Source organism: Stenella coeruleoalba, assembly GCF_951394435.1.
Source record: "Stenella coeruleoalba genome assembly, chromosome: 16".
Classification (NCBI taxonomy): domain Eukaryota; kingdom Metazoa; phylum Chordata; class Mammalia; order Artiodactyla; family Delphinidae; genus Stenella; species Stenella coeruleoalba.
This window is the reverse complement of record NC_137162.1, coordinates 83,246,758-83,390,410: the sequence shown is the minus strand read 5'-3', so window position 1 is coordinate 83,390,410 and position 143,653 is coordinate 83,246,758. Positions and strand designations below refer to the sequence as shown.

Here is a 143,653-nt window from a genome sequence, read left to right as displayed (position 1 = left end):
GTTCCAAATCACTTGGCATTTCCTATGATGACAAGTGGCACTCAACAGTATGCCTGCCAGCAGATACTACAAAGATGTGTAAATAAAATTTTAAAATCCTCTTAATCCACAAGGTGAAGGTAATGCTATAACTAGGAGTGAGAAAAGTCTTTTAGAAAGGAAACTGTGTGCTGGAGAAGGCATTTTTAAAACTGATGTTTGGAACTGTTTCCCTCATTATATGACATCATTCCTGAAAACCATCTAAGTGTGATAACCACAGAAACCCTCGTATCTACATGCTTTAAAAATTCAAGAAACATCAAGAAAATGAAAAGACAACCCAAAGGATGGGGAAAAACATTTGCAAATCATATATCTGATATCATATGACATACTAAGAACACTTACAACTCAACAGTAAAAAGACAAACAGTCCAATTTTAAAATGGGCAAAGGACATGCAAGACATTTCTCTAAAGAATATATACAAATGCCCAATAAGCCCAGGAAAACATGTTCAACATCATTAGTCACTAGGGAATTGCAAATATGCATTATGGTGTCACACGATCCACAGTCGACTATATGCAGTGTTTCGACTGCACAGGGAGTCGGCATCCCCAGCTCCTGTGCTGTTCAAGGATCAACTGTATTTTGTTGAGGATTTTTTCATCTATGTTCATCAGTGATATTGGCCTGTAATTTTCTTTTCTTGTGGTACCTTAGTCTGGTGTTGGCCTCTGGGTGATGGTGGCTTCACAGAATGAGTTCGGGAGTGTTTCTTCCTCTGCAATTTTTTGGAATAGTTTCAGAAGGATAGGTATAAACTCTTCTCTAAATGTTTGGTAGAATTCGCCTGTGATGCCGTCTGGTCCTGGACTTTGTTGAGAGTTTTTTGTGTGTGTTTTTTTAATTACTGATTCAATTTCATTACTGGTAATTGGTCTGTTGATATTTTTTATTTTTCCTGATTCAGTCTTGGGAGATTGTACATTTCTAGGAATTTGTCCATTTCTTCTAGGTTGTCCTTTTTATTGACATACAATTGTTCATAATAATCTCTCATGATCTTTCATATTTCTGTGGTGTCAGTTGTAACTTATTTTTCATTTCTTAAAATGGACCCTCTCTCTTCTTTTCTTGACGAGTCTGGCTAAAGGTTTATCAATGTTCTTTATCTTTTCAAAGAACCAACTTTTAGTTTCATTGAAATTTTCTATTGTTTTCTTAGTCTCTATTTCATGTATTCGACTCTGACATTTATGATTTCTTTCCTTCTACAGACAGGCCACGTTTTGGCCACACTTCACTGCCTTAGCCGAAGACACAGCTGCAGTGCCAGCCCGGGATGGGCCTGACCGGCCCCATCCAGCTGCCCCCTCAGCCCAGCCTCACTGGGATCCCAAAGGCCTTAGGAGCCTCAGTGCCCCGTGCCTCTCAACAGCAGGGCATGTGCTTCCAGGGCATTCCTCACACCTGCTACCCTTCCAGGGGTGCCGCCTTCCACATGGGCGGAGGGGATGCAAGCCCAGGGATGGATTCAGCTCCTGAGACAGAGTGGAGGAGGTGACCCTGTACCTCCTCCTTGCTGTGGCCTTCCTGGTGCAGCGGACCGTGGGCAACAAGGGAGCTCAGCATCGCCATGGCTCACACCCCACCACACAAACTGCGAGGGAGCGTCTGTAAAGGGATTTGCTACAAATATTTCTTCAAGCAAATGCGCCACTGGCGAGGGCTTGAAAGTTCGTTGGGAATTTAAGAACTGACCTTACAATGCCAGAGTACAGACCTGCTCAGTCCTCTAGTCCAGGGGCCACAGACTATGTCTGTAAAGGGGCAGAGAGGCAACGGACGGCTTTGCAGGCCAGAGGCCCCACCACACCTCACCTCTGCCGTGAGACAGTGAATGGGAGGTAGGCTGTGCGCCCATGAAACCATAGCCACAGGCATGGCCAGGCCCCAGGAGACCCTCTGCCGCAGGAGTCCTGCCCCGTTCCAGTCCAGTCCCCTCTCATTATGGATCTGGGAACCGACACGCAGGAGGGAAGCATGGCCAGGTCTCCCAGGAAGCGACCTCCAGGTCCCTCAGGAAGCGACCTCCAGGTAAGGACAGCCTTCTGAAACAGATGGATGCTCGAAGCTGGACCGAGCATCACTCTGGGAGGCCCTGTCTCGCCCCTACCCCCACCCCAGGACAAGCCGTTTTACACTGGCCAGAGGCGTGGGGGTGGGTCTCAGGGGCCAGAAAACCAATGAGCCTTTGCCCCCATGATGTAATGCTTCCAATACGGAATCTGACTGGCTGCAGGACTTGTCACTGACTCACTAAGCTTTACAGGGATGAAATCTGTGGCATCCAGGCTTTTCTCCCGTAATGGGAGGCTGGGTTAAGCCCCGGTTGAACTCGATTGCTGTTCTCCTGTCCTTCAGTTCACTTCTGAAATTATACACAGTTTGTGGGGTTCTTGCACTTTCATGCATTTTACTTTCATTAGCATAAAAAGCCCTTCGATTGATAGATTTTCCAAAGCAGTAAATGTTTTCTGGACATTAATGCTCCGTACTTTTCAGAGTCCTGCTGTTATTTTTATTACTTCCATTTTATCCATGGAAACAGACAGCCCGGAGCAGAAAAACTTCCCAGTTGCACTGAGTCTAGGGGCGAGGACTCTTGGCTCCAGATTTTAAAAACAGAAAGAAAGGTAAGAAGCCATGAGTCTGAGAGTGGCTCTGGCAATACTTTCTGGGCTATCGGTTCCTCCACTCTGGCTCCACATGTCCCATGTCCTGTGTGTGCGTCCACTCTGCAACCGGCTGCCAGCCAGGGGCCTGTGTGCAGGGCAGTGCGCTGGGAGACTTGCCTCCGGGGCCAGCAGGGCCGGGCTCCACCCCAGCGGCCCCGTGGCCTTGAGCAAGGCCTATGCTTGGGTGAGTATCAGCTTCCACGTTGTAAAGTGAGCCTAACAGAGTCTCCCTGGCAGAGCAATTTTCAAGATTCAAGGAGGGCACGTGTGCGAGTCCCTGGCACAAAGCCGGTGCTTGAAAAACAGTAGGCTGGCTTCACATGGCATCCGCCCCAGGGAGTGGGCTTGGGGAGGGTTGGGGGTTTGGCCAGCATCCACAGGAGGCTGGGATGAGGTGACTTCCTGGGCTGGCGGGCCCAGGAGCCCGAGCAGCCTCACGCGGCGTGGAGAACCCCTTTCCAGGAACGTGGGCTCAACCTTGCCCTTGGGAACCTCTAGTGTCCGCAGGACAGAGCAGCCCCGCCTGCACAGCAGTCACACTTCCCACGAAGCTGTCACGGGTGGGGCGAGGGGACAATGCATTGTACACCCAGGAGGGTGCCCACGGGACTCCGCTGAGCCAGGTGCCGGGCCCCTGAGACATCTCCCTGGCACACGTGGGGGCTCCCTCTGCTTTGACCAAATACACTCCTGCAGTTTGGTATGACTTCAGATCTGGGATGTTCAAAAACACACAGGCAGATGTGGGTTGTATGTGTATCTTTCCTACAGTATGAGGACAAGACAGGCCACAGCTTTTTTAATTTAGGCCAGAGTTTAAACTTCCATTCGGCAATTTTGTATCACTTCAAATGTCAACATCTGTTAACGTTTGGATATCCTTTTGGTTACACCAAAGAAAAAGTTAATGCGATTTTTCCTTGAACTGCCTGCAGTATCATGTCCTCATTTAGAAAGATTTACCAAAATCTATTATATATTATCTTACTTTGAAGAAAACGCTGAAAAGCTCTTTTTGGTCAAGAAAACTGATAAAAATTGGCAGGGCTTGGCAGTGGGGCCAAAAAATTTTTGCATCAAAAAATAAAAGAACAAGGAGAAGCCGTGTTTGAGACAGAAGAGCCCCACTCAGAGCCTCCTGGGAGACGGAGGGGCACCGGCAGGAGGGCACACGTCGGGGCTGGGGTGGGGTCTGGGTTCAAAGCTGGGTTCTCAGCCCTCTGTCCACCCTCCCTCCACGCCCCCTACCCAGCCACCAAGACGACGGCTGTGCTCACCCTACACCAGCTCATGCAGCCCCAGGGGACAAAAGCGCTGCGATCACAGAATCATCTCAGCAACAGGAGCGCTGCCAGCTTTCACCCAGGCTGGAGGAGAAGCGAGGCAGAGAGGGCAGCCCAGCCCCCTCCCCGCACCATCCTCCACTCAGGGCCCGGGATGTGTGAACCCCTCGCCCCAGGAGCGCAGACCACAGGATGAAGCCGCAGCAGCGCGCACCACTCGGCGTCTGAAAAGTCTAAGATGCTCTCTTTAACACAGTCATCTGGATACGAGGAGCCTCCATAACTTCCCCGAGTGACACCATTAGTCGCGCTTCACTGTAAGGCTGTTTCCAATTTCCAGCGCGGCTCACAGCCCAGCCTCCCCACATTTGGACACGCACATCTGAGCGCCTTCTGCCTCTGACAGTGTGTCTCAGAGGCTTACGACTTGGGAGGCTTCATTTCTCACTCGGGGGAGACACAATGACAGGACCAGGATCTCTCCTGCATCCTAAAAGCCGCCCCGGTCACGCCCTGCCATTCTGAGCATGCGCGTTCATATGGGCCCCTGGCAGTTGGAGACTTTCCCCAGGCTGCCACATGGTAAGTGATGGAACCTAGATCTCAGCAGTCTCCCTCCAAAGCAGAGTCTTTTTCTCCTCTGTAGCCACGAATCCAGAGGTGGAGCCCGGTTCCACGCCGGGTCGGTCCCACGGATCCTGAGCCCCTCCGCCCTCGGCCGCTGCAGGGATGCTGGGCAAACCCGCCCCCTCCACACTTCAGCACTGTCAGTGGGTGGGTGGTGGCCGTGCACTAAAAGAGAGGTAGCTGGGTGTCAAGTGGCGGCTGGCGTGTCCCCTCCCCTCGGCATCAGCAGCAGGGGAGGGGCCCAGAAGCTGGTCTGAAACGACTGCCCACTTCCTGCCCCTTCCCCCACTTCACCTCCCCCATGTCGTCTGTTAGCTGAACCCCCCTGAGGTCCGCAGTTCATCCACCCTAAGCCTGAGCCCCCTCCCCTCCTGGCCGTCTGCCACAGAGTTCAACGTGCTCAGAGTCTTAAACCTACATCTGAAGTCCAGAACCCCAAACCTGGGAAGAGCCGTCCTCAGCTGCTGGCGGTAGAGGAGAGTGCCCACCATCTTCCCCTTCCCCTTGATAAGCTGAGGGGGAGCCAGGTCACCACACCCAGGGCCGGGGATGCAAGGGCTCCCACAGGTCAGGCCCCAGCAGCAGGGCGGATTTCTTCTGGGGGCCTTTGCCCCTACCCTCTCCAGGTCCTGAGCAGCTCTTCCCCTGGACCACGTCCTGAAACGTCCCTGTGCATTCCAGCCAGGGGTCTTAGACTCTCAAACAGCAAACCCTCACCCCTTTACAGAGCATCACTCCAATGCCCCACACTGCATAGAATGTGCATGGGGCCGGATGTCACACGTTGCAGCGGGAACATGCAGATCGCTAAGCACGCTGGGCTCCCCTCCACACCTGCAGGCCTGGAGAGCAGGGGGTCTCCTCTGACATTTGGCTGTGACCCTGCTGCTCTCCCCAGGCCAGGCAGAAGGTGCTCTTGAAATGGACATTAGTCTCTGCTGCAGAGAGAAGCCATCCACGGTATGAGGTCACCTCACGCTACAGCTTTCCCTGGGGTGAGGGCTACACCCAGCACAGAAAAGACCAGCCTCCCCTTCCCATCATCCCAGCATTAATATTGTCCTCTCTTCTGCCCGGTGAATTAAGTTCTGCTCTCAAAGCCTCAGGAAGCAGCTTTATTAAAGAAGGTCAGGTCCGGCCAGCAGGCACTCATGGTGACAAAGGATCTGGGGCAGGATTTTTTTCCAATGAAAAGGCTGCAGCAATTTATTCCTGGTCAGACTCCTACTAGACCACAGGAAATGCTGCTGCCTTCGGGGTATCAGATTGTCAACGGTACCCTGATGAAGACATTTTGCTGGGCCTTGCGCAGTTCTACAACAGGAATTCCAATTTACTCACCCTCTAAGCTTTCCAGCAACAGGGATGGCCTGTCCTGCCCCCTGTGCTGACTGCCCAGTGACTGCAAATTAAGGCTAGAGCCCAAAAAATGTCTAAAGATCGGTCAGTTCTTTCTAAAGACTTTTCCTTAAGTAAGTAGGACTTTTCAGTTACTTTCCAAATCTCTTGACTGTGGTCAGAAATGGACTCTGTCCCTTGCTATCAAGGGAAGAGAAGGGGTGGGGGGAGGAAGGAGGGCTGGTCGATACTCTCCCCCGCTCAGTAGCAGGAGGGTCAGCCACTCCTGGACACTGTCAGCTCCCCACTGTGGCTTAGGGACTTGGCGGCTTCTCAAACGCCCATTTTAGAGGCCAGTGAGGAAATCCCAGGGAGGCTGAAGGACTCCAAGATCAGGAAGTCACCGGGTGAATCCAGAAATAAGCCTAGGAGTCCGAGCTCAGGCCAAGGCACCTCTCTTTCCTCCCAGGATGGATTTGCTTAGAAGACCTGAGTTTGCTAAGCATTCCCACAAACAGGCGGAGACTGTGGGTGGCGCTCAGGGCTGAGGTTCTCGGCATGAGAGGTCCAGAGATGGCCTCTTTCCTCAGCCGGTTCAGGGACACACCGAGCTCCTGAGAGCTGAGCCCCACTGCCGACACCACTGCTGCCGGGAGGGGTCTGAGAACAGTCTGGGGGCCGCCCCTCTGAGGCTCAGCGCCCCTTCCTCCTCCTGGGGCCCCAGAGCTCCTGCTGGGCAGGACGTGGCCTTGGGCAGCTTCGGGGTTATCCTTCCCAAGGAAGGGGCGGGTCAAGGGTGCTTCAAGTTCACATCTTGAAGGTAACCACAATAAGCGAAGAAAGGGGCTGTGGCTTCCATCCTCAGCTGGAATTAAACTGGAAACAACGGAGAGTTTTTAATAATGAGCCCGTGTCACTTCTCGGCCTCGTGACGCAGATGTGGCAAGAAACCTGTTGATCAGGAAAAGCAGCTCTGGCGGTGATAGCTCACTGGATCTAACGTCCTTGACCCCAAGCCCCAGCTCTCTCACCTGACCTGAGCACCACTTAACCAGGCAGAGGGAGCTCTGAGGAATTTACGCTTCCGCAGTGCTTACTAAGTTCCACGTCTCATCTCAGCACTTTACAGGCACTGATTTCCAAAACGTTGAAAGAACTCTACTGGGCTGATCCCATTATTGTCTCCATTTAAAAAGTAATGGGGGACCACTCTGGCGGTTGAGTGGTTAGGACTCAGCGCTTCCACTGCAGGGGCACAGGTTCAACACCTGGTCGGGGAACTATGATCCTGCATGTCGCGCAGTGTGGCCAAAAAATAAATAAAATAAATTTTTAAAATTAAGTAATGGATCCCTTCTCACCATTTGTTTTCAGTGTCGTACTAGAAGTCCTAGCCAATGCAATAAGAAAAGGAAATAAATGATCTAAGTTTGAGAAGGAAGAAACAAAGCTGTCATTGTTCACAGAGGGCATGACTGTCTGTGTAGAAATTTAAAAGAATCAAAAACAAACAAACTCCTGGACCTAAGAAGCAATTATAGCAAGACTGCAAGATATAAGGTTAATATACAAAAGTCAAACACCTTTCTATGCACCAGTTATGAACAAGTGGAATTTGAAACTAAAAACCCAGTGCACCCCCAAAATGAAATACTTAGGTATAAGTCTAACAAAATATGTACAAGACCTCTAGAAGAAAGGCTATGAAAAACGATGGAAAATTGAGTCAGAGAGAGGTTGATTAACCTACCTAAGTTCACACAGCTTATACTGGGGAAGGAAGGATATGAAACTAGGGAGCCCGGCTCTGACATCCATGTTATAACCACCATGCTAGGCTGTCTTGCTGGTGAGGTTTGCTGGCATCTGGGTCCAAGGTACTGAAGATTTATACATATCCACTGCTCTCTACTGAATCTAAGATGCTAAGTGTGAGCGCTGGGAAGGACACCTGGGTTCACTGAGCCCTGCACTCCACTTAAGAGATGAGGGTGCAGAGGCCCCAGGAAGGTGCTTCCCAAGGTCACGAAGGAAGCCTCAGATCAATCTTAAACCTGGAAAGAGCACATATGCTTTTAGAGTGCCTGCAGCGCTAACTACACCCTCATATTGGTGAGAATGGGCTTGGCCATACCGTCCAAACCACAGACCCTGAAATCTCAGTGGCTCACCACGACAACCCACTTCTTGATCTAGTATGGTCTGACGTGGGCTGGACACAGGGTGAAGCTCCTCTGTGCAGGGAGGAGGCTGCTTTGGGGGTTCACATCCCCAGAACATCTCAATACATGACCCAACCTGAAGAAGGTCCAGCAGGTGATGCAAGGGTTGGCGCAACTTTGAATCAAGTTAGAAGCTCTCATTATTACGCAGGCCTGGACATTATAATCACCTCGTTGAGATGGAGTTTTGTGATCAGAAGTCACCAAAGGACCTTTGATTGTCTGAGAGAAACTAGAGAAGCTCAGGGCCTATGTAGGTGCAGAGGTGCTTTGCACGAGGCTTGGGAGGCCGGGCCTGCACCAACCTCCCGTGGCCCAGGAAGACCTTTAGCCTTCATGTGGTTGTATGCTGTTGAATATCGGCAGAGATGAGATATCGTTACTGCAATGAGTTAGGACGGCCGTCTCCGTCCACTCTGTCTTGGAGCAGGTGGCTGGAGAATGGGCTCCTATGTCCCTGAGTCAGCCATAGGACTGGCTGTAAGATATTCCTGGGAGCCGGTCATCACCAGACACCAGCAGGAACTGAGTACACACTGAAGTGACTGCAAACCACTAAACCCAAATTGGATGAGTCCCAGCTCTCAGCAGGGTCCCAAAACGCACTGTCTAAACCCTGCCACATGAGTGAGCAATGTGGTAAGGGGCCTACAATGTATTTTCAAACACAGGGAAGAGACACCAGAACACAAAAAATGCAAAATGTTTATTAAAAGCTTATTAAAACTTAAATTTGCCATTATAACTGCCACCGAAAGCTGTTTTGGAACATAATTACAGATTTCTGACGTGCATGTATACGAAAGAGATTTTCTTTTTTCATCTTTAAATTTATCTGCTCAAAAACTGAGGGAAAATCCAGATACAAATTAATGAAATATGAAATAAAAGTGACAAATAGAAGCAAAGAAATTGTACTGACATCAAGCAAATTATAGCCAAAAGGAATTTCAGAACATACCAAAAACAGTCATTAAATAAGAAGAAATCAATTTCTGGTAGAAGTAATGGATTTTAATGAATAGGCTCTTCTACTGTTTGATAAATCAACTAGTGAAGAGAAGTGAATCAGAGAATTCACTGGGACAATATTTAAATTTTTTGCTGAGTTGACAAAAATACTGGCATCAAAAATACTGGCATCAATGACATAAAACCCCTGATACACCAACATAATTGGAGCTGACAAATTAGCAGCATAACTGACAAATCAGTTCATGAGAAAAGCACTCAACATTAGTCACCAGCACGGGAAAACTTGAATTGACCAGTGATAGAGAAATAATTTATCCCATGAATAATGGGAAGAGGTAAAAAACTAGTTTCTAATGATTAGAACTCCGGCCCAATGTTTCTTATTCACTGGAAATAGGAAAATTCAGTAAGGAGACTGAATTTTAAATTAATATACAGAAATAATTAACTTGATATCCTTCAACATATACTAATCACAGTGAGTTACAAGACATATTAAAGAGTAATTTACAATAGAAAAAAGAAAAGTTACTTGGGAAAAAAACTCAAGAAATAAGTAAAAATCTCTATAAAAAATTAATATGTTACTGTAGGACACACACAAAAATAACCTGAGCAAATAGAAAAGCCTATCATATTCTTAGACTGGGAAACGTCATAAATGTCATTTCTCCCTAACCTACTATATAAATAAATAGCCCATAAGTTAACAATCCTAATAAAATACTAACAAGATTGTTTAGATAAACTGATCCTAAGGATCAAATGCAGAAATAAGCAAGCAAAGCCGTCTGGACCTTTTCTGGAAAAGAAGGGGGATAATGGGTGAGCCCAGGTAGATACTGACATGGTGTAATTAATCATTGGAATAGCGTGGTACCGATGAAAAGTAGGCAGATAAATGGGACAGAATTAAAAGTCCATAAGTAAACCCAAGCATAAATGAAAATGTAGTGTGAGAAAAGGACAGCACTTCCAACCAGTATAGTTAAGTATGACGTTGGGACAACCAGATAACCGTCTATGGAAAAATGAAGTGGAATTCACACTTCACGTCTTACACCAGGATAAATGTAGTATGGATTTAAATTTTTAACATAAAAATTAAATCATGAGGGCTTCCCTGGTGGCGCAGTGGTTGAGAGTCCGCCTGCCGATGCAGGGGACGCGAGTTCGTGCCCCGGTCCGGGAAGACCCCACGTGCTGCAGAGCGGCTAGGCCCGTGAGCCATGGCCGCTGAGCCTGCGCGTCCGGAGCCTGTGCTCCGCAACGGGAGAGGCCACAGCGGTGAGAGGCCCGCGTACCGCAAAAAAAAAAAAAAAAAAAAAAAAAAAAAGTGAATCATGAAAGCATGAGAAGACTCCATGGGATATATTTTTTTTAATAATTTTGGTATAAAGAATATCTTCCTAACCATGAAACAAAATACAGAAGCCATAAAAGAAAACAATTGATCAACCACATACATACAAATGTTTTAGAACCTGCATGGCAAAAACCAACATAAATACAGCTAAATGACAAACCGGAAAATACATTTTGCAGCTCACATGACTAATAAAGAGCTAACCTGGCCTGATACATTATAAAGAGCCCCTTTACAATAAAAAACATAAACTAATTGAAAAAACAATGGGCAAGGGGAAGTTCTTCTAAAAATAAAATGAAAATAAACATGAAAAGATGTTCAGATCTACTTATAGTAAGAGGAATGCAGTTTAAAATATCATTGGGGCTCCATTTTTTTCACCTACAAAATTGCAAGTGTCAAAAAATGATAACTATTATGGTGACAGGTGTGGGGTAAAAATAGGCACGCGTAAATGGTCGGTGGCCATGTCAATCAGGACTTCAGTGGAAGGACACCCGGCAGGATCCATCGATATCCTTTCACTCAGCACTTCTATTTTTAGGAATTTCACCTGCATTATATTCTTATGTGAATTATAACGGGAAGAGTTTGAAAACAACCTAAACAACTATTAATGGGGAATCAATTAACTAAAACACAGGGCATGTATATAATGGAATACAGTGCAGTCACAGAAAGAATGCAGGAGCTCCTCATGTAACGATGGGGCATTATCTCCAAGATATATTTTATTTTTCTATTGACGTGTAGTTGATTTATATGTGTGTTAGTTTCAGGTGTACAGCAAAGCGATTCAATTATAAATATATTTTTTTTCAGATTTTTTTCCCCATATTCCAAGATATATTTTAAATAGGTGAAAGATGCAAAGTACAAAACAGTATCTAAAAGGTACTAGAATTTGTTCTTAAAAATAAAGAAAAATCCATTCCTTAATATAGAGAGACTATCTCTGGAGATATACACAAGAAACATGTCCTCTGGGAAGAGCGGAAGGGCAGAGCCTTTATGTTCATGTACCCTTTACACCTTTTATCTTTCAACTCTGTGAGGGCATTACCTACTCAACAAATAAATGCTAAATAAAAGTAGGTAAATAAGAAGGAAACAAGTGCATTTCCTTCTGGAGAGGAGAGGGAGGGGGTTGAGACCTTCCCTACACGGGGCAGCCAGACGCAGCCCGGAGTCGTGAGGGCAAATGGGAGCCGGGGGGAGGATGGGCGCCACCCACCTAGTGGAAGAGAGGGACCCCTGGGGCCCAGAGCGGGGAAGGATTCACGGTTATGGATCCCCTGATGATTCCCAAAGCCACTGGTGAGAGCTGGAGATGCAAATCTTTGAGTTTTTAAATAGTTACTGTTATTGGGACACACAGTCTTTCAGGCTGATGGGACCTGCAGAAAAGTGGGTTTCCTGATATTCAGGAATTCCGTCCTCATCCCCCCTCCTCTGGCGCCAAACTTCCTGAACACTACTACAGCCGTTCCCTTCATGAGTCACCCTTCCCACTGTCCTAGTCCCCCGCGAGCGCCAGGAGAGAGCCGGCTGTATCTGTTACTACACTCTGCGCCCCACATAGTGCCTGGAACACACGTGGTATGCAGCCATAGCATATCTGGGGAACAAACACACTCGTAACCTCGAAGACGTTTTGCGCTTCCACCCTCCCGCCCTGCACCTGTCTGTCTTTCCCTTTATCTGGTGTCCTTTATACCCTCACTCCCTGCTGCTTCCCTGCCCGGGCTCATCATTTACTGATGGTTCCATCAGCTCCACATCAGCAGCAACACCTCCACCGCCTTTTAAAGAGCCCTCCCTGGTGTCCGTACTATCACCTCTGGGTTCTGGGAGGCCTGAAGGACTCTGAGACCGTCTCTAGGGACACCATGTCCACTGTGTCGGTGAAGAGACACAGGCAAGAACAGGGCGTCCAGTCAACGTGGGGCAGCCCTGGGTTTGGGTGGGCGACTTGGTCCTCATGCCTCAACAGGGTGAGCTCGGAACTGAGTCTGCACGTTGCAGACACAACTCAGAGGAGCCAGGGACATCAGCGGTGGGAGGAAGAGGCTCTGCAGGGCGCACTTGTCCTCTGCCCACCTGGATTGTAAGCACATCTTCCTGGAGAAGGAATGTTTCTTAAAGTGGCAGCTGCTGGCCTCAGGCTCACCCTGAACCTGCTGGAGCAGATTTCCAGGGGTGGAGCCCCTGCATCTGTACCTTAAACACCCAGGGATTCTAACACAGACAGAGGAGAAACACATCCCATGACGTGGTCCTGAAGAACTCCATACCTTCTGCTTTTTTATTTTGTAAGTTCTTATTTTGAAATAATTTCAAACTTTAGAGAAGTCATTCAGGAATAGTACAAAGGACCCTCCATACCCCTTATTCACCAGTTACTCAGATTTTGCTCCATCTCTCTCTCTCTCTCTCCTCTCTCTCTCTCTCTCTCTCTCTATATATATATACATATATATATACACACACACATATATGTATATATTTACATATTTAATAATTGTTATTTTCTGAACCATTTGAAAGTAAGTTGCAAAGACATCATTCCCTTTTATCCCTAAATATTTCAGCATTTTCCCCTAAGAACAAGGATAGTCTTTTACATAATAACACTATAAAAAATTCAGAAAATTGAAAACTGATACAACTATCTATTCTTCATCCAAATACCATCTTCTTCAAATCGTCAAATAACGTCCTTTACAGCCACTTTCCCTGCCCCAGGATTCCATCCCCGCGACTTGTGGATTCAGCTGCACGCCCCCATCTCTCTCCACTCTCCCGCATGGACCCCTGAGTACGGCCCTGTCTGCTGTCTCCCCTCTCCCTGGGCCCGGACCCTGCGCCCCTGTGGACAGATGGACACCCAGGCGGGGACGGGAGTGAGACAAGCCCGGGACCCTGAAGACGTGCCGCCGTCCGGTCCTGCCTGATCTCTGTGCCTGAGCGGGCAGTGTGTCTTCTGGAGGCCGGGGGCCTGGTTTCCAGGGCTCCAGGACGGACAGACGTGACTGTGCCCCGGAGAGCTGGGCTCCAAGCACCCGGCTGAGCTCACTTGAAACCACGCGCTCTCATGAGTGGGATCCCAGGAGTGAGCCGCCTATTTCCCCCTGCTCAGGGTCCCAGGGAGAGTCTGAAACCGCTGATTTCTCCGTTTCTTCCCACACCTGAAACAAAGGCAGATGCTGTGCTGCCCCCTTCCCACCCCACCAGCCACCGCTCCCAGCCCCGTAAGCCCTCTCCCTCTGTCTTTCTCTCCCCTCCCACTGCTGCCACTGTCGCTGGTTTTCTCATCTTTCTACTTCAAGACCAGAGTATTTGGGTTTGCGACGAAAATATGCTTTTCCTGGCGGTTGCTTAGACCGGTGAAGATGGGGAGGGGCCAGGACCTGGGGCGAGTATCCAGTTCTGGCTGCCGGTTACCATGACCAGTGCTTCGTCCCCATCAGGGAGCCTCTGATCAGGAGCCCTCACAGGGACCACACAGGCCTGGCCCGGGTTTCCAGGGAGAGAGACATCAGACCTCAGGCTTCGGGCCAGAAGCGGGGGGCATGGTGGGAGGGTTGAGAGATGTGCTAACACAGTCACGGTTCTGGAAAATTTTGCAATGTAAGATTCTTTATGTTTTTTCTTTTAAAAAAGCCACTCAGATTTTATAAGTTACCACCCTATGAAACTGGTATGCATTCCCGTATAGACAGATAATATGTGCGTGTGCCTGCAGTAGGAGGTGCAGATACATGATGCATAGGTACATAGACAGACGCAGTATATAATAACAGTGTCCTCCAATGAGTTCTTTTAGGGAGAATCCAAATTTAAATAAAAACCATTACTTCGGAAAAGACTATAAAAAATAATGTTTATATATATGCTTGTATATATATATAACTGAATAACTGCGTGTACAGCAGAAGATAACACATTGTAAATAAACTACACTTCAGCTTTTGCATTTTTTAAAAGTTAAAAAAAACATTACTTTGACATTTCTGTTTGTTTTCAAGTAGGTGGGTGAGGTTCTATCCAGCTGACCAAACCATGTCTACTAAAGACCTCTGCTGAATCTTTTAAGCAAAATTCCAGATTGAATGAAGTTTTTTATCCTTTCTCTCTCTCTCTCTCTCTCTCTCTCTCTCTCTCTCTCTCTCTCTCTCTCTCTTTAAGATTACTGGATCCTTTCTGGTTTTCTCATCCAAACATCACTTCTCTGGCTTTCTCTTTACCAGACACAGTCCATGCGGTACAGAAATCTGCAGCTAAAATGCATGGCCTTTGGCTGAAGGAGCAGAGGGCACAGTAGAACGACCCCAAGGACCCCGAGGTCCAGCACCCAGAGCACACTGTGGGTCCCCTCCTACCCCTCCTCCAGATGTTACAGTCGTGGAAGAAATACCCCTCAAGCCAACCATCTTCCCATCTAAGTTCATATTCATTCTGTCCTTTTCTTCAATATGCAGCCTCATTCAAGAATATAAAGACCATTTTTCATCTTACTAGTTATTCCATTTAAAATAAATTGACCAAGTGTTAAATACAGTCATTTTCCAACATTTCCATAATAAATCAAAGAAAAACCTTGTGCTTACTCACCATACCTCTTCTGAGAAGTTCATGGGACATAGCAGGATATTCTCATTGTTCCTCTGTTTACAGAAACAGCCTGTGTTTTCTAGGCCAGGTAATAAAACCGGCAAGGTGGTGGGAACCCAGGCAAGAAAAAGATTCTATGAAATGACACAGAGAGGATTCCCCATTCTGGGGTGCCCTAAAAGCCACACTGCTCCCCTCGAAAACCTCAAAGCTTAACATGACCCCGAGCCCCTCAGGGCCTTTCCAGAGCAGAGGTGAATCCACCATTCCTGCCCAAAGCACACCCTTGGAGTTGGGGCCAGTGATCTGTGAGGTGGCAACTAGGCATCTGGGGGGCTTCTGAGAAAGTGATCACTTACTCTGCTCCCACAGAATGAGAAGCAAAACGTGAGACACCAAAAGCAGCTCTGTTTTACTGAGCCAAGACTCCATATGTGCTTTTCATACATTCTCTCATTTAACCCTCAAAAAGAAAATTCTGGAGGGCTATTATCAAACGAAAAAGACACAGAAAATAAAAAGTGTTGTCAAGGATGTACAGAAACTGGCACCCTTGTGCATTGCTGGTTAGAATGTAAAATGGTGCAGCCACCATGGAAAACAACATGATGGTTTCTCAAATAATTCAAGACAGAATTACCATATGACCTAGGGAGTCCACTCCTGGGTATATACTCAAAAGAACTGGAAGACTTGAACAGATATTTGTACCCTTGTGTTCATAGTAGCATTATTCACAATAGTCAAAAGAGGGAAATAACCAGATTAATGGATAAACAAAATACGGTATATACACACAACGGACCATTATTCACCTTTATGATGGAGGGAGCTTCTGACACCTACTACAGCATGGATGAACCTTGAGGACATTAAAGCTAAAGGACCCAAGACAGTCACCAAAGGACAAATAATGGATGATTCCACTCATACAAGGTCCCCAGAGGAGTCAAATTCAGAGACAGACAGTAGAATGGTGGTTCCCGGATGCTGGGGGAGGAGAATGGGAGTTAGTGTTTAATGGGGACAGAGTTTCAGTTTTCCAAGATGAAAAGAGTTCTGGGGATGGAGAGTGGTGATGGCTACACAACATTAGGAATGCATTCAATCCTGTTGAGCAGTGTGCTTCAGATGGTTAAGACGGTACATTTTTTGTTGTGTATATTTTACAGCAATAAGAACAAAATCCTAAGAGTGAGGTGCGATTATTTTGCAGATGTAGCAACTGAAGCACAGAGGTGGTGCGGTAAGCAGGAGGTTCAGCCAGGATCCCCGCAGGCAGGTGGACTCCGGGGCCTGGGACCCAGCACTACCGGCAGCCATTGGCCACAGACACTGACCACTGATCATGTACTCGGTAAGAAAAGAAAAGAGAAAATAATAAATAAGAATATCCACCCTTGCTCTGGGCAATCGGGGGTCCCAGTGGCCTGAGGCTGTTGACGAGGTCTCCCCAGGTGGCTGGTTCCAATCAGAGACGAGCCCTCCACCCTATGAGTTATAATGTTGTCTTACGCTACACCATGGATGGCACTTGAACCCAGAACTTACAAAGCAGGAGTCAATTCAAGTAATTCTTCAGTCAGTTCCCTGATTTCCCAGACTTCAGTCAGGTCATTCCCAACATGGTCCCTCCTCACACACAGCTGTGCCAGCCCCTTGGGCAGTCACGGAAGGTGCCGTGTGGGTTGTCTGCCAGGGGCATCTCGAGCCTACTGAGACTTGATCATCTCCAGAAGGTCACCCAGCACTTGGTGGCTTGATCAGTTTCCCCGATTGAGGGACGAGTGTCTGGGACCCCACCTGGTCACACCTCACAGCCACGCACCTGTCTTTCCAGGTCTCAGTACTGGCTCTCCCCGCCTTCATTCCTGACGGAGGAAGGGGCCAGGGGCTGCATGTCTGCAAGCCAGCCCCTCACCCCCGCCCCAGGGCCACAGCACAGGCAGCTGATGTCAGCTCTGGAGCTTAAAACCCAATGAAAGGGGAAGGAGTCAAGCAGAGAACCTGAAAAGTAAACATTACAAAACCTCCAAAACCAGAAGGTCAGAGGCACACTATCTGTGGGGACAGGCCAGCTATTTGCTCTTCCTCTGGACAGTGTGATGTGTATTTAACTGGAGGAGACAGCATGACTGGATCATGTGTGTGAGCATGTGTATGCATGTGTGTGTGCGTGTGTATGAGAGTGTGTGCATGCGTGCACATGTGTGAGAGCGTGTGTGTGTGTGCACGCGCACACGCGCACAGGCACATGGAAGCCAGGAGGGCTGGGGGCCTCTGTAGCCACGCAGAACACCCACTCTTTGTGTCACAGGCGGGCCAGCGCTCTAAGGCCTGTGACTGAACACGGGTCCAGTCATGTTTCCAGAAAGAAAAGAAGGAGGGGTATAAATCACCCTGTTAAATGCCTGCTCTAACTGGGCAGATGGAGGCCATTGGCTTTAAACATTTTAAGCAACAACTCACGGTAAGAAACACGTTCTGCTGTAGCCCCACGTGCACACACACACACTTCATAAAAACAATGCTAGCCCTTACTACAAGTGAGGTACTCTGATATTCTCTATTCTTATTTTTATATTGAATTTTTAATTGAGGTGTAGCACACACCATAATAAAGTGCACAAATGGACAGCCTGAGGAGTTTGTAGGGCTGCCAATCTTTTTTATATACATAGCTTTATTGAGATACGGTTTACATATCACAAAATTCACCTGAAGTGTACAGCTCGATAGTATTTAGTATATTTTCAGAGTTGTGCAACAGTCACCATAATCTAACTTTAGAACTTTTAGAATTTCAGAACTTTCATCAGCTCAAAGAGAAAACTCACACTTAATATCTATTCTATTTTATTTATTTATTTTTGTAACGCTAGTCACAACTCACCAAATTTATTTCATTAGTGGGTCACAACTGCAGGTGATAAAACCAGTGTCAGACGTCTGAGGCATGGAGGGTGGGGAGCATGTATGTGTGAGTTTGCATGTGCCTGTGTGTGTGTTTGCATGTGCATGTTTGCATGTGTGTTTGCATGTGTGTGTTTGTGTGTGTGTTTGTGTGCGTGTGGGTTGCATGTGTGTGTTTTCATGTGTGTGGGTTGCATGTGTGTCTGCATGTGCATGTTTGCGTGTGTGCGTTTGCATGTGTATGTGTGTTTGCATGTGTGTTTGCATGTGTGCGTTTGCATGAGTGTGTGTTTGTGTGTGTGTGTTTGCGTGTGTGTTTGCGTGTGCGTGTATGTGTGTTTGCATGTGTGTGTGTTTGCATGTGCCTGTATGTGTGTTTGCATGAGTGTGTGTTTGCGTGTGTGTGTTTGCATGAGTGTGTGTTTGCATGAGTATGTGTGTTTGCGTGTGTTTTCATGTGTGTGTTTGCATGTGCGTGTGTGTTTGCGTGTGTGTTGTTTGCATGTGTGTTTGCATGCGTGCGTTTGCATGTGTATGTGTGTTTGCATGAGTGTGTTTGCATGTGTATGTGTGTTTGCATGTGTGTGTCTGTGTGTGTGCCTGTGTGTGTTTGCATGTGTGTGTGTTTGCATGTGTATGTGTGTGTGTTTGCATGTGTGCGTGTGTTGAAGAAAAAGGGAGAGTTCAATCCTCACCTCCACCCCAAATGATCCAGAAACTGGAGATGTGAAGCAACAGACAGAAACATTGCAGCCCAAGATGGTGCCACGAGTTATGTGGACACAGATGCCACATACTTGCCCACTGGCCTCAGGAGAGGCTCAGCCAAATACCACGGGAAAGGAAAACCCAGAGGGCCTGGGCTCTGGATCTCTGACAAACTGAGCCCACCTGAGGCAATCAAGGCAGAGGGCTGAGGGGCAGAAGACAGGCTGGGGGCAGGGGGGAAAAGGTGCCGGCCAGCCTTCCACTGTTCATGTCAGAGCATTAATGAGCATATCTTATCCTCTACCCTTTGGGCAGTAGAGGAGAGTGGAGGTCATTAGGGGAAGGAAGGTGTGTTAAAATGAGCTTTCCCGGGGCTTCCCTGGTGGCGCAGTAGTTAAGAATCCTCCTGCCGATGCAGGGGATGTGGGTTCTATCCCCGGTCCAGGAAGATCCCACATGCTGCAGAGCAGCTAAGCCCGTGAGCCACAGCTACTGAGCCTGCGCTCCAGAGCCCGCGAGCCACAACTGCTGAAGCCTGCGCGCCTACAGCCTGTGCTCTGCAACAAGAGAAGCCACAGAAATGAGAAGCCCACGCACCGCAACAAAGAGCAGCCCCTGCTCACCGCAACTAAAGAAAGCCCGCGCGCAGCAACGAAGACCCAACGCAGCCCAAAATTAATTAATTAGTTAATTTCTTTTAACTGTCAAGAAAGTACATAAGTGCCTGGAAGAAAGAGGGAACATAGTATTTAAAACCCACACTGTAGCCACTTCAGCCTTCCCGTGTGAGGAAAGTAAATTAAAAAAAAAAAGAGCTTTCCCCTTCCACGCTAGCCCTATCCTGCTTCTAGATTCCCATAAGTAACTAAACCGGGTTCCCTTTGGAGATCTCAGCTTCTTGTTCCATAAGTGGAGTTTATTCATCCATTCAACAAGCATTTCTTGAGCACTTTGTTCTGGGACAGAGGGCACGGAGCTGTTTCACTGTCCCCTAGAAACTCTCTACTGGTGTTTAGGGTAGCATTAAAGACGTTGGTGCACAAACAGCACGAGAGCCTGCAAGCCCTGCTCCCACCCAGCACACAGCTGTGCCTGGGACTCCCCAGCACACCCGGGGTCCGGGGTCCCACAGAAGAGCAGGAGTGAGGTGGGTGCGGGGCTGTGGAGGGAGCGTCTGGTCAGAGCGGGGCCCAACTGACTCACCGCGGCCCATGTGTTTGGCTCATCACACACCGATGGGATGTGATGCTTGACATCCCATTGCTCTGGGATGGGATTGACATCTGTTTCACGGCCCCCGTGGCCAGGAGGGTTCCTGCTGTAAGACGCAGTGCGGGGTCAAAGGGCACAGCCTGATTCCATAAAACAGGACAGAGCTGGTCTTGGCAGGTTTGGGCTCCCCTTCCCCCAGAACAGGGGACACTGACACTGATGGGCAGTACAGGCACAGGGGGGCACCCAGAGTCCTCAAGACCCTCAGATCCACCTGTCTCTATGGCCGGATATCCAAAGGATATCGGTTCTTTGAGCTTTTCAAGGGTCTGGAAGAAAGCCTGGCTTTTTTTTTTTTTTCCTGCGGTACGCGGGCCTCTCACTGCTGTGGCCTCTCCCGTTGCGGAGCACAGGCTCCGGACACGCAGGCTCAGCAGCCATGGCTCACAAGCCCAGCCGCTCCGCGGCATGTGGGATCCTCCCGGACCGGGGCACGAACCCATGTCCCCTGCATCGGCAGGCGGACTCTCAACCACTGCGCCACCAGGGAAGCCCAAAAGCCTGGCTTTTTACAAGCTCTGCTGCAGTCTGTGTGTGGAGGGGCAGCTGATTAGAGGCAGAGGTCAGCGAGCTGCCATTTGGCCGGCCCTGCTCCTGAGGCTGGGCCATTGGCAGAGCAGGGGCTCCCAGACAGAGGCAGGAAGCCATTGCCAGGTGCCCTCTTTGGGGACTCGTCCGTCTCTGACCCCCTCCCTGCCGTTCTCTGGTGGATGGAGGCCCAGCCCGGCTGCCCTTCACCGTGCGCTGTGAGATGCCCAGGCGAGGCAGCACCGGCTCGGGGGCTGGGGGCGAGGGGTGGCGTGGCCTTCCTTCCTGGTGCCCTGTCACCCAGTCACCCAAGAGCCACACAGCTCTCTTGCAGGGGCCTCACCTGAGATGGATGCCTTATGTGCTATGTTCCACGAGGTGGCCTGGGTGACCCCGGATGCAGGACTTTCAGGGCTACGACCAGCACAAGTTGGTCGCTGTACCCACAGGGACCTCATCCCTCCACAGAGAGATCCAGGGTTTCAAATGGAAACAAACTAAACCTACCCTTGGTCAGAAAGCATCAAGACCAGCCCCCCAGCTGCAGGGCAGGCCTGGCCTCACTTGGGTTTAGAGGACAGGACGCTTGGAGACTTCCAGACCTGTCCCAAAGCAAACCACCAGCGTCGACCCAGACCTGAACGGTCCCCCGAGCCACGCCGAGCCTGGACGCTATGCCTGACCCTCCTCTGACCCAACTGCCACCACCAGGCTCCTGGTGCCCTCCAGCAGCCCTGCTCCTAGCTGCCTGGCTGCCCAGGCCTGGGGAGGATGGACGCCACTCAGGGTGATGACCCCACTCACTGCCAGTTCTGTGCACCGGGCCGTACGGATCGCTCTCCTGGGGTCGGACTCTTGTGACATCCCCTATTCCTGGCAGGGTGGGGTGGGGATGGGAAGAAGCTTGTGGCTAATTTTGCCTTCCAAGTGACAAGAGCCCAGAAGAGGGCTGCAGAATGCCCCTGAGAGGTGAAGCGAGAGCTGGAAGGAGTTTCCTGGCCTTCCTTTCAGCCCTCTGGCGGCTCGCCCCCTCCTCTAGTCCATCTGGCCCTGTGGGATGGGCCGGGGGCTTCAGCATTACTGCAGGCGGCAGCCCTAAGCCCCACACACAGGCAGGGGGAGCAGAACCCTGGGAGAGGAAAAGGAGGTGAGGGTCCAGGAGAGAAAAGATCAGCGCCAACGGTCAAGCCCAGAAATCACCCTGGTGACTGAGATCTCTGCCAGCCACCCAGCGACTCCAACAGCTTGTCCCGCCACCCCCGGCCCCGCCCCTCCAGGGCAACCTCCCCAGTACCTAGGGGGCTGCAGCCCGAGGAAGCAGAGCCGAGAAGCCTCATCACGGGGCCGTCTGCCTGCAAAACTCTCAACAGCTACAACACACAGCCTTCCGCCTCCACAGCTCTACGTGCACAGGTGCGCAGCGGGGCCCCAAGCCAAGGGAGGGTCCAGTTCCCCCGCAGCAGGTCGGCTAGTGCCTCGGAACCCCGCCCCGGCCTGGAGCTGGGATCGGCCGCTCAGCGCCCCCTGCCGGCCTCGCCGAGCGCCGCGCACGCGGGCAGGAACCGGGACGCAGCGAGGATGCTCACACGGAAGCAAGGACAGCCCCGCTCCAGACTGTCCTGGGCTTGGAAAACATCATTCTGCAGACACAAGACGAAAGAAGGGAACAGTTCGAACGAGAGTTGATCCTAAGACGCGAATGACCTTTCAGAGTGAAAAGTCTCGAAGGCAGGTGTGTGTCCCCGCAGTCTGAATTCAGGACACAAAAGACCAGGAATGAGATCTAATCCTTGACTAAACATAAAACAACAGTAGAAACCATACATCGATGGACAGAAAATGTCAACAAAAAGAGAAGTTGGTCACTTTCTTGTGCCAGGCACTGTTCTAGGGCTTTGCCTTTGCTGTCCCAACCTTCACAGAGCTCTTGTGCAACGATGCTGCTCGTAATTAATTCAGCAGCTGCAGGAGGGGGGCACAAGGGTGGGAAGTAACCTGTGCGAGGCCAGAGTGGCAGGGCAGGGCAGACACAGCGGCAAGGGCCGTGTGGGCAGAGCGCGTGCTTAGGGAGCGTCGGCCCCTGGGAGTGCAGAGACCGCGACCCCACCCCAGCCGTGCGGGGACAATGGCCCCGCCCTGGATGCGACCCCAGAGCGGCAGGTCTTATCTGTCTACTGCTCCTTCCTGCTCTTAGTCCCCTGGTGACCAAAACCCAACCAGCCAACGAAGCACGTGTGAGTCCACAGTCAGGTGGCTGGAGTCCGCCACAGCAGACAGGAAGCCCCAGGTCCCCTCCCAGAAGGAGGCTTCCTGCTCCTGCACCCTGAAGCCCAGGGAGGGGGTGAGTGGAGGACCCCGGGGCAGGCAGGGCAACTTTACTGCCGTCAGTGCCTTTAGGGGTTCGGGATTCATCCTCGAGGTGCAGGGTCACCCAAATCTCCCTCTTCGGCTCCTAAAGAGTCGCTGCTGCCAGGTCTTCTTTCCCACTTGATTTTCTACTAAGAAATGAAGTTGTGCCTACCTGCCTAGCAGGAGAGGTCAATGAGTTCAGGGGGCAAAGTTCACCCCAGCTGCCCTGAGCCCAGCTCTCCGTGCTGCGAGGAGAGAGAACAGGTGACCTGGGTGGAGACTAGGACAGGGGACACGTTTAAACCTTCCAAGTGGCAGCACCCGGGGACCCTGGACGGGTTTCAGCCTGTCCTCTGCCCTCGGGGAAGGGAGAGGGCTGACCTTCAACGTGTCCCCATCTTACTCGAGGGCAGAGCGGAGCTTTGGCAGCTCGCTGGGGCACGGCCATGCCAGGCCGTGCCAGGGACATGCCGGGAACAAAGCACAAAGGAGAAGGAACAAACAGGGCTTGTCCCTGGTTCAGAGAGTGCCACTGTGTTTATCCAACAGGACAGAACTGTTGCATTAAAGTCACATCACCACGACCACCAAAGTCAAATCCTCCCCAACCAGACCCTGAGCGCCAGCCTGGGCCCAGGACTCTGGGCTGGTTCCTCTAGGGGCTGCAGGAGGGCAGGCAGCCTGGGCAGCGTCCACCGACCCGAGGACTCGCCTCCTGTCCCCTGTGAGAGCAGAGTGGGCAAGGGGCCTCCAGAGACCAGCTGGAAGGGAGTCTGCGGGGGTTGTACTGATTTATGGGGGCCTTTCAGGGCCAGAATGACACCATCCACCCCCAACCTACCTCCTACTAGTTCATATTCTCAGGGCTTTAAATCATGATAACAGCCCTGCAGGAGCTCTGAACGCTCAGGGCTTCCAGGACCAGCTGGGCTGCTCGCCACCTGGAGGGAGGAGCGCGACTGCACTGCACTCCTTTCCCCCACCTGCTCAAAACCACACCCAGCTCCTGCCTCTCGGGCCTCCACTCAGGAAAGTAATCAGCAGAGCAAGGACCTTCTTTTCACCGACTTAGAAGCTTCCTCAACAGAAAAAAAATACAGAAGCTAGAAAAAAATGATTGACATGACGACTCACACTTACCTCGTTTTACTAGTACGCTTCAAAGAAAACACCTGCTACTGTCAACAGAGCAAATGCTAAAGCACTAGGATGGCTGAGTTCTTTCTTTAAACAGATTCTACCAAACCACTTCAGTCTTGCTGGGCTGGAGAAATTTCTGACTGCCCAGGGAATCTGAGTGCCCACCCCAGCTTTCAATGCCAGACCAAACCTTTGAAGCCTACGGCCTCTTGAAAGGAAAAGAAAAAACCCACAACACACTAGAAAACCTGCTTGTTTTTGAGGACTCCATAATAGCTCACTCTCCATACGGTAGCTAGAGAGTCAAGAGCACGAAAAACAAAGCAGGTAGAAGCAGAAATCAGGCAGGAAGCGAAAACCAGGCTAGCTAGAAACTGGAGGGAAACTTTAGGAAGCAATGTGACAAGGAAAAGGGAAATGGGTGGGTGATTTCTTCTCTGAGATCAGAACTGCATCCCCCAGCTAACGTTTAAGGCGAGCCGTGCAATTCCCAGACAGCCAGCAGGCGTTAATTGTGCTCCCACTATGTGCTTGCCATTGTGTTTGGAATTAGAGGTTGTCTCTGAGACGATCTAGGCTCTTCTAGAGAAAGAAATCCAGTATTATAAATCTAAACCATCCAGAGATGCCCGTGGAGCCCTTCCTGTCCTGCTTCTTACAACAGAAGAGATTCTCTTTCTGACACAGGGAGGCCGGGAATGAGCTGTGATCCAGCAATTCAACTCAAGTGAGATGCTCAGGAACACGGGACTCACCCCGCTACCCACAGATGACTTTGTGTTCGATGGACTGTCACATCGCTGTTTTCTCCAAACCTCCAAACAGGAGGTGAGGGCTGTGATTTCCTTCAAAGGGTACAGTGGGCACCAACACCTCCCGTAAAACGCGCTACTTGAGGAAAGGTTCTAAGTGTGCAGCCCCTGATAGCCGCCTGGGGAGTTTGGTTTTTGAGTTTTATTCTCTTATGATCAAAGCGGTGATTGGAAAAGGGGGACATTGTAAAATGGGGCTCTGATTAGGACTCTCTGAATTTATATTCCAGCTGGCGAGAAACACATCTGAGTCATTGACAAACTCCAAAATTCTGTGATTCTACTAGCTATTGGGATGAATAAGAGACACATCATACCAAGAATAGTGAGATGAGCGACTACAGACAGCATGGGACCCAGAGGAAGCAGAGGTCAGAGTGGGCAGGGATGAGCTTGCTGAGGGGACTGGGCTGATATTAGACAAGAAAAGGCAAAGGCATCACTGTCATGGCACCATGGGCAAAGACTGGAAGTGAACATGAAACCAACAGGTTTCTGAGGATGTGGGATCCGCCCAGCAGGCGGGGAACGTTCACTGGAGGAGGAGACAGAGGATGAGGTCATCAGTCACACGGGGGTCTGATGAGGGAGAATCAAGATATTGAAATCCGTCTTTTACAAAGATTCAACCGGTAGCAAAGGGTAGAAAGGATAGGAGAAAAGACAGAAGAGAGACAGAGAAAGTCTCTAGGAAGCCCGTACAGTACGGTAAGAGCCCCTGGACAACAGAAAAGGCAAGACTTGGTGTCCAGGTGACCACGGAAGGCAGAGGGGTGGTGGAGACACGTGGAGATGGTGAGCTCTGTGTTTCCAGCTAACTCGGTAGCACTTCCATCGAAGCTCCTCTAGCTGCCACCATTGTCACATTCAACTTCTGCCTTCAAACCAGAGTCTGATCCTGCAAGTTGGGGCCTCTCCGGGGGCTGTTTTCATTAGGAAAAATTTCAAGTGTTCTCACAGAGACCCCAAGCAATCAGGATTCAAGATAGACGTGGATTTCTCTCTCCTGCTATCGTCCACATGTGATGGTCCCCATGTGATGGCCCATGGCTGGTACAGCAGCCGCCCACGTCTCAGACCAGGCCCCGCCTCCCCAGTCGCTCTGCCATCCCTGCGGTGTTCCCTTGTTGGCGTTCCCCAAACTCGCTTCTCCCCGCTCCATGGTCTGGGCGGCAGGATGGAAGAAGGGACAGGAGAGAGCACCCCTTCGTTTTAAGGAAATGACCTAGAAGTTGCACCTAATAATCTCACTCACAGCCCTTTGGCCACAGCCCAGTGTGTTGCCACACCCAGGGGCAGGGAACCTGGAAGGTGGAGTCAGGGTCCAGGGCAGCCCAGGTGAAAATCCCATCACTGTGAAGGAAGGAACGGATGGCTGTTGGGGGTTGCCTGCAGTGTCTGTTACAAAAGCACTTCACCTAAAGTAATAAACCAGAGCTTTTTGAGCAGTGTGGAAAGAATGGTTCCAAGAAAATGATGGAACCATTAACAGAAACAAGAAGAATGAGGAGGGGCCAGCCAGTCAAGTGAGATGATTAACTCATGTGGGGATGTTGTTTGTTTGTTTGTTTTATTGAAGTATAGTTGAGTTACAATGTTGTGTTAGTTTCTGGTGTGCAGCAAATTGATTCAGTTATACATATATTCTTTTTCATATTTTTTCCATTATAGTTTATTACAAGACATTGAGTAGAGTTCCCTGTGCTATACAGTAGGTCCTTGTTGTTTATCTATTTTATGTATAGTAGTGTATACATGTTAATCCCAAACTCCTAATTTATCCCTCCCCCCACTGCACCTTTGGTAACCATAAGTTTGTTTTCTATGTTTGTAAGTCTATGTTTTGTAAATAAGTTCATCTGTATCATATTTTAGATTCCATATATAAGTGTTATCATATGGTATTTGTCTTTCTCTGACTTACTTCACTTAGTATGATCATCTCTAGGTCCATCCATGTTGCTGCAAATGGCATTATTTCATTCTTTTTTATGGCTGAGTAATATTCCATTGCATATATGTACCACATCTTCTTTACCCATTCATCTGTCTGTGGACCTTTAGGTTGTTTCCACATCTTGGCTACTGTGAATAGTGCTGCTATGAACATTGGTGTGCACGTATCTTTTCTAATTAGTTTTCGTCTTTTCTGGATATATGCCCAGAAGTGGGATTGCTGCATCACATGGCAACTCTAATTTTAGTTTTCTAAGCAACCTCCATCCTGTTCTCCACAGTGGCTGCACCATTTACATTCCCACCACCAGTGTAGGAGGGTTCGCTTTTCTCCACGTCTCTCGTGGGGATGTTCTCGTGAGCCTCCCGAGGGACACGGTTCCTCCATTTAGAGAACAGGCCCTGGAGCTCAGGGGAGAGGATGGGTTTGAAGACCCAGGTGACAGTCATGATGGCAGAGACCAGGAATGCCCTCCCTGGGACTGAGACATGGGCCTGTCCAGCGGGCTCACAGTACTGTGGGCAAGTTCCTAGATTGTCTCCAAAATGACTCTGTAAATCCCACTCTCTGTTGGTGCTGCTTATTCCCAGTGGCACCGGGGATTAACCTTGGGGAAAAGAAGGTCTGTACTTGAACCCTTGAGTGACAATGACTTCTCGTCGCTAAGCAAGCTGGCACTTTCTTGACGCCAGTCCCTTGTCGCATGTGTGCACCCTGGTGGGGAGGAGAGGCAAAGGCAAGAAGGACAAAAGCACTGAGAATTTTCAGGCCGCCGACCGCAGCGCCTTTTCTTCGGCAGTTGCCGGCATTTTTAAGCATCTGGAGCGTTTCATCCCCCACTGCTCAGTCATCCATTTTTAAAGTGTTCGCGTCAATAAGTAGGATGGGTACCAGCGCCTTCACCTGTGGCAGAGATGGATCTCTGGCCGGTAGGAGTGAAGTTGGCTCCGGAATATAAATTGGTCCCCTGTTCCAGGCTGCTTGGTGAAGTTCTAGCTAAACTAGGGAGCCAGCAGCCCACCCCTCTGGAAGACAGATGTAAATGTCAAGTGCTGAAGAAATGTGGCCAAAGGGGGGACGGAGGCAGTGTTCCAACCCACGAATCTGCAGAAGGCTCTCAAAATCACAGCTGTAAGAGCACTATTTTGTCTGGTGACATCCACACATCAAAAGATGAAGTTTTATATTGAATAATTTCTGTCCTGGGGCAAGGTCAGGAACGTCACACAGGATGTCTGGATGCACGTGGGGTGCAGGGTAAACCAATAGCAAATGAAGTCCAGGCGATGCTTAACAGTTTGGGTTTCCTGCCAGCCAGCGAGGTTCGGTTAGCAGAGAAGTGAAGTCATGCCCACTTTTAATAATTTTGTGAACTAATGAGGCAAATGTAGCAAAGAGGCACCTGATGCCTTTGCTTCCAGCACAGAAGGAAACTAATATTTATAGAGTACGTAGTGCATTTAGGACACTTTATATATCATAAGGCTTGGATTTTGTTATTCCTACTCTACAGATGGGGAGCCTGAAGTTCTGAGAGGTTAAGTCACTCACCCAAGGTCACACAGCTAGTAAGCTGTGTGGCTAAGATACGAGCCCAAGTCAGTCTTCACACCGTAACTTACATCTGAAGAAAGGAGGTTTAAGAGCGATCCATGCTGAATTTATTTCAGCTTAATATTGCTGCCATGTCATTTTAATAGAGCAGAATAAGACAAAACTTAAGAGTGAGGTATTGGATACCATTTTGTAGGATGAATGAGAAGTGGTAAAAAAAAAAAAAACACTGTCAAAAAGAAATGTGCAGCATAGACACGAAGAAGAATTCTTTATAGGTAGTAGAAAAGGGTGAAAATCGTCATAAAGGAACTATACCCAGAATTTTTTATTAGAAAGTGTTGTATAAAATCTTGAACACACAGTGTTTCCATAAAATGTAGTAGCTATAGATTAAAAAGATTAAAATATCTATTTTAAAACTAAACTAGCTGGAGAGGGTTTGGAGAAAAGCGAACCCTCTTGCACTGTTGGTGGGAATGTAAATTGATACAGCCACTATGGAGAACAGTATGGAGATTCCTTAAAAAACTAAAAATAGAGCTATCATATGTCCCAGCAATCCCACGACTGGGCATATACCCAGAGAAAACCATAATTCAAAAAGATATATACACCCCAATGTTCATTGTAGCACTATTTACAATAGCCAGGACATGGAAGTAACCTAAATGCCCATCGATAGATGAATGGATCAAGACGATGTGGTACATATATACAATGGAATATTATTCAACCATAAAAAGGAACGAAATTGCGTCATTTGTAGAGATGTGGATGGACCTAGAGACTGTCATACAGAGTGAAGTAAGTCAGAAAGAGAAAAATAAATATTGTATATCAATGCATATATGTGGAATCTAGAAAAATGGTACAGATGAACTGGTTTGGAGGGCAGAAATAGAGACACGGATATAGAGAACAAACGTATGGACACCAAGGGGGGAAAGCGGGGGCGGTGGGGGGAATGAATTGGGAGATTGGGATTGACATGTATACACTAATATGTATAAAATAGATAACTAATAAGAACCTGCTGTATAAAAAAAAGAAAAAAGAAGAAAAGCAAAAGAAAAAAGAAAATATAGTAATAAAAATAAACTAAATGAGAACAGAAAAAGTAAAAATATTATATGTGGCATCAAATTAGCTTCTTAAAAGATATATGGAAACCTACCAGAATGCTTAAAATTCGAGGACTGAAAATACCAAAAGTCAGTAAAGGTCTAAAGCAGCTGAGCTCTCAGACACCGCTTGGCTGGAGGTTAAACTGGGCTTTTTTGAAAACTGTTTAACATTATCTACTAAAGCTAAACATACACCTACTCTCTGGCCCAACAATTCCACTCCCAGGTAAATACCCAACACAAAGCAAGTGCGTGTGTCTGCCAAACACCCGGGCACTCATGGCAACTCTGTTTACGATGGCCAATAACTGGATACAACACAAACGCTTCAGTAGGTGGATATATCCAATCTCTTGGCTTTAAGGTCGTCCATGATTTCCTACTGTTTTACTGAACCAACTTTATCCTCTGTTCCTTTTACTTGAAAGCTCACAGTTCCAAAAAGGCAAAGTACCTCAATATCAGACCCGCACTGGGTGCGGTAGGGAAATGGCATGAATATGTTGGGACTTGTGCAGTCAGGGCAGCCCGGGTCAGAGGATGAAGGATAGAGAACAAGACTTGCGAGTCACACTACTATATCCAAAATAGATAACTAATAAGAACCTACCCTGTAGCACAGGGAACTCCACTCAATACTCTGTAATGACCTACATGGGAAAAGAATCTAAAAAAGAGTGGAGAGATGTACATGTATAACTGAGTCACTTTGCTGTACAGCAGAAAGTAACACAACATTGTAAATCAACTATACTCCAATACAATTTTTTTAAAAGGCTTGGGAGTCAGAGACAGAAAATTCATTACCCTGGGAAGGTTTGCCTGTGCTTACATTTCAAAGGGTAATAAAACCTGGATACACTCACTTCCATTCCAAAGGGCTATAGCAATCCAGGGACACCAGTGTTTTGATTTAAAGAAGGAAGCAATTCACAAAAGGAAGCAATTCACAATTCTAGTAAACATATTCAAATGTCCAAGCTCATCAATACTCAAAAAAAAAATGCAACAAAACCTGGTACCATTTTTTGCTTATCAATTTAGCAAAGAGTTTTTAAAGGTTTTAATATCAAGTGTTGGTAAAGGTGGAGGTAAGCCTTCTCACACTGGGGGCGGCCAAAGATGTGTCAGACATAAGTCATTAAATACCTGAACTCACACACACGCCTTGTCCCCTTTTTGAATCATCCAGGAAATGAGAGTGGATTCATGCAAATCACAGGGTTATTTCTGATAGAAAAACCTAATAGTCCAACCATAGGAAGCTGGTTAAATAAATTATGGTAGATCTATCCATTTTGAAATATTTAATGACACCAAAATATTCACAATATATCATTTGCAAAGTTTATGAACCTATATGTAAATATATGCATAGACACATACATAGATGCACACTGGAAGTCTGTACACCAGATATGGGATATTTAATTGTCCTTCCTTCTGTTTATCTGTATTTTGTAAGTTTTCTAAAATGAACTCTCATGACAGCTGGATTAAGGAAAACAATAAACCAACGTTATTACGTTTAATAATATCAAGGACTCAACTGAGACCTGGATGCAGTCTGGTGGTTCCTGGGCAGGACCCTGTCCCGCACCAGCTCCCACCCACCCACTTCCTCCTGCCCCTGGGCTTCGGGGCCTTGAAAGCCACAGCCAGTCTCTATGGGGCATTGGCGGGGAAGGGAGGGAACTTCTGATGCTCCTGGGTGGGCAGTGGGGGGATGAACCCCCAGTGTCTCCTGAGCCCCCAGTGCTCACTACACACCCGTCAGTCTTTGCAGTATTAATAGATGAGTTTACTGTGGGTTGAATAGGTGTAAGTGAGCTGGCAACCACCTTATCACCATAACACAATAGTTTCTATGAAATACACTCCAGGTTCCAAAAGTACTGACTTATTGGCAACTTTTGGCAGCTAACGTACATGTAAATTGGGAACCGCCCATTGACGACTTTTGGCAATTTGGGATTCAGGATTCCTGGAGGAGAGCTGCCCTCAGAGGTTCCACCGCCCATGACCGCCTCTTGCTACTGGCCTCGTGGCTGTAAAGCAGATCCTTGCTGCGTTACGTGGGGGCCTGTTAACTCCTCTCTCATCTCCACCTCACGGAAACAACTTATTGCAACAATGATGACGTCACGTGACCCCTTCGGGGCTGCTGTCTCGGGAGGGCTTGTGCCCTGGCCAGCAAAGCCTGCCCTAAGGTCACCGCCTGTCAGGGAGCAGGGGAGCCCAGTCCCCGCCCGCCTCTGCCCACCTGCAGGGCTGTGACATTCACCTCCAACTGCAGCTCTCTGAGACACCCCCCCCACCTCCCCCGAGGGGCTCCTGCAGGACCACTCACCCACATGAAAACAATGAAATTTTTCTTTTTTCTCCAAAGAAGGCGAATGTGGAAAGGAAAGGTGGATAGCGGTGTGAAGTGAAAAGGGCCGGAGACCAGCGGTCTGTGACTGGGAGGCTCTGCTCACGGCCAGTGTCTGGCCTGGCCCTGTACCTTCACCACACAGGTCGTATTCTTCCCAGTTGACCGATAGTTAGCTGATCAAACCTCGGATCTTAATTTCTGTCATTGTTTGAGAATGAATAAACCTATGCCTACCCATCATTATCCTAAGAAAACCCCATTTTCTCCCAAGAAGGAAGGGAGTAATTATTCGGTCCCTGAAGAAGGAATCCCTGAGGTCCCTCTAGGTGTGAACATGTCTCCCACACCTGGTTGACAAAGGCTCATGAAGAGGAGAGCCCAGGTCAAATCAGAGCCCAGGAACAGGCCTCTAGACCACGGAGCCAGCAAACTATGGCCCAAAGGGCCCCTCTGTAAATAAAGTTTATCAACACACGGACGCCCTCATTTGTTGGCTATTGTCTATGGCTGCTTTATGTGCTACAAAGACAGAGGCCATGCAGCCTGCAAAGTCTGAAATATTTACTGCCTGGCCCTTTCCAGAAAAAGTGTGCCAAGCCCTGCTCTAGGCAGTGGAGCCATCTTTGCCCCGGGCGCAGTCCCCAGAGAGCCGTCCCCACATCAGTTTAGGGGAGAAGCAAGTGTGAGAGAACCAAGGACAATTGAAGATCTTCAGTAAAAGAGAAGGCATCTCAAACAGTTACATAGATTCATAAGCATATATAATTAGGTGTACAAAATCATGATCCTACTGTAAAGTTTTCGCCAGGACCTAAACGAGTACATCTGTTACAAGCCAGCAGGCATCATAAAGATTATAGTAAGAATAACAAGCCGCCTTAGTTTCTAGAGTGACTCCTTGTAGCAAGTTCAGAACACTGCCTTCTACTCTTTCATCCACTGTCACAGCATATACGAGAGCTGTTAGACTTCGTTCAACAGCTGAGAGAGCAGATTAAGCTACAACAAAATTGGATTTGAGGTTTCTTAACTTCAGACAACCCTATAGTTTTTCATTTAATAAGCATTTTTGTGAGTGAATGGGGGTATAGTTAATGATCACATTCAGGCAACAGGTGTAAACCAGAACTGTCCCCAGCACACAATTATTCTCACTTAATAAACTGTAGTCCAGAGAGAAACTGGAATGAGGAAACTTCAGTGTATATGATTTTCAGCCAGTCAAATACCACCAACCAATTTCTTGGGACTTTGGAATGTAGAAAACAGAAAAAAGAGGTGGTGATTCAGAAACCTCACAGGCCCAGAATCCTAGGAAACGTCTGAGCTGCCCAGTTCCAGGCCTGGGGCCACAAAGCAATTAGCCCATCAACCTGGCACTGGAACTTCCAAAGCAGGAAGACTTCTGAGGAGGAAAGCGGGGGTGGGTGGGGGGGTGTGGAGGCCAGGGAAGGGAAGCAATATCTGTTAGCCAGAGGCACTCTGAAATCCAGCAGGGGGGCGAGGAAGGGGGCAGGTCCACAGCTGCAAGCTTATATTCTGGGGGTGGGGTGGTACCAGCCTTTGTTGGCTATTTATCTTTGTATCTCTTCCTGTCACACAGGAGACATCCCATAAATGTTTGATGAATGAATGAGTGGTTGAATGTATTTCCTTGAAAGGGACTTAAGCAACAGAATTACCAGGTTCAATACTGGAACAGCATTTGTAGTCATACACCAAGGCTTCAGAAGCCTCCACAACTTGTACTATTTTCCTCTACGTTAGTCCAGATAACTCTCCCAAGTCCTGTAAAATCAGGATAATAGTAATGTGTATATAATTATGTTATGGAGTTGATGTGATGACTAAGAGTTAATATATGTAAAGTGCTTAGAATACTACCTGCCCCATAGTAAGCATTGTTTAAGTGGAGGTGAAGGTGGAGGTGGCAGAGGTGGTGAAGTTGGTGGTGATGGAGGTGGTAGAGGTGATGGTGATGGAGGTGGTGATGGAGGTGGTAGAGGTGATGGTGATGGAAGTGGTGATGGAGGTGGTAGAGGTGATGGTGGTGGAGGTGGCAGAGGTGGTGAAGGTGGTGGTGATGGAGGTGGTAGAGGTGATAGAGGTGGTGATGGAGGTGGTAGAGGTGATAGAGGTGGTGATGGAGCTGGTAGAGGTGATGGTGATGGAGGTGGTAGAGGTGATAGAGGTGGTGCTGGAGGTGATAGAGGTGATGGAGGTGGTAGAGGTGATGGTGATGGAGGTGGTAAAGGTGATAGAGGTGGTGATGGAGGTGGTAGAGGTGATAGAGGTGGTGATGGAGGTGGTAGAGGTGATGGTGCTGGAGGTGGTAGAGGTGATGGAGGTGGTAGAGGTGATAGTGATGGAGGTGGTAGAGGTGATGGTGGTAGAGGTGGTAGAGGTGATGGTGCTGGTGATTTGAAACAGTCTAACATACATGCCGTTTGAGTTCCAGAAGCAGTGAGTAGAAAGAATAAGATGGAAGAAATATCTGAAGACATGATGCCCAAGAATTTCTAAAATGATTGAAGAACCACAGATCCAACAAGCTCAGAGAACCCCAGGCAGGATAACACAAAGAAAAATACACCTGACACATCACAGTCGAACTGCTGAAAATGAAACCAAGCTTTTCTGTGTTCCCTGTTTCTTATTTGCAGGAAAAAGGCTTCAGACTCCTAGACCTCCCTGAATACCAAAAGGCAGATTCAAACAGTTGCTAATCAAGGATTTAAGGGGAAGCAGAAACAAAGGAGGAACAGTCAAGAAACAAGAGTGCAGCAATTAAAGCAGGGTCCTGGTTCCTCTTCAAGGAATACACATAACAATATCTTTGAGTTCTTCTGCAGGAACTAAGGCCCTTACCCAGGTGAAGGATGGTAACTTCAGGCTGAGCACAAGATTCCTGGAGCCCCACCCTGTTACCTCATTAACAACCAATCAGAAGAAAGTCACATACCCTACAGCCTTCACCCCAAATTCTGCCTATAAAAACTTCTCTCCAAAAAGCATCGGGGAGTTCAGGTTCTTTTGAGTACGAGCCACCCATTCACCTTCCTCAGCCCTGCAATAAACCTTTCTCTGCTCCAAACTCTGATGTTTCAGTTGTTTGGCCTCACTGTGCATCAGGCACATGAACTTGCATTCGGTAACAAAAATTCAAAGATAAAGAACAAAATTGTGAAGGCAGCTAGGGAAAAAAATTACTTACATAAGGTAAGAAATGATAAAAATTATAGCCGCCTTCCTGAGAAGCCATGGAAGCCAGAAGACAAAGTGTAACAGGGAAGGGCAAAATCTGACTCCATGTGGATCTGTTTCTTTTACTTTAACCTTTGCTTTTTATTGCTTTTGTTATTATAATCACTAAAAGGTTGCTGTCTATAGCTGTAAGCATACATAATGGCCTGCCACAGGGAACACAGCCCACCTGTGAAAGGCTGCAGAAAAGAAAAAATTAACACATCCCCTCCCTGATGCAGGCCAAGCAAGGAGATATCTTGCAAGATTAATGGCCTTTTTACTTTACTTCCTCACCCCCTCCCCATCTCTGTTCTATAAGAGAAACTGGCATGCAGACCCCAATGAGATGGTTATTGGGGACACTAGTCCTCCATCTTCTCGGTCTGCCGGCTTTCTGAATAAAGTCATATTCCTTGCTTCACCACCTCGCCTGTCATGCAGCGAGCAGAGTGAGCTTGGACTTGGTAACAAGATGAAATACATCTTTACAAGAATGAAAGAAAAAGCTTATCAACCTAGAATTCTATACCAAGCAAAAATGTCTTTCAAAAATGAAGGCAAATTAAAGATTTTTTCAGACAAACAAAGGCTGAGATGATGCATTATTAGCATACCTTCTGTACAATAAACGTTAAATTTCTTCAGGCAGAAGGAAAATGATACCAAAGGGAATTTGGGATCTCAAGGGAAAAAAAAAAAAAAAAAGTAAGAAGAGTGACAGATAGGGTAAATATGTGGGTAATTTTTTTTAATCTTCTTCTTTAAGACATAAGTTTTGACTATTTAAAGCAGGGGTTACAAACTATAGCCCACCGGTCAAAACCTGTCTGCTGCCTGTTTTTGTACATAAAGTTTTATTGGAAAACAGACATGCTCATTTATTTACTTCTTACGGTTGCTTTTGTGCTACAATGGCAGGGTTAGATAGTTGCAATAGAGACTATATAGCCCTCAAAGCCTAAAATATTTACTACCTGGCTCTTTACAGAAAAAGTTTGCCAACCCTGGTCTAAAGCAAAAAAACTCCAAAGGATTATGGGATTTATAATGTATGTGGACATAAAATACACAGCAATAACAGCAGAAAAGATGGAAGACAGAAATGGACTGTTGTATGATTCTTATTGGAGACCCTAAAGAAACCACCAAAGAATAATAATAAAACAAACCCTTGGAAACTGTGTGAGACAATATTTGTTGTTTCAAACTGCTATATCCTGGGGTAAATTGTTGCACAGCAAGATGACTAATGCAAGAGAAAGAAGGGAGACAGCATGAGGGCTGCAGGTGGGGATTATTTTCTTTTGTCTTGACTTCAGATTCACTTCCTCCCCTCACCCCCCAGCACCTTGCCTGTGCTCAGGGACAAGGCTGAAGGGGAGAAAGAAACTCAGCGAACCGACGTAGGGAAGCCTGGGGGACACGTCTCAACACAATCACGAGCCCCACCTGCCGGAAACAGGCGCCCAGGTCCTAACATTTGAGGCGGTCAGGGTAGGGAGGTCATTCATTCATTCAGTAGCATGTACTGAGCACAGGGCAACCAGTGCCAAGCTGTCCCCTGGAGATACAGGAAGAGCAGCAGACCCAGGGCCTCTCTCTCGTGACATTTCCAGGCCAGCGTGTGGAAGTCCCAGGCCTCTCCCGTGTCTAGACATGAGCACGCAGCAATCCACAGACTGGGATGCTGTTCCAGATGTAAGGATGGGCGTCTCAGCTGCTGGCTGCCTCCTGGTTCAAACAGGGCTCCACAGCAGTAGAAGGGCGAGCGTGTTTTATTTTCTAGCTCAGGACTCGATCACAGTATCGTTGGAGGCAGAGACATGTCCAAGGACTTCATGGAAGGAGCCAGCAGGAAACAACCCAGCACGCGGGCTGCTGGCTGTTGCCTCTCCCCTCCACAGCCCCGCTCGGGTCCACACACCTATCCCTTTGTGCTCCAGTTCAGCGTGCTGCCGGGGAGTGAACAGGATGCTGAACCCAAACACTGGCGGGGACGTGACAGGACCCCTGTCCTCTCATTTATGACCCCTGATGTCAGTTTGCCGTGGTCCATGTAGGGAAATATCATAAAGGAGAATATCATGGAAACTGGATTATCAAGTGAGCCAGAGGCAGTGATGCCCAGGAGAGCTGGAGAAAGTTAAAGGAATCTGTCATTTATTGCTCTGTGACAAATTACACCAGAACTAGGGTCTGAATACAATAACTGTGTATTACTGCACACAGTTTCTGTGGCTCAGGAACCCGGAGCAGTTTAACTAGGTGCTTCTGGTCGCCAAACACTGGCGGGGACGTGACAGGACCACGACAGCCCACCTGGCACCAGAAGCCAGGCCACCCCCTCTGCCCGTTAGCATCAGATCAGTGTCAAGACAAGGCTACGTCTTGCTGAGCAGATGCTGGGCAGCCTCATGTCCAGCCCCAGCTTCTCCCACCGGCTCTGGCCTCGCTGATTCCAAGTCTACCCCCATCACCCTGCTCCCTTCACTCTCTCCCTCCAGCCTCTCCCCAGTTCCTTCCCCGCTTGCACGTGGCCCTTGGCTTCCTAGCTCTGCACATGCCCTCCTGGCTCCTCACGAATCACGTGGGCTGTCGCGTCTCCCGGCGTGTTGGTTGGCAACTCCCCACCAGGGAGCCGTACACCCCAGAGGATGGAGGGCCTCCAGGGCTCCAGGGAGGATCTCGAGGTTGCCTGAGAACCCAGGGAATGAGCAGGCGGGGATGCAGTTCCTTCTGAACCGTGAGAGTTGATCTCGTCCCCCATGCCAGGACCCATGGGTGGAGACCAGAAATGTTGGCATTGCTGTAAAGGGGTCTGTGTACCTCAGACACCCCTTCACTGATGTTGTAGGACAACCACAGAGGAGGGGAACTCCTTGTTGCTCTTTGGATAAGAGAAACATCTCTTTATTTCTTAGTAGTGACAGACATTGAGAGACACAGGAAGGGGCGTCTCTGGCACACCTGCTCCCTCCCACAAATCTTCAGTCTCCTGGAGACGGCTCTTGCCACCCATGCACAACCAGAGGATATTATTTGGAAGTCCTAGTAACTGTCTGCAGTAACTGTCACACAGGGATTTCTGCCATCATCCCTTATGATAAACGGAGCTTCCTATCAAAAAGTTATACACACCTCAATGTTCATAGCAGCACCACTCACAATAGCCAAGATGTGGAAACAACCTACACGTCCATTAACAGATCAATGGATACAGAAGATGTGGTACTTACATACAATGGAACATTACTCAGCCATAAAAAAGAATGAAATAATGCCTTTTCCAACAACATGAATGGACCTAGGGGTGGTCATACTAAGTGAAGTAAGTCAGAAAGAGAAAGACAAATATCATATGATATCACTGATATGTGGAATCTAACATATGACGTGAACTTATCTATGAAACAGAAACAGACTCACAGACATAGAGAACAGACTTGTGGTTGCCAAGGGGGAGGGAGGGTGGGAGAGGGAAGGATTGGGAGTTTGGGATTAGCAGATGCAAACTATTATATAGAGAACAGAAAACAACAAGGTCCTACTGTAGAGCACAGGGAACTATATTCAATATCCTGTGATAAACCACAATGGAAATGAATATAAAAAAAGAATGTGTATATAATATGTATAACCAAATCACTTTGCTGTACAGCAGAAATTAACACAACAATATAAATCAAAAAATTTAGAACAAACAGAGCTTCCTATAGGCAAGGTCATATGTTCTGCGAGCCATGTCATTTTCACAAAGTACTACAGTGTACATCCCTCTGCCCTTTTTCTTCAAGCTTCTTAAAACTACATTAGGACCAGCTTCTGTAGCCCATGCATTTAGCTAGTCAAAATGATTTGTTCAGCCCATCGCTTCCTGAGAGTTCGGGTTTTACGAACAGGAGTCAACAGACGTTGGGCTATGGCAGCTCAGGATAGGAGCCATCCTGCCAAGTGACCTGGAAATTGGTGAGTTGGTAGGGCTCCCTCACCCCCATCTGTGAAGCAGGCAGAAATCAAGCCGAGTTTGGGGACAACACTGTCCTCCTGTCCAGGCTGTGGGGCTGCCTTACAGATGAGGGACCTCAGCAGTGGGGTCAGACCTCCCTCAGCGGCCACTCAGGCAAGTCTAGAAGGAACACCAAGAAATTAGAGGGGAAACGAAGTGCTTTTCTTCACCAAAGTGCAGCATTAAAGTTTTAGAGTATCCATTCCAAAAGCAAAAAGTATAGCGATTATCAATTCTGTGTCTGGCATTGCTGGGTGCCAGAGCTGCAGAAAAGAGTACCCTGGATTACAGCCCTGAAGGAACTGACTCTCTGCTTGGGATAAGCACAAAAGGACTACCAAAGACTAGGGACACCTGTTTTGTAGGGTAGGGGACATTTAAGCTGGACTTTGAAGGATGCATAGGAGTTTGCCAGGAATAGAAAAGGGCAGCAAAGCCCTGGAGAGGTTAGCAGGTGTGGCAGGTTTGGGGATTTGAGTGGAGTAACCAGAACATGATGGGGGCTGGTATCGCATGAGGTGGGAAAGGGAAGGGCCAGATTATGACCACTTTATGCACCATGCTAAGAAGCTTGGGTTTCACCCTTTTTTGATAGTCTGGCATTTAGTCTGATCACAAAATAAAGATCTCCTGATGCTTCACTAGAGCTTTGCTTCTAAGCTTCATCTGTTCTCTTAAGGATGAAAAGTGGCTTTCTTCACTCATTTCTTTTCTTTCATTTTTCATTTTTTTAACCTCTGGTGAAGGTTAAAGGTTTTCTACAAATCTGAATACTCATGGCTATTGTTATGCAGGGGAAGCCCAAAGGCACTGCAAAACACAGCACAGAGGCCAGTTTCCTGGGGACAAAAGGAACTGTGTGAGATCTGACGGTGGGGCTCTGGCACCAAGGTTAGCTGGGAGGGAGAAAAAAGTGCAGAGTCAGAAACTGAGCTGAAATGGACGCTAATATCAGCAGGGAGCCCAGCTGCATGGTCTCCACAACATGTCTCCCACGATGCAGAGTCTATATATCCGCTCAGTGCACGGTAAGTAATGCCGTGCTTCACAGCCCCCTTCCTCTCCCTCTCTCCACTCATCCCCGCCGGCTGTAATACCAGCTGTATACGGCAGCCTCCACATTGTATTTCTCTGACTTTGACCTCACTTGACTCGTGCATCCACCTACCTACTCAGCATCCCCACTCACACTTGACAGATTCTGGTCTCCACATCCCTCATGTGGCAGATTCTGTTTCCCAAAGATAAGCACCAGGGTATCCCCATTACATACGCTCCTCTACAACGTGATGCTGACACCTCCCACGGACAGCCGGGTCCGTGTCCCCTCCCCTTGAACCTGGCCGACCTTTGAGACTCCCTCAAGTAATAGAGGACAGTAGAAATGAGCTGAGGGACTTCCGCGGCTGGGGCCTAACGTGCCATGTGCTTCCACCTTGTCTGGGGAGCCTCAGTCTTGGAGCCCAGCCCCCAGGATGTGAGGGAGGTGAGATGTGGGGTTTCTGGCCAAAGGTCTCAGCTGAGGGTCCTGTCCACAGCCAGTATCAACAGCAGGCACGTGCACAGAGCCTCAGATGGTCCAGCCAGCGTGTGAGCCGCAGCGACCACGAGGTCCGCTCTGAGCTCTGCCCACACAGCAGACTTGTGACCAGAACTGACTTTGGGATGGTCTGTCCCTCAGTGATAGACAGCTGGAACCTCCAACCTGCTCCCCGCACAGGCTCCCTTTCTCAGATGATAGAACCGTCCTTTACCCCACAGCTCAGGCCAGTACCGGATGCACTGTTGGCTCTTCTCACGTCTCAGATCCAGATCCAGTCGATTCTATCTTCAAAATACACCCAGAATCCATCCACTTCCTATTACCTCATTGCCCCACCCCCAAGCCTTCATCATCTCGGGGGATGGTGGCAATAGCCCCTGCTCTCCAGCACGCGGGGCCACCCTCCCTTCTTCCACTGTACGTATCCCTCCTGGCATATTCCACATTTACTTATTAATTCCCTCAAGTTCTGTCTGGAGACAGGAGGCAGGAACGTGGCTTTGTCCACTGCTGCAGCCCCAGGAACAGAACGGAGCCCGGAATTGGCGGGCATGTGGAGAATGTTTGCTAACCAGGTGAATGAACAGAACCAGCAGCAAAGGGCACCGTCAGCACAGATGTGAGTGAACAGAGGAACCCGCCGTTGTGTCTGCCTCCTTAGCTCAGACTATTTTTTTTTTCTACTGGACAACACAACCCAAACTGACTTCTTTCGAAGATGTGGCCTTGGACCAGCCACATCTCAGCTCCGAGATTTCCCTTTTCTCCAAAATGGGAATACTAAAACCCGGTCCTTGCAGGGGCCTTTGAAGGATGAGACAGAGTATGAAAGTCCCTGCCACACAGAAGACACTCAGTATGATGTTAGCATTCTTGTTGTTGTTAAAAGTGAAGTGGGGTCAGATTAGGATGTGCTGAGGGGTTTTTATCCTGGGGCACTGGGAGTCATGAAAGGATTTTAAACAGGGAGTTACACAGTTAGATTTGTGTTTCACAGAGCTCTCTGTGGACCTTGAAGCCTCCTGAAACTCTCTCTAGGACATTCTGTGTACATGGGTTATGGACCTCCCTTGGAGGGAGGGTCCATAGGTCTCTTTAGTTCTCAGTGAGTCTGCAGGCCCATGACGGTCAAGAACCACTGGGAAGGGAAGGAGATGGTGAGGTAGGCAGGAAGGGGCAGTGGGAGGGATTTCCATGTCATGAAAACATTCAAGCAGACCTCCGGAGGGGACCATAGCCAGGACCTGAGGCCTCTGGCCAGCAGCCGTGGGAGGGCACCGTCCTGGAAGTGCGCCCGCAGCCCCAGTCTAAACTCCAGATGCTGCAGCCTACAAGAGACCCCAGACCAGAAGCACCGAGTTAAACTGCTCCGGGTTCCTGAGCCACTGTGTGCAGTAATACACAGTTATTGTATTCAGACCCTAGTTCTGGTGTAATTTGTCACAGAGCAATAAATGACAGATTCCTTTAACTTTCTCCAGCTCTCCTGGGCATCACTGCCTCTGGCTCACTTGATAATCCAGTTTCCATGATATTCTCCTTTATGATATTTCCCTACATGGACCACGGCAAACTGACATCAGAGCCTAGCTCTTAGCCTCTGCACTGCACGACATCCCAGCTTCCCTTGCATAATAATGCAACACTTGCGCAGAGCTCTACAGCTTACAAAATGCAGCATCACCCTTCATCCTCATGGGAACCTTGGGGTAAGGAAACACTTCTGCATTTCTCCATTTTGTAGTTTAAAATAATGGGGCTCAAAGAAACTGAAGTGATTTGCTCAAGGTCACAGAGGTAGTGCGTGGTAGCTGGAATTCCAAACAGGTCTTCTGATTCCAAATCCCCGCCTCTCTCTATTAGTCTGCTGGGGCTGCCGTAACGAAATAGGGCAAGTGGAGTGACTTAAAACAGTAGAAATGCATTCGCTCACAGATCCAGAGGCTGGAAGTCCAAAATCAAGGAGTCAGCAAAGTCCTTCTGGAGGCCCTGAGGGAAGATGTGCTCCCCCCACCCCGCCCCAGCTCCTGGGCTGGTGGCAACCTTTACCACAAGTCCCCCGGTTTGCGGCTGCACCATCTAATCTCTGCTGCCATCCCCATGTGGCCTTCTCTCCTGGTGTGTCTCTCTCCTCTTCTTATAAGGGCAGCAATGTTATTGGATTAAGAGCCCACCCTGAAGACCTGATCTTAACTTACTTCTTAGCTACATCTGCAAAGATCCTGTGTTCAAATAAGGTCCCGTTCACAGGTACCAGGAGTTATCTTCATCATATCTTTTGGGGGGACACAAATTAACCCAGAAAACCTTCATAAATTACATGCTTTCCTAGTAGACAATCCATAGACAATCATCCAACTGGGCCTAAACTGGGAATTCCTGGGATTGTCCTTGCTTTGCCCCAAAGTGCAGCCTGGGGCTCCAGCAGCCTAGGCGAGTCCACGAAGTGCCCACCAGGGGGCACCACTTGACCAGACAATAACTCCAAAACACCTACGGGTTTATTAAATTCCTTCATGAATTGTTTCTCAATTTTATTTCTTAAATTATGATCTTCAGATTTGCTGGACCAGAGAGATTCAAGGATTTACTGGTTTTCCAATCACAGATTTCTGAGCAGCTTTGAAACTCATTGCACCCACGCTTGTAGCCATGGACTTGGAGCCACCCTGCGCTGGTAGATTCTTCAGGCAGACAGTGGGTCTCCTCGGTCCTTTAACTGGGCACTCCCTTGGAATAAGCTCAGTTAGAGGAGCCAGGAGCCCCCACTGATTCTGAGATCCAAGTGAACAGAAACATACATGGAGGCGTAGGGTGGCTGTTCCTCCAGGACTGGCTCAAGCTCCTGTCTCGCTAAGGTAAGCTCAACTCTCAGCAAAGTTGCCCAAGAGAAGTCTGCTTTGGCCACCACTTCCCCGTGGGCCCCATCTCTCTAGCCTCCTTCCTGCTCAGACTCATGTGCCACAAACTTGCCCCCAAACCCACTGCACATTGGTTCCCAAAGAGCCCTCAAGTTCCAAGACCACGTCTCCCACAAACAACATCACCAGTTCCCTGAGGGCCATCAGTTACGAAAGGTCCCTCTTTACTCACACGCAAAGTGAAACTCGTAAGCTGTCTGAGAAGGGGCAGAAGGAAAGCCCACAGAAGCAGCCTCAGCATAAGCATCCCTGAGCCCCGGGCCTGGGTGGCTCACCCGTCCTGGGGATGCTGGTGTGCAGTCTCGGCACAGACTGTGGGCTCCCCTGGGACAGTTTAAAGGCTCATCATCATCTCCGTGGCCATCGTTACTGATTCCACACAGGTGACACCAGCTTTCACTCACCCACTCGCTCATGCCACACGTATCTGGGGGCATCTGAAAAGCGCTCCGGTGCTCTGACTGGGTCAGAGGCTCCAGACTTCCTGCCAGGCTGACCCTGAGCCATCGCTCAATCATGGGGTCAGGAGAGTAAAAGAAAGAAAGGAACCGAAGAGATTGGGCTTTAAGAAGGAAATGGACCATCTCAGCAGAGGGGATCAGGGAAAGTCCCGAGTCAAGAGCCTCCTGAGAAAGATGAGGGAGTGAGGAGGGGGCCCTGCAACCCACCCGGTCCCCCCAGCTTTGACGGCTGGTGTCGGCTGCATCCCTGGAGAGAAGCTCTGCTGACTGGGGCAGTGGTGGGGAGCCCTGAGGGGAGGGAGTTGCCCCCAACATGGATAGCTTGAACTTTAGCCCATGGTGGATTTCCAACCCGTCTATACCTCTAACCAGAGAACTAGCTCCCAGCCAGACGTCCTCACTGCCAGACACAAAGGCCCCAACACCCACCGCACTTAACATTCCACTCAGCCTCTGCTGCCCTCCGTTCCATGCCCCAGAGGCAGTCAGTGCCTGAGTCCTTAAGCAATGAAGCGCTACCCACCCCAGCCCACATCAGGATTCCTCACGTGTGGGGACCACCTGCATCAGAAGCCTGAGATGCTTGTTAAAAAAATGCAGACCCCTGGGCCCTGAGCCAGGATCAGTGAATCAGACCCTCTGAAGATGGGATCCAGAGTCTGTGCTTCTGCCAGTCTCCCAGGCGTTCAGAGACTCTGCAGAAGACTGGTCTTCACTTCGGAGGAGAGAGCAGGACCTGTACTGACACACAGCATTGCTGTGCTGTATTTACAGCTCTGTGGAGCCTGGGTGATGAAAAGTGTTATTTATGGGTTGAATGGTGTCCCCACCCCACACTCATATGTTGAAGTCCTAACACCCAGGTCCTCAGAAACTGACCTTTTATTTAGGATCAGGACCGTTGCAGATGTAATTGGTTAAGATGAGGTCGTTAGGATTATTAGGACTTAATCCAATGTGACTGGTGTACTTATAAAAAGGGGAAATTAAAACACAGAGACAGACAAAGGGAGAAGACCACGTGAACATGAAGGCAGAGATCACGGGGGTACCAGTGACTGCCAGGAGCTGAGAGCAGCGGGAACAGATCCCCCTCCACAGCCTCAGAGGGAGCCAGCCCTGCCCACACCTGGATCTTGGTCAAGTTGCCTCCAAGACTGGGGGAGAGTAAATGTCTGCTGTCTAAGCCCCCCGCTCTGTGGTCCTTTGTCACAAAAGAAATGGTATTGGCTACAGTTTGGGCCCAAATAAAGATGTGGAGACCAACAGAAAGGACAGAGTTTGGAGGAGGGAAAGCAGGCTGGAAATAGAGGATATGGTGGTGTCCTCACAGTAGAAAAACCCACCCCAATCTCATGGAACATATTATATTTTCCCATGGGAAAGCCAGTAATCTTCTATCAGAACTTCTTAAAAATTAGCCGGGAGAAGATTTAGGAAGAGCATGAAAGAGCTTTTGGGGTGACATGAAGGTTCTATATCATGATGGTTGTGGTTGTTTGTTACACGACGGGGTAAAATTCGTCAAAACTCATTGAATTGTACACAAAATTGATGAATTTTGTTGCATGTAAATCATAACTCAGTAAAACTGATTAAACTGAAAAATCAGCCCAGGAAAGAAAGTTCTGGTTAATTTTGTTTGGTGGTGATTAGAGAGAAAATCCAAGAAGAAAAGAAAAAAAAAAAAAAACCCTTGTTTTTGCAAACCATCTTTTTTTTTTTTTTTGCAGTACGCGGGCCTCTCGCTGCCGCGGCCTCTCCAGTTGTGGAGCACAGGATCCGGACACGCAGTCTCAGCAGCCGTGGCTCACGGGCCCAGCCACTCCGCGGCATGTGGGATCTTCCCGGACCGGGGCACGAACCTGTGTCCTCTGCATCGGCAGGCGGACTCGCAACCACTGCGCCACCAGGGAAGCCCGCAAACCATCTTTTAAACAAGAAACCAGGCTAAAAATAGGCCATTTGATTTAAAACACGGTATGGAAAAGAAATAGAAAAATAGAAGAAAGATAATTCTATAGCATTTTTATCAGAAAATGAAAACACGTGTATTTTAATATCCTCAGGCAGATAGTTAATCTGATATGGAAAATATAATAAAAAGAAAACAAAAACCAGAAAATTTTCTTCTCCTTTTTAAAAAAATATTTATTTATTTATTTTTGGCTGCACTGGGTCTTCGTTGCTACGCGCGGGCTTTCTCTAGTTGTGGCGAGCGGGGGCTACTCTTCGTTGCAGTGCACGGGCTTATTGCGGTGGCTTCTCTTGTTGCAGAGCACGGGCTATAGAGCGCAGGCTCAGTAGTTGTGGCACATGGGCTTAGTTGCTCTGCGGCATGTGGGATCTTCCTGGACCAGGGCTCTAGCCCGTGTCTCCTGGATTGGCAGGTGGATTCTTAACCACTGCACCACCAGGGAAGCCCCAATCTTCTTCTTCTGAGTTAAGAACAAAAATTCAAAGAACTCGTGAGTAATCCCTGAATACAAATGCTGTTAAATGCAGAAATATGCAGAGACGCGTTCCTAATAGAACTAATGGACCGTTCACTGGTAAGTTTCAAATTAAAATATGGAGGGGGGGAGTGACCACATCACTGAAGTGTACCCATAGTTCCAGCCTCCACTGAACACTATACACTGTGTACTCACGTTGAGCATTTGCGGTATGTTCCGCACACGTAAACAAGTCCATGTGCTTTTAGAGGAGGTCCAAGGCCTTGAGCTTGGTCATGGAGAACAGGATGTTAATTGCAGTGTTGTTTTCTGTCTCACAACTGGAAGTCTCCCACTCACATCTCTGTACATTCAGCATTGTGGTGCCCGGGAGAACCTGGGTTTGGTGCATCCTCAGCTGTAAAGGAGGGCGAGGGGAGCTACCTGGGCAGGTGTTGTGAGGGTCAAGGGAAGGGACAGAAAGCACCCAGAGAGGCCATCGGCTTTCTTAGGTTCCCCTACTTTCAACAATTTAATGCCTTTTCAAGTCACACCTCTGTGTTTTGGATGTTTTTATACTGCATTTTCTTTCTCTTACATATTATAGATAAAAAGGAGACATGCCTTCTACCAAACGTTAGGTAGATAGCTAGTGGGAAGCAGCCGCATAGCACAGGGAGATCAGCTCAGTGCTTTGTGACGGCCTGGAGGGGTGGGATAGGGAGGGTGGGAGGGAGGGAGACGCAAGAGGGAAGAGATATGGGAACATATGTATATGTATAACGGATTCACTTTGTTATAAAGCAGAAACTAACACACCATTGTAAAGCAATTATACCCCAATAAAGATGTTAAAAAAAAAACGCTTTTCCACTTAAACTTGAAAAAGTTAAGTTCCCAAAAGACCCCCTACATCAACCACCGAAGCTCATTTGGCAGTAAAAACAATAACATTCAGCGGACAACAAGAAATCTAAAACAATAGTTGTTTTAACAAAAAAAAAAAATCCAGCAGCTAATTAGTGTCTTTCCTGTTTGAAAGAAGGTGGTGGGAAGTGGACAGAAGACCTTATAGGAAAGATAAAAAGAAAAGGAAAATAACAGTTTCCAGTTTGACAATCCAGCTGTCTTCTGCATCCATTTCATCCCAAGACGACCAAGCCAATGTGGAGGCTTTTCCCTCCTTCCCTTTTCTTTCCATGAGACCGATCACAACCAGTGCTGCAGATTCCATCGAATTAAGGAATGCTGTTGCCTACATGGGTGAATGAGCTAAAGTGAGTAAAGTACTGAAGTAGAGGACACCTAAAGTGAAACGTCTTCATGAATGTCCACGTGGCTGAGCAGCAAGTTAACCTTTCCTACATGTGCTAAAGAAGAAGAGTTGGGTTTTATTTTATTTACTTTTCCCTGGACTGTGTTGAATGACTATCATCTACAAGTTCAGGCTACTTTTGGCTGAGGATTAATGCACTGGGAGAGCTGAGAGAAAACTGAACAATAGAGCTGTCTTTTTCTTGACCAGTTCACTTAGTATCCCAAACTCTAAGTCTTTCCCGAATTCTTTCTCCTTTTTATTGTAGTAAAATGAACATAACACAAAATTCACCATTTGGATCATTTTACAAGTCACTGTACCATTCAGTGGAATTTACTACTGTCACAATGTTGTGCAACTATCACCACTGCCGAGCTGCAAAACATCTTCATCAACCAAGAGGAAACCTACACCCATTTTAAGCAGTCATTCCCTATTTCCCTCTCTTCCAACCCCCTGGCAACCACTAATGTATAATATTTTCCGTGTGTATGGATTTGCCATTGCTGGACATTTCGTATAAATGGAACCATACAATAATAAAAAAAAAAGGGGACATGCCTTGTTTAGTTTGGCTTTAGAGAAAAACCCCAACATTGACACATACTAGCAGTGAGAACTGGGGCAAAATATGTAATCCATCTAGACCTTTGTTTCCTAATCTACAAAATGAGATAATACCTACCTTAGGAGTTTGTTGTGAGGACTGGGTTTTATAATACATGTAAAGCACTTAGCACTATACCTAATGTTTAATTAAGTCCTCAGTAAATAGTATTAGCTGATACTTTTAAATGGTTTTATTACAGCCTTTCCACAATTACATGGTGGCATATGAAACTACTGACTTTTAAATTTCCCATAAATCAACAAGTTTAAAATTAAGTTTATTATATTAAACTAAATCCAAATTAATAAAGAGCTGCTGAGTTTTATTTCGTTCATTCCTCCTTCAACAGCTACTTAATTATTGAGGGTTTTCTATGTGCCCAGTACTACTTTAGGCATGAGGTCAGAGCAGGGAATAAGACAGATAGATACATCCCCTCTCCTTACAGAGCTTACAGCCTAGAGGGGAGCAGATGATATACTAACAAATGATGTACGGGGTAGATGCTGGGGAGACCAAAGGAGGAAGCGTGTGAAGGGCTGGGGAGGAGAGGGAATCACAATTTGATGTCTGAAAGGGAGGGCCTCATGGATGAGGTGACACATAAGCAGAAAACATGAAGGCTCTGGGGGAACAAGCCACATAGACGTCTGGGCAAGAGCATTCCAGGCCGAGGAAACAACACATGCAAAGTCCCTGGGGCCAGAGCCTGCTTGGTGTGTTCAAGACACAATAAGGGGGCCTATGTGATCAGAGCCATGAGACTAGTGGGGGTGGGGGAGGAGAGCATCAGAGGAGAGATAGAGCCCTGGGAAGTGATGAGAGGAAGGGTTCTGAGCAGAGCGTGGCCACCCCCCCCCATCCCTGGCTGCTTCAAAGGATTGTTCTTTTTGTTTTTATCTACATTTTAATAGGTTCGCTCCAGGAGCTGTGGGAGAGCAGACAGCAGGGAGGCCAGTTAGGGGCACGTGGGTGAGGGGGCAGCACAGTGGGCAAAGGTGATTCTGAAGGTGGAGCCAGGGGGACTTGCTGACGGCCAAACACGGGCACGAGCGACAGAGCGAAGCTGAGGACTCCAAGGTTTTGTCCTGAGCAAACTGCCGTTCGCTGAGACAGGAGAGCCTGCAGAGAGCACAGGCTTGCTGAGAACGTTGGATGTTTGGGGTTTATTTTGTGAGTAGTAAGAAACCTAATAGGTGTTCAAGTAAGAGATATCAAGTAAGCGACTGTATACAGAAGCCCAGGCAAGAAGGAGACCTGGCAGCATCAACTTTACCAGATATTTAAAGCCCTGCGACTGGATGCGATCAATAATGAGGCAGTGAGTGAGGATAAGAGATCACAGCCTGAGGAGGAGGCAGCACCCCTGAGCTGGGCAGACAGAGCGGGAGTCCTCGGGGCCCAGTGAGGAAGGGGCAGAGCTGTGCAGAGAGGGGGTCAGAGCCTCCAGGGGTCCCTTCATGCCTTCATCTATGGACCCGCACAGGCCTGCAAGGAAGCTACCTGGGGCCAGGGGAAGGGTCACCTGCGGAGAGTGGAGGGGAGAATCCCCAGCACCCACCCAGGGCCCAGGAGAGCGCCTAAGTCCAGAACCACAGTGGGTCCTCAAGTTCAAGGACACTGGGTGGAGTCGTCAGAAGGTGTTGGCCTCAGTAATGGGGCAAAATGCTGCTCTGGGCCCCCCCAAAAGCTTAAAAACAGGACTGAAAGCATCAGACTCTTTCCAAATAGCTTAACTGTATCCCAGAACAAAGTACAGCAATACTTACATATATAAACAAAGTAAACTTCTCAATGTCTGGCATCCGATCAAAAATTACCTGGCATGGAAAACATTACTCACAACAAGGAGAAAGGCCAACCAATAGGAACAGCTTCAGAAATGACTCAGATGCTAAAATTAGTAGAAAATGACATGAATACCATTATTAGAACATATTCCATAGGTTCAAGATGCCAGAGGTGAGACCAAGCACTGAACATGGTACACACACACCAAGGTGAACTTCTAGAGATGAAACTACAATATGTGAAGTGGAAAATACACTGGCTGGGGTTAACAGCGGATGAAATACTGCAGGAAAGATTAGTGACTTTAAAGGCAGGGCAATAGAAATTATCCAAAATGAAACACTGAATGAAAGACTGGCCAGGAATGAAACAGAGTAGCCGTTAACTGTGGACAAATTCAAGTGCCTGATACATGTGTGATGCAGTTACCAAGGCAGAAGAGAGGGGAGGGGCAGAAAGACTATCTGAAGAAATAATGGGTGAAAATTTTCCAAATCTGATAAACACTATAAACTCACACACACACATAAAACAAAACAAAGAAATGTAATGAAACTGGAGGACGAAAACCATGAAGAAAACCACATCATGGCACATCATAATCAAACTGCTCAAATCAGAGATAAAGATAAAATCTGAAGAGCAGGCAGTGATAAAAAGATACCGTGCATACAAAGGAATAAAGATAAGAATGACAGCAGACTTCTGATCAAAAACAACATAAGCCAGAAAACATTTTATTAGGGGTAAAAAAAAACATTAATTTAGAAATTGAAACTTAGCAAAAATATCATTCAAAAACATAGATAAAAAAATATTTTTTTAGGGCTTCCCTGGTGGCACAGTGGTTGAGAGTCCGCCTGCCGATGCAGGGGACACGGGTTCGTGCCCTGGTCCGGGAGGATCCCACATGCTGCAGAGCAGCTGGGCCCGTGAGCCATGGCCGCTGAGCCTGTGCTCCGCAACGGGAGAGGCCACAACAGTGAGAGACCCGCGTAACGCAAAAAAAAAAAAAAAAAAAAATTTTTTTAGATGTACAAAAGCTGAAAGAATTCATCAGCCACAGACCTGTGCTTCAAGATCCACTGAGGGAAGTCCTTCAGGCAAAAGGGAAATGACAGCAAGTGGAGATGTGCATTCACACCGAGGGCTGAGGGGTCCTAGATATGCTACCTATGGGCTCAATACGAGATGCTGGGTCTTATTGTTTAAACCTATTGAAAAGGGAATTTGCTGGAAAATGTGGTAAAAACATACAGTGGAGTATACAGGAAGGAGATTCTGACACATGCTACAACATGGCTGAATCTGAAGGACATGACGCTCCGTGAAATAAGCCTGTCACCAAGGACAACCGTGTGATTGCATTCACATGAGGTCCCCAGAGCAGTCAAATTTACAGACCGAGAAATGCAATGGTGGTTGTAGGAGGCAGGGGGAGGGGAATGGGAGCGGAGGGTGCAGAGTTACATTTCCGCAAGATGGAAGGAGTTCTGTGGATGGAGGGTGGTGATGGTCGTACAATGTGAATACAGGTGACCCTTGAACAGTGCAGGTTTCAACTGCGTGGGTCTAGTTATACATGGATTTTTTTCCATAAATACACAGTGGACTCTCCATATTCATGGGTTTCGCATCTACAGATTCAGCCAACCATGGACTGAAATTTCTCTCTGTGGTTGGTTGAATCTGTGCCTGTGGAACTATGGAAACAGAGGGTCAACTGCACCGTGCCATCCTATCTAAGGGACTTGAACATCCATGGATTTTGGTATCTGCAGGGGCTGCTGGGACCAATTCCCCCACGGATACCAAGGGGCCGAATGCCTCTGGACGGTACTCTTCAAGGCAGATGGTTGATGGTCAGTTCTATGTGTATTTTACCACAATTTTAAAAACAGAGGAAATTGCCGCTTAAAGCAAAAATAGTAACAGCATATGTGGGGCGTATGAGAAATATGGGGGTAGAAGATCCCCAGCAGCACGGGTGGGGAGAATGGGGGTGAGCTGCCAGGAATGGCAGGTGGCCAGTGGTGAGGCGAAGACCCGGTTATAAACCCTAACGCAACCACTCAGATAACCTCACAAGCAGTTATTCCTAATAAGCAAACAGCAGGCAAAAGAGAATCGTAAAAAAAAATGCTTCTGTCCACCTTAAAGGCCTGGAAGCAGTGACACCCCAGTCGTAGTGACCACAGGTGTACACAGATACCAGAAATTATCAAAGCGTGTGCTTTAAATTTCAGTTATACTTCAACAAAGTTGTTTAAAATAAAAGCGGGATGAGCTGCCTGCACAGGCGAGACCTCCTGGGCGGCGGGGATGTCACATCTCTCCACGTACCCCCTTCTCTCCTTCTGCAGCAGTAACGACATTGTGCGCTCTGACATTAGGTGTGCCCACGTCACTTGCTGTGTCCCGCAAAATGTCAATGAAAGTGATTCTATCAGTTCCTGAAGGGGTCCTCACGAGCTAATGCATGTGGTGCCCAAGAGACAGCAGGAGCATGTGTGTAGCTGAGACTTGGGGCACCTGGGTCTACCAATGCCAGGTGGAGCTGAGCTTCTGCCAGCATGAGTGCAGCAGGCAGTCTGAGTGAGAGATGGACTGCATGCATGTTGGGACACCTTTGTTACTACAGCTAACTTAGCCCATCCTGACTGAGTACCCCGACACCACACAGGTCCCATTACAGTGGAAGTTCTGTTTGGCACTAGAAGGCAAACCTGTCCAGTGGCCTCCGAGGTCTCTTCCACCTTGAAGACATGAGTTACGTGTCACAAGTGTCAGCAGCCTGGGTGTCTAACTAAGGTTCCCTTTCAAGCCTCCACCGACTTGTGCAGAGCTCAGTGCCTCTCACAGCATCACCCAGGTATTGCTGAGTCCCCGAATACTCAGACACAGGTTGGCTCCTGTCCCCCACCTCCTTCAGTTATCAAGGAAAATCACAGTGACACAGAGACTGTGACCAGTGCCCCCGCCAAGGATGCCACGTCCCTTTGTTCCCAGTGTCACCGCCCCCCAGAATGTCAGGGTCATGCTGGATTCTCATCCCGAGCCCTTTCTAAGGCTCCCCTCCAGGGGACCAGGCCGCCGTTCTAGGTCTGACCCTTGTCTAGGAGCCCATCTGTCCCCACTGGTTCCTCCAGAGATTCAACGGCCCCTACCCATGTGGGCCTCTGCCAGTCCTGGGGTACAGGACTCCTTGTGAGGCTGCAGCCCCTGAGGCTCCTAATTGCTCGTTAAATGTGACACACTGCCAGGCAGCAAAAAGGAAAGTACCAGGTGCTTCCAGGCCCACTGACCTGAGGAGGGGTGGGCAAGACCTACTTTGGAAGAAATCCTTCTCCCTTCATTTCCATTAGACAAATTTCCGATGTGCCTAGGATTTTGGAAGGCTCCCCTGAAGAGAAAGGAGAGAATAACTGGAGAGAACACAAATTAATTTTGCAGTAAGTCTCCCTTCCACACAATCAATGGTACCTCAGAATCAAAGCAGTCTCCAAGAATATTTAGGAGAAATGTATTTTCTCTCAAAGATCCAACGCTGCTGAGATGCAAATCATCTTTCCCATTATTATTCAAGGAAGTTGGGCTCCTTCCAACCTCAGCTCTTGAGTACTTCCCTTTCAAGTTGTGATATTCGGCTTTGTATTTGCAAACTAGAACAAAAATGGTTTCTCTGGGTGGTTTTCCCAAAACAAATAGTCTGTTCCATAGGCCTATCTAAGCATTCGTTTTCCACAGTAAAGAGAACTGCTCTCAGCTTTGAAACAGTCGCTTAATTTCTATCGCTCTGTCCAGGTTTCACAAATCACGAGGTCCAGTTTCGATAACTCAGTGATTCCTTTCTTATTATCCACAGAAGTTCCTGACAGGAAGAAGCCTTAGATGTGAAGAATGGGATCACTGTCTTTCCTCTGAAATAGCTCTAATCAGAGTCAGTCTGCTATACACAGGAGTGCAAATCAAACCTAACTTGCACAAAGCCAGATGAGAAAACAACAGTGTCCCAGCCACTGAACAAGGGATATATACAAAAGAATTCCAGGAAATTACAGTTCGCACCACATTTCAGGATGGGGCCTCCTCTGTGATTTAGAAGCAAGGATATCTCTTTTCTGCTAGCATCAGACAGAAGAGTAAAATGCCGAGCCAGATAGCCGTTGGAGGGGAGGGGAAGATCTCGGGAAGGTCTGATGCCAATTTGGAGGACAAAGCCACATGGGCTTGAATAAAATGCGTTTCCTGGCATTTTCCCCACCATCCAAGTCGCTTGGGAGCTTAGCCAGGGCATATTTTTAGTATTCTACTGTGTCTTTTGAACAAGGTTGGGTCTTATGAGATACCACGTGGCCCTGGTCATGCTCCGATGGAGCAAAATCCCAACCAAAAATCTCTTCAGTAAATGTTTATCGCTGCATTTCCAACAGAAGGGGATTCTGAATTCAGTTGTGCTCCTTAAATCAAAATATTCAACCAACGACTCGTACCCGTAAAAATGCGTCCGCGGCTGAGAGCCCAGAGATGCTTCCTGCCCAAAGGCCACATTCCCTAAAGTGAGGTGCAGGGGGGGCCAACGTCTACAGTCTTCTGGGGACTTTTTGGAACCGGTACGTCCTAAGCTTCTGTCAGTTTCCCCCAGAAGCCAGCTCGGCCCCAGCGGCGACGGCCCCGGCAGGTCAGCCTGCCTCCCCGCCCGCAGGGCTGGCCTCCAGTTGGACACCTGAGGCCACGCACGGCCTCCTAGTTACACATTCACCCCGTCCCCGGGTTGATCATTCTAGCGCGGAGGAAGTCCTTCCCCGGCCGAGCGCCCCAGATGACGACGCCCAAGCCTTTACCGAGGCGACCAACCTGGCAAAGCGCTGCCTTCCTCGCCAGTGCAGGCACTTTGCCTCCTCTGCGCGAGAAAGGACCCCGCTGTCCCAGGCCCTGTGCCCACCCCGTCACCCCCAGGCCTGCGGACCGCCCTCCCCTCGCCGCCCCCCCGCGCCCCGCCCTCCCCGCGCGCCGACCTCCCCGCGCGCCAACCCGGATCCTCGGCGCCCATCGGCCCTCCCCGCCCCGGCCTCCCCGCCCCGGCCTCCCCGCGCGCACGCGCGACCACATTGGGGGCCGGGCCTCGCGCCCCTTCCCTCCTCCCCTGCCCGCTCCGCCGCGTCCTGACCGGTGGGGGGGCGGGGCCGTGCGCCTGCGCGGAGCGGACAGTCTGGCGGGGCCGCAGCCGCGGAGTGGCAGGCAGTTGCCGTGGGGACCGCGGGCCCCTCCCTCCTCCGGTCCTCTGCCCGTGGCGTTCCCCACCAAGGCGCGGCCGACGACCCGGCTTCCCTGCCGCCGGCCCGGCGGAGCTGCAGACGGTGCCCCGCGAGAGGCGGAGCCGCTCCCAAGATGTCGCAGACGGCCATGTCCGAGACCTACGGTACGAGGCGGGGGCGCGGGCCGGGGCGCGGGTTCCCGGGCTTGCGGGCCGGGGTGGGGTGCTGGGGGCCCGGCCTTGCGGGCCGGGGTGGGGTGGGCGCGGGCGGCGGGGCGCGGATCCGAGTGCCGGGGCGCCGGCCGGCCGAGCGTGGCCAGTCTACGTGATCTGCTTCTCCGAGGGTCCTCTTGCTGGTTCTCCGCGTTCACGCCGGTAGGGTTTCCCTTTCTTAGTCTGATATCAGTAGTCAGGGTTTGGGAAGCCAGTTGGAGACTCGGCTTATCTGCGATATTGTCCCTAGCAAGGGATGTGAAGGACTTGAGGCGACGCCTGCAGTTGAGTGTGCTCCTCGGCTATTGCACTTTGAGGTTTCCTAGATTGGAAGTCTTCCTTTGCACTGAAATTACAAGGACTTATCGATAGGCAAGTTCATCCATTTCTATTTCCAGGGACTTTTCAGGCTGCGTGATGGCTCTTTATAAATGTGTCTTTTTAAGACCACAAGCACCTCCGAAGCACAGCCCAGTCTGCTTGATCTTTGCTTCCTCTGTAGCACCCACACCTGAAGGCACCCAAGAGAGACTTTTTTTTTTTAATAAACGAAAGCCTTCCCAATTCATAAACTGTGTTTGTTTTTGTCCTGCGTGGTAAAAATAAACAACATAGTACACTTCTGCTTTGTATCAAGGTTGATGAGGTGTTCACCAGTCTGGAATCACTCTCAGATGTGTGCATTCTCAGGTTAAGTCTAATTTGGACTTTGCAGTCCCAGGGAGGGGCTCAAGTTCAAAACCATTACTTCTCGTCAAATCAGTCATGTCTCCTCCGTGTGTCCTGACATGCTGCCCCCTTTCCCATCAACAGATAGGTGTGGACCGGCTTTATGGGCCGGCATGGTTTACAACACTACAAGGTACCCACCGGCACTGCTCTGCTCTCAGGGAGTTTACGGTCCGGGGGGGGATACAGTGTTAATCCAGGTATGATACTAATGAATGTTAAAAACTTAAGGCAGGAGTTCTGAAGGAATGTGGTCTCTGAAGGTATGTTAGAAAGAAACCTGACCCAGACCCAGGCCAGGGAGGCGTTAACCAGTGCGCACATACCCAGGCCCTGAGGGATCCAGGGTCCCGGTTAGAGGAGTGTGGTTGAGGCCCCTTGGCCCCTGGGCATTTGCTTCACCTTCAGCCACTCCTGTGACTGGTACCTGCCCTGTTCTTGGTAACGCTGGGAGCAGGATGGCTGTTCCTAGAAGGCTTAGGAAGTCCGACAGGACGTCCCTGGCTTGTAAGGATCAGTGTCATGGGAGCTTCTGGTGCTACAGCACCTGTCACATCCACGTGGTCTGCCTCTGTCTGTAGAGAACCACAGTCAGATTTCCTAAAGAAAATCCATTTCTCCAGCAAGGTTTGGTTATGCTTTTGCTTCTTCTTTATTTTCAAGTGCTCCTTTGCCCACACTTTGTTTTTTCCTCTGACCCGGAGAAAGGAGCACATGGGAGGGGTGGAAAGTCCAAGTAGGAAACCAAGTGGGGTTATGAGTTAGGAGGAATATGGGAAGATGGAGATTTTGTTCTTCAGTTGTGTCATATGAAACAATAACCGTGGTAAAATCTGGCATCTCCACTTCAGACAGAGCTCATCAAGCATCACAGGTTAACTGATCAGATTCCGTTCATCAGGCTTTGACCTTTAGTGTTCTTATTTCATGGTACCTTCCAAATATGTTTTTTATTTTTATTTTATTTTTTATTTTTTTGCGGTATGCGGGCCTCTCACTGTTGTGGCCTCTCCCGTTGCGGAGCACAGGCTCCGGACGCGCAGGCTCAGCGGCCATGGCTCACGGGCCCAGCCGCTCTGCGGCATGTGGGATCTTCCCGGACCGGGGCACGAACCCGTGTCCCCTGCATCGGCAGGCAGACTCTCAACCACTGCGCCACCAGGGAAGCCCTGTTTTTTACTTTTAACTAACTGAATTTAATCCTTCCCTCTAGTAGAAGAAACTCATAGAAATTAGTTTTAGGAAGAGCAAGTGTGGCACTTGAAAGTGCCAACCCAAAATAAAGTCACCCAAGACCAAGTCCTAAGCTATCACCTTCACTTATCATTGGTAGATTGGCACAGCATTGGTTCCCAAAAGGAAAACAGGTTCCCTGCTTCTGGACGTTTGCCTGTTAGGTGGCTGGTAAAGGAATGTTTTGCCTAATCTTTAAATTCCTTTGTACTCTGTGCTCATTTTCTCCCTTCTGGAAAAGGAGTCTCTCTAGCTTGACAGGTATACGATGAAACATAAAGAACCACTGCTTACCAGTGTACTGTTAATGAGCTCTGTCTACTTGCCTTTTCGCTTATTAAGGCAGTATTTCATCTGCCAGGGACTGAATAGTGTTCAGTATTTTGCTGCTCTGAAAGCACCAACCACATGAATAACATATGTTATGTAATACTTTACTTAATATTGTAATACAACATTGAAATCTCGAACACATAGGTTTCTGATTGAAACCCTCCCTCTGAACATCCCTAAACCGAAACAGTGTTTCCCAAACATTGTTAGATCCACAGCATTCTTAATGCTCTGGCCACTTAGTATGGCTTGGGGCTTCCCAAGGAGCTCCAGACTGGCTGATCAGAAATTGCCTTTAATTTATGATACCAAGATCTGTGAGACAGAACGAACGAATTGAATAGGTAGTATCAAGCAGTGATGTTCAGAAAGGAGCTGAGAAGCGTAAGTGGTGTAGAACAGCGGTCCCCGACCTTTTTGGCACCAGGGACCGGTTTTGTGGAAGACAGTTATTCCATGGACGAGGGGGCGGGGAGGGTTCAGGCGGTAATGCCAGTGACGGGGAGCGCCGGGGAGGGACGGGGAGTGGCGGGGAGCGACGGGGAGCTGTGGATGAAGCTTTGTTTGCTCGCCACCGCTCACTTCCTGCTGTGCCACCCAGTTCCCAACAGGCCACGGACAGTAATGGTCCACAGCCCTGGGGTTGGGGACCCCTGGTGTAGAAGATGCTAGAAATTAAAAAAAAAAAAAGTAAGGGCCGAGGCAGTTTGAGAGTGAGGAAAAGTCTAAGCCAAATCTCTGTACACACTGGACTTTATGCATTCTACAGTGACAACAATTTATGAAGCCAGGACACAAATTGTTGGTCATATACTAGTTTTATTAGTGATACAGTATATACTCAATATTTTTATTTTGTGCTTTATTTTGAAAGTATTACAACATTTGACATATAACTTTGAGAATTATCAGGACATGTTCTTTTTAGAATGTTATCACTATAGGCTGCTGTGGGTTGAATTGTGTCCCCTAAAAGGTATGTTCAAGTTCAGGTCCTAAGCCCAGGCAACCTGTGGATGTGACCTTATTTGGAAATAGGGTCTTTACTGATGTAATCAGGTTCAGATGAGGTCATGTTGGATTAGGGTGAGCTCTCATTCAATGACTGGCATCCTTATAGGTTGAGAGGAATTTGATATAGACACATGGAGGGAAAATGTGATGTAAAGACAGGCTGAAGTCGAAGTGATGTGACTGCAAGCCCAGGACCATCAAGGATGGCCGGCAGCCACCAGAAGCTAGGAAGAGGCAAGGAGGGGTCCTTCCCTGGCATCCTCAGAGAGAGCCTGGCCCTGCCAGCACCTTGACTTTGGACTTCTAACCTAGAACTATGATACTACAAAATAAGCCATCCAGTTTGTGGCGTTTTGTTACAGCAGCCATAGTAGGAAACTAATACATAGGCGTTGGTAGTCAAAATATGATTCAGGGAGAAATTCAGGCTTGATAAAGCAAAGTGGAGTGAGGAGAACATTCTAGGCAAAGGAAATAACGTCTTCAGAGTCATCTGGTTCCAATGAAGTGTGAAAAAACTTGCTGTTAGGGAAATCACCTAAATTGCCATTACTGTGTTTTGTTAGACAGGGCATGTAAAAAATGTCAACAAAGGAAGCATATAACATGAGAATAAAGAACATTTCTCTAAATTGAATACATTTATCATTTTAAATGTTTGTATTTTTCTTTTTCTCACCATTGAAAATTGGTGAACAAGAACCAAAGTTTGGGGAAACACTACAACCACCGTGGTTCTCAACTGCATGTGCCCCGAGCCCCCTGGTGTGTTAAGATGCAGATTCTGGTTTTGCATATTCACTTCTGCACCTGCCCAGCTCCCAGGCTGTGCATGCACTGTTGGTCCAAGGACCACAACTGCATATCAGGACACTATTCTGTACAATGCCTCCAGGCCCTAGAACTTTGAAAACATTGTTCTTTGGAAAATCAGAAGTTTATGAGAATTTTTCATGGTCATTTGAACTATAAAGCATTCCAATCCTTGCCTGTCATTTGCCTTTATCTGAAGTCTCCTAAATATTTCTAGCCACATCAGTCCCTCAAGCTAAATATCTTGTTTTCAACTCCCTACCTACCTATTGCATGTGGATGGCCTAGAGGTAGCCTACCCCATGTCCCAAACCCAACTAATTACCCGTTGCTATTCCCCAGGTACCCATTTGCCTAAGAGATGATCTTTGCTCTGAATATTTTTTTGGAATGAGAAGAAAGCTGAAGTTTCTTTGATTTTTTTTTTCTCCTAAACCATCCATTAGAGATTGCTCAGGCTGATGTAATAGATTTTTCCCCGCATTTCTAACAAATCCATTAGAATACTCGCCAGTGGAAATAGTTTGAGGGAAAACCTGTGATTCCTCTGTGTCCTGTCTGTAACACTGGTCTTTGGACGTCACAGCTTTCTCTGCCAGTCTCATCTTGGTAATGGACTGAGTTCCATGTGTTTAAAGAAGACTTTTGCTTCTCTGTAGCTGTGAATATGACTCAAAAGCTAAAATGATGTGCAGGATACTGTTGTCTAAAGGCGGATCAAGCAAGGCAGATGTAAAGGATAGGGTACTACAGCACAACACATAAGTCAAACGAGCACTGTCTACAAATTGTCTTCCGTTGTAATCCCCACTAAGCTTTCTAAACAAAAATAAGTTTACATTGAGAGAGATTTGGCCAGTAAATAAATCCCTGATGATGACGGTTGTGACACCTGGGGATTCATGCTTGATTGCTCTGCCACAGCTAGATGCAGCCCTGCACTACGCTACGGAACAGGAATTGCTTATACGACAACACATAGTGACCTTGGCCTTCTGATTCTTCCTATTTCTCTTATATGCTGTGTTTTGGGCAGTTAAGAAGTCGTAAAAAGCAGCTCATATTTAGAAATGGGGGGGAGGGACACCATTCATAAAGTGCTGATACTTTATGAATGAGACGATGTATTTTAGAGGGAGGTTTACCATTTTTCAAATGTGAAGTTTTAATCTTCCAGAAGAGACTGCGGACTTAAAAACACAGCATCTTTCCCTCCTTTGTTGTAATTTAAAATATTGTTCCGTGCCACATGCTCGCTTCGTTACAGAAGTTTCTCTGGTTCACTTGCTTACACGGGTTATGATAGGAGTCCTCATAAAATAAACACCCAGCTTTGCTGCCTGTGGGGACTGGCGGATCGATTTTGCAATTCAGTCAACTCTTGATGGTGGCAAAGCACATCTCTTTCAAGACTAGACCATAAGCTCTTTGAAAGCAGGGGACTGCTTGCCTGACTTTTTGTCCCCCATGCTGTGACCAGCCCCTGGACAGCCGTCAGGGAATGTTGAATGAACCTTCACTTTGATTCCACTGGGGAGGTGGTATATTTTCCTCTCAGTTACAGGATGTGAAACAAAATGTCAGGATGAATAGAAAAGCTGACTGGAAGATGTAGTTTAACTCTTTTCTTTATGGTAGAAGTCTACCAGTTTTTTACATTGTATGTAATGTAAATGCAATTCTAATTAAAACCTCTCCAAAGAGGTCACACAGGCATCCTTTTTGAGAATGGACTTCCCGTGGGAAGTCACATCTGAAATCAGCTCCCAGCGGTTGGAGCTGAGGGCTGCAGAGGCACCATTGCTTTGTTTCCGGGGCAGTAGCCCTTGACTGCTGCCCATTTGAACGTAACTGCACCTGCAGAGAGAACATGATGGTCAGCAGCTGGCTGGCCTGCAGGTGCAAGGCCTCAGTGTGTCCATCAGGCACTTCAGGGAGGCTAGCACCCTGCCCTGGGGCCTGGGGCACCCAGGCAGACTTCTTCCCACCCTGGGGCCAGACACCAGGTGACCGGAATCTGTGTTCACCAAACATTCAAATGCCCGGCAGTTGGTAGTTATTAAATACATTCGTTGAATGCACTCACCTCGTTCTAAATCCATGTTTACTTAACCACCTTCTGATTATAAATTGACTCTACATGATCAAAAATAAAAATTTTTAGAGATTATGCTTAAAAGAAAACTTGTGTTCAATAGATAATGGATTGTTAGCTCTTTTGGTCATTTTCTCAGGTGGAAGGTTTCCAGCTGCAAGTGGCATAGGTAATATGAAAGTGTTTTTTTTTCATTTTAGAGCACTTTATTCAGGTATTGGTCTGTCGGAATTCATTCTAGTGCACTCTTCTTGTTGAGTTTGAACATGTATTTTTGAAAATGGCTATAGATGAGGTTTCAGGGCTGGTTGATTCAGAAGCTCAGCCATGTCAGCAAGGACCTAAATTTTTAACATCTCTCTCCTCTGGCTGTACTATCCTCATCCCCTGAGCCAGAAAACGGCTACTGTTTGTAATCTGCGTACCCTTCCTTGTTTACATCCATAGAAAAGAGGAGTGCTTTCCCATGTTTATGAAATAAAGTCCATCATCCCCATCTGATTGGGCCAAGTTAGGTCAAGTGCCTGCCCTGGACCAGTTACAGGCAGGGTAATACCTTGCTCTCTTTAGCTGAAACCTGTGTTTCTAATCCAGTCTCAGGAAGGGAGAAGGGGCCTGGGAATCGGTTTATAAAAACAGCGCCTGTCCTGGAGTTCTGGGGTCCTGTTTCCCGAGGTTACTGTGGCTCCTTGGGGGAAGGCTGTTAGGCAGACAACATCTACCGCAGCAGTGCCTCCTAGTCTCCAAAACATGTCAGCTGTGGTTCAGTTTGAACTTGTTTCTTCCAGTTAGTGATTTTCCTGAAGTAGAGGACAGACCTAGATGTCCCTTCTCCAATGGGGAGGACGCAGCAGAGTTGTGGAAAGAGCACGGACCTCCACCGTGGGCGAGCACAGATGGGAAAACCTGATCTTCTTAGGAAGAGCGAAATTTCTCTTGTTATTTTGCAGACACAATATACTTGCCTTTGACCTTAGTTCTCATTGTCTTTGTGAAGCTGATAAAAATATTTGGTGTTTTGAAGGCTAATAACATTTACCTTCAGAACCACTCATACTTTGCGGGGGGCGGGGAATGGAAGTCAGTTATTTGGTGGCCATTGCTGTTTCCCCGCTTTTCATAAATTAACACCTTGAGTAATTTTGTCATAAACTTGTACGTAATTTTGAAATCCTTCTCCTCCATTTCGTCTCTGGTCACTGATGACCCCCTGGATCTCATTGCTCTAGTGCATGTGCTAGACACGCACTGGATGTTTGATACGAGTCAGAATCGATCTCTAACTCAGGACACAATTGGGAGGTGGGCGCTGAAGCCTGTACCTTCTCAACTAATGCCGGAGACCTTTCCCGTTCACGTGGGGTGCTTTCATTTCTGTGTAATCTCTGAAATTGCAGATACTGTTATGGTACTCGAGGCTTGCTCCAAAGTTGTAGTTCAGAAAGACACGTTTTCTGTATGAATCCTCAAATACAGAAATTACCGTTCAACTTTTCTCTTTTCATTACCCCAGTTGGAGTGTTCTCTGAAACATTTTGACAAACAGCTTGCCCTTATTTCTTCATATAATTTTATCCTCTCGTATACCTCAATCAGATTTAACATTCTACTCTTTAAAGTATTCAAACTTATTTCCTGGTTAAGGATAATTGTTTTTTTATTAGGTCTCTTCATTTGTGTCTGCTTCACTGGCCGCCAACTTCCTTTTCTGGGCAGTTTCTACTTTAGGAGAATTCCTTTTCTTTTTTTCTTTTTTTTTTCATATTATTACATCAAGTAGGTATCACCTAAGAACTTGCGGCTTTGATGCTGGGTCACTGGCCAGGCTCACTCACCTGCGAAGGAACCTCAGGCCCCCAGTGGGTCTGACCCACACGAGCGTGTCCGCACAGTCTCAGAGCCTGTCCGTGACCTTGAGCAGCCCCTGGGGTCTGTGCTGAGAATGTTAAACCCACCGTGTCACAGCTCCTCTCTGCCGTCATTTAACTCAGGCTCAGGCAAAGCCCCAGTGCCGCTGCCACCAGCCAGGCTGCTCGCCGCCTGTCGCGCCGCCATCCATAGGTCACTGCTCTCCTGCCGCCCAGACCGGCCGCCTCGCCTAAGCCAACGCTCCACCACGGGTTTTGCTGCTTGACTCCCGCTGCCCAGTGAACCAGAACTGGTTTTTGGAAGCACTACATGTCATCTGATGTTCTGTGCGGCACTTTGTCCTCCTTGTTGCTGTTCCCTGGTGTCCTCGCGGCTGTTCCTTACCCCCCAAGGTCCCCTGGTCTGGGGTCCCGCTCTCTACTACAGCCCCTCGTCCACCCTGGGCGACGGCGGGGTCCCCGCTTGGATTCTCAGTTCCTCGATGTCGTTGCCTGTCCCCTTCTCCGCCTTCTCTTCTGTCCCCACTTTGAGGCCCTCACGTCCCCGGCTGCTCTCTGGACGTTGTCACATGCCCCGTCCCGGTCACCCTCCCCCGCCCTCCCCCTTAGGAGCTGCGGGCTCCCGGCCCTTCCAGCCCCTTCTTTTGGGGCGATGAGCACCCACGTGCGCCCACGCCTTTCCTTCGCCTCTTCCTCAGCTGCGCGCACGCTGTGACCCCGGCCCCGGTTCCCCACCATCTGCCCTGCCCGCTGCCCTGCGGGCAAAGCTCTTCTCCGATTGAGACCTCTGTAGACGGATGGCCTGTGCATCCGGCTGGGTGCTCGGGGTGCCTGGCCACCCTTCCCTCTCTCCTGGCTGGCTCGCTTTTCCTCTGCATCTGCTGTTTTAAACTTCCATTAATCTCAAGCCCTCAGCTCACCTCCACCAGGTGACAGGAAGAGGAAGGTGCCGTGCCGAGGAGACTCCCTGCCCTGCCGCCCCTTCTCCGCCTGTCTTCACCTCCACACCTTACCTTAGCCCTGGTCCTGCTGTCTCAAGAAAGGAGGTCTCTGTCGTGGCGGACACTAAGCCCTGCCTCCTGCCTCACACCTCATCTCTCAAGGCTTAGGGACGTGTGTCACCAGTCATCCCTTTTCCGCTGGTCACTTCCCACCTGCTGGCATCCACACTGCACTCTCCCCTCACTGGCCTGGCCCTTCTTTCCATCCCAGCCAAGCTCTGGTCAGAGCTGCCAGCGCTTTTTATCTGCAGCCTCTCGCATCCCCTGCCCTTCAGCAGCCCACCCTTGGCCCCAGCTCCAGTGGCCTGGCTCACCTCGGGGTGCTGGGGGTGATCTTACCGAGCTTCCGTTTGCAGCACTTAGAGGAGCCACCTGCCCAGATCTCCTCCATGGTCGTCGGCATTTGAAGTGTGATCTCTGAATCTGCACCCACAACATGGATACGTCCTCAGAACCTTCAGGCTTTCTTACCTCAGTTGTTGGTATCACTGACCAGCTGGTCCCTAAGCCGGAAGCCCAGGACCCCTTCTCAGATGACCGACCCACTGTCCCAGCGCCTTTTCTGCCAGGAAGTGGAATACACGGAATGAATCCCGCAGTCAAGGCTGTCATCCACCTTTGCTTCCTTTCTGACCTCTGGAAACCTTAAAAGCAGAACCAGTGCTTGGAGAAACAAGGAAGGCAGAGGCCATCTGGTCTACTCAGCGTGACTTGATTTTCTTGAGGCTGAAGGTCAGTGGTGGAGCGGATGTGCGGGGCTCTTAGTGCCCCTTTCTGGCCCGGTGCCCGGCTCCCCGTCACTCGTTACTGTCCCTGTAGCCACAGTCATACTGTAGCATGTGCTGCCGATCTGCTGTGGTCCGGGAAATTGGAGGTTGCTTGAAATGAGTGTAAAAACAAGTCAGTAGGGCTTCCCTGGTGGCGCAGTGGTTGAGAGTCCGCCTGCTGATGCAGGGGACACGGGTTCGTGCCCCGGTCCGGGAAGATCCCACATGCCGCGGAGCGGCTGGGCCCGTGAGCCATGGCCGCTGAGCCTGCGCGTCCGGAGCCTGTGCTATGCAACGGGAGAGGCCACGACAGTGAGAGGCCCGCGTACCGCAAAAAAAAAAAAAACAAGTCAGTAGGTTCCAAATGAGATTTCCCCCATGGAGTTAATCCTTTGGCTTTGTGTTAGCTGCTTCAGCGGAGGCCATTTTTTCCTGATCCAGTTTTGTCCGTGTTCCTCAATGACTGACTTTTGCCCAAGACTGGTTTCTAATTATTCAATACCTTTCCTGTTACCTCATTTAACATTTCTCATGCAAAATTAAAAATACATTAGTAGCGTATATCCCTTTTAGGTTTTCTATTTTGGGGTATGCTCTTTCCCCCACCCTCAAGCTTAGCTCATTCTGAGGAAACCCTCATAACGATCATAAGTCAGATGCAAAAAATTTCTTTGTGATTTTGAGCAAAGTGACATCCACTGTAATAACACAACATCAAATCCAACTGAAGTAGACATGATTACTTAGCTCACAATTAGTTATCTTATACAACCTAACAATGTGCCCTACACATCCCCCCATAAATTACTCTGTAACATGCCTAGTTACCTGCTCCTGGTAAGCCTTTTTTGTAGCTGTTAAGCACTGTACACTTGTCATATAAAACATACATGATATGCAATGTGTATGTCATCCAACTTCCAGCAAGGAAAGAGGGGGAAAAAAACACAAAAACGCAGATCATAAAAACAAATCAGTAAAGCCAGCGAGCGCACTTTCTACCAAACCCATGGATATGGGCCTCGTGAGTGAAAGCCTCACTGCTGTGAAAAACCAGCCAACGTCACGCCCCGAGGAGAGAGTGCCAGGTTTTGTAGATGATGCCACTCAGCTCCGAGGAAGCCTGTGAAATCCAGAGCCCCTCGTCAACAGGAGGAGTTTAACGGAAACGCTTCGTAAGTTGGATCCTTGTCACCTACAGGGAATAAGTCATTGCCGGTTGTGGTGCTTGGTCGTGTTTGTGTCAACCAAACACACGTATCTCCAGACGGAAAATAACAGGACACACAGCCTCGCATCTCACCTGCCGGTCCCTGCCTCTGGGTACCACGTCCTCCTTGAAGCACACCCTTCAGTGGTCCTTTCAGTGTGGGATCTGCAGAGTCAACTTACAGAAACACTGTCTGATAATACCACCTATTCTTTCATTTTTTTATAGAACTTTTTATTTTGAGATCATGATAGATTCATAGGTTTAAGAAAAAATAGAGATCTCACAGACCCTTTCCCCTGTTGCCCGCAGTGGGAACGTTGCAAAACGGTCGTAAGATAACCAGGATTTTGATGTTGCCATGGCTACCGATACAGATCACTTCTATCAGCACAGAGATCTCTCCTGCACCCTTTAGAGGCACATACTCTTCCTCCCTGCCCCCACCCCTCCCTAGGCCCTGGCAACCGCTCATCTGTTCATCTGTTTCAGGAGTGTTCTGTAAGTGGACTCATGCAGTGTGTAATCTTCTGGGATTGACTTCTTCACACAGCATAATCCTCTGGAGGTCCATGCAGCTTATCGCATGTGTGCACGGTTCACTCCTCTTTATTGCTGAGTACTGTTCCTTGGTCTGAATGTACTAATTTGTTTAACCAGTCACCTGTTGAAGAACATCTGGGTTCTTTCCAGTTTTTAGCGATTACAAATAAAGCTGCTACAAACATTCATGTACAGGGTTTTGTGTGAACATAAGTCTTCATTTTTCTGGGATAAATGCCTGGAAGTGCAGTTGCTGAGTCATCTGGTGGTTGCTTGTTTAGTTTTTTTGAGAAACTGTCAAGCTATTTTCCAGTTCGCTGTACCATTTTATATTTCTACCAGCAATGTATGAGTGATCTAGTTTCTGCACATCCTGGCCAGCATTTGGTGTTGTCACTACTTTTTATTTTAGCCTTTCTGTTAATGTGTAGTGATACCTTATTATGGTTTTATTTACATTTTTCTAATTATTGGCTAATGACCTTAAACATATTTTCATGTGTTTGTTTGCCATTTGTATCTCCTTTTCAGTGAAATGCCTCTTCATGTCTTATGCCCATTTTCTAATTGGGTTGTTTGATTTTTTAATTAATTAATTATTGAATTACAGTTGATTTACAATATTGTATTAGTTTCAGGTGTATAGAAAAGCGATTCATTTATATATTTTTTCAGATTCTTTTCCATTATATGTTATTACAAGATATTGAGTATAGTTCCCTGTGCTATAGAGTAAATCCTTGTGGCTTATCTATTTTACGTATAGTAGTTTGTATCTGTTAAGCCCCACCTCCTAATTTATCCCTCTCCCTCCCTCTTTCCCCTTTGATAACCATAAGTTTATTTCCTATGTCTGTGAGCCTGTTTCTCTCTTGTATATAGATTCATTTGTACTATTCTTTAGGTTCCACATACAAGTGATATCACAATAATATTTGTCTGACTTACTTCACTAAGTGTAGTATTCTCTATGCTGCTGCAAATGGCAATATTTCATTCTTTTTTATGGCTGAGGAATGTTCTATTGTACATATATACCACATCTTCTTAATCCAGTTGTCTGTTGATGGGCACCTGGGTGGCTTCCATATCATGGCTATTGTACATAATGCTTCCATGAACATTGGGGTGCATGTATCTTTTCAAATTAGAGTTTGTCGTTTCTGGATATCTACCCAGGAGTGGGATTGCTGGGTCATATGGTAGCCCTATTTTTAGTTTTTGAGGAACCCCCATGCTTTTCTCCATAGTGGTTGCACAGATTTACATTCCCATCGACAGTGCAGGAGGGTTCCATTTTCTCCACACCCTCTCCAGCATTTGTTATTTGTAGACTTTTTTTTTAACATCTTTATTGGAGTATAATTGCTTTACAATGGTGTGTTAGTTTCTGCTTTATAACAAGGTAAATCAGTTATACATATACATATGTCCTCATATCTCTTCCCGCTTGCATCTCCCTCCCTCCCACCCTCCCTATCCCACCCCTCTAGGTGGTCACAAAGCATTGAGCTGATCTCCCTGTGCTTTGCGGCTGCTTCCTACTAGCTATCTATTTTACGTTTGGTAGTGTATATATATCCATGCCACTCTCTCACTTCATCCCAGCTCACCCTTCCCCCTCCCCATATCCTCAAGTCCATTCTCTGGTAGGTCTGCATCTTTATTCCCGTCTTACCCCTCGGTTCTTCTGATCATTTTTTTCTTTCTTTTTTTTTTTTAGATTCCATATATATGTGTTAGCATATGGTATTTGTTTTTCTCTTTCTGACTTACCTCACTCTGTATGACAGTCTCTAGGTCCATCCACCTCATTACAAATAACTCAGTTTCGTTCCTTTTTATGGCTGAGTAATATTCCATTATATATATGTGCCACATCTTCTTTATCCATTCATCTGTTGATGGACACTTTGGTTGCTTCCATGTCCTGGCTATTGTAAAAAGAGCTGCAGTGAACATTTTGGTACATGACTCTTTTTGAATTATGGTTTTCTCAGGGTATATGCCCAGTAATGGAATTTCTGGGTCGTATGGTAGTTCTATTTTTAGTTTTTTAAGGAAACTCCATACTGTTCTCCATAGTGACTGTATCAATTTACATTCCCACCAACAGTGCAAGAGGGTCCCCTTTTCTCCACACCCTCTCCAGCATTTTTTGTTTCTAGATTTTTTGATGATGGCCATTCTGACCGGTGTGAGATGATATCTCATTGTAGTTTTCATTTGCATTTCTCTAATGATTAATGATGTTGAGCATTCTTTCATGTGTTTGTTGGCAATCTGTATATCTTCTTTGGAGAAATGTCTATTTAGGTCTTCTGCCCATTTTTGGATTGGGTTGTTTGGGTTTTTTTGATATTGAGCTGCATGAGTTGCTTGTATATTTTGGAGATTAATCCTTTGTCAGTTGCTTCATTTGCAAATATTTTCTCCCATTCTGAGGGTTGTCTTTTAGTCTTGTTTATGGTTTCCTTTGCTGTGCAAAAGATTTTAAGTTTCATTAGGTCCCATTTGTTTATTTTTGTTTTTATTTCCATTTCTCTAGGAGGTGGGTCAGAAAGGATCTTGCTGTGATTTATGTCATAGAGTGTTCTGCCTGTGTTTTCCTCTAAGAGTTTGATGGTGTCTGGCCTTACATTTAGGTCTTTAATCCATTTTGAGTTTATTTTTGTATATGGTGTCAGGGAGTGTTCTAATTTCATTCTTTTACATGTAGCTGTCCAGTTTTCCCAGCACTACTTACTGAAGAGGCTGTCTTTTCTCCACTGTATATTCTTGCCTCCTTTATCAAAGATAAGGTGACCATATGTGTGTGGGTTTATCTCTGGGCTTTCTACCCTGTTCCATTGATCTATATTTCTGTTTTTTTGTGCCAGTACCATACTGTCTTGATTACTGTAGCTTTATAGTAGAGTCTGAAGTCAGGGAGCCTGATTCCTCCAGCTCCGTTTTTCATTGTCAAGATTGTTTTGGCTATTCAGGGTCTTTTGTGTTTCCATACAAATTGTGAAATATTTTGTTCTAGTTCTGTGAAAAATGCCAGTGGTAGTTTCATAGGGATTGCATGGAATCTGTAGATTGCTTTAGGTAGTAAAGTCATTTTCACAATGTTGATTCTTCCCATCCAAGAACATGGTATATCTCTCCATCCATTTGTATCATCTTTAATTTCTTTCATCAGTGTCTTATAATTTTCTGCATACAGGTTTTTGTCTCCTTAGGTAGGTTTATTCCTAGATATTTTATTCTTTTTGTTGCAAAGGTAAATGGGAGTGTTTTCTTAATTTCATTTTCAGATTTTTCATCATTAGTGTATAGGAATGCAAGAGATTTCTGTGCATTAATTTTGTATCCTGCTACTTTACAAAATTCGTTGATTCACTCTAGCCGTTTTCTGGTGGCATCTTTAGGATTCTCTATGTAGAGTATCATGTCATCTGCAAACAGTGACAGCTTTACTTCTTCTTTTCCAGTTTGGATTCCTTTTATTTCTTTTTCTTCTCTGATTGCTGTGGCTAAAACTTCCAAAACTATGTTGAATAACAGTGGCGAGAGTGGGCAACCTTGTCTTGTTCCTGATCTTAGTGGAAAAGGTTTCAGTTTTTCACCATTGAGGACGATGTTGGCTGTGGGTTTATCATATATGGCCTTTATTATGTTGAGGAATGTTCCCTCTATGCATACTTTCTGGAGGGTTTTTATCATGAATGGGTGTTGAATTTTGTCGAAAGCTTTCTCTGCATCTATTGAGATGATCATATGGTTTTTCTCCTTCAGTTTGTTAATATGGTGTATCACATTGATTGATTTGTGTATATTGAAGAATCCTTGCATTCCTGGAATAAACCCCAGTTGATCATGGTGTATGGTCCTTTTAATGTGCTGTTGGATTCTGTTTGCTACTATTTTGTTGAGGATTTTTGCATCTGTGTTCATCAGTGATATTGGCCTGTAGTTTTCTTTCTTTGTGACGTCTTTGTCTGGTTTTGGTATCAGGGTGATGGTGGCCTCGTAGAATGAGTTTGGGAGTGTTCCTCCCCCTGCCATATTTTGGAAGAGTTTGAGAAGGATAGGCGTTAGCTCTTCTCTAAATGTTTGATAGAATTAGCCTGTGAAGCCATCTGGTCCTGGGCTTTTGTTTGTTGGAAGATTTTTTTTTTTGCGGTGTGCGGGCCTCTCACTGCTGTGGCTTCTCCCATTGCGGAGCACAGGCTCCGGACGCGCAGGCTCAGCGGCCATGGCTCACGGGCCCAGCCGCTCCATGGCACGCGGGATCCTCCCAGACCGGGGCACGAACCCGTGTCCCCCGCATCGGCAGGCGGACTCTCAACCACTGCGCCACCAGGGAAGCCTGTTGGAAGATTTTTAATCACAGTTTCAATTTCAGTGCTTGTGATTGGTCTGTTCATATTTTCTATTTCTTCCTGATTCAGTCTCGGCAGGTTGTGCATTTCTAAGAATTTGTCCATTTCTTCCAGGTTGTCCCATTTTATTGGCATAGAGTTGCTTGTGGTAATCTCTCATGATCCTTTGTATTTCTGCAGTGTCAGTTGTTACTTCTCCTTTTTCATTTCTAATTCTATTGATTTGAGTCTTCTCCCTTTTTTTCTCGATAAGTCTGGCTAATGGTTTATCAATTTTGTTTATCTTCTCAAAGAACCAGATTTTAGTTTTATTGATCTTTGCTATCATTTCCTTCATTTCTTTTTCATTTATTTCTGATCTGATCTTCATGATTTCTTTCCTTCTGCTAACTTTGGGGGTTTTTTTGTTCTTCTTTCTCTAATTGCTTTAGGTGTAAGGTTAGGTTGTTTATTTGAGATGTTTCTTGTTTATTAAGGTAGGATTGTATTGCTGTAAACTTCCCTCTTAGAACTGTTTTTGCTGCATCCCATAGGTTTTGGGTCGTCGTGTCTCCATTGTCATTTGTTTCTAGGTATTTTTTTATTTCCTCTTTGATCTCTTCAGTCATCTCTTGGTTATTAAGTAGTGCGTTGTTTAGCCTCCATGTGTTTGTATTTCTTACAGATTTTCCCCTGTAATTTATATCTAGTCTCATAGCAGTGTGGTCGGAAAAGATACTTGATACAATTTCCATTTTCTTAAATTTACCAAGGCTTGATTTGTGACCCAAGATATGATCTGTCCTTGAGAATGTTCCATGACCACTTGAGAAGAATGTGTATTCTGTTGTTTTTAGATGGAATGTCCTATAAATATCAATTAAGTCCATCTTGTTTAATGTATCCTTTAAAGCTTGTGTTTCCTTATTTATTTTCATTTTGGATGATCTGTCCATTGGTGAAAGTGGGGTGTTAAAGTCCCCTAGTATGATTGTGTTACTGTCGATTTCCCCTTTTATGGCTGTTAGTATTTGCCTTATGTATTGAGGTGCTCCTATGTTGGGTGCATAAATATTTACAATTGTTATATCTTCTTCTTGGATTGACCCCTTGATCATTATGTAGTGTCCTTCTTTGTCTCTTGTAATAGTCTTTGTATTAAAGTCTATTTTGTCTGGTAGGAGAATTGCTACTCCAGCTTTCTTTTGATTTCCATTTGCATGGAATATCTTTTTTCATCCCCTCACTTTCAGTCTGTATGTGTCCCTAGGTCTGAAGTGGGTCTCTTGTAGACAGCATATATATGGGTCTTGGTTTTGTATCCATTCAGCCAGTCTATGTCTTTTGGTTGGAGCATTTAATCCTTTTACATTTAAGGTAATTATCGATATGTATGTTCATATTACCATTTTCTTAATTGTTTTGGGTTTATTATTGTAGGTGTTTTCCTTCTCTTGTGTTTCCTGCCTAGAGATGTTCCTTTAGCATTTGTTGTAAAGCTGGTTTGGTGGTTCTGAATTCTCTTAGCTTTTGCTTCTCTGTAAAGGTTTTAATTTCTCCATCGAATCTGAATGAGATCCTTGCTGGGTAGAGTAATCTTGGTTGTAGTTTTTTCTCCTTCATCACTTTAAATATGTCCTGCCACTCCCTTCTGGCTTACAGAATTTCTGCTGAAAGATCAGCTGTTAACCTTATGGGGATTCCCTTATGGGTTATTTCTTGTTTTTCCCTTGCTGCTTTTAATATTTTTTCTTTGTATTTAATTTTTGATAGTTTGATTAGTATGTGTCTTGGCATGTTTCTCCTTGGATTTATCCTGTATGGGACTCTCTGTACTTCCTGGGCTTGATTAACTATTTCCTTTCCCATATTAGGGAAGTTTTCAACTATAATCTCTTCAAATATTTTCTCAGTCCCTTTCTTTTTCTCTTCTTCTTCTGGGATCCCTATAATTTGAATGTTGGTGCGTTTAATGTTGTCCCAGAGGTCTCTGACACTGTTCTCAATTCTTTTCATTCTTTTTTCTTTATTCTGCTCTGCAGTAGTTATTTCTACTATTTTATCTTCCAGGTCACTGATCCGTTCTTCTGCCTGTTCATCACTGTTTGTTTGCTCTTTAGTTCTTCTAGGTCCTTGTTAAACGTTTCTTGTACTTTCTCCATTCTATTTCCAAGATTTTGGATCATCTTTACTATCATTACTCTGAATTCTTTTTCAGGTAGACTGCCTATTTCCTCTTCATTTGTTAGGTTTGATGTGTTTTTACCTTGCTCCTTCATCTGCTGTGTGTTTTTCTGTCTTCTCATTTTGCTTAACTTACTGCATTCAGGGTCTCCTTTTCACAGGCTGCATGTTCGTAGTTCCCATTGTTTTTGGTGTCTGGCCCCAGTGGCTAAGGTTGGTTCAGTGGGTTGTGTAGGCTTCCTGGTGGAGGGGACTAGTGCCTGTGTTCAGGTGGATGGGGCTGGATCTTGTCTTTCTGGTGGGCAGGTCCACATCTGGTGGTGTGTTTTGGGATGTCTGTGACCTTGTTATGATTTTAGGCAGCCTCTGTGCTAATGGATGGGGTTGTGTTCCTGTCTTGCTAGTTGTTTGGCATAGGGTGTCCAGCACTGTAGCTTGCTGGTCATTGAGTGGAGCTGAGTCTTGGTGTTGAGATGGAGATCCCTGGGAGATTTTTGCCATTTGACATTACGTGGAGCTGGGAGGTCTCTTGTGGACCAGTGTCCTGAACTTGGCTCTCCCACCTCAGTGGCACAGCACTGACTCCTGGCTGGAGCACCAAGAGCCTGTCCTCCAGACGGTTAAGAATAAAAGGGAGGAAAAAAAGAAAGAAAGAAGATAAAATAAAGTAAAATAAAATAAAGTTATTAAAAATAATAATTATTAAGAAAAAAAAATTTAAGTAATAAAAAAACAGACAAATGGTAAAAGCAAAGCTGTACAGACAAAATCACACACAGAAGCATACACACTCACAAAAAGAGAAAAAGGGGGAAAAATGTATATATCGTTGCTCCCAAAGTCCACCTCCTCAATTTGGGAGGATTCGTTGTCTATTCAAGTATTCCACAGATGCAGGTACATCAAGTTGATTGTGGAGATTTAATCCGAGGCTCCTGAGGCTGCTGGGAGAGATTTTCCTTTCTCTTCTTTGTTCTCACAGCTCCCGGGGTTCAGCTTTGGATTTGGCCCCGCCTCTGCGTGTAGGTCGCTGGAGGGTGTCTGTTCTTCGCTCAGACATGACGGGGTTAAAGGAGCCGCTGATTCGGGGGCTCTGGCTCACTCAATGCCGGGGGGAGGGAGGGGCACGGAGTGCGGGGCGGGCCTGCGGCTGCAGAGGCCGGCGTGACGTTGCACCAGCCTGAGGCCCGCCGTGCGTTCTCCCGGGGGAGTTGTCCCTGGATCCCGGGACCCTGGTAGTGGCGGGCTGCACAGGCTCCCCAGAAGGGAGGTGTGGATAGTGACCTGTGCTGGCACACAGGCTTCTCGGTGGCAGCAACAGCAGCCTTAGCGTCTCATGCCCGTCTCTGGGGTCCTCGCTTTTAGCCGCAGCTTGCGCCCGTCTCTGGAGCTTCTTTAAGCAGCGCTCTGAATCCCCTCTCCTCGCGCACCAGGAAACAAAGAGGGAAGAAAAGTCTCTTGTCTCTTTGGCAGCTCCACACTTTTCCCGGACTCTCGGCCAGCTGTGGCGCATTAGCCCCCTGCAGGCTGTGTTCACGCTACCAACCCCAGACATCTCCTTGCGCTCCGACCGAAGCCCAAGCCTCAGCTCCCAGCCCCGCCCACCCCGGCGTGGGAGCAGACAAGCCTCTCGGGCTGGTGAGTGCTGGTCGGCACCGATCCTCTGTGCGGGAATCTCTCCGCTTTGCCCTCTGCACCCCTGTGGCTGCGCTCTCTTCCACGGCCCCGAAGCTTCCCCCCTCCACCACCTGCAGTCTCCGCCAGCGAAGGGGCTCCTAGTGTGTGGAAACCTTTCCTCCTTCACGGCTCCCTCCCACTGGTGCAGGTCCCGTACCTATTCTTTTGTCTCTGTTTATTCATTTTTCTTTTGCCCTACCCAGGTACGTGGGGAGTTTCTTGCCTTTTGGGAGGTCTGAGATCTTCTGCCAGCGTTCAGTGGGTGTTCTGTAGGAGTTGTTCCACGTGTAGATGTATTTCTGATGTATTTGTGGGGAGGAAGGTGATCTCTGCATCTTACTCTTCTGCCGTCTTGAAGCTCCTCCTGTAGACTTTTATTTTTAAAGATGTTGGGGGTAGGAGTTTACTAATTTTATTTATTTATTTTTGCTGTGTTGGGTCTTTGTTTCTGTGTGAGGGCTTTCTCTAGTTGTGGCAAGCGGGGGCCACTCTTCATCGCAGTGCACGGGCCACTCACTATCGCGGCCTCTCTTGTTGCCGAGCACAAGCTCCAGGCGCACAGGCTCAGTAGTTGTGGCTCACGGGCCTAGTTGCTCCATGGCATGTGGGATCCTCCCAGACCAGGGCTCGAACCCGTGTCCCCTGCGTTAGCAGGCAGATTCTCAACCACTGTGCCACCAGGGAAGCCCCCTTCTGTAGACTTTTTGGTGATGGCCATTCTGACCAGTGTGAGGTGGTACCTCATTGTGGTTTTGATTTGCATTTTCCTGAGGATCAGTGATGCTGAGCATCTTTGCATGTGCCTGTTGGCCATCTGTATGTCTTCTTTGGAGAAACGTCTATCTAGATCTTCCACCCATTTTTTGATTGGGTTGTTTGTTTTTTTGATATTAAGCTGCATGAGCTGTTTGTATAGTTTAGAGATTAACCCCTTGTTGGTCTCATCATTTGCAAATATTTTCTCTCAGTCTGTAGGTTATCTTTTCATTTCATTGATGGTTTCCTTTGCTGTGCAAAAGCTTTTAAGATAGATTAGGTCCCATTTGTTTATTTTTGCTTTTATTTCTTATTTCTAAGAAAATATTGCAACCATTTATGTCCAAGAATGTCTTGCCTGTGTTCTCGTCTAGGAGTTTTATGGTGTCATGTCTTATATTTAGGTCTTTAAACCATTTTGAGTTTATTTTTGTATATGGTGTGAGGGAGTGTTCTGATTTCATTTACATGTAGTTGTCCAGCTTTCTCAACCCCACTTGTTGAAGAGACTGTTTTCTCTACTGTATATTCTTGTCTCCTTTGTCATAGATTTATTGACTGTAGGTTTATTTCTGGCCTCTCTGTTCTATTGCATTGGGCTATATGTCTGTTTTTGTGCCAATACCACAGTTTTGATTACTATAGCTTTATAGTATAGTCTGAAGTCTGGAAGGGTTATGCCTCCAGCTTTGTTCTTTTTCCTCGGGATTGCTTTGGCAATTATGGGCCTTTTTTGGTTCCATATAAATCTCAGGATTGTTATTCTTGTTCTGTGAAAAATGTCATGGGTACTTGATAGGGATTGCACTAAATTTATAGATTGCTTTGGGTGGTATGGACATTTTGACAATATTAATTCTTCCAATCCAAGAGCATGGGATAGCTTTTCATTTCTTTGAATCAGCTTCAATTTCCTTTAGCAATGTTTTGTATTTTTCAGTGTATAGGTCTTTCACCTCCTTGGTTAAGTTTATTCCTAGATATTTTTTTGATGAAATTTTAAATGGGATTTTTTTTTTTTACTTTCTCTTTCGGATATTTCATCGTTAGTGTAAAGAAATGCAACAGATTTATGTATTTAATCTTATATCCTGCTACCTTACTGAATTCATTTATTAATTCTAATGGTGAGTTGTTTGAATTTTTTTACTGTTGAGTTTTGAGAGGGTTTTTTTTTTAATTGATGAATATATTCTAGATGCTAGTCCTTTGTTGGATATTTTGCAGATCTTTTCATCCAGTCTGTAGCTTGTCTTTTTATGCTCTTAGCAAGGTTTTCTACAAAGCAAAAATTTTCAGTTTTGGTGAAGTCAGATTTATCAGTTTTTCCTTTTCTGGATTTTATTTTATTTTTATTTATTTAATTTAATTTAATTTATTTATTTATTTTTTGGTGTCCAGTCTAAGAGCTCTTTGCTTAGCCATAGATCCTGAAGCTCTTCTCCTATTTTTTCCTAAAAGTTTCATAGTAATGTTTTACCTTTTAAGTCCGTGATCTATTTTCAGTTAATTTTGCATAAGATATGAAGCTTAGGTCAAAGTTCTTTTTTCCCCCCCATGGATGTCCAGTTGCTTCAGCACCATTTGTTGAAAAGGCTCACTTTCTTCTGTGAAATGATTTTTGCACTTTCAAAAGCATTTGGATGTATTAATGCAGGTCTACTTCTTAGTTCTGGTCTGTTCCATTGATCTATGTGTCTCCCACATCAGTCCCTCACAGTGTGATTGCTGTAGTTACATAATAACTCAGGTAAGGTGATTGCTTCCACTTTGTTTTTCTTTTTCAAAATTGTTCTTGCTATGCTAGCTCCTTTGTCTTTCCATATAAATTTTAGAATAATCTTGTCTCTATGTACCAAAAAGTCTTGCTAGAAATAGGAATGAATTGGCATCTTTACTTTGTCTAGTCTTTAATCCATGAACACAGTATGTCTCTCTGTTTATTTAGATTTCCTTTTGTTTCTTTCATCAGCATCGTGCAGTATTTTTTATCATAGAAACGCTTTACATGTTTTTGTTAGACTTATGCCAGAGTTTTTTTTTCCAGTGATTGCAAGTGGTGTTATATTTTAAATTTTGATGCCCATGTGTTTGTCATTAGTATGAAGAGATACGATTGATTTTTATATCCTACAATCTGGACCTTGCTGAACTCACTTATCAGTTATAGGAGGGTTTTGGGTTTTTTTGTTTTTGTTTTTTTTTTTGATTCCTTGGATTTTCTATGTAGACAATCATATTGTCCGCCAATAGGAACAATTTTATTTTTTCCTTTTTGATCTGTGTGCCTTTGTTTCCTTATGCCTCACTGCACTGGCTAGAACTTACTGTATGATATTGAATAGAGTGGTGAGAGCGGACATTCTTACTTTGTTCCTGATCTTAGCGGGAAAGCAGTCTTTCACCACTCAGTGTAAGGTTAGCTGTAGAATTTTTTAAATGCTCTTTATCCGTTGAGGGAGTTCCTCTCTGGGTTGCTGTCTTTTTTGTTTTTTTGAGTGTTTTTATCATGAATGAGTGTTGACTTTGACGAAATGCTTCTGCTGCATCAGTTGATATAATCGTGTGATTTTTCCTTTTAGCCTGTTAGTAGAGAAATTACATTGATTGATTTTCAAATGTTGAACAGCCTTTCGTCCCTGAAACAAAGCCCACTTGTTCTTAGTGTATAATTTTTATATATGTAAAACTGAATTCTTTTTGCTAATATTTTGTTAATGTGCATAAGAGATACTGCTCTGTCATTTGTGTTGTTTTAAGGCTGTCTTTTTCTGGCTTTGGTATCAGGGAAATACTAGCTTCATAAAATAATTAGGGAAGGGTTCCCTCCTCTTCAGTTTTCTCAAAGATGTTATATAGAGCTGGTGTTGATTCTTTTTTTAAATGTTCATAGAATTCTCTAGTAAAACCATCCAGCCTAAATGTTTCTTTTTTGTTAGTTTTAAAATTACAGATTCAGTTTCCTTAAGTTATATGGCTATTTAAGTTACCTATTTTATTGGCTGAGTTGTACTACTTTGTGTTTTTGAAGAATGGGTCCATCTCATCTAAGAAGTCAAATTAAAGTATGTGGAGCTGTTCTTGTTACTCCTTTGTTACCCTGCTGGGTCTGTAGTGCTGTGACCTGAAATTGGCTCTGTGTGTCCTCCCTTTGTTGTTGTTGTTGTGACTCTTTGTTACATAAATGAGTTAAAGATGGTCCTTCATGTCGGCCTCTCTGTGGCGTTCTTCACAGCAAGCTGAGACGTTAGTTCAAAGCCTTGCCAGCACCAAACTCCATTCTTATACACTCAGGTGCTTTAAATATAGCCCCAATACACATATTTTTAGCCATTCAGAGGCTGCCTGCTTTGAATACCCTGTGAAGCCACACTCTCATCTGCAAACTTTTGCTTAGACACACTGGGGCTGTGACAGGCCTCTAGCAGGTGCTGTCTGGCTTCCCTCCCATGCAGCCAGTCAAAGTGCTACCCAAACGAAGGCGGTGTGTGCTATGACCATCTCAAGGTCCTGTCTTTTTCCTTGGTCTGCCCCAGACCTTGAACTCATCAGTTTTGCTAGAGGTTTATCAATTTTAATGATCTTTTCAAGGAACCAGTTCTTTGTTTTATGGATTTTCTTTGTCTTTCTGTTTTCAGTTTCATTGATGTCTGCTCTTTATTTTCTTCCTTCTGCTTGCTTTACTTATTTTGCTCGTCTTTTTCTGTGTTCTTGAGGGTAGGAGCTTAGACAACTGATTGAGACTTTTCCTCTTTTCTAATATATGCATTTAGTGCTCTGAATTTTCCTTTCAGCATTGCTTTAGTTGTAACCCACAAGTCTTGATAAGCTATATTTTCATTTCCATTCAGCTCAGTGTATTTTTCTATTTCCCAGGAGGCTTCTTCTTTAAATCATGGGTTATTTAGACATGGATTGGTTAGTATCCAAGTATTTGGAGATTTTCCTATTGTCTTTATATTATGAATTTCTAGTTTGATTCCCTTGTGGTTGGAAAACACATTTTATATGATTTCAATTCCTTTAAATTTGTTGAGGTTTGTTTTATGGCCAAGGGTATAGTCCATCTTGATTTACGTTCCATTGTCCCTTGGAAAGAATATGTGTCCTGCTCTTGTTGGGCAGAGTGTTCTGTAAATGTTGACTTCATCCTCTTGGTTGACTAAGCTGAGTTCTTCTGTGTCTTTGCTGATTTTCTGTCTAGTTGTTCTATCAGTGTTGAGAGAGGGGTGTTGAAGTCTCAGCCATAATCGTGGGTTTGTTTCTCCTTTCAGTTCTATCAAGCTTTAGTTTGATGTATTTTGTAGCTCTGTTTTTTGGTGCACACATTGAGGCTTCCTATGTCTTATTGGTGGAATACCCTTTTTTCATTATATAGTGACACTTTCTTTCTCTGGTCATTTCCTTTGCCCTGAAGACTGTTGTAGCTGATAATGATAATGATTTACTTTGATTAATATTTGTGTGATATACCTTCTTCCATCCTTTCACTTTCACCCTGCCTGAACATCATAACTGAAGGGAGTTTCTTGTAGGCAGCTTATAGTTGGGTCATGTTTTTTCAACTAATCTGCCAATCTTTGTCTTTTACTTGATATATTTATATAGTTTACATTTAATATAATTGATCTGTTAGAATTCATTTTTGCCATTTTATATTTTTGCTTTCTGTTCTGTTTTTCATTTTCTCTTTTCTTTTTCTAGTCTTTCTGTGGTTTATGTGAACATTTTTTAGAATTCCATTTGATTTACCTATAATGTTTTTGAGTATATCTCTTTGCATTGCTTTTTTAGTGGTTGCTCTAGGTATCACATTATATATACATATCACAGTCTACTGGTGTCATCATTTTACGTTCGAGTGAAATATAAAAACCTTGCCTTCTCTTATAGGCATACCTTGTTTTATTGTGCTTCACAGAGACTGTGTTTTTTACAAATTGAAGTTTGTGGCAACTCTACATTGAGTAAGTCTGTTGGCATCATTTTTCCAACAGCATTTGCTCACTTTTTTTGGTCTCTGGGTCATGTTTTGGTAATAATTAAAATATTTTAGACTTTTTATTATTATTATATTTGTTATGGTGATCAGTGATCTTTGATGTTCCTGTGGCAAAAGATTATGACTTGCTGAAGGTTCAGATGATGGTTAGCATTTTTTACCAATAAAGTATTTTTTTAATTAAAGTATGTACATTGTTTTTTTAGACAGAATGCTATTGCACACTTAATAGACTACAAGATAGTGTAAACATAACTTTATATGCACTGGGAAACCAAAACATTTGTGTCACTCACTTTATTGTGATTTTTGCTTTATTGCAGTGGTCTGGAACTGAACCCGCAGTATCTCTGGGGTAGACCTGTGCATCCGTTCACCCTCCCCCACTTGTAATATAGTCATCTTAAATATTTCCTTCTCTTATATTTAGTCACATCAAACAGTGTTACTATTTTTGCTTAAACACCCAAACACACTTTAGAATACTCAAGAAGAGAAGAAGAAAAGCCTATTGTAATTACCCATATTTTTCTTTACCATGTCTTCCTTCCTTCATGATGTTCCATGATTCCTTTTATCACTTCCTTTCAGGTTTTTTTGTTTGTTTGTTTTTTGCCACGCTGTGCAGCTTGCAGGATCTTAGTTCCCCAACTAGGGGTTGAACCCGGGCACCAGCAGTGAAAGGCTGGAATCCTAACCACTGGGCCACCAGGGAACTCCTTTCCTTTTGGTTTAGAAAGCTTCCTTTAGCCATCTTTTAGGGTAGATCTGTTGGTGACAAATTCTGTTAGTTCTTTTTTTCCTCTACGAATGTCTGGATCTCTCCTTCATCCTAGGAGATTTTTAGGGTATAAGGATATAAGATTCTGGATTGAGAGTTCTTTTCTTTCAGCCCTTGAAAAATATTGGTGCCACTTCTGGCCTCAGTGGTTTCTGATGAGAAATCTGTTGTCATTTGGATTGTTTTTTTCCTGTAGGTAAGGTATCATTTCTCTCTGGCTGCTTTCAAGATTTTTTTTGTTTATTTGTTTTTAGTTTTTAGAAATTTCATTATATATCTTGGCATGGATGTATTTGGACTCTTGTTTGGAAGAATCTAGCTGTTTGAATTCAGTAAGCTTTGCGAATCTGGATTTATGTGTCTTGCCAAATTTAGGAATTTTTCAGCCGTTATTTCTTTGAATACTTTTTCAAACCCATCCTCTTTTTTCTTTCCTTCTGTGACTCATGAAAGTTAGATTTGTTGTTTTTTTTTTTATCATCTCAGAACTCCATGAGGCTCTATTAATATATTTTCAGGCTATTTTCTGTTTGTTGTTCAGGTTAGATATTTTCTATCATTTTGAAGCCCAGTTCACTGATTGTTTCCTGTGTCCCCTTTTGTTTTGAGCCCATCCACTGAGCTACATACATCAGTTATTGTATTTTTCAATTCCAGAACGTCCATTTGGTTCTTCTTTATATCTTCCTTTTCTTTATTAAGCCTTTCTTTTTGCTGAAGATTTCTCCTTTTCATTTGTTTCAGTCATGTTGTTATTGCTTGTTGAAGCATTCATGATGGCTGCTTTACAGTCTTTGTCAGATTTTTCAGACGTCTCTATCATCTTGGCACTGGAATCTGTTGATAATATTTTTTCTTTCTGTTTGAGATCTTCCTGGTTCTTGATATAATGAAGAATTTCCGTTTGAATTCTGGGCATTGTTTCATTGTGTTATGAGACCTTAGATTTTTATTTAAATCTCTTGTTTAACTCGTCTCTGCTCTTGGGCGCTGATCTGTGACTGCTGGGTGAGGTGGAAGCCCAGGCTGCCTGCCGAGCTCCCATGGACACCCAGGGCCAGGGCTGTTCCTTGTACTGCTGGGCCAGGGTGAGAGCCCTGGTGTCCGGCCTCCCACACCCCATAACCACATGTCCCCACGGGCACTGTGGCTCTGTACCTGGCCTTGGGACACCACCCTGCTGGGGGCGTCAGGGAACCTCACTGCAGCCTCGGAAGGGTGGTGGTCCGGGCTCCCCACTCAGCCTTTGCTGGCATTGGTGGCGTGAGGCCACAGTTTTTCCTGTAGTGTTTGTCTGGAGTAGAGCAGCTTTGTGTAAAAGGTTTCTCTCTTGCTGGGTTGCCCTTTCCTGGTTCGATGACTTGAGAGAGCAGGCTTTTGTTGGGGCTTCTTAAAATCTGCCTCCATTGGCATTTCCAGGCTGCCAGCTTGTTCAGCTCCAAGTCTGGGAAATACGAGGGAAAAGGAAAAACCCAGGGGACTCATCACTGTGTCATTCCTCAGCCCCCAAGATTCCTGGGCAGTTTGCCACCTTCTCTACACTTTTCAAAGTCTTCTTATGTTTCTTTTATACGTAGTGTCTAGGGTTCTAAGTTGTACTGAGCAGGCAATATGGGGAAAAGTACTTCTACTCCATCTTCTTGGAAGCAGAAGGCCACCTTGGTGTTAAGGGTCATTTTTTGCACATCGAATTCTACATTAGACGGTTCCTTGTTTTTGTGCTCCTGCCCCAACACTGTGAAGATGGTGACCTTTGGGGTTAAGGAACCTTGTTTCTTAATAGGGAGTTTTCCCTTTCTTGCTGATTGCTTTTACAGTTTAATATTGACTCTACCTCATTCTCTGGGGTTTTTTTTTTTTCCATTCCAGAATATGTACTAGACCTATATGTTGGACCTTTTCCTTCAATTCTGCATTTTTCTTAAACTCTCATATTTTCTCTCTCTTCATGTCTCTCTTCTGCCTCCTAGTAATTTTCTCCAGTCTGGATTGCAGTTCACTAATTTTCTCCTTAGTTTTGTTGATTCTACTCTTTAACTCGCCCACTGACTATTTATTTTTAATGACTGCAGTTTTTATTTCTAGACAGACACATTCTGGAAATCTACCTTTTCTTTTGTATCATTTTTTATGGATTCATCTTTTCGTGTGGATTCAGTTCCTTTTTTATGGTATTAATCATCCTGAGTATACTTTGTCAGGTTCTTTTTTTATCAGATTCTTGAAATTGTAATGTCTGTGGATTGCTGACTCACACACGATGGGTTGTTTGAATGTTTTGTAATTTTAGATTGTGAGGATTGCTCGTCTTCAGAGGAGCTGTAAGCATGGGTCTCCTATGTATCCTGGTTTGAGGATGTGTCCTTCCAGAGTGACCTGCATTTGCATCTTCCAGGCATCCTGTTGATATCACTTTCTAAGGCCATTTTTATTGTTTTAACTTTCTTGACTTGGAGGTTCATTGTCGACATGTTTTTTAAGTTTGAATTTCACACTCACCTGTGGAGCCAGCCCATGATACATCTTCAGAGCGTAATGTCTTTCTGCTGATCCTGCTGAGAGGTCGGGCAGAGTCAGAGAAGGTTCCTTGTCCTCCTGAGCTGGTGAGAAGATTTTTCCAGCCTGTCCTTCACTTGTTCAGATTCAGCTCTCTACTCCTTCCTTCACATGGGCACAGACTCTTGAATCCTGTCCCACAGATGTTAAAACTCAATACTGACAACCCTCCATCTGGGGCCCCTACTGCTTTTTCCAGTTCCAAGCATCTAGAGATTTCCTTTTCTTTCCTAAAAGGTCAGCTATGTGTCTTTTTTTAATATGATATATTTTTTCCAGCATTTCTAGTTGTTTAACCCAAGAGGGTTTTCAAAAATAGGGTTTTCTATTTAAGTATGAAAACTTACCTCTTGGAGCTACAAGATTCAGAGTGTGAAGAGTTTTTTGGAGGAATTAAATATTTTTACATATGGAAATTACACATCTTACTTGTCTTTTGTCCAGCAAGGTGCAAGTCAGTTGATATGTTATCCTTTTACCTGTTGAGGTTGTGGTATAATCTGGAAAGCGATTACCATAATAGAGTCCATTGAAGCAAAACTTGCAAAGCAGAAAATAATAATGGAACAAGCATTAAGCCAAAGACTGTGCTTAGATCTATGAGGTTTTGTTTCAGGATTAGATGGACTTGTGAAACTCCTTTTACTATGTGCATATAAAACATAAGGAACATTCGCATTTGTATATATAAATTATTTTTGCTCTCAAGACTTACTTTTGCCTATATATTGGCAGCATCTTTACCTGGTTCTCATCTTCCAGTGTTTACAACCTATGTAATGTATTGGGCTTTATTTCTTAAATGGAAGAGGATATTGAACAAGATTGAGAACTTTCAGTATTTTCATTTTAACCTGGCAATCTTAATTTCTTGGGCTGTGAAAGCTGTTCAGTGACGATGATGAGACTTGCGTATTTTATTTTGTATGTGTGGTAAAATATACGTAGCATGAGATTTGTCATTTTAAAATCAGCAGTTCAGTGGCTTTAAGTACCTTCACATTGTTGTACAACTATCGCCGCCATCCATCTCCAGAACTTCTTCATCTTCTCAAACCGATACGCATATCCATTGAACCCTGACTCCCCATTTCCCCTCTCCCAGCCTCCTCGCAGCCAGCCTTCTACGTTCTGTCTCTGTGAGTTCGACCACCCTGGGTACCTCATATAAATGGACTCTTCTGGTATTTCTCCTTTAGTGACTGGCTTAGTTCACTTAGCACAATCAAAGGGCATCCATGTTGTAGCCTGTATCAGAATTTCCTTCCTTTTTAAGGCTGAATGATATTCCAATGCACGTATGTACCACATTTTGTTTATCGTTGATCTGTCAGTGGATATTTGGGTGGCTTCCATCTTCTGGCGACTGTGACTAGTTATGAACACTGGTGTGGCATGCTTTCAAAACAGGCAGTGAGGTGCATAAAACTGTAGGTATTTTTAAATGCTAACAATTGTGAATAGCACTGTCCTGCAAGTTTAATTGCCTGTGACTATTTGAAAAGCACGAGAGGTTGAATAGGCTTGACCTTTGGGTGATAAGGAATGTAGTTCTTAGGAACAGGGCTGGACCAAGCACCAGCAAACAAATTGACCATTTGTGCTTCGCTGGGTGGGTGGTGGGGGGGAAGGAACCAGGGCTGGGAGCGCATGGTCGGGTCTGAAACAGGAGTGTGGAGGTGACACCTTCAGAGGTGCCCCCGACAGAACCAGGAATGTGGAGCAGGCCCTTCAGGGCCACGGGCTGAGCCTGGCAGCCGGGGGTCAGCAGACGTGGGTCGGGGTCAAAGTGTGAGGGTGGAGAGGGGCTTGGTGCCTGCAGCGCTAGGCTGAACAGAACTAGAGTTCTTCGCCAACAGAAAAAGCCAAAGGAATCACCAAGCCAGTGTCAGGCTACCGATGCCCCATCATTCCGATTCACAGATTCCATTCTAGAAGCCTCTAGTTCCAGTTTATGGAGAGTAGGATCCCAAATTAAATCTATTCCCCTGCGTAAAGAAGAAGTGAAGAGCTCTCTCTATATTGAATGGGACAAATATCACATGCGGAGTACTGACCCAAACCCCTGGGCTTAGGCCGGCCTTCCCAAAGGTCATAGACACAGGAATGAAGGCAAGGCCACAGAAGTCTGCAAGTGCAGGGAAAACTTATACCTGTTTGTGAAAGAAGAAAGGAGTGGACTTCTCAAAGCCTATAAGTCTACCAGGTTTTTTCTTTTGTATAGAAAAATTGCAATTTCTAGGCGATTTTTGCTTGTCACTGTGTGTGTATTTATTTGAATAGCAAAGAGATTTCAGTCATTACAAGAGGAGTTTTCAAACTTCCAGTATCAAAAGAAATTGTCCCCAGAGCAGTTTGAAAAGGCACTGGGTTAGCATATAAGCCATGTATCGAAAAGTTGGAAAGGTAAGTCAGTGTGTTTATTGCCATTTTCACAAAATATTCAGTTACCTCTTTTTTATATTAACTGAGATTTCATTAAATTTTATGATTGTAGTCTAAGTTCGCGGCACCTGCTCTAAAGTTCTGTTTCACGGTCTCTTTCTGTTTTTCAGATTTTTTGTTTAAATTCTTGGTTATTGGGAACGCGGGGACCGGCAAGTCTTGCTTGCTTCATCAGTTTATTGAAAACAAATGTAAGTGACGTCACATGGTCAGTGTTTCTTGCTTCTTTCTTGTTTCTTGTTTCATGTCTTCTCCTGAGAGCGCACTCTTGTGCAGATTTGTTTAGGACAAAACTTCCGAATACGTTTCCAGGGAAAATGTCATAGTTTAAAAATATTTTTAAATGACATAAAAAGTTTATGTTATTAAACGTTTAGTAATCTGATTTTTTATTTAGCATTTCAGTTGCGTAGTGGGTCATTGTTCATTATGTAGTGCGTTGTCCTGTACATTTCCCAGACACTAAAATACAGTATGATGCTGTGGAATTCTGTTTCCTGGCAGGAGTGGCCCGAGAACCCTAGTTGTACATTTTGGATAAGATAGCATTTGCTCCCCAGCGGCCTTGTATTGTCCTTAAGGCAGCTATCGTCATCAGTCCTGTTTTACAGGTAAATAAACAGAGGTTTACAGGACTTGGTGTGTGCACTTGGGATGGTCACCTAGGAACGGTGCATGTTAGACTCAAACCCAGGCCTTTCGACCACAGAAAATATCTTGTGCCGTTGACTTGCCCTGTGTTGGTGAGAGAGGTTGAATTTTGTATTCCAAGCTACTGTAAAAGACGGTAGGTTCGAAAGTCCCTTAAATTAAGCCATGCTTATATAGTAATGGAAAGAATTGTGGAGAATGACCTGTCTATCTAGAGGTAGTCAGGTGAAGGCCCGAGCACAGAAAATTAATCTCACTTAATGAAGCGCCTCTTAAGAATGCATGAGATGCATTAGGTGGCGGGCGGTGGAGACAGAGGCAGCAAAGGGTGTCCTGGGAAAGAGCTCTGAAGAATAAGATTCTAGAAGTGTTTTCTGCTGCTTCCATTTCCATCGACCAGGAGCTTGTTGGAAACTTCATGTAGTGACACGGACCCAGCGTGGCTCAGCCCCTCTTGAATTGACAGGCGTTCACCCGCTGGGCGGCCTGGGGTTCTGTACGAGTTACCCAGACTTTGCATTGTTCCATCCCAGAAGAGGGGACGCTGGGCCAGGTGCCCGGCCTCGGCGGACACTCTCCCTTCACATCCTCCCCTCACCCCTCACGACCACAGTAATGATGTAAGGAGGCTTCACTGTATTGCTCTCGTAGCTGTGTCTTAATCAGGATGCCCTTGGCCTTTTGTTACTGCCTTCGAAGGCTTCTCCCGCCAGGCTGGCCCAGTAGCTGGGCACCAGCGGATGTCCACGCCGGTCTGCACTGTCTGGGCCTGAGACAAGCTGCTGAAATCAGACCCTTTCCTCCCCCAGGCCTCCAGGGAGCAATGAACAAACACAGCTGTCAGATGGCGCCCTGGTTTCTGGTACAATTAAATTTTATCCTATAGTTATAAAATATAAACCAGTCCATGGACTGTGTAGCCAGGATATTTGTTTTTTCTTTTCCTTTCACATCACAGAAATTTTCTTTTATAAGACAGCTTATTCCAGTTGGGTTTAGCAAACTACTTATTTTGCCAACCTCCCTACCCATTCAGACAGTATTGATTTCTCCAGCAAATTCATTCCAAATGATTGCCACACACAATACTCGAGTTCATGAAACTCAACAGCTGTAATGTGCATAGAGGTCTTGGTTTGGGGTGTGTTCTGAGTTTTTTACTCTATCTTTTCTTCTTTTTCCCTTAATCTTGGGTGAGCATCAAGTTTCTTTCTTGGGCCACGGTGCCTCTCCTTCCCTTTACTTCTGTTTCTTTAGAATGTTCGTCCTAATAGTTGAAACTATCGTTGGCCAAGTTGCAGTCTGTCACTGGGCAGTAAGCCCTCCAAGATGGTACCCAGTATTTTGTGCAGTTGCCATTCACGAGAACCTTAGCGGTGGTCAGGTAGATGTGGTCCTACATGGCGTGGCCACCAAGCCTCAGCTTCAAATACATGGCTTGTTTAGGTGTTTTGAGAAGAAGCTTTATTGTCTCCTTGAGAACAGGAACTGTGTGTATTCTGTTTAAAACAGTGAGTGCTTATTAGCATCTGACTGTTGGAGAAATGAATGGCGACAGTAAATTACATTTTCCATTGACAGCACTCTTGATTTCAGTGTTACTTGTATAAATCTATAAGCCTGTTTCCCTAATGTTCTAAAATAAAATTTCTTTTTCTTTTTCAGTCAAAGATGACTCAAATCACACAATAGGAGTGGAATTTGGCTCAAAGATAATAAATGTTGGTGGTAAATATGTAAAGTTACAGATATGGGACACGGCAGGCCAAGAGCGATTCAGGTAGCTTTTTCTCTAACTTAATAAAAATATTTGAAAAGTGGGTTTGAAATAATCAATTATATTCTCATAATGTATGTGGTCCCCTCCTCCCTCCCCGCACCCTCACAGATTTTAGAAAGTTCACCTCTGGAAGCTTTAAGACAAGCTAAAAGTCAGTTTTTCTCCACACAGCATTGATTTACGAAAGAATACGTTAGAATCTCTTCCGAGTGCACGCGTCCTAATTTGGAGGCGAATTTATTCTTTGGGACCTAGTGGGTACATTAGGAGGTCGTGGCATTGCATATTCCACACATTACTTTTGGATTAAAATCAAGGCAAAGTAGTAGCACAGACAACTTTTCTCTGTATTTCACTTTAAAAGGAGAATTTTTTAAAACCTCTTTGGGGGTTGGTTTTGCTTTACATTAAAACATTCCACAGAATATTCTCTCCTCAGCACTTGCATTACGCTGAAGTCATGATCGACGTTTGGAATGATGACCACAGTCCACAGCAGATAGGTTCCATGTTTGATATTCTGTAACTACTAAAGCAGGAAAGTAGATTAATATTTTAGTTGTGTTTTTTTGAATAGATACAGAAAGTCAAACAGAACAGATATTCACAGTTACAAAATGCAGTTAAATAGAACTCAATCCCAGTGCAAGCATTTCACTTAAAGTCAGGTATAATATTTTAAATGCTCAATAATTGTTTGCTTCAAAAGTATCGTAACTAGAGCTTCCCTGGTGGCACAGTGGTTGAGAGTCCGCCTGCCGATGCAGGAGACCTGGGTTCGTGCCCCGGTCCGGGAGGTCTCACATGCCATGGAGCAGCTGGGCCCGTGAGCCGTGGCCGCTGAGCCTGCGCGTCCGGAGCCTGTGCTCCGCAACGGGAGAGGCCACAACAGTGAGAGGCCCGCGTATCGCAAAAAAAAAAAAAAAGTATCATACCTAGACTTCAGACAGTATTACTATAAAGCTATTGTAATCAGAACAGCGTGGTAGGACTTCCCTGGTGGCGCAGTGGTTAAGAATCTGCCTGCCAATGCAGAGGACATGGGTTCGAGCCCTGGTCTGGGAAGGTCCCACATGCCGCGGAGCAGCTGGGCCCGTGAGCCACAACTGCTGAGCCTGCACATCTGGAGCCTGTGCTCTGCAACAAGAGAGGCCACGATAGTGAGAGGCCTGTGCACCGCGATGAAGAGTGCCCCCTGCTCGTCACAACTAGAGAAAGCCCTTGCACAGAAACGAAGACCCAACACAGCCAAAAAAATAAACAAATAAATAAATAAAAATAAATTTAAAAAAAAAGAATCTGCCTGCCAATGCAGAGGACATGGGTTCGAGCCCTGGTCTGGGAAGATCCCACAAGCCACAGAGCAACTAAGCCCATGTGCCACCAACTACCAAGCCTGCGCTCTAGAGCCTGCGAGCCACAACTACTGAGCCCATGTGCCACAACTACTGAAGCCTGCACACCTAGAGCCTGTGTTCTGCCACAAGAGAAACCACCGCAATGAGAAGCCCACACACCACACCGAAGAGTAGCCCCCGCTCACTGCAACTAGAGAAGGCCCACGCTCAGCAATGAAGACCCAACGCAGCCATAAATATATAAATTTATTTTTTTAAAAAGAGAAAGTACCTTGGACAGACTTAGAAGGACTTTCTTATTTAAAAAAAAAAAAAACAGTGTGGTACTGGCAGAAAAATGGACATATGGGTGAGTGGAACAGAATAGAGAGCCCAGAAATAAACCCACACACCGATGGTCAATTAATCTTCCACAGAGGAGGCAAGAATATACAATGGAGAAAAGACAGTCTCTTCGATAAGTGGTGCTGGGAAAACTGGACACCTACATGTAAAAGAATGAAATTAGAACACTCCCTAACACCATATGCAAAAATAAACTCAAAATGGACTGAAGACCTAAATGTAAGACCAGGTACTGTAAAACTCCTGCAGGAAAAGCAGAGGCAGAACGCTCATTGGCATGAATCGCAGCAATATCTATTTGATCCGTCTCCTTAAATAATGAAAATAAAAGCAAACATACACAAATGGGACCTAATTAAACTTAAAAGCTTTTGCACAGCAGAGGAAACCATAAACAAGACAAAAAGACCACCCTCAGAATGGGAGAAAATATTTGCAAACGAACCAGCTGACAAAGGATTAATCTCCAAAATATACAAACAGCATGCAGCTCAATATCAAAAAAAACCAAACAACCCGATCAAATAATGGGCAGGAGACCTAAATAGACATTTCTCCAAAGAAGACATACAGTTGGCCAACAGGCACATGAAAAGATTCTCAATGTCACTAATTATTAGAGAAATGCAAATCAGAACTACAGTGAGGTACCACCTCACACTGGTCAGAATGGCCAACATCAAAAAGTCTACAAAAAATAAATGCTGTAGAGAGTGTGGAGAAAAGGGAACCCCTCCTTGTGCTGTTGGTGAGAATGTAAGTTGATGCAGCCACTATGGAGAACAGTATGGAGGTTCCTCTAAAAACTAAAAGTAGAGGCCAGCCGAGGGCAGGGATGAGTGAGGCAAGGACTGGAAAGACAGAAATTAAGTGAAAGTCTGCTGACCCTCACCCTCTTCCCCCACCTCTTCCTTAGCTGCTGGCAGCCAAGTGTGTATGTCTCAGGCAGGAGAAACGATTCTTATCTGCAGAAAAATAGCCCCAAAGAAAAGGCTTAAAGATCCTAACATTTTGGTTCCCCAATGAAATAGACCAATTTCTGTCCAGCCATCTCACAGTGAATAGCCCACACATAAAGAGCGTCTTTTAGAGTTTGGCATCCTTGTCCTTGAATATAAATGATCAACCAAGGATCAGCAGACACTTGACGAAAGTTTTTAGGATAAGAGAAAGAGCCCAAAATAAAGAAAATAGAAACTTTCAGGGAATAGACAGAAACTAAAACTACAGTATCCTCACCAATAAGAATAGATATTGCGTTCAGGGAATGAGAACAAACTTATAATTTAAAAAGAGCAAAATTAAAATAATATATTAAATAAAGTAGTGCCCTTCCAGAAAGTGAAACGGTAAACTTGAGATGAGAAAGGGAAGAGACAGCATAAGGGCTTCCCTGGTGGCTCAGTGGTTGAGAGTCCGCCTGCCGATGCAGGGGACACGGGTTCGTGCCCCGGTCCGGGAAGATCCCACATGCCACGGAGTGGCTGGGCCCCTGAGCCATGGCCGCTGAGCCTGCGCGTCCGGAGCCTGTGCTCCGCAACGGGAGAGGCCACAACAGGGAGAGGCCCGTGTACCGCAAAAAAAAAAAAAAAGACAACATAAGAAATCATACAGAGTCAGTCTAGGAAGCTCAAGGCCTTACCAGTTAAGCCTTCCCGAAGACAGAAGAGCAGAAGAAACAGTAAAAGAAACAATCGAAGAACATTTTCCACTAGAGGAATGAGACTCTGTAAGATTCCACCGTACACCAAACACAGATGAGGGGGGAAAAATCCAGACCAGGTCTGCCACGTAAAAGTTCACAACACCAGGGATGAAGTGAAGATGCCAAAAGATTCCAAGAGGGAAGAGCAAATCACATATCAAGAATCGAAAATGAGAATTGCGCTGGACTCTTCAGCAGCAACGCTTGGAAGCTAGAAGATAACTAAAGCCTTGCCTTCAAAACTCAACGGGAAAAATTTTTTCCAACCTAAAATTATGAACTCAGCCAAACTCTCCATTAAGTGTGAGAATAAAATCAGAAATACCTTCAGTTATACAAGAATGGAGGGAAACAAAGGTGGTCTTTCATATGTTCTCCCTTAGAAACTTCAGGAGGATATGCTTCACCAGCACAAGGGAGGAACCGAGAGAGGAAGGCCCCAGCCTGGGGAACAGGGAGGTGGCGGGAGCTGTCTGAGCCCCATTTCTTAGGGGTCCTTAGGGAGGTTCCAGTCCGTAGGCACGATCGATTCGATCACTGACCATTGGGGGTTGAACTTGAGCCCCGGTCCCTGAGCACCAGGGCCTTGCAGGCCTCGAGGAAGACCTGGAGGAGGGGCTGAGGGCCACAGGTGACAGAGGGGACGCGCGTGGCAGGGCTCCAGGCAGAGCTGGTGGTTCGGATCAGGACGGTGCTGGTGAAGGTGTAGACACGTGCACGGTGTAGGACCTGACCAGTTGGTGAGACGGGTCCTGACAGATGTGTCCACTGCGGGACACGTTGCGTCACATCACTTTGTGATGGGCACAGAGTGGGTGGAGAGATTCCTGGCTGTGTAAACAGAGTGGGTGGTGGGGCCGCCTCCCGGAGGGGCCTGTAGGCCGGGAGCCAGAGTTCTGCCTGAGATGTTGACTGTGACGCGTGCATTGTGGTCACACGGAGAGTTGCCGGGCTGGCGGATGGCTCTTACGGAAGTAGGCTGAGCTGAGGATTAAACCGGAGTTGAGAGCGTTGGGAGAAAAGAGAGTGGCATGGACATATATCCACTACCGAACGTAAAACAGCTAGTGGGAAGCAGCCGCATAGCACAGGGAGATCAGCTCGGTGCTTTGCGACCACCTAGAGGGGTGGGATAGGGAGGGTGGGAGGGAGGGAGACGCAAGAGGGAGGGGATATGGGGACATATGTATGTGTATAGCTGATTCACTTTGTTATAAAGCAGAAACTAACACACCATTGTAAAGTAATTATACTCCAATAAAGATGTAAAAAAAAGGGAGAGCCCAGGACCCAGCCTGGGGGAAGGAGCTCCAGGACCAGCAGGGCAGATTCAGAGGAAGGTCCGGAGTAGCTGGTGTGAGAGGAGACTGGGAGGGAGTGGGGCTGCGGCCTGGGGGCGGGGGGAGGGGTCCAGGCAGCAGGGGAGGGCAGGTGCCGCGGGGTCCACGGGGCAGGAGGAGGCGGTGCTGGCGAAGCAGCCCCTGAGACGTGTGGGTGCGCGAGGGGCCCACGATGGGACGGCAGCGGGAGCGTAGCACCGCCTGCCTGGCTCTCGTCCAAGATGGGAGGTGCCGGAGCCCATTGTATTCTGTGAGTGGGGAAGTCTTCGCGCGGGGAGAGAGTCGAGATGCAGGGGAGAAGGTGTGTTACTGCAGGAGAAATCCTGGAGCTTGTGGGAACGGGCGAGATGCGCTCGGGTGGGGGCTCGCTGAAGACAGGTGAGGCCGCGCGGCCGGGCGTGGGAAGCGCAGCCACGCGCGGCCCCTCGTCCACAGGAAGGCACGGACCCCGGGCAAGCAGAGGGGCTGCCGAGGGCTTCGTGCCCTGGGACTCTGTGATGCCCCCTTTCTGCCCCTCCCCCGACGTTCTCAAAGGCACCCTCAGTTGTGCGGGGCAGCCTCATGCCCTCCAGGGAGGATGACCCTCATCCCAGCCTCACGTCCCGCCTCCCTGTCGCTCCTGTGATACGATTTCAGGCAGGACAGCCCTTCAGGCCCATGTTCAGATAACTTTGAATCATTTCTCTTTAAAGCACCTCCGTCCCTATGTTGTGGTTTCCAAGGCAAAAATGGGTGTTTTGTGTGGGAAGATGGTGCCCAGGGGTACGGGCTCTGCGTGGTGGAAAGTGAAAGCCTGTAACTCTTCCAGGTCTGTGACGAGAAGCTACTACAGGGGTGCGGCAGGGGCGCTGCTCGTCTATGACATCACCAGGTAATGACACCCCTCGCCGGCCTGTGCTCCCCGAGGTCCGAGCCTCCCCGCGGGTGTGCTGGGCACGTCGGTGGCAGGGCTGTGGGGCGGGAAGCCCCTCAGCCCTTTCCCTGGGGGTCTTGGGCATTTTCGAAGCAGCCCCTTCCACCACTTTACCATGTAAAGCAGCATGTTCCCAAGCTTCAGATAGATAAGCACCCCCAGTGTCATTATGTTTCTTAACATGGTGTTTTGATGCTTTCCTTAAGGTTTGCAAAGTGAAGCTTTGCGTGTGGTAAATTATTAGAAGTAACGGACCTCCATCAAGCACAGGCTCTAGGCTGGGACGGCCTGGGTTCAAAGCCCACTTGCCGTCACCAGCGGTGTGAGTCCTCCGGCGAGGTGCTCCGCTGTCTGGACTTTAGTTTCCTTGTCTGTTCCATGGAGTAATGACCACGTAATACTTGTGAGGTTGTTGGGCGGTTGATTTGGTTCACATAGAGCTCTTGGCCCATCGTAAGGATCTGAGTGCACTGTCCTGCATGTAGCTATCACCCAGGTATCACAATTAAATTTAAAATTCAGTTCCTCGGTCAGTCCTTAGAATATACGAGGGTTTTATCCTTAGATAGATGAGGGCTGAAAACAGTCCTGAAGGTGGATGCACCTGACCCAGTCCTGGCTCTGCCACTGGCTGCTTGTGTGACTTTGGGCAACTTAGTCTCTCTGGGCCTCAGGTTTCTTGTGGAAACAGGAGATAATAAGACTCTGTGTCACAGAGTCCTTACAGAGAATCAGTGTGTTAAATTCGTGTGAAGCGAAGTACCAGCACATCACACGGATCCACTGAGTGGCAGCAGTTAGCCTTAGGTCCTGCTCGCATGTTGCATGAACCGAGAGCCCAGTAAATACTGACCCTGCTTGGGCAGACGACAGACAGCAAGCTTCTGACTTGTTGCCTCGTTTTCATGGAAACAAGATGAAATGCACCCTGTTGGTGTGGTGTACACCTGGGGCATCCAGGTCATCTGAGTCACCCTAAAGGTTGTGGGCGTTGCCCTGCGTGTGTAGAAGCGCTGTGAGTGGTGTGAGTGACTGGAAAGAGTTGCTAGCTTTATAAAATACATGTGCTATTTTCACAATCTTATATTACGCAGCCGAGAAACCTACAATGCGCTTACTAATTGGTTAACAGATGCCAGAATGCTCGCGAGTCAGAGCATCGTCATCATCCTCTGTGGGAACAAGAAGGACCTGGACCCCGATCGGGAAGTCACTTTCCTAGAAGCCTCCCGGTTTGCTCAGGAAAATGGCAAGTGGCCTTGCACCTGTCACACCTGCTGGAGGTTTAAGACGCAGCTGTAGTTAGGAAGTGTGGAACCTCCTGTTGTTTTCACTGTGCATTAGACGCATTTAACATAGTCTCACCCTATTGCATTCTGCCCACGAAGGTCACTATGATGAGGGACTTCCCTGGTGGTCCAGCGGTTCAGACTCTGTGCTTCCACTGTAGGGAGCGCAGGTTCCATCCCCGGTCAGGGAACTAAGATCCCGCATGCTGTGTGGTGTGGCCAAAAAAAAAAAAAGAGGTTACTGTGATGATAAAAGCTAATCTCTTAGCATTCTGTGGTGACTTTTCAGTCTAGGATCTTCGATATCACAGGTCTTGGTTTAAAGTGAAATTTATAACAATCTTTAAAGGCCCTAATCAGATGATGTCATCTTTTATAAAATAGAATTTGAAGCTAAGTTAGTGAAATATTAGACGTAAATAGAAAGGGAAGCAGTAGAAGACATACTGGACTAATTGGCTGTATTTCACTTACATTAAATTTAAGTCATTTTGGGCTTCCCTGGTGGCGCAGTCGTTGAGAGTCTGCCTGCCAATGCAGGGGACACGGGTTCGAGCCCTGGTCTGGGAAGATCCCACATGCCGCGGAGCAACTGGGCCCGTGAGCCATAATTACTGAGCCTGTGCGTCTGGAGCCTGTGCTCCGCAACAAGAGAGGCCGCGATAGTGAGAGGCCCGCACACCGCGATGAAGAGTGGCCCCCGCTCGCCGCAACTGGAGAAAGCCCTCACACAGAAACGAAGACCCAATGCAGCCAAAAATAAATTAATTAATTAATTAAAAAAAAAATTTAAGTCATTTGGCTAAAGATGCCTTTGAAACTTCTCTGAATTTCCGTATAGAATACATAAGGATGACACGTAAAATTAATGGTTGCTTATAGACGGCTGAATGAGAATTCACTACTAGGCATATACCCTGAGAAAAACCATAATTCAAAAAGAGTCATGTACCAAAATGTTCATTGCAGCTCCATTTACAATAGCCAGGACATGGAAACAACCTAAGTGTCCATCATCGGATGAATGGATAAAGATGATGTGACACATATATACAATGGAATATTACTCAGCCATAAAAAGAAATGAAATTGAGCTATTTGTAATGAGGTGATTGGACCTAGAGTCTGTCATACAGAGTTAAGTCAGAAAGAGAAAGACAAATACCGTATGCTAACACATATATATGGAATTTAAGAAAAAAAATGTCATGAAGAACCTAGGGGTAAGATGGGAATAAAGATGCAGACCTACTAGAGAATGGACTTGAGGATATGGGGAGGGGGAAGGGTAAGCTGGGACAAAGTGAGAGAGTGGTATGGACATATATACACTACCAAACGTAAAATAGATAGCTAGTGGGAAGCAGCCGCATAGCACAGGGAGATCAGCTTGGTGCTTTGTGACCTAGAGGGGTGAGATAGGGAGGGTGGGAGGGAGGGAGACGCAAGAGGGAGGGGATATGGGAACATATGTATATGTATAACTGATTCACTTTGTTATAAAGCAGAAACTAACACACCATTGTAAAGCAATTATACTCCAATAAAGATGTAAAAAAAAAAAACACATCTCACAAAAAAAGAAAAAAGATACTTAGAAAAACATAGCTTAGGTTTAAAAAAAAAGAATTCAGGCATTTTAAAATAACTTTAATTTTTGGAAGCAATCAACAACTAAAATATCCTACTATCACCTTTCAGTTGGACTCCAGGACCACCCACTTACACTCTCACAAACGAGCAGGGTTTCTGCTAGGAAAATAAACAGAAGCCTTCATGAGTTTGTAAAGAAGCTGTTAAGAAACATGCACACTTAGAATGTTAAAGGTCGAAAGGAATTTATCTGTCATTTAAGTGAAACTCATTTTTACAAGGAAGGAGACAAGGGTCTGGAGAGGTTGTGGTTTGCTCCCAAAAGCAAGGAGAGCAGCCTTCTGCTGCATGAGTCACCAGCTGGTGCATAAGAAGAGGGCTCGTTCGTGGAAGATCCCCTCACTGTCAGGGCGGCACACCAGCTGTCAGCACTTGTAGGTTGTATCTGTGGTGACGTGGAGACTATTGGAAAGGCAATTGCTACTTTGTCTTATATCAACAGCCGGGTGCCTTCAGCCAGCCTGCTTCCTTACCAGCGTCCTGCTTGCTTAGTTTCTTCAACACATTTAAGTGCTAGCACAAAATACTAGTTACTTTTTGGGAAAAGTTAGATTTCTTCTAATATTTAAAAAAATATTTTGACATTTATTGATTTCATATTTGCAGAAATACCTGGTTTTAAGTACTAAATTTGTTTCGTCTATTATTCTAAGAGTGTACTAAGCTGGCAGTTATGAATCGAATAATTGTGATTGTCTTCTAAATATGGCTTCGTGTTTTGTTTGATGTCGATTTTAGAGCTGATGTTTCTGGAAACCAGCGCACTAACCGGGGAGAACGTGGAAGAGGCCTTTGTACAGTGTGCGAGAAAAATACTTAACAAAATTGAATCAGGTAAAAGGCTTTCCATTAATAAACTTTCCTTTAGCGTCATTTCCTCTCTAGCTCAGCAGTGTCACTTTTCAGTACTTCCAGGAGTGCTTTGGTCAGAGTGGCCTCTCCCCCTGCCGACCTGCAGTCACCACTCACGGGCTTGAAGGTCTTGTCCGCGGCTGAGGTGGGAGCCCACGCCTCCTTCACGGCGGCCTCCTTGGCCCCAGTGACAGAAGGGACAGAGTCAGGGTGTCAGGGCGCGTTTGCTTTTAGAACCACAGCCTTTGTTGGAGCCATCCCTTCAGGAAGAATGGACCTTTGTCCGCGCTCCGTCAGCACCTCGGGCTCTGCTGGGCCAGCGGTCGTGTGTGGTGGATTGACGTGATCTATGGGCACCTCGCGGGGTGCCGCTGGTTTAGATCAGGCGTCGGGGAGAATTTACTCCCGAAGCTCACTGAGCGTGCCTCAGTAGTAACCTGTCTCATCATTGTTCTATTTGCTGCTTCAGTAAAAATAAATTTACAATACCCCTAATTTAGGCAGCTGACAAAGTAATATGTAGTTGTCATTTATTAGAGTTACTTTCTATTAAGTATCACCGCAATTATATGTGGACATTCAGTTTTTAATTGATTCATTCAAATATATGAATGCCTGTTCTTTGTCAGGTACTGGGATACAGAAATAAATTAATCACAGCCCTTGCCCTCAAGAAACTCTTTCATGGGAAGCAGTCAAAAGATAATTATAATACGGTGTGGTCGATACAGTAACTGAGAAGCGCACAGGATCTTGGGGCACACGAAGAAGGAGAACCTACCTGCTTAGGAGGTGATATCAGGAAAGGCTTCCAGGAGGAGGTGGCAGCCGAGCTCAGGCTGTCAAGTGTGAGGAGGGGAGGCCAGCAGGGACAGCGCGAGTGGACACTGGGGGAGAAGTTGAAGTTTCTAGAACAGACGGACCACAGCGGGGAATGGCAGGAGAGAAGGCTGAGGAGAGGCAGCAGCCAGGCCAGGGATCGTGATCCGGGACCTAGAACTTTACCCTGTAAAGGGTGACCGAGTCTCCACCCTGCCTGTATGCTAGAGCCTCCTGGGATACATAAAAGTTTGAATTCCAAGACCCGCCTCTAGAGATGCTGAATTAGGCCCTCAGCATCAGATTTTAAAAAGCTCTCTCGTGTGATTAATTCTGATGTTTGTCCACGACTGAGCACTGCGGTAGGGGTAAGTGGCCATTCAGGGGCGGGGGCCGTGAATGACGTGGTCAGATTGTGGCTGGAGGCAGATCGTGTGTGTGGGTGGTCACATCAGGGACATGCTGGAGGGAGCCCAGGGCCGATGGCCAGGATAGCAACAAAGGCATCTTTGAGTTATCCGAAAAAAGATGCCTGATTAAAGCTTTATCAAGGGTGTGGAAGCGGAGATGAAGAGACGTAGATGAATCCAAGAAACGCTTTGGCAGTGGCAGCGTCCTGACTCAGATGCTAACTAGCGGGGCGGGGCCCTTGCCTCTGGGGAGGGGACTGAGAGGTGGGGTCAGGAAGGGAGGAGGGGTTGAGGGCAACTAGGTGTCACACCTGGGTAACTCGGGGACCCAGAGGGTCATGGCAGAGCCAGAGGGCAAGCCGGTTCAAGGGAATCCAGATGCTTCTGTTTTGGAGTGTTCCCTGGGCAGCGTCACTGGAACAAACGCGAGGAGGCATGCAGGAGGCTGTGGGGAGAATTCCTGGCTGGCGGAGTCTGCTTGGAAACCATCAGTCTGTAGGAGTAGTGGCAGCTCTGGAAGGAGCGAGACCACGCAGCGATCAGTGGAGAGTGGGAAGGGCAGTGGCCCAGAGCGAAGCCCTGGAGGCCGGAGGATGAGAGAGAGGAGGGGGAAGTCATAGGTATGTGAAGGTATATGAAGAGATCCGGGAACGTGGGTATCACTTTGGCCGAGCTTCAGCCAAAGGGTTGTTCATTATCAGATGCATCAGAGGAAAGTCTCATAAGCCAAGACGTGAGCTGAAAAGTGTCCGGTGGGGCGGGCAGTAGGAAGTCACCAGCCATCTTTACCAGCAGAATGACAAGGAGAAGACGGGGCAGCGGAGCGCCAAGAGGGGGTGAGGAAGCAGAGCCTGGCGCCTCCCCGGAGGAGGGTTAATTTAACGAGAGGTTTCAGTAAATGATGCGAGAGGAGAGAGAGGAACGGAAAGGAGAGAAGGCGGGAGGGGAGCGGACGGAGAAGGTAGGGGCGGGCGAGGTAGTGGGAGAGCGCCAGGGTCCCAGATGGCGGGCTGGGCTCAGCAGGAACAGGGCCGCTTCATCCTTGTGTGGTCTTTTGACCTGAAAACAGCAGCAAAGTTATTCAAGCTGGTACAGAACTGTTATTTTTAAAGACTAGAGCATCAGTAGTTGTCATGAAAATTGGTGTGATGTTGAGTATTAGCAAGCTCAACACGAGCTTTTCTTTAGCTTACCTCCCCCTTTGGTGTCCACCCATGAATACAGTGTGTGTGAGTTCATTCATATAAAGCTTTCAGGATCTGTTTCTTCTGAGATCATCCAAGTCATAGTTACATCAGATGGAAAACTACAAGGACATGTTAAAACTCTTCAGCAGTACTTTTTTTTTTTTTTAGATTTTATTGACGTATAGTTGATTTACAATGTTGTGTTAATTTCTGTTGTACGGCAAAGTGATTCAGTTAGTTATACATATATATATTTTTTTCATATTCTTTTCCATTATGGTTTGTCACAGGATATTGAATATAGTTCCTTGTGCTCTACAGTAGGACCTTGTTATTTATCCATTTCAGCAGTACTTTTTAATTTTAGTTTTCTAAAGAGGCAGTACATTCATATGGTTCAAAAACCATTATCTTCTCCCCTCCTTTTTATACAAAAGTTAGCATACTATGAACTCTGCACTTACTCTGCCTACCAGTGATGACAAATCAGTATTTAGAGACTTCCATATCCATATATAGATGCTAATGTACATGTGCACACATCGTGTGTGTGTGTACGTAGTGTTCAATTTTGTGTATTGCCATAATCTATTTAACCAGTCTACTTTGGACATTTGAGTTGTTGCCAGTATTTTGCTGTAACAAAAAATGTTGCAGTAAATAACCGTTTGTATATCATTTCACATGTGTGTGAGTGTATGTATAGGATAAATTCCCAGAAGTGGATTTGCTGTGTTAAAGAACACAAGCATTTGGAAGTTAGGTAGAAGCTGTCAGATTCCTCCATCGGGGTTGTAGCAGTTTATCATCCCACTAGTAGTGAATGAAGGTGTTTATTTCACTAAAGCCACACCCACAGGGTGTATTATCATACGTGGGTTTTTACCAGTCTCATAAGTGAAAAATGGTATCTTTTTTAATTCGTGGTTTAATTTTAAATTAAATCTTTGTATACGTAATATATTCACATAATTCCAAATCCAGAAAGTGCAGAAGAGGATAGAGTGTGTCACCCTCTGTTACCCCGTCTCCTGTCCCCTAGCTGTCTAGAGCTCTTTCTTGAAGTCAGCCATTATTACAAGTTCTTTATGTATCCGTCCAAAGAGGTTTTTATGCCCATACAAGCAAACGTGTGTACTTTTCCTCTGTATTCAAACTTGTGTTGTATATACAGTGTTCTGCACTTTGCTTTTTTCACTTAATATATTGTGGGGATCACAGAAACATGAAAACTTTTTCTAAAGACTTGCTTGGTCCTCAGGTGAGCTGGACCCAGAAAGAATGGGCTCAGGTATTCAGTATGGAGATGCGGCCTTGAGACAGCTGCGGTCTCCACGCCGCGCACAGGCCCCGAGCGCACAGGAGTGTGGCTGCTGAAGCAGCAGGGTGCACAGGTAGGTGCCTGCGTCGTGGCCGCCCTGCCGCCTTCGGCCTCGCCCTCTGTTTGCTACCCACAGCCCCGCACAGGCTTAGAGGTGGAGGCTGTCACTGCCTTTTGCAGCCGCGTTATGAAAAGGAGAGGTGATTGCATAAGTAAACGTTAGAGATTCTCAGCAGTGAGAATCTCTGCTCACACATTCTTCCAAGCTCACACGGACACTCACCGAGACAGACCACATCCTGGGCCATAAAGCACACCTGAGCACATTTAAAAGAGCAGAAATCATCCAGTGTCTGCTCTCAGGCCACAGTGGAATTAAACGAGAAATCAGTAACAGAAAGCTAACTGGAAAATCCAAAATGCGTGGGGATTAAACAGCATACTTCTAAATAACACACGAGTGAAAGAAGCAGTCTCAAGGGAAATGTAAGAATATTTTGAACTAAATGAAAAAACACAACTTATCAAAATTTGGGAAGATTCAACACAAACAGTACTTAGAGTGAAATTTATAGCATTGAGTGCATGTGCTAGAAAAGAAGAAAGGTCTAAGTACCATCATATAAGTGTCCACCATAGAAAACGAGAAAAAGAAGAGCAAATTAAAGCCAGAGTAGGCAGAAGAAAAGGAGTAATAAAATTAGAGCAGGAGATCAATAGAGAAAAATCAACGAAGCCAAAGCCGGCCCCTTGAAAAAGACCAGTAAAATCAGTGACTCTAGCCGGGCTAAGGGAAAAAAAAAATATATACATATATAAAATAAAATTACTAATATCAGATATGAAAGAGGGGGCATCACTGCAGATTCTATGGACATTAAAAGGATAATAAAGGAATGCTATGAACAACTCTATGCCCACAAATTTGATAACCTGCATGAAATAAACCAATTCTATCAAAGACACAATTTGCCAAAACTTATACAAGAACAAATACACAATCTGAATAGGCCTATATCTATTAAAGAAATTGAACCAATAATTAATAATCTTCCAAAACACAAAGCACCAGGCCCACACGGGTTCACTGGTGAACTCCACCAAACATTTAAGGAAGAAACTATACCAATTCTCTTCAGCCTCTTTCACAGAACAAAAGCAGACAGAACACTTCCTAACTCATTCTATGAGGCCAGCATTACCCTAATTCCAAAACCAGACAAAGACATTACAAGAAAAGAAAACTACACACTAGTATCTCCTGTGAACATAGATGCAAAAATTCTCAGCAAAATGTTAGATTGAATCCAACAATGTATACAAAGAATTACATCCTTCCAAGTGGGGTTTATCCCAGGTATGCAGGGCTGGTTCAACATTCCAAAATCAATTAATGTAATCGTCATATCAACAGGGAACAAAAATCACATGATTTCATCAAGAGATGCAGAAAAATCATTTGACAAAATCCAATATCCATTCACAATGAAAGCTCTCAGTAAAGTAGGAATAGAGGGGAATCTCCTCAACTTAATAAAGAAAATCTACCCAAAACCTACTGCTAACATCCTGCTTAATGGTGAGAAAGTTGAAGCTTTCCTATTAATATCAAGGCAAGGAGGTCCCCTCTCACCATCGTACTGGAAGTCCTAGCTAATGCAGTAAGAAAAGGAAATAAAAGGTACACAGACTGGGAAGGGAGAAATGAACTAACTGTGTTGGCTGATGATAATCTGTGTAGAAAATCCAAAAAGTCCACAAACTCTATATAAATGATTATATAGCACAGTTGCAAGATACAAGGTTAATATACAAAAGTCCATCACTTTTCTCTGTGCCAGCAATGAACAAGTGCAATTCGAAATGAAAAACACAACACCCTTCACATTAGCATCCCCTAACCCTAACCCTTCACATTAGCATCCCTAACCCTAACCCTTCACATCAGCATCCCTAACCCTAACCCTTCACATTAGCATCCCTAACCCTAACCCTTCACATTAGCATCCCTAACCCTAACCCTTCACATTAGCATCCCTAACCCTAACCCTTCACATTAGCATCCCTAACCCTAACCCTTCACATTAGCACCCCCAAAAGGAAATGGGTGGAACTCTAACAACATCTATATGAGGAAAACCAAACCGATTCTGAAGTTTATGTGGAGAGGAGACAAAAGACCCGTAATAGCCTACACAGTATTGAGGGAGAAGAACAAAGTTGAAGGACTGTTCCTACCCAACTCCAAAACACTATAAAGCCACAGTAGTCAAGACAGTATGGTATTGGTGAAATAATAGACAAGCAGATCAATGGAACAGAATAGAGAGCCCAGAAATACACCCACATACTGATGTTTGATAAAGGAGCAAAGGCAATACAATGGAGCAGAAATAGTCTTTTCAACAAATGGTGCTAGAACAACTGGACATCCATGCAAAAAAATGAATCTACCAGACCTTGTACCCTTCACAAAAATTAACTCCAAATGGATCGTAGACCTAAATGTAAAATGCACAACTGTAAAACTCCTAGAAGGTAAAAGAAAATGTAGATGACCTAGGGTGTGGTGATGACTTTTTAGACACAGCACTAAAGACACAATCCATGAAAGAAATAATTGGTAAGCTGGACTTCATGAAAAATAAAAACTTCTGCTCTGCAAAAGACAGTGTCAAGAGAATTAGTAGACAAGCTATAGACCAGGAGAAAATATTTGTGAAACACACACCTGATAAAGGACTGTTGATCCTAAATACACAAAGACCTCTTAAAACGCAACAGTAAGAAAACAAACAACCCAATTTAAAAACGGGCCAAAGACCTTAACAGACACCTCACCAAAGAAGATACCCAGATGGCAATAAGTATAGGAAAACATACTCCATATCATATACCATCAAGGAGAAAGCAAGGTAAAACAATGAGATATCACTACAAGCCTATTAGAATGGCCACAGTCCAAGACCCGGACAGCACCAAATGCTGGTGAGGATGTAGAACAATTGGAATTCTTGTTCATTGTTGGTGGGAATGCAAAATGGTGCAGCCACTTTAGAAGACAGCTTGGCATTTTCTTATAAAACTAACCTTGGGACTTCCCTGGTGGCGCAGTGCTTAAGAATCCACCTGCCAATGCAGGGGACACGGGTTCGATCCCTGGTCTAGGAAGATCCCACATGCCGCGGAGCAACTAAGCCCATGTGCCACAACTACTGAGCCCGAATGCTACACTACTGAAGCCCGTTCTCCTAGAGCCCGTGCTCTGCAACAAGAGAAGCCACCGCAATGAGAAGCCCGCATACTGCAACAAAGACCCAGTGCAGCCAAAAATAAAAATTAAATTAAAAAAAAAGAGTAATGCTTAAAAATAAATAAATAAATTAGCAAGACGTTTATAATCAATGTTTAAACTGTCAGTCATATAACATGGGTAAAACCATTAGGTAGGTAGGTAGGTAGATAGGTAGGTAGATAGATGAATGAAACTAAACATACTCTTACTGTATGATCCAGCAGTCTCACTCCTTGCTATTAACCCAAAGGAGTTGAAAACTTATGTCCACACAAAAACCTGCACATGGATGTTTATAGCAGCATTATTCATAATTGCCAAAGCTTGCAAGCAAACAGGATGTCCTTCGGAAGGCAAATGGGTAAACTGCGGTCTATCCAGACAATGGAATATTATTCAGCACTAAAAAGAAATGAGCTGTCAAGCCTTCAAGGCATATAACTAAGTGGAAGAAGCCAATCTTGGGATTTTCCTGGAGGTGCAGTGGTTAAGACTCCGCGCTTCCAATGCAGGGGGCACAGGTTCAAGCCTTGGTCAGGGAGCTAAGATCCCACATGCCATGCGGTGCAGCCAAAAAAAAAAAAAAGAAGCCAATCTGAAAAGGCTACATACTGCATGATTCCAACTATGTGACATCCTGGAAAAGGCAAAACTATGGAGACGGGAAGGATCAGGGGCTGGGCATGGGAGGGATGAATAGGCAGAGCACAGAGGATTTGGGGAGAGTGGAAAGACTGTATGATACCACGTGACGGATCCGCGTCATCATGTATCTGTCCAAACCCCTAGAACATAGAACACCAAGAGTGAACTGTAATTTAACTATGGATTTGGGGTGGTTATGAATTGTCAGTGTAGGCTCATCAGCTGTAACAAATGTACCATCTGGTGGGGACGTTGATAATGGGGGAGGCTGTGGATGTGTGAAGGCAGGTGGTCTTTGGGAACTCTACCTACTTTTCCCGCCTCAATTTTGCTTCGAAGCTAAAAATGCTCTAAAAAAATAAAATCTTAAGAAAAAAATCCTAAAGCACTGAAACAACACAATGAAGAGTTTTGGCTAATAAGCCGACATGGGGATTAAAATGGAATAAATACATAATTAAATAAATCCAAAAGAAGGCAGGAAAAGGGGAAAAAAGGAAGTAAAGAACAGATGGGGAAAATATAAAACAAATAGCAAAATGCTAGATTAAACCCAGCCTTACCAATTAAAAAAAAATTAGATTCTCTGTTTGAAAGAATTTGTAGGAAATCCTTAATGCACTTGCTCAGAAAGGAAAGTTGATGGGAGTGATTGAGTTAGAGGTTCTTCTCCCTTTATGTCAGTGACGAGTCTTTTCCTGGGTTCATTGAAGTCTAAATGAATGTTCCTGTAGCTAAGGCTCATTTATAAAATTTGCAAGTAGAGATTCTAACTTTCTAAAGCTTCCTCTTTTTTATGTATAGTCAACATTATCTAATATGCCTAGGTAAGTTTAAATAAAAATTGGAAGTATTCATTCACTAGTTCCCTTTGTGACTTTAATCGATGTTTGTTTGTACATTTTTAGTTATGCATATTTCTAAATTGTTCTTAATATTTTTTAGGTGTTCATACAGTGGTATTTGGGACACAATTGTTGGAGCTTGAAGAAGTTTTTTTTTTTAACCACCATCTTTTTCTACTTTAAATGGAAGTAGCTCTTTGTGCAAAAAAAATAATTTGGGTTGTTATGCAAGCTAGTAGATGTGGCACAGCAAACGTATAATAAATCCAGTTCAGTGGACAAGACCATTAAATGTACACATATATGTAAAAATGTTCTGTTCCGTATTCGCCCTCTCACCCCAGTTTGAATCCTGGCTGTGTACTGTACATAAGCTACTCCAGTACGTCTCCACAGCATGGTATCTGATGTATGGTATGATCAATAGAGTGTTGCACTAAATGCAGTCTAATACTTCATTTTTTTTTAATCGTCTGAACTAAAATCTGTTCATTGTGAGGTGTGCTTTGATCATCGCGTCGGTTATATTGCACAGTTGGTTATGTTTATGACCTGATATTCAGAGACTCTGGCATTGATCGCCAATGCAGTGCTTAGTTAATTCCATTTACCACAGTCCAAAGGTGTTATGTGAGCCACACTCGAAATACTAGATCAGTAGTTACTCACATACCAAAACAAAATGAAAAATGGAGTTTTTCCATGAACTTTACACTGTCCAGCACCCTGTTGATTTTAAAGTATCTTCATCAGACCAGTTCAGGAGGTAGAGCTGAGCACCTGCTCTGTCACAGGCACTGTGATTAGTACTAAAGATGCTGGTACCTTTAACCAAACTTCCTAGGCAAGCGATCTACTCTCAGCATCTGGTCAGTGCAATAGATGAACCATGTACCAGGGGCTGCTCACCTGGTCCCAGTTTGCTGAACCACCTGGTCTCCCTGTTAGAAAACACATCGTTTGCTACTGTGCTTTTTCTGGGATTCAGTATCAGAGCATCACTGCCTCTTTTTTAGTCTTTTGTTGTTTTGTGTTCATTTTAAGGCAACCCACTAAATCAAGTTAATTTTAAAGGGACACCACTAAGAAGTTTCTGTACAACTTTTGCCTTATGACAGTTATCAAGTTAACATGTTTTTAATTCACATGAGTTATATTGAAGTCTAATATATATTGTATTACAAAGACTTGTTCTAATATTTTAAAATGTTTATGCAAAAAAAATATAATAGAACTTCTCTTTAAAGTTAAAATGCAGCACTACTTAAAGCTGAAAGGTTTACAAGCATTCTTCACCTTACGTGTGTTCTTCCGCTGTGACTTTTAGCTGCAAACTGGTAAATTTCATTACCTTTAAGTTGGAAGCTGCCTACTGCTTTTGTTGTTTTGTTTTAACCAACAGAGCACAGCAGCACTACAAACTCTGGGAAGTGACTTGGATAAAAATATCAGGATATAGCTGTTTTACGTACTTTAATTTTGCTTCTTTTATGTCTCGAATATTTGATTTTGAAAAGTCAGGATATGAAGCAAATTCTCAGACTGAGCTGCTTCTTGGACCTCGCTAGAAGAATGTTTCATTCAGTATCTCATTTACAGTGGGTTTGCAAGCTGCTCGTTTTGGGACAGCTTTTTGCATGGGGTAGGAGCATGTCTGTTTGACCACATCAGTTTATTCAAAAGCAAAAATTTTTTTTAAATAAGATAAATGTTAAGTTGATTTATAAGTGAGCCTGTTAATTAAACCCCAGGTACTGCATATAATTCCACATCCCTTGACCAATAAAAGTTGCTGGAGAACCAAACCATGGTGGTTCTTAATAAAGGCCTTTAGGAAAAATGAAGAGGGGAGAAGATGTGGTATTTGGTCCGTGGAGTGTTTTCCAACACCACCAACCAATCCTCTGATTCTTCACACACCAGATGGGTTCTGTTCTGACCCTGTCTACACGGAGATGGCATCAGATTCCATAGGTTAAGGGCTCAGTAGGCATCACCACCACTACCACCACCCGCCCCCAGACACACACTGCAGATGTCAGTCACCCGTCCAGGTTGTTACCTGTGCTTCTCACCTGCGAGCACAGGTTAAGTGCTAAGGTTAAGTCAGCACTAAGTCTGAGGTTCCCACGACCCCCTCCTCGGGTTTGATTAACTTCTAGAGCAGCTCACAGGACTGAGAGAAACGGTTTCCTTACGAGATTACTGGTTTATTGCAAAGGATGTTAAAGGATACAAATGAACGGCAGACGGGGAGATACATAGGGCCAGGTCTGGAAGGGTACCGGGCACAGGAGCTTCTGTCCCCGTGGAGTTTGGGGTGCGCCACCCTCGCGGCACATGGATGTCTTCCTGTTCACCAACCCGGAAGCTCAGAAGCTCCTCAAATCCTGCTGTTCAAGAATTTTTCTAGAGCTTAATCTCCAGCATCCCCCTTCCCTGAGGCCGGTGGGTAGAGCTAAAAGTTCCTTCGATCTTTCTGGTGACCAGCCCCACACTGAGACTCTCTAGGGGACACACCCGAAGTCAGTTCATTAGCATAAACTCTGCTCACAAGGGACCCCTAAAACTCAGGAAATTCTAAGGGTTTTAGGAGCTTTGTGTCGGGAACCAGAGATAAAGACCAAATATATCTAGTTACAAACGTTATGTATGTATTTCCCACAACTTACTAAGTTTTCAGGATGCTCTTAATTTACATATCTAGAAAAGCATTTTCTCAGTCTTCCTGGAAAAAGATTCTACACTCCATCTGGACTTGGGATTATAATTTATTCTTTCACAGTCCAGCATTTAAGTGAAAATGAAAACATCACAATTTGGGAAACTATAACGGTTTTTTGAAAACATATTACTTGTGACTTATGCAAGAGTTTTTGAAATCTTTAAGAACATTGATTCCTAGCAGATCAGTATCATTCAGAGTGAAGAAAGTGCTAAAATTAGTAATTTAAATGATTTGTAATTCATACCATGACACAGTAGATGGTTCTTTATTTTCTGTCATATTTGTCCTTTTTTTTTGCTTTTTTTGGAGGGGAAAATTAGAGGGACTTTAAAACACCTGTAAAGTTTAAAATAACTTTTTGTGCTAGTTGTAAAGTGATTTCTCTTTACTAATCAGTCTACCTGTGCACCTACAGACAATCTGAGTTTATCCCAGTTGTTGCTTGGTTGCTTCCTGATTGTATTTACTTGTTTAAGGAGTTGCTTTTAGAATTGTAGAGGGATTTATCTGAGGACACTCAACCTGCCAGCTTCAGAAAGAGGAGCCATTTGCCGGCCATCACCCTCTAAGGTCAGCAACGGACTTATGGGAGTGTTTGAACTTAAACAAGTATGGAGAAAATAGCACATAGAACCACTGTATCAGCTAGCTTCCACAATTGTCCGCATTATGCCAATCTTGTTTTATCTACTGTACCTTTTTTATCTACTGTACCTTTGCCCCACTTTTTTTATGCTGTAATATTTGGAAACACCCAAAACATCTGTCATTTCACCCAAAAATAGTTCAGTATGCATCTCTGACAAGAATATATTTTTTTAGTTTTATATAATCAACATACCATTGGGAACTTCATAAAAGATAGTGTTACAAGCCAAGAATGGCTATGGCTTTTTCTTGCAATTATATAAAGTTGTCTTTCTGGCATGTATTGAAGAAGCAAGATGCACATCTTTAATCCAGCATTACAGGAGGTCATTTCCCAACATGTGGCTAATTGTACTGGAAGTTCTGTCCCCGAGCCCAGGGGACAGTTGTACCTTCAGCAGGGACACGGGGCAGCCAGCCTGCCACCCACAGCCAGCGCAGCTTCAGAGTGGTGGGACCCCTCGCCGGACTGGTTGTTAGACCTTCTCAGTATCACACTTGCTGCCGTAGTAATGTGAGGCACACCTAATTTAATCACCTCAGCATGTCTACATGAAGGACGTATTGAACTTGACCCATGCATCTCCGGAAGTTACGCTACCAAGTATGAAGCGGGTCGAGCTTGCAATAATGTCAGCATGCTCCTTCATCCTAGAGCACGTTGTCCTTCACCTGCGGGAACTGGATGAGAAATAGATAAGCCTGTGCTCTGACAGCTCCTTTCTCTAACTTCTTGATGTCATGTGTAAATTTCATTTTAAAGAAAAGCTAGCATTTTCAGAAAAACACTAAATTTCTGAGTATGTCACATTCCAAAATGCCATAGAAATAATTATGTTCACTAAATATTTAAGGGCCACCTAACTCTGTGTGAGAGTAAAGTGCTAAGTTCTGTACGTTGGGTGGGGAGCCGTCAAATCATTTTACATTGACTAGGAAAACTTGTGATTAATTTGGGCTAAGTCCACCACACCATCCTCCTTTCCAGAAAAGTCACCATGTTGGTTTCTGTGGCTGTAAACATCTGTCACATGCCCTCACGCTATGCCTATTTCCTGGGGAAAATGGTGCTTTTATAGGACACTCTTGTGTTTCTCCGAATGCCCCTTGCTTTCTCATCGCCTCTCTGCCTTTGCATGGACTGTGTTTCACTGCCCTCACCCTGTAACACACCCTGCAGGCGGTCCAGGTCCGTCAGGCTGCAGCCCCCTTGTCCTGACGGGTGCAGCTGGGAGCCCTCAGTAACCCTCTCCCACTCCTGACATGTGCAGACACACCGCCCCAGTCCTGCGCTGTCCTGACACGTGCAGACACACCGCCCCAGTCCTGCGCTGTCCTGACACGTGCAGACACACCGCTCCAGTCCTGCGCTGTCCTGACCTTGCTTTGGTATCGGTCACGTTGGTCCGTAGATTGTCTTTATTTGTCTTCTCTACTGGGCTGAGACTTCCCTAGGAAAGGGCTGCCTTCTGTGTGCCTAGGGCCTGGCAAATAGAAAGGACTCCAGTGCTTGTGGGAAGGACAAACGATCAGAGTCAGTTGTGTCCCCAAGTCCTTCTAAAGCACCTGGATATCAAGCCTACCCACTGCAAGATGCCTGTTTTGCAAAGTCTCCCGAAAGGTGGTTATCTGATCCTACTCAGCCCCTTCCTGTCTGGGAGGGAGTTTCGTAGCTCCTGGAGCTCACTTTCAAATGATATCACCAAGATGGCGAAGTAGGGAGACCCCGGCCTCCATCCCCCGACTCCCAACAAAGATCAGCAATTAGCTATCCACAGAGAAAAACAGCTCTGGGAGAACTCAGGAGTCCACTTCACAGCTGCTCAGTGGAACAAAACCCTGAAAATAATCACACAGAAAGGGAAGAACAGCTTCCTCTTGTCTGCATCACCCCATCTCCCAGGCCAGCACTGCTCAGCACCAAGAGGGAGCTCCCCAGCTAGAAAGAGTTCTCCTCCACAGGAAAGGGGGGGGGTGTGAGCGACTAGCTTCCCCAGCCTTTTGGGGCACCACACAAGGGACCTGTTCAGTTTCACCCCACCTAGAGACCAGCAAAGCAAAGTGTCAGCCGTGCAGCTGGAACAACCATGGTTCCTAGTGCCCTGCTCCGCAGAGGAGCCCGCCAGCTCTCCGTAGTTACCACCCCGTGGGTACTCCCATTCCTGGGCACCTGCTGCCTGAGTCCCTCCCCATTCTCCCTGGCCCCGCCAGAGCCCAGGCCTCTGCAGCTACATAGGTGCAAGATGCCCGCCTAGGCCCCTGCGGCTGACCCCCGTTGCCGGGTGCACAGTGTGGCCAGCCCCTCCCAGCTGTGCACCTGCACACCCCCAGGCTGATCCCCGTCACCAGCCTCCGCTGTTGTGTACACACCTGTGGGGAGATTCTGCAGCTCTAGGAAAGTACACCACCTGCCAGGGCCCCCGCAGCTGCTGTGGGCCCACGCTTGGCCCAAGCCCTTGCAACTGGCCTTGTTCCCCACCACTATGTGTGAGTCTGCGACCAGCCCCTGCCACTACACAGGCACCTGCAGCTGGTCTCCACAGCCAGGTGTGTGCACACCTCCAACTGTGGCCATCACTGCTTCCTGCCCTGTGCCCCAGCAGCTGAACCTGGAGGTACCACTGAGGAACCCACCAGCCCTTGCAGCCACTGCAGAGCCCCGCACAGTGCTTGCCAGGAACCACACAGTTGATGCTGTGACCCTCAGTTGCCTGAGCCAATGGCACAGTATCCCTCCCACCCAGACTACCCCCGACCCTGCACTTGGACCCCCGCACCACTAGGCCTGAGATCCCAGCACACTCCGGCATGCCCCCGCCTGCAGGTGAAGGTCTTTCCTTATACCAAAGTCAGCCCATAAAGTCTGGAAGAGATAGCTGCTGCTTCAAGTGCACAGATACCTATTAATATCAAGACTGCAGGGATCACAAAGCATCAGGGAATCGTGAGACCACCAAAGGAACACGGCAAACTTCCAGTAACTCTCCCCAGAGCAATGGGGACACATGAGTTGGCCAACAAAGAATTCAAAATAATCGTTCCAAAAATGCTCAGAGAGCTACAAGAGAACACAGATAGAACAACAAAATCAGGAGAACAAAACGAGAAGTTCAACAAAGAGACAGAAAACATAAAAAAGAACCAAACAGACATTTTGGAGCTGAAGAATACAACGACTGAGCCAAAGAATTGAATACAGAGCTTCAACAGCAACGGAAGAAAGAAACAGCGAGCTTGAAGACATAGCATTGGAAATTATTCAAACAGAGAAGCAAAGCGGCCGGGGGGGGGTGGGGGGGGATGAAAAGCCTCCAGGACTTACAGGACACCGTTAAGAGACAGTCTGCACATCACTGGAGCCCCGGGAGGAGGAGAGAGGGAGGGAGAGCGGGAAGCTTGTTTAAAGAAATGATGGCTGAGAACTTCCCAAACCTTGGGAGGCGTTTGGAGTCCAAGTTTCAGTCCACAACTCTCTTTCCAAGACACATGGTAATGAAACTGACTAAAATCGTAACTCTCAGAGCAGCCTCTTCGTTTGCGACTGTTGACGTCAGTGCCTAGTTACTCAGTTGTCTTGTTTTACATTCTAGGGTTAAGAGCTTTGCTGTTTAGGTTGCAGGTTTTGTTGTTTGGACCAGTATTTCTTGGGAACGCTGTCTGTGCACTCTTAGTTGGCCTCTTGGTACCTGACGGTACAGCCTGTGGGCAAGCAGGCGTCCAGACTGCTGTGCTGTCCGTGTGCACTGACCAGTCACTTGAGGCTGTGAGAAGCAACAGAACAGACGATTTGTCGATAAACGTCTGCTTTCAGGGCTAGGCCTGCTCAGCTGTCCAAGACTTGTAGGATGGGCCATAAGTGCCTGGGGTGAAATGTGTCGAATCTCTAAATTCTGTGAATTACACACACTCTGTTACACATTGAAGCAGAAGCCAGAGCTGTGAAAACTCAGTAACTGCCTTTTCGAAGCCGTAGGAGAGGAGTGGCAAATAATAGATTTCCTCCTCTAATTTTAAGATGAAATGATTTCACCTGAAGCTTTTAAATTTGGTTTTCTATTTAGGTTGTTTATACATGTTTTTACCTGATTCTTCAAACTTTAGCCCTATCTGAGCCGTGAGAAATACACTTCTGCACTTGGAGAAATCCAGTACCCAAGTGCTGCGTTGCTTGTTCAATGTGTCTCCGATCAAAGTATAGGATTTCATGCCCACTTTTCTTTTCTTCTTTTAAAAGAAAACGTAGTTTATTGAGAAATTACTGGAGAATTTTTGTTTAACAGATTCCTCATTTTTAATCCTGTCATTTGAAATGTCTATCGTAAAGCCTCGACGGGGCAACAACTTAAAGGTGTTCTCACTTTTAACATCTGATTTAACCTTCAAAATAGCCCTTTGCGGTGGCTCAGAGTACAGGGGCCCGAGATGCAGACGCCAGGGCTGCCACTCCCAGGAAGTGGACGGCAGGCCCCGGGGGACAGCCCTGTGGTCTCCACAGCAAGGCACAGTAGGACAAGGCACCGGGATTTCTGTTGAGTGGCACCTTTTTTTCTTCAGACTTCATGGAAATTTCAAACACACGTGTTTACTGGAATTTCAAGGACTATAAAGCGTCCTCATTTTAACTGGTGAGAGTATTTTCCATGTTTAACATACCTTTAGTGCCAAGTTGTTGGAGGTGGGAAATAAGTTGATTTCATCACTGTGAAACCATGCTTTGATTTCAAAAGAAAAGAAAAAGAAACGTGCAAGCGTGATAACTTGTCTTTTTGTCCCTGCGCTCAGTACACTGAAAACATTATCAATTAAAAATGCATGACTGAAAATGCGTGCCAGCTGGTTTCCGAATGCTTGTCGCAGTCGTTTTGTATTTGGTGCCCAAGGCTGTGCCGAAGTCGCTTGTGAGTCGGGTATTTCTCTGTGAAGGTGAGGCAGTGCCTGGGGGCCTGAGCCGTGGCTGCCGCCCTTCGCCCGCAGGAGGGTGGTCTCTGCCTGACGGCCCTCGCCCAGCAGCAGCTAATGTCTGCAGTTACCGTGGCAACACTCCTGTGCTCTCTGCCAATAAACGCCTGAGCCGGCTGGCCCTCGTCTGTGCTGCTTCTTTTCTCTGTTTATTTGACTGAGTCCTTGAACAAGAATAGAAGAAAAATGTCCTTAGGTACTCGGATTTTTTTACTTGATCTGCAGCTATCCGATTACTGTACTCTGGCCTTCCTGCCTTCCTCTTTTTGTTTCCTGCAGTAATGTTGGCTTTAAGCACTAGCCCGTGACTTCAGACTTTTACCCAATGTAGTTACGTTTGGGGATCCATGTAGCGGCCTTGGCTTTAGGCCGGGTCTGGTGTTTGTCTCCGGGGATGTCGCGGTGAGATGGTGTCTCACCCGTTGTCAGAGCCGTTCTCACAGGGTGACGCCACACAGCAGAGCACTCGGCTGGGCGTGGGTACGAGTCGAGTCCACGGAAAACGTCGTAGAAAGCACAGCGGGCAGCGTCGGGATCCATCCACGAGGGAGGGGTGTTTGGTGCCAGGCCGGGGCCCCCAGCAAGGCGGGCTGTTGGAGGGGGCTCTTGGCAGGAAGCAGGCATTTGCTCCTGACCCCCAGGATTCCTCTCAAGGAGCAGAAGGCAGCACAGAGACAGAAGAGCCTCCAGTTCCCTTGAAATCCTCAAGTGAAACAGGCTGTCTGTCTCTGGCCCTAGTCAACACCTAGGTCATAAAACCAGTAAAAGACGGATTAATGGCGATGTTAGCTGTCACAAGCAGTCACTCTTAACTGGTTCACACTACCGGTCACAGTCAACACGGCCAGTGTTTGGGGTTTAAGTTGAAGCCACACTCACAGCAAGATCCCAGGCAGCAGGCGTGGTGTCCCCTGCCCGTGAGCCACCGGGCTTCCTGAACCTGTGCAGGCGTGAGCAGAGAGCGTTGGCTGGGTCTTCCAGATGCTCAGGGCTGCCTGCACTTCCCTTTCCTCATTCCCCACCACCGTAGGAGCTCCGATGGGGGCAGCGTGCGGATGTGCCCCGTCTGCCCGGGATGCTGCGCTGTGGTCACCTCCCTGGGCCCACATGGGTATGTGGGGAAACGCTTAGGAGTGGAATTGCCAAGTCAAAGATGTGCTCCTTTTTAAGAGCCGTAAAGCCAAACTGCCCTCCAGAGAACTTGTGCCAATTTACCTTCCCACTAATAGTGCAGGAGGCCCAAACTTAAATCCATGCTGTACGTAAGAAGAAGCCATTTTTTAAAAAATTATGGTTTATATTTTGTATTATTAAATGTTAACCTTTGCCATACATACTGTGGCAGTCATGAAGAAGGTGTCCTTTAATCTATAAACAGCAGTCACAGGCTACAGGAGCACTGTTGTTATGAAGGGCACACCGCGGGCATCCCTGGGAAATCAGTCCTGCTGTGGAGGAAAGTGGAACAGAGTCTATGTGTCCCAATCAGAACACATGGAAAAGCCAGCAGCCTGGCTCACCTAAGGAAGCCCTGGTCCTTCTGAAAAACTCGATAAGCTTCTATTGTTGGTGTAATCAAGTTCAAATTTTATTCCTAGGAAAGGTTAGTTTTTATGGTGGAAATTCAGGATTTACACCTCGCTATCCAAAAATCTACGTGTTTTGAATATGGTGAGGTTCAAAGTACCCTTCCAGCCAGGTTCAGGCCCAGGAGGGAGGGGCTACAATTGCGGGCCCTACAGGCCCCTAGCTGGCTCTGCCGTCAGCCTAGCTTAACCACACACAGCTTGGAGTTTTCAGGGGGAGACATACCTTCACAGAGTGGGTATTCAGTTTTGGTTTTGGTTTTTTTTTTTTTTCCTGTTTTCTCTAGGATTTTTAAAAATAGCTAATACATTTTTACATGTCAAAAATCAAAGCAGTATGGAAGGTCAGCCTGGGGCCTCCTTGCCTCTCCCTCACTCACTGCTCACCCCACACCTACAGTAACCACTGGCTAGTGTGTGTATCCTTCCAGAGTTCCTTGATGTGGACACAGGTATTATTCCTCCTCTCTTCCTCAAACAAAAGGCAACATGTCACACACTGTCTTCTTCCATCTATACTGCATCTTGGAGCTCTTGGCACGTCTGGGTACATTGAGAGCTTTCTCCTTCTTATCGAAGGCTGAATAATGTTCCATTGTGTGAATATGCCATGTTTTCTTTAACTACTTCCTTGCTGATAAACAATTGGGTCATTTCCAATTCCCTGGTTCTTTTGAGGTAATTCCAAAATACATGATTAATGACAGCATCGTCAACTTCCGTCTTCACCCACATTTCTGTCTCCTTCCTTCATTCATTAGAAAAAGTAACAGCATTCCTCCCAGTTCAGCCCCTTTCCTATGCAGAGGCAAGAAGCATTTACAAAATTTGATGGAAACGGGAAAAAAAATCCAGCAAGAAATGTGAAAGACCTTTTGATGAAAACTTTATTGAAATAAATATAAGAAGACCAACTTAATGGAGACATACTCTATTTGGGGATAGAAAGAGTCAATATTATAAAGATGTCAGTCCTCCAAAATTAGTAAGTTCAATGCAGTTTAATAAAATTCCCAAATGGAATGTTAAAATAGAAATCGACAAGCTCATTCTAAAGTTCATATAAAAAAGAAAATTGCCAAGGAAAGCAAAGAACAAGGGCGGGTAGGGAGACTTGCCATACCAAATACTAAAATGCACTGCAAAATTAAGTCAGAACAGTGCTGTGAGCCCAGATGTAGACCAGTTGATCCACAGAAGAGCAGCGTCTAGAAACTTTCCCTTGTATCTGTGGCAATTTATGAAGAAGCATGATGTGACATTTTACATCACTAAGGGCTCTTCACTGGATGGCGTTAGGGCCTTTTTCTTCCCATTTAATTGAATTTTTTTTAAAAAGGTTGGATCCCTAATTCATATTCACCAAAAAACTTAATTCCGGTTGGATTAAAGATCTAAAAGCAAAAGGTAAGATTTTTTTTAAAGGCGTTGGAAGAACATAAGAATTTTTTTATGACCAAAGGGTGAATCTTTCTGTAGGTGACTCAAAATACCCCATAAAGAAAGGGTTTGAGGTTTGACTCTGCAAATTAGCATTTTCTATACAAAAGAAAGCATACAGTCAGCAACGGGCTATGACAAAGCATTTGCAACACGTTTGACACAAGATTGGGGTCAGATAGATAATACAGAGATCCTAGCTAGTTAAACAGATACCGACTGGGGGGTGGGGGTGGGGGAAAGGCAGTGTGCTTTTCTAGTTTTCCCAAAATAATTTTAAGCTTGGCAAAGCACATAAATAGGCCATTCATCAAAGAAATAGATGATTGATCAACATGAAAAAGAAGGTAACCCTCACTAAGTCAGTGAAATGCAAATTCAGATAATCACGTTTTACTCCTGATATTGCTAACAGTATGGCTTGCTCTTTTTTGTCAAGCTTGCTAGAGGCTTATCAATTTTACTAATCTTTTCAAAGAACCAGCTTTTGGCTTCATTTGCTTTTGTTATCAATTTTATTGATTTCTGCTCTCTTTCCTTCATTCTGGAAGATGTGGGCTTACTTTTGTCTCTTAAGGTGGAAGCTTATTGATCTGAGGCCTGCTTTCCTAATATAAGCTCTCAATGCTATAAATTCCTTCTAAGTACTACTTCCTTTAACTGTGCCCACAAATTTTAATACATTGTAATTGCATTTTTCTTCCATTTAAAATATCTTCTAATTCCTCTTGAGACCATCTTTTTGGTGGATTATTTATGAGCAGGTTGTTTAATTTCCGACTGATTTGAGATTTTCCTATCTTTACTGATTTCTAGTTTAATTCCATTATAGTCAGAAACATACTTTGTATGATTTTAAATTTTAGGTTATTTTAATAACCAGGATCTGAACTGTCTTGATGAATGTTCCATGTGAACATGAAAATTTTGTGTTCTGCTTTTGCTGGGGAGTGTTCTATAAATGTCAGTGATTTGGTTAATGGTGTTGTTTAGCTCTTCTGTGTCTTCACCAATCTTTTGTCTACTAGTTCTGTTACTGATAGGCATGTCGATGTCTCTAACTATAATTGTAAATTTGTCTAGTTCTCCTTTCGGGGTCAGATGTTCCTTCAGGTATTGCATTTTGCCTCAGGACAGTCTTCTTTGTAGTTTTAGCCTTTTCCCCAGAAGATCAGCTTAATCTGCCCTCCATAGCCACTCTGTTTACTTTCATAGTGCGGCTTTCCCCGCGCATGCAGAGAACCCTTTGTGGGTCTTGCATTCTGTCATTTTGTAGGGATGATATCTGCCATGCTTCCCATAGGAGCCTGCCAGGTTTTAGGAACGTTCACGCGCTCACACTCATTCACTGTGGGCTCAGACGCTTGTGTTTGGAAGCTCTTGTTAGGTTCTCAGGAAAGATCCACTGCTGTGTCTCCTCCATGACAGCACTCTTCCACCTCTGACCCCAGGTGAGTGGGAGCTTCCCACATATCAAGCAGTCCTTTGACGCCAGCTGGGTGTCCTACAGTTCAGCTCAGTGCTGTTACCTGGAGACAGTGGCAGGTCCCATGGGTTAAGGGCTCAGCCCCACAAGACTGCCCCCCACCCCAACTTCAGACGCCAATCACAGGTCCAGGTTGTTACCTGTGCTTCTGACCAACCAGCTGTAAATTGGAAGGTCCCAGGACCCCCTCCCTTGGGTTCAATTAATTTGCTAGAGCAGCTCACAGAAATGAGGAGAACAGTTTACTTACTGGATTACTGCTTTATCATAGAGGATATAACTCAAGAACAGCCAGATGGAAGAGATGCATGGGGCACGGTACAGGGAAAGAGTGCAGTTTACATGCTCTGTGGGTACCACTTTCCTCACATCTCCATCTGTTTGCCACCCTGGAATCTCTATGAACCCCATCCTTCTGGGCTTTACAGAGGCTTCATCACATAGGTGTGAGTGATTAAGTCATTGGCCATTGGTGAATGACTCAATCTCCAGCCCCTCTGTCCTCCCCAGAGGTCAGGGATGGGAAAGTTCCAACCCTCTCCTCCCAGTTGGTTTCCCAGGCAACCAGCCCCCATTCTTAGGGGCTGGCCAAAAGTCATCTCAAAAGGTGTTTGGGAAGGGGCTTGTTATGAATGAAATGACAAAGCACTCCTTTCACCTTTCTGGCTCTGGAGCTGTTTCAGGAACCGAGAACAAAAGACCAAATTCTAGAACTATTGTTCTATTCCCCATGTTCCCAGTTTCCTTTTGGTATCACTTCTCTTCTGTCTGAAGCACATCCTTTGACTATTCCCTTAAAGCAGGTCTCCTGGCTATCAATCCTTAGTTTTCCTGCACATGAGTATATCCTTATTTCTCCCTCATTCCTGAGGGATATTTCACTGGATACAGAATTCTGAGTTGACAGTTCTTTTCTTTCAGCACTTTAAGAAACGTGCCACTTCCTCCTGGCCTCTGTAGTTTCTGATGAAAAAATGCATGGGCATTTGAATTGTTCTCTTGTAGGTCATCTTTCATTTTTCTCTGGCTGCTTTCAAGATGTCTGTTAGTTTTCAACAGTTTTCAATATATCTAGGCTTGGGTTTCCTGGTTTATCCTGTTTCAGCTTCACTCAGCTTACTTGGGAGGTTTTTAGCCATCATTTCTGCACGTTTTTAAAGCACTACACTCTTCCTCTTATCCTTCTAGGACTCCTATAACACAACCCGGAAACTTTTTCTTCAACCCTTTTTTCTCTCTGTTGTTCAGACTGGATGATTTGTATTATCTTTATTTTGTCATCTTCAATCTTCTATTGAGTCTATCCAGTAAGGTTTTTTTAATTTCAGTTGGATTATTTTTCAGTTCTAATATTTTCATTTAGTTCTCCTATCATCTGTTTCTCTACTGATAATTTCTATTTCAATGCTTATTTCAAGAGGGTGATTTCTCGTTTGAACTTTTCAATAATAGCTTCCATCAAGCCTGTGAGGGCAGCTACTGATTTTCTTTTCCCATGAGAGCCATTTTCATGGTTTTCATGTGCTGAGTAACTTGGGATTGAACCGTAGGCATCTGAATATTACATGATGAGACATGACCAAGTCCTGTGGAGAATGCTGGTATTTTTGTTTTAGCAAGTAATCAACCTATTTAGGCTCAGGCCCCAAGTCCTGTGGGTGTTGGTTCCAACGTCAGTTCAGTCTTCAAAGCTTTGGCAGTGCTATTTGGACCTGCCCCATGTGTACACCATCTTGTGGTCAGTCTGAGACCCGAGGAGGGGTCTGCCCGTCAGGCCAGTCTCAAGGGTGCTTGGTAGGCTAATCAGGGTCAGCTCCACGGGGGGACGTGTGGACAAGGGAGCAGGTGGGGGAAAGCCGGGGAGTTACAGCACGTGTATACCATTATTCCATGTTTGCGCAAAAAAGAAAGAAAAAGTGTGTATGTACCTCCAAGTGCCTGGAAGAAAGGTCTGGAAGTTTACACACCAAACTTAACACTGGTTTCCTCTAAGGAGGGGTGTAGAATTTTGGTGAGGGGGTGGTACTGAAAGGAACCTGCACTTTTTACTCTGTAACTTCTCTCTGAGTTACTTTACCCATGCCCTATCACTTTTGTAATTTTCAAAACAATAAGAAGGTGTGAGGGAAAATGTGGCATTTAACGCAAAGTATATACACAGAACGTGTCTTTTCCTGGAAGTATCTAACGTATCTTGTTAAACATTTATCTAATGAAAAATCCATTTAGGGGTCAATGTGATCACCCACTTTCTTCAACCATTTATGTGCTAATCAATCAGAGTTATTTTCCACAAAACAGAAGTTTCAGCCTGTAACATTAATGAACTTTATTCACATTTTTCCAAGTAACTGCAATATTCAATACAAGCGAAAAGCAATACATAGTTCTTAGAAAACACAGCCCCAAATTCCCACTGCCTGAGCCTTGTGATGGCAAGTGCCCAGCCTTTGTTCTTCAGAATGTTAAAGTGAATGCAGTGCTCAAAATAAATATACAATAACAACACAGGGAGACTGTTCTTAAATACAGTTTTGCTAATTATAAAAGAAATCCAAAAAGAGGCCTCTACTGTCTTCACTCAGGTGTCCTGACTTTCAAAATGGAAATAAGTAACAGACGAGCAGCTTTTCCCCCTCTCACACTAGCAGGCTGGAAGGGAGCAAATCTGGACCCAAAACCTAGACGTCACTCCTTGCACAGAATTTGGTACAAAGCACACACCTTACATTGAAGAGCTCCCTATTCATCCTATTGTACAAAATCCATTTCAAATACAAGGTCACACTTTTAGGATCACTTTTTAAATATTATTTAGCTGATCACAAGACTACAGTAAGAACCTTATAAGTCAGGCATTGACAGTTTGATCCCAAACCAACTACAGAATCAGACTGTGTAAATATTAGCACCATTTTTTATCTAGTCCAGTGAAATGTAAAGCTATCCACTAAACTATTTTCTACTGAAGCAGTCAACAAGGAAAGTTGTTTTTACTTCTAACATATGCTTGGCCTCTCTCCCTCTTTGCCAATAATACGTTTGAACGCTTTATCAAGTACTAACCTTCCGCTGATAAAGTTTACGCCCAGCACAGCCTTAGAACTCAAAAGCCACCTTTCTTTTGTGCAGTTTAGATGGTTGAGTTTATGTGACCCAGTATACACACCTTTCAGGTTACTAGCAATTTACATTTGATGAATCAGTGACAAAGCTATTTCATCAGAAGCACCACAAATGTGTGCTTACTACAAGTTAATTCAGATAAACTATGCCCTATTTTACTTTCAGTAAACTTGAAAAAATGTATATATGTGCTTGGAAATTTTCTGACAGTAGGGGAGTACAAGCATTTTGACACCTCCTAAATAAGAGCGATCTTTTAGGTTTTAAAAGCAAGGAAACGGATGGATTCCTGTTTAGTTCTCACTCACCTCGGTCCAGTAGAGGTATTCAGGTGTTACTCAATATACTATTATTGCTTTTAATCAAAGTAACACAGAGAACATGTTTATGACAAATTGTTTTAATTAAGAACTTAAAACCAAAATTTTAAAAAGAGTCTTATGTAGCAATTATTTTATTCTATATTTTAAATATCACTGGATTCTCAGTTTCAAACTTTGCAACATGATAGGTCATTTTAAACTAACTTGACGTCTTATAAGTTGTCCAAAGAAATGGGAACATGATCACATCAGTTTCTAGAATGAGAAGGAAAAAGTAGGACATCAAATTATTACAACTTAAAAAATTTGGGGGGCTTTCCTGGTGGCACAGTGGTTGAGAGTCCGCCTGCCGATGCAGGGGACACGGGTTCGTGCCCCGGTCCAGGAGGATCCCACATGCCGCGGAGCGGCTGGGCCTGTGAGCCATGGCCGCTGAGCCTGCGCGTCCGGAGCCTGTGCTCTGCAACAGGAGAGGCCTATTTTGTAGGCTTAAAAGATAATCTTTACCCCTAAAGAGAGAGAAAAGTAAAGAAACCCTAACCAACTAATGACTTGGACATAGGAAGGGAACTCACAAGTACTTCATATTGATTCATTCATTGTTCATGCACATTAAAAGTACTTTAAAAATTTTGTTCATTTGTCCTCTACTTAAAAATGGGGAAAAATTGGCCAGCATTGCCCTCTAGGTTCTTCCAGATCTGCATCTGGAGTTTGCGGTAATAAGTAAGCACATTGAATATGAGTCTGTTTTCTAAAGGAGAGAGTCTGGCTTGCTCAGAGCCTCGAAGGGTCGGGTTTCTAAGACAGTCCATCAGTGTGGACCCGAGCTACTCCCCTCGGCCTCTTCCTAAGATTGTCAGCTGCAACGGGAATGGAACGCCAGAGCCGTTGGTTAAAACCGAACATGCAGGAAGTGATTTTAAAGAAACAGTTTCCACCATCACGACGCCACAGGAATTTCATCTTCAGGTACCTGCAGTGTTTGAGGACTATAACAACAGCAAGATTCACCAGAATCACTAGCGAGGTTGCTTTGGACAACACACAGACCTTCTTCGTACTAAATATACATCGCAGTGACTGGGAGAGCTCACGATGTATTCACCTAAAAACAATGCAAATATTTTAAAAGGTTTTTTTTTTTTAAAAAAAGCTCATGATTCTTCAGTATGAGTTTGCAAAACTTAATACAGTTGTGTAAGATGATACTGTGTGAAGATTCTACATGGAATAAACATTTGTGTTCTAAAAACTGACCATCATACTTCAAAGACCCAGAGTACAACTGTCAAGGAGATGCTCAAACTCACATCAAACACCAGACTTTCATTCACATCTGCACGTGCTAAGCTGGCCAAGTACTTCCTTCTCTCCTAGGAGGAGTTCACCATTCATCCTTCCTGCAGGTTCCTGTCTCTCCTGGATGGAAAGCAGTGTTTCTCAAAACCACTTTCTACCACGAAAGCAAATGTACTAGAGAGAAGGAGCACTTCGTTTACACACATCTCTGCCCACGCACACGCCAGCATCTGCTCGCGTGAGGTCCCACACAAGACCTACCGGCTAGGAACCTCGGAGGCAGGTATTTCAACCAAAAGTCTGAACGATGTACATCATCAAGGCTTTGCTACTGGGGAGTTCTATAGGGGAGAAAGTAGGGGTGGTCCACATCTCTAATGGGTATCTTAAAATCTGGCCCCATCCCCAACGAGCAGGACAGTTACATTCTAAATGTCACTGCCAAGCTATCAGAAAGGAGGCAAAAGTCCACAGTGCGTGTGTGTCAGAAGGCCAGACTGCAGCAAGTGAACGGTACCCATTATGCGTTCTTAAAAAATCTCACAATAAAAAGGGACAGTCTTTGACTCAAAAGAAACCAGTACTACTTCTAAACACACTGCACTGGTACTTTGCGTACTGGAATGCACTTGAACTATTAAACTATTAATAAGTGCCTAGATGACAGTTTAAAGAGAAAAGATGACCCTCACCCAGCCCAATAATTCTTAAATATCATGGTCCACGTGAAGTGGTGCTGAACTGAAATGCAAAAGAAAGTGAACTGTTAGGAACTACCAAAGCTCTACTTTCACTATACGTGGAATCAGTACTAGCGTTGAAACTCACTTTTAACGTGATATTCTTTCACAAAGAAATCTACACAGAAAGAAAATGCGTCTTCTGCCGCAAGCTGGCGTGATCTTACCAGCTACGGAATCTCAGAAGTCGTTCACAACAGGAGCAACACAGGCTCCACCTAAACTGAGGGAAGATACTGAAGTTAAGAATCTGTAAGCCATTTAAAGGCATTTGGTGTCAGTATCTTAAAAGATTAAGATGCTTTAAAACAAAACCCTTATAAGAGTATCAAAGATTTAGGGAATTCTCATAAATAACCAAATGTCTATGGCTTTCAACTGTCACCCTACTGCTGAGGTAGGTGACCAGGATTCATCAAAAGAGACAATCCTTTGGAAATTCCCTAAGAAAAATCTTGCATAATCAGTTGGTTTCTTAAACCTGTGTCCAGTTTCTTTTGACGGTTTTTGTTTTGTTTTTTCCTTTCTTTCATTTACACTTTTTAAAAGAGGTTGTCTGAGCAACTGTCCCTCCCCTCAAGCTCTGGCGGAGTAGCATCTCATGTACTCCGTCATCCACGGGTTCTCCGACGAGGCAGGCTTGACCCGCCTGTTTTTGTCCACGTCGGCGGAGTGAGCCCGCTGCCTCTGAGCCGCCAGCCGCCTCTTCTCCACCTGCCTTCTGCTCTTGGCTCGCAACGCCGATTCATGAATCTAAGGGAGTCAGAATAAACGGACACTCACTCAGGTGGCTCTGGCGCTAATTTTCCAGAACATTTACAATGAAGCTTCCCCCACGTCACCTGGAGCAGGGCAGAGGCAAGCCAGACTCACCACGTTCAAGAGTTCTGTGTATAAAGGATTCTCCAGAAGAGCCACTGCCCTGGATTCTGTCTTACCCATCGTCAGCAATAAAGAAACTAGGCAACAGAAAATGACCACCGGACTAAATTTCAGATATAAATGGTAAGCAACTAATCTGCAGGTGCCTCGAGAAACTGGCTCTGGAATATTACTGGAACTCCTTAGCATTAAGCATGGATCAGTATTCCATTGAAGGAATTTAAATGTTTTACAGGGACTTCCCTGGTGGCGCAGTGGTTAAGAATCCACCTGCCAATGCAGGGGACACGGGTTCGAGCCCTGGTCTGGGAAGATCCCACATGCCGCGGAGCAGCGAAGCCCATGAACCACAACTACTGAGCCTGCGCTCTAGAGCCTGTGAGCCACAGCTACTGAGCCCATGCACCACAACTACTGACGCCCGCGTGCCTAGAGCCCGTGCTCCACGACAAGAGAAGCCACTGCAATGAGAAGCCCGCACACTGCAACAAAGAGTAGCCCCCACTCGCCCCAACTGGAGAAAGCCCGCACGCAGCAGCAAAGACCCAATGCAGCCAAATAATAAATTAAAAAATAAGTACTTACAAAATAAATAATGTCTTACAGCAAAATACTAACAAATCTCAAAGGATTTTACCAGCTAAGACGTTTAATGAACCCTGTTCAACTTAATCCCACCGGGTTGCCAGAGGACAGCTCTGTTGTCTCAAATATCACTCTAAACAGCACCACCTGCTAGGGCTCAGAAGTCTGTTCGGTGAACACTGGATCCTGGTGTTTAACCAGAATTCAAACAGCCTGAGCTTTCTGCTTCTTTTCATTCCCTCTTTGCTTTGGGCCGGAGTGACGGTGTCAGTGCTAACACAGTCACTGCTTTGTGGCTCCAAGCGTGAGGCCCCCTCGTCTGCCGTGTCCTCAGGCCTTCGCACAGGGACACTCCAGGGCTGAGTCCGAGGAGAACCAGACCTCCGGGGGATGGATGAGCAGGGGAAACGCAACCACTCTAATTTAATCCAAAGAGAAAACGAGAGTCTAGAGAGATGTCGAGAATGCAGGAGATGTGATCTAACAGACAGACAGTAACAAAGGGGTCAAGGGGATGGGTACCAGTTATCAAGGCTGATGGAGCAGGGCCCATGCCCCTCGGCTGCCCCTCCTGGCCCCCCAAGAACTTGAGAGCCCCAAGTCCTGGCACTTCTCCGCCTGGCTCGGTGTCGGTAAACCCTTCCAGGTTACCAGCAAAACCCCCTGACCTCCAGGCAGCTAACATCCTGCGTCCTGTGTGCAAATCAGATGCCCAGTTCTAGGCTTTCCTTGGGCCACCTAAGACCTACCATGTCCCAAAGCATCACAGTGACCACAGGGTATGACAGCCAATGACAGAAGCGAGGCCATCCCCCATCCTGCAGGGGGAAAGCAGAGAAGCCCGCTGGCACCCACCTCATGCACGGGGGCAGAAGCACAGACGTTGTGAGTTTTCTGGCTCCCTGTATCCATCTGCTTTTCTCCCCACCCATAAAGGGCGAACGGGTGCTTAGGTTCTTTTATTTTAGTTGATGACCTTTGAGGACTCTTGACCGCTCTCCTGCTTCCTCTGGCAGGTAAGGCACTTGGTGGTGGCTGAGGTTCGGTACTGCTGGGTAATTTGTCAGGCTCTCTGGTCCTGATCTGTCGTTCAGGTTTTTCTTTTATGTCTTTCACTGGCAGTGCTTTTTGGAAAAGGAGATAGAACAAGATGAATGCTTTAAATTCCGGTTTACATATAATTACATATGATTTAAATATTTGGGATGAAAAATTCATAATGCTTAATAAAGTCAGTAACTTTTTGACTTATAGCTCAATTCACAAGTTTCACTTAAAACGGAAGAACAGAAACACGTTAGTATAATAATTTTCAGTCTATCCCATTTTAACATCAACAATAAATACACCAAGATTGAACCAAGCCTATTCAAAAGTAACAACTATCACTCGCATTCTGAGATTAAGCATCTTAATTAAATACTAAAAGCTAGAAAGCAACTCGGCCTAATGGCTTTCCCCAGGATAAGTCCAATCATCTTATCGTCTTGCTTCAGGGTCAGATCTGGACCTGTGACAATCATTCAACAGCTGCAAAAGGTTCGTCTTCAAATTACTCAACTGGAGCTCCAGGACTGCATTTCTTTGTGAAGCTCCATGATTATGGAAAACGCTCCTTAGTTTCAAAAGCCCTCCATCACAATAGGGAGGGTTTCCATAGCTACACACACACACACACACACACACACACACACACACACACACACACGCACACACACACACGCACACCCACACACACACAGCTGGGCGCCCCCAGTGTGAGCATCTGGGAAGGGGGCTCTTGTTCTTGACGTGAACCAGGGCCCCTGGTCTACACAGGGGCTCTCAGCGGGGCTGGGGAAACTCCAGTGGGGAATAGACTGCCCGCCTGAGGTGAACTCAGATACTAAGAACACAGTCCAAAACGTAACTATTTCCCTTTTACGCTTAGTGACTTTCCATTCATTATTTTTATAAGCACTTCATGAGCTTGTAAAGGTTGTATTCTTTGTGTAAACCCCTAGTGAACCTGCGTTTCATCTCAGACTAAACTTATGTGCGAATAAGAGCTCCTTGTGCATCCAGGCTCCACTTCACAGACCCCCTTGCTCACATCTGTGGGAAACCCCTCGTTTCCGAGGCTCCAGAATTTGGCTCTAGGTGATGATTTTCCAGCTTGTTATTCCCAAACCCCATCACTTTTAGGACACACCCGGGTCCCTCACCCTTTTAGTGGATCCTTCCCTGCAGACATCCACGTCCCCGTGGAAGTAGAGGTCCTCACACAAAATGCACACGTGTGAACCCTGACAGATCACCGTCATTTCTGTCTTCTGCAATGACCCTGATCTACCAAATTGTTTCATTTATTATTAAGCATTTTAGGGAGCAGACAGCCTGCGTCCGACCCTGGGGCTCAGTGCTTCGCACCCCCGTGCGCACATCCATAAACCCAGCCCTGTGCTGCCTGGGGATGAGGTGAGATGCCAGCCCTCCACTGTATCATGAGAACCCAGATCCACCCATCACTCACACACACTCCTCTGAGTGATGTGTCCACACCTTGTCCGCTTCTCTTCCCTGGATGTAGGAGAAGAGGAAAGAGCCCATCAGGACCAAGACAACAGAGAGTAGAAGGGGGACCGAGGCTGGTGTAGTCACAACACTGAGAGAGATGGGAACAACCTAAATCATCTTCATCGATTCATTTCCCTTCCTTCTCTTCCTCTAACCCACGTGGGGAGCCTGCCCAGAGAAGACAATAATGATTTGGTTCAAAGGACAAGGTAAAGCCAGCCACGAAGAGGTTAGGAAAGTGAATTCCAGAAAGAGGGACTGGCCTGTTCAACGGCCTGGACAGAAGAAAGAATATACATAGTTCAAGATGACAGGCACACAGAGAGCCTAGAGATGAACGCACGGGGAGGGGCTGGCGGGTAGCAGCGGGGAGAAAAGACTTTCTGTGCCAAACTCAGAAGTTTTATTTTTTCCTGAAAATGAAGAAGAATCACTGAAGGATTTTAGGCTGAAAAATGATGTGGTCCTATTTTCATTTCGGGAATGAGGTCTCTAGCAACGAACGTGAAGGACAGGTTAGATCAGAGTGGTGGGGACAGAAAGGACAGCTAGGAAAAGATAGCAGAGTCCGGGGAGGGGAGGGTAACCCACAGTGATGGCAGGGGCGGAGTGGTGGGAAAGACCAGAATGGCGCCCACCACACCTGGCCGGTGCTCAGAGTCACCGGGCACCTGTGAACTGCATACCGATCAGACCACAGTGCAGAGAGCCCAGCGGCACAGGGCGAGATGGACAGGGGAGCGGGCGACGGACACCGCGAGGATGCTGGCAGGCAAAGAGGAGTCTGCGTCCTCAGGGGCTGGGAGCGGCTGGCTGGTCATGCCGTCCTCCAGCAGAAGGCCGCCAAAGGATGGGGAAAGGGTGCTTGACGCCTCGGGTGTGAGATGCCCCTGGAGCCACCAAGAAGGCAGCAGCTGGACCCTTAATTCGGGGCCGAGAAGAGAACGTGGAATCGGAGGGGGTCCTGAGCAGGCGGATGGGGGCCGAGGCTCAGACGGAGCGCAGGTCCCCCAGCGGGGACGCGATGTAGGCGGTGGGAATGAGGGGAAAGGGGGCGGAGGGCGGCCCCGGGGCTGAGCTGGCAGACGGAGCAGCCAGGGAGCCAGGGAGAGAACAGCCAGCAAAGTCGAAAAGCTTCCAGGAGAGAAGCCGGAGAAGGACTCTCAGAAAAGGATGGGGCTTCCCTGGTGGCGCAGTGGTTGAGAGTCCGCCTGCCGATGCAGGGGACGCGGGTTCGTGCCCCCGTCCGGGAAGACCCCACATGCCGCGGAGCGGCTGGGCCCGTGCGCCATGGCCTCTAAGCCTGCGCATCCGGAGCCTGTGCTCCGCAACGGGAGAGGCCACAACAGTGAGATGCCCGCGTACCGCAAAAAAAAAAAAAACTCTTGAAATACTGCCTGGTACAAGATAAGTGTATACACATATATGTTTCAAAATCCTATTCAAAGTTTTAAATAAAGACATTTCCAGACAGACAAAACGGTGTCACCACCAGTTACTGTGAAAAATTCTAATACCCCCTTTTCTCAGTAACTGAAAAATAGGCTCAGTCTTGATTGAGGACCATGCTGTGCAATACAAAAGCCATGAACCGCGTGTGGCTATTAAATACGCTTAAATTAATTAAAAGTAAGTAAAAGTAAATACTCAGCTCCTCAGTTACACCAATCAGAGTTCACGTGCTCGATTCCCACGTGTGGCTGGTGGCTGCCACGCTGGATGCTGCAGACAGAGAACCCGCCCCTCATCACAGAAAGTCTGATTGAACAGATTGGCTTTTTAAACTATTTGAACAACAGAATTAACATATTTGACCCAATGGGTATATACAGAACACTGCACCCAACAACTGCAGAATATACAATTTTGTCAAGCACATGTGGAACATTTACAGAAATCTACTTATCCAAGCAAGGTCATAAAGCAAATCTTAATACATTTACAAAATTGAAATCATATAGAATGTATCCTCTATCATGTAATTAAGCTAGATACAACAACAAAAATAAATTACTTTTTTAAATCTCCAGTTTTGAAATTAAAAAAAGTTTTTTTAATTGAAGTATAGTTGATTTACAATATTGTGTTAGCTTCAGGTGTACAGCAAAGTAATTCATATATGTGTATATATATATATATATACACACACACACACATATTTTTTTCCAGACTGTATTCCATTACAGGTTATTACAAGGTATTGAATATAGTTCCCTGTGCTATACAGGAAATCCTTGTCACTTATCTGTTTTATATATAGTAGTTTGTATCTGTTAACTCCATGCTCCTAATTTATCCCTCCCCCAAAAACATTTCTAAATAATGTATGGGTCAAAAACAAATCATACAATTGCACAAAAATGTGAATGTCCTCAATGCCACTGAGCTATACACTTAAAAATGGTTAAAACGGTAATCTGCGTTGTGTGTATTTTACCTCAATTTTTTTTTTTTTTTTTTTTTTGCAGTATGTGGGCCTCTCACTGTTGTGGCCTGTCCCGTTGCGGAGCACATGCTCTGGACGCACAGGCTCAGCGGCCATGGCTCACGGGCCCAGCCGGTCCGCAGCACGTGGGATCTTCCCAGACCGGGGCACGAACCCGCATCCCCTGCATCGGCAGGCAGACTCTCAACCACTGCGCCACCAGGGAAGCCCCTACCACAATTTTTAAAAATTAAAAAAAAAACCATTAAAAAAATGGTGATAGAGGGCATTTCTTTCTTCATCCTGTTCCTATTAGAAATGTTTCTACAGTTTCCTCATTAAGCATGATACAGCTAAAGCAGTTATCAGAATGCAATGTATAGCCTTAAATCAATATATCAAAAAAGGGGGGGGGCAGGGGAAAAAAGTCAATGATAAGCATCCATCTTAAAATGTTATAAAAATAAGCATGAGGGGCTTCCCTGGTTGGCGCAGCGGTGAAGAATCTGCCTCCAACGCAGGGCACATGGGTTTGAGTCCTGGCTGGGAAGATCCCACATGCTGTGGAGCAACTGAGCCCATGCGCCACAACTACTGAGCCTGCGCTCTAGAGCCCGCGAGCCACAACTGCTGAGCCCGTGAGCCTAGAGCCCGTGCCCCACCACAAGAGAAACCACCACAATGAGAAGCCCACACACCACAGCGAAGAGTAGCCCCTGCTCGCCACTAGAGAAAGCCCGCGTACAGCAACAAAGACCCAATGCAGCCAAAACAAATAAATTAAAAAATAAAAAACTAAAAAAAAAGTAAGCATTAAAAAATTAGAGTAAGGAAAAAAGATCATGAATTAATAAACATATAATAAAGAAAACCAACATAGCCAAGGGTTAGTTTAGGAAAAAAATTAACAGAATTCACAAACCTCTAAGACTGATAAAGTGAAAAATAAGTAAAAATAGAGCAAATGGAGTCAGCAGGCTAAATGTGCACTGGCGACACATGCATATAGTCCCTTCCTCCCAAAACCCCACTAAAGTGAAGGAAAAAAGGTATAAACCCGCAGGACAAAGAGTAAGGAGGCGATGACGTCAGACAAATTTTGGAAGATGGAAAGTGACGAAGAGATAGAAGTGACTCACAGGAAGAGCAGGATGCTACTGACTCCCTGCAGGAGAAGAGCCCAGGACACAGCGGAGCCCCGCAGGAATTGGCACCGAGGCACCAGACTCCCCAGAAGGCTAGTGCGGCAGACTGCCTTCCCAAAGGTCCGGCATCAATCAGTGCCCCAGGGGTTCCTCTGACAGTGTAATATGAATGTGCCTCTGCTGAGAACCAGGGTCCATGCTGCTTCCCCTTGAACCTGGGCAGACTTTTATGAGCAGAGAATGGGGTGAAAGAGGTGCCACGTGGCTCCCGGCAATAAGTCGTAAAGGGCAATACAGCAGGTGCCCAGCTCTCTCTCAGGAACGCTCGCCCTTGGAGGCCAGCCTGCATGTGACGAGGAGGGCCAGGCACCTGAAGATGTCACCTGCAAGCATCCTAGCAGACGGCCGCAGTCCGACGCAGCAGAGACAAGGCACGTCCTGTGCCTGGGGCCAAATTCCAACCCACAGAAACCATGAGCAATAACAGAGTGAGAATTGGATTCTGAAGCACTAGTTTCCAGGGTAATCCTGTTGTGCGGCAATGCATACTTCTTCAACAGTCCTTCCTCTGCTCCTCTGGCCAGGCGACCGCCCTGCCCCCGCCCCAGAATGCAAGTGCCTTACAGCCTGGAGAGGGACGACTGGAGGGCACCAGGCACAGCGGAAGTAAGGGGGCACCTTCCTGAGAACAGGATGACGTGGTAAAGAACGGGATCCCTCCTCCCTTCCCCCAACTCTGCTGCCGGATGCTGAGAGCCAGGCTTGTGCCCGCCCAGGCAGAAGGCTGGATGAGCACTGAGAAGCTGACACTAGAGAAACGGGCAGGTACTGACCTTGGCAGCCCCCAGAGAAACAGCAGGGTCCTCCTGCAATTACGGTCACAAGCTCCCCCAGGAACACAGCTCCCGAAAAGCCCTTCAAGCCTCACTCTTAAATATGGACAGACAGGCTAAGAGCAAGCATTCAAGTACATCCTTTAATAAGAAAGAGACCAAAATATAGAGGAAAAGACTAGGCTGGGAATATAAGAGAGCGCTCAAAGGATATTTATGGCTTTGGGGCGGGGGAGGGGGGTGTTAAAAGAAATCCAGAGAGAATAGGATGCTATTTAAAAAAAATTTTTTAAAGAACACTTGGGACAAAAAAGTAAAAGTAATCTCTTTGAAATTAAAAACTAGAATGGTAGAATTTAACATTTCTATACAAAATGTGGAAGATAAAATTAAAGAGTTCTGGAAAACAACCAAAAATTCCAATATCAAAAAATTTTTAAATAAAAATGTTAGCAGTTTGATCCAGGAAGTACACCATCCAACTAAAAATAATTATAGAAAGAAAAACTGAATAGAGTGGAGAAAATTATTTTAAACAGTACTAGAAAACATCACGGAACTAAAAGAAATGTTTCCAGATTAAAAAGGCCCACCAAGTTGTCAGCCCAATGAATGAAAAATGACAGACACATAGAATTTTAGAGCACCTAGGGTGAAGAGAATGTCCCAAAACTTCCCTCCCCAAAGAAAAAAGAAGGAAAGAAAAGAAAAAGAAAGAAAGAAAAGAGGTCACGTATACAAAATAAGCATCAGAATAACATGGTACTTCTCAACAGTAAGACCTAAACCTAGGGTTCAACATAATAATGCCTTCAAATACTGAAATTTCTAACCTAGGACGTCTCTATCTTGCCAAAATGGCAGTCCAGCCCTTGGATAAAGGCATTTTCAGACTGCAAGGTGACAAAATGCTTACTCCCCTTCAACATTTCTCCACCAAAAGGAAGGGAGACTTGAGACTTGTGAGATGGGGCCGCATAAAGGAGTTGAGCAAAAGGAATCCTCAGGCAATCAGTGAAGAGAAGCCTCAGTTTGACAGCTATGTCAGGTCTGGACAGCATAAAGTCTAAATTAAAACAGGAGAACCAAGGGTTCCACAAAAATGTCTCCAAGGAAAATAATGAAACGAACAGAACACCTAATGTGCTTGGCATATGACAAGTTTTACAGTACTACCAGACTCTTTCAGGCTGAATGAGTGACGGGAGTACCAAAAACAAACAAACAAACAAACATAAAAGTAAAGCTATGATTAACTCCAGGAAAAACATAAATAATAACCAAGAAAATGTAATCAGCATGTACTACATGGATTACCTGCAAATAACATTTACATAGCCGTGATCATCCAAACACAGAATAGTGCTTTAATGAAACAGTCACATAGTTAATACTGTGGGACAAAGTAGGTGCTGGTATGTGTCTAGGGGTGGGGATGGCCAAGCTAAGATCTCGAGCTAAATCATCATAAATATACTGACGGGAAGTCAGTATATAATGTTTAAACTAAAAAAGCCAACATTAGTCTGAATGAAAAGAGTGTTGCCCACAATGCTGAAAGGCAAGGTAGAGAGTTGGAAGGAGGCCCCTAGGGAGCGAGGAGCATGGCTGGTGGATGGGTCAGGATTATTCTTTCATTTTAAGCCTATTTTTAAAAAAATATGCATACGTATAACTGGTTAAAAAATAAAATTTAACTTAAAAAGAAATGTGAATATGAAGAAAGGAATTGGAGACATTCTAGACCCTCTTTGAAGCATGCTGCTACGGAGAGAAGGGACTTCGCAGTGAACGAGCACCTCCACCCACACCCCCTACACACAGGGAACTTCCCGACAGTTTCTTATACCCATTTCTTAAATAAGAACGAGAAGTCAAGGATCATTAGACATTTGAGAAAAGCTTCTAACAGGAAATGCAGGATTACAAGCAAAAGAAACAAATGCAGGGAGACGGAGGGGAAACAGACTGTGCTGAAGAAACACGCAAGAAGAAAGTGGACAAAAAACTCCTAGCGATGTTCTCAGCAAGGTAAGAGAGGATACTATGTGCACGAATCAAGAACAAAATACTGTTTTTTTAAAGAGGAATAAAGAGAGGGAGGGAAGGAAGGGAGGGAGGAAAACCTAGAAAACAATTCAACAGCTCTTATATTAAAAAATAAATAGGATCCCACAAATGAAAAATGTAATCGAAGAGTTGGAGGATGAGGTTGAGAATCCTGCCCAGAAAAACAGAAGAAAAAGACAGATGGAATGGGGGCCGGGGTAGAAAATTATAGGATACATTTGTGAAGTCTGACATCCAACTAAGGAGTCCAAAAAGAAAGGAACAGAAAAAAAATAAAATAAATAGAAATGAGAAAACAATTCAAGAAAACTTCCCAGAATTACAAAACATGAGTTTGACTGCAAGGACCCATGAAAGCACATTGGAGGAAAACAGGCCTGGATCGGGGAAACTTTTCAGAACACAGAGGACAAAGAGAAGACCTGAAAAGCTTCCCGAGGCAGGGAACGTGTTATCAACAAAGAACGACACGGAAGTGTAATGGCAACATCAGAAGTTCCAACACTGGACAGCAACACCTCCAGATTTTTTAGAGACAATTACTTCTAACCTAGACTTTCATGCCCAGCCACAAACTACTGAATAGTGAGGGTAGAATCTTTTGACATGCAAGGTCTCAGAAAGTTGAACCTCTCACACACCCTTTCTCAGGAAGGTACTAGAAGGTAATCTTTGTCAGGAGAGGGTAAACCAAGAAAGAAGACGATGTGAGAGCCACACAACAGAGGGTCCTACCCAAGAGAGAAGCCAGGGAGACCCTGCGGCGGTGGCCAAGGGCCATCCCAAGATGCAACCAGGCCAGATGAAAGTAGGTCAGAGGCCCCGGGAGGGACGTCTTAAGATGGGGAGGGTGACAGTGAACCTGATGTGTCCGTGGTGTTGCAAAAGAAAGAAAAGGGAATCACGGCAAAAACAATATAGGGCAGCTGTGAGCCACCTTTCCACAGGCACTAACTGTGAATCTAACAAACTCTATGATGACGGTACTGAGAGGGTGGGGATAGGCCATGTGTATGGGTTAGGAGATCACTAAAAGAATTAAAGCCAACAGATGGTGCTAAAAACTGAAAAAGATCAAGAAGTATCAATAAAAGCCATGTTACCTGGAGAAACAGAAATACACAGCAAGGCAAACCAGAGGAGTGGGAAGTGGCCGCCTAGGGAATAGGCAGGTGGGGAGGGGAGCTGCTGTAGCGGTGCTCAGCCACGTAGAGCTACACGATTCTGTGCGCACACATGGCTTCAGTAAAGACAAGGGCTAAGCGCTTACGTTTTATAGCAACTCAAAAGCGTGCTCATCATTCCAGAAACTGTCCACTGAAAAACAAGGACTTTCAATCCTGCCATTCACAGGGATAGACAGGGTCTGTGACAGGCATGAGCAAACCAAAAGATCCTGGGATTGGGAGTCCTGAAAGCAGAAACATCCTTTCTTCTCCTGGATGCCTAAACCAGAAATATTAGCAGAGAAAAAGTAACTACCTTAGCCACTGGGAGGATTTAGTGTCTCTAAGGAAATCAAAATAATCACGAACTCTTGCAAACACAGACCCCATCCATACTACAGTGCTGTCTAAAAACCGCATTTATATACGCATGGAAATAGCTGACAGCTCTTTTGCAAACAATGAAGGGGGAGAGGCGGGGAGAGAAAAGCCCATTCAGTCTGATAAAGTACATCTCATAACTGAGCTGGTAGGTCAGTGCCCCCTTACCCTCTCCACCTTCTGTTATGCGAACTTCTAGCAAAGGTTAGGAATGGGTGGGAATTCACAAGTAACCTGAGGATGGAGGGGCAGCTCTGCCACCGGCCACCGATGACGAACTGAGAGTAGCTGAAAACAGTATAACAGGACTCAGTTTCCTCTCCTGCTCAGCATCTCACAGAGAAGCTAGGATGAGAGTCTGACTGAGTACCACGTGCAATTTGGCAAACAAAAATAAAATCACTGATCATGTATCCTGAGTTTCATCTATAAAACTCAGGTAAAAGCTGTGGTCCCATCTCTTAGAATTGTTTTGAACGTTGAATGAGAAAATACATATTCTAAGATCAGTGACTGGATGCATGACAAGCTCTCAGTACCTTTTAGTTATTTTGCTCACCAGAGCCTCTTTAAAACTGAGCGACGCCGGGTGGTGCCTGGCCCACGTTAGAGTATCAGGAAGAAACCGGGGGTTCCTCCAGGATGTATCTGGGGCATCCATTCAACTTGGCCCCTAGCACCAGTGACCAGCCAGCCCGCCTCACACGCCGAGAGTTCCCCCAGCTCTGCGCTCCTCCGCGCAGGAGAGAAGGCGCGGGGCCCCGGCAGCAACTGCAGATGCACCGCCCCCAAGAGCCATTTTCCAGCTGCCTCTCCTCCCGCTCACAGCAGCAGCAGCCGGAGGAGGGGTGGCGAGAAGCGGAGGGAGCCAGGCACTTACAAGGATTATCTCCCACCAGCCGGGAGTTACGCAACAGTCTGCGTAAACAAATGCAAAATATTCCTTAGGGACAGCGCGGCGAGGTCAGGGAGTTAACACAGAAAACAACGGCCCCATTCAAAAGACAGAGCGCTTAGCTCAGTGGTTCCTAACCTCTGGCGGTCACCTTCGAGAATCTGATGAAAGCTGGGCGCCTCTCATAAAAAAACGGGCGCTCAGAAATAAAGAGATGGGAGTTCAGTGGTGCAGAGGCCACCAAGGCCAGCGGATGAAGATCCGGGGACTTCGCCAGGGACACGTCAAAGGCGTTCACATTGGGCTCAACCCAGAGCCACCTCATTACGGAATAAAGGGTGGGAGGGCGGAGGCGGGGCAGCCACCTTCATTATTTTGTCAAGGGAGGCGCATTCTCCGCCTACCCAAAATACCTAGATTAAATAAAATCAAGGAAGCGCCTGCTCTGAGCGCTGCGACAAACAGCTGGGCGGTTCAGAGGAAACCCAAGAGCAAATCCAGTCCCGCGAGCGGGGCCCTCCCCGGCCAGGTACCTGGCAGCGCCGAGTCCTCCGCGGCCTCCGCGTCCCTGGCCTCCGCGTCCCCCGCGGCCTCCGCGCCCCGCTCCTCCTCCGGGGCCGCGCGCGCCCGCTGCTCCGGCTCCTCGCGCGCCGCTGGCTCCACGGGCGGCGGCGGCGAGGCCGGGGCGCACTGGGGCGCGGGGGCCCCGGCGCCCGAGGACGCCGACGACGCCGAGTCGTCCGAGGCGCAGGCCGGGCCCCAGTCGTCCCACAGCCAGGGCGCGTGCGCCTGCTCCAGCAGCCGGCGGCCCAAGCGGTAGTGGAGCAGCGCGCGGTAGCACGGCCCGTACTCGTCCCAGCGCGGCTCCTGGTAGCGCTTCATGTATTCGCTCTTCACGCCGCTCCCCGGGGACATGGTGCCTCCCGCCGGCCCCGAGTGCCCGCCGTTCCGCGCCGCGCTGTCGCCTACGGAACCCGCGGCACGACACAGAGGCGCGCCCCGCCCCTCCACTCGCCCGACCCGCCGCGACGTTTAAACCCGGAGCCCCGCCCGCACGGGGCGGGACGTGGGGCCGGGAGCGCGGGCGAGGGCGGGGCGTGGGGGCGGGCACGGCGGGGGCGGGACGGGCGGTGGGCGGGGCGAGGGGCGGAGGGAGCGCGCGGCCTGTCCGGGGAGGGGGAGGAGAGGGGGAGGGGAGGGGACCTGGGCGCGCGGCCCCGGCGGGGGTGGGGGCCGAGGGGCAGCGGCTGCGGGACGTGGGGGTGTGGGGGGGGTCAGCCGGGAGGGCGGCTCCGGAGCTCAGAAGCTAGAAGCCGCGGGAGCCCGCGGATGGGCGGTGGAGGAGGGAGGCGAAGGAGGCGTGGGCGCGGGGAGCTGGGCGGCCTCGCGGTCCCAGGAGAGCCCTCCGAGCGCGGCGTGCGGGCGGGAGGGTCGGACCCGCTTACCTCCTCCGTGCGCCCTCGGCCCCGCGGCGCCGGCCGGTCCTCTGCGCGTGTGGCGCAGCAGCCCGGAGCCGCCCGCTCTCCCCGCGCTTTCCTGCTGAGCAAGATGTCGCCGCCGGCGCGGCGGCCCGCGCTCCTGCAGCAGCCGGGAGGAAAAAACGCCGCCTCAGTCCCAGGAGGAGATGCCTCCCGCGCGCGTTCCCGGGCCCCGGGCCCCGGCCCCCGCCCCGCTCGGTGTGGGCGGCGGCTTCGGCGCTGCGCGCGGGGACGCGGGCGACTCGGCTGGCCCGGTCCCTTGCCGCCGCAGGACGCATCCGGGAACGAGGCCGCCCCCGCCAGCCCGCGACGTTCTGTGCTCTCTTCCCGACACCTGCGCCGGTCGCGCTCCCCAGAAACAACCCCAAGTCCGCACGTTGGCTCTTGCTTCCTTATCTCTGTTCACAACACCTGTTACTCTGGCTTTAACCCCTTTTCAACGCTTTGGTACAACTCCTTTCTCGTCTACACCCCGAACGTGTTTGAAGCTATTGACTCAAACTGCCAAGCCACCCTCTCAGAGACTCGTTTGCACAGAAAACCTTGGCTGACTCAGTTGCGTTGTGCTATGTATACAACGTTGCTCTGGTTGTTAACAGTTTCCAACGTGGCCCCATGCAGATTCTTCCCCTTTATTAAAAGGAGCCTGGATACATTAGTAACAAAAAAGATCTGAAAGAAAAGAAGTTTGGGGAAATCAAAACATTAGCAATTGAAAAAAAGGCCCGGGCCACGATGAGTTACCCGGTTCCGGCTTCCCTCCTGGATTTCCACGGACTCACGGCTGTTTTCCCTTCTGTCTCCTGTCTCTGCATCCTGCCCCGCCCCCCATCGTAGCCAGAAGTTCCAGAGGTAGACGCTGGGCCCAAGCCTGTTCTGAGAACTTGAAGTTAGTTGTCCAGAAGTCATTAACATTAATTGTTAATGGCAGTTTTCTGGAGAGACACTTGTTTCCTCCTACTGTTGACACCCCCATGGTGGCCCTGCCTTCTCCCCTCCCCAACTTTACCTTCTGTAGCTTGAAATACCCCAGGAACCTTCTAATGTAACCCCCTTTTATTTAAACTGGTTTCCCATGGTTGCAAACAAAAGAACCTTAATAAATATATTAATAACGTGGGGGAAATGACGATGTGCCGTCAGAACACAATCTGTTTCGGTTAGCTTTGGTTGCGTAATTAACCACCTGTTGTGGTTTAAAACAACTACCGTGTATTATTTCTCACGATTCTATGAGTTAGCTGGGTAGTTCCTCTGCTGCTTTAGACTCACTTAAACAGTTGTGTTCAGCTGAAGGGAGAGTTGGGCTGGAAGGTTCAAGATGGCCTCACTCACACACCTGGCATGGAGGCTGGCTGTGGGCTGGGCTGTCTTGATCTCCTCCTCGCGGTCTCATCCTCCAAGAGGTTAGCCTGGCTTCTTCACCTGGCCCTTTCTTCCAAGAGGTTAATAGCAGAAGTTGGAAGGCCTCTGAAGGTCATATACATTTCTGCTGCATTCTAATGCTCAGATAAGTCACAAGGCTAGCCCAGATCCAGGGAGAGAGAAATTCCACCCCTCCACGGGAGTAGCAGCAGCAAACTTACATTGCAAAGAGGCATGCACACTGAATGGAGGAATGTGCAGCTATATCTTAAAATCACAACCACACACGCACAAAGTATATAAGGTATGATACCATTTTTTGTATAACTGAAAAATAGGGTTAGGAATGATTTTTGTTTTGTTTTGTTTTACTTTTCCCTATTTTGCACAGTTAAGTGTACTACATTCATTCTAATTTTGTAAAGTGTTATTATTAGTCAGGGCTCATCCACTTGGAAGTGACAAAAACCCGATTCAACTAGCTTAAACAGAAAGAATATTTATTGGCTCCAGCAGACCTAGACCCGGGGATCCATCGATGTCACTGGGACTCTACTTCTTTCTCTTGGTTTTTTGACCTCTGCTTTCCTGGGGGGTGAGGGTGGGAGGAGGGCTGGCCTCTTCTCCCACTGCAATGGACTTCCTGCACACAGCTGGAGAAAACGCCACTTGTACCCCAAGCTTATGTTGTCTTCACTGAGGACCACCAGCAAAAGAGAACTTCTTGGTGTTCCAATTATAGAGACAGATTCTTCAGTCACATGCTTAGCTGTTGGCGGGGGTAGGAGGTGATGTGATTGGCCAGGCATGGGTCATGTGCCCATCCCTGTAAATGGGAATAGGGCGGGAGGCTGAACTTGACAGGAGAACCACAGGGAACAAGGAAGAAGTGGCTTCCCAGAGGAAGGAGCGGTAGGCAGACAAAACAACATATGCCCATCTATATATTCATCTTTGTGTTTGGAAGAATAACAGGATGAGAAAGATCTCGACTGACAGCATTTGTGAGGGGAAGTCTTCTGGGATCTATTTGACCATAAGTAAAGTATGGCTGTTAAGAAACTGAACACAATCATAAGCAGTAACTACAAAGTTGTATTTCTATATCAGGGGAGGTAAACCTTTCCTCCAGAGAATCCTCTGTTCATACGGCACTGAAGGACTGCCCGTGTGGATGACGGTATCGATTTGTTCTGCAGGTAGAATCAGGACCAACGAGCAGAGATTACAAGACACAACTGTGGCCAATGTTGTGGACTTGCAACTGGTTTCTGAAGCAAGAGGGAAACTTTAGGACTGGCCTAAGGAGCTCACAGAAGAAACAGAGAGAGTAGAAAATGGGCAGGCACCAAAGGGACCTCACAGGCCGGGCAGCAGTGTCCCCGCATGGAGAGGAGAGGACTTTGGTAGAAGGAGCCTTCAGTGAGAGGCAACCCTGGGCGGGCCCCTCCATGAGGGAGAGTCGAAGCCAATAGAAAGGAAGGTCAATGGCGGACTCCTGAAAGATCATAGAAAGATAATAGAGATTTGCTACCTAGACATACAGATTCCATATAAGAAGCCTGCTACTGACTAAGTCTGGCTGCACTGGGATGGCAGCCTCACAAAGTGGCGAACGCCGCAGGCTGTCCTCCTTCTGGGCTGCTGGGCTGAACTTCCTGCACTCCCTACTTCCAGAGCCCTGCCACCTGCCGCCCCTGGCACTGTCACTCCCTCCCCTCAGGGTGCCATCCCATCCTGTGTCAATCCATATCCTTCTGAGCCAAGGGAGGCGATCTTCCAAGAGCTTCCCTGACTTCACACGTCCTTCCTCCCAAGTTGTTCTTTCCATGTCATATGCTCGCCTCCTGCCTCTCCTGACCCCTCCCAGCCGGTGTTCCCTCCATCAGCCTCGGTCTTCCCATTCGTCTCTGGACTTCGCCTCTCTCTGTCTCTGTCTCTGTCTCTGTCTCCCTCCCTCCCTCCCCCTCCCTCGCCTTTTCCCTCTCCTTCTCTCTCCAAACACAGACAAGACTCAGGAGTCCCCTATCCCCTCTACCCTTTTTATAAACCTATCTCCCAGCGTGGAAGCTACAGATGCTATA

General features: G+C 46.3%; 2 protein-coding genes across 4 annotated transcripts; one reads left to right on the top strand and one right to left on the bottom strand.

The window, feature by feature from the left end:
* Positions 1 to 55,231: 55,231 nt before the first annotated feature.
* On the top strand, positions 55,232 to 111,850 carry RAB4A (RAB4A, member RAS oncogene family). Of its 2 annotated transcripts, XM_079899860.1 has the most exons (8): positions 55,232 to 55,641; positions 87,153 to 87,233; positions 89,359 to 89,473; positions 95,030 to 95,092; positions 96,229 to 96,383; positions 98,815 to 98,910; positions 102,606 to 102,738; positions 107,551 to 111,850. In XM_079899860.1, exons 1-7 carry the CDS (start codon positions 55,611 to 55,613, stop codon positions 102,719 to 102,721), a joined length of 657 nt encoding a protein of 218 aa, XP_079755986.1. In that variant the 5' UTR covers positions 55,232 to 55,610; the 3' UTR covers positions 102,722 to 102,738; positions 107,551 to 111,850. The 2 variants fall into 2 exon arrangements, with proteins under 2 accessions (XP_079755986.1, XP_079755987.1); XM_079899861.1 differs by lacking the exons at positions 55,232 to 55,641; positions 87,153 to 87,233 and adding an exon at positions 88,503 to 88,555 and having other exon boundaries at positions 96,267 to 96,383.
* Positions 111,851 to 122,486: 10,636 nt separating this feature from the next.
* On the bottom strand, positions 122,487 to 140,528 carry CCSAP (centriole, cilia and spindle associated protein). 2 transcript variants are annotated; one of them, XM_079900757.1, is made up of 4 exons: positions 140,172 to 140,528; positions 139,260 to 139,691; positions 128,111 to 128,379; positions 122,487 to 126,541 (listed from the first exon to the last, which is right to left on the bottom strand). In XM_079900757.1, the coding sequence occupies exons 2-4, from the start codon at positions 139,639 to 139,641 to the stop codon at positions 126,365 to 126,367; spliced, it is 828 nt and encodes a 275-aa protein (XP_079756883.1). In that variant the 5' UTR covers positions 139,642 to 139,691; positions 140,172 to 140,528; the 3' UTR covers positions 122,487 to 126,364. The 2 variants fall into 2 exon arrangements, with proteins under 2 accessions (XP_079756883.1, XP_079756882.1); XM_079900756.1 differs by lacking the exon at positions 140,172 to 140,528 and having other exon boundaries at positions 139,260 to 139,733.
* Between the last annotated feature and the right edge of the window lie 3,125 nt (positions 140,529 to 143,653).

Excerpts from the sequence above, each read along its gene's own strand:
- RAB4A (XM_079899860.1), top strand. The coding sequence starts at position 55,611 with ATGTCGCAGACGGCCATGTCCGAGACCTACG. Across the intron at positions 87,234-89,358 it reads TCAGTTTATTGAAAACAAAT|TCAAAGATGACTCAAATCAC; the intron begins GTAAGTGACGTC and ends TTTCTTTTTCAG. Across the intron at positions 96,384-98,814 it reads CCGGTTTGCTCAGGAAAATG|AGCTGATGTTTCTGGAAACC; the intron begins GCAAGTGGCCTT and ends TGTCGATTTTAG.
- CCSAP (XM_079900757.1), bottom strand. The coding sequence starts at position 139,641 with ATGTCCCCGGGGAGCGGCGTGAAGAGCGAATACATGAAGCGCTACCAG. Across the intron at positions 128,380-139,259 it reads GGAGGACTCGGCGCTGCCAG|CACTGCCAGTGAAAGACATA; the intron begins GTACCTGGCCGG and ends TTTTCCAAAAAG. Across the intron at positions 126,542-128,110 it reads CTTCTGCCCCCGTGCATGAG|ATTCATGAATCGGCGTTGCG; the intron begins GTGGGTGCCAGC and ends TGACTCCCTTAG.